This window comes from Lycium barbarum, chromosome 6 (genome assembly GCF_019175385.1).
Source record: "Lycium barbarum isolate Lr01 chromosome 6, ASM1917538v2, whole genome shotgun sequence".
Classification (NCBI taxonomy): Eukaryota; Viridiplantae; Streptophyta; class Magnoliopsida; order Solanales; family Solanaceae; genus Lycium; species Lycium barbarum.
In genome coordinates, this window is record NC_083342.1 from 128,131,183 (window position 1) to 128,275,361 (window position 144,179).

At 36.0% G+C, this 144,179-nt stretch overlaps 12 protein-coding genes, 1 non-coding gene and 1 pseudogene across 20 annotated transcripts; 7 read left to right on the plus strand and 7 right to left on the minus strand.

Annotated features, from left to right (window-relative positions):
• The first annotated feature begins 12,248 nt into the window (after positions 1 to 12,248).
• On the plus strand, positions 12,249 to 16,981 carry LOC132600189 (2-oxoglutarate-dependent dioxygenase 19-like). Of its 2 annotated transcripts, none has more exons than XM_060313281.1 (4): positions 12,249 to 12,538; positions 13,263 to 13,501; positions 15,161 to 15,488; positions 16,489 to 16,981. In XM_060313281.1, the coding sequence occupies exons 1-4, from the start codon at positions 12,302 to 12,304 to the stop codon at positions 16,747 to 16,749; spliced, it is 1,065 nt and encodes a 354-aa protein (XP_060169264.1). In that variant the 5' UTR covers positions 12,249 to 12,301; the 3' UTR covers positions 16,750 to 16,981. The 2 variants fall into 2 exon arrangements, with proteins under 2 accessions (XP_060169264.1, XP_060169265.1); XM_060313282.1 differs by having other exon boundaries at positions 15,161 to 15,290.
• A 1,196-nt stretch (positions 16,982 to 18,177) lies between these two features.
• Positions 18,178 to 22,038, plus strand: LOC132598822 (2-oxoglutarate-dependent dioxygenase 19-like). The gene is given in 5 exon segments (XM_060311924.1): positions 18,178 to 18,558; positions 18,815 to 19,050; positions 20,183 to 20,510; positions 21,627 to 21,787; positions 21,789 to 22,038. Coding segments are annotated over 5 exon segments (1,041 nt in total). The 5' UTR covers positions 18,178 to 18,324; the 3' UTR covers positions 21,871 to 22,038.
• A 634-nt stretch (positions 22,039 to 22,672) lies between these two features.
• Positions 22,673 to 28,808, plus strand: LOC132644640 (2-oxoglutarate-dependent dioxygenase 19-like; annotated as a pseudogene).
• Positions 28,809 to 30,460: 1,652 nt separating this feature from the next.
• On the plus strand, positions 30,461 to 30,544 carry TRNAL-CAA (transfer RNA leucine (anticodon CAA)). Its single transcript has one exon. It is a non-coding gene; the product is annotated as a tRNA-Leu (tRNA).
• A 3,100-nt stretch (positions 30,545 to 33,644) lies between these two features.
• On the plus strand, positions 33,645 to 38,564 carry LOC132598823 (serine/threonine-protein kinase PEPKR2-like). Of its 2 annotated transcripts, XM_060311926.1 has the most exons (5): positions 33,645 to 33,777; positions 34,098 to 34,201; positions 34,294 to 35,245; positions 37,020 to 37,316; positions 37,823 to 38,564. In XM_060311926.1, the coding sequence occupies exons 3-5, from the start codon at positions 34,504 to 34,506 to the stop codon at positions 38,155 to 38,157; spliced, it is 1,374 nt and encodes a 457-aa protein (XP_060167909.1). In that variant the 5' UTR covers positions 33,645 to 33,777; positions 34,098 to 34,201; positions 34,294 to 34,503; the 3' UTR covers positions 38,158 to 38,564. The 2 variants fall into 2 exon arrangements, with proteins under 2 accessions (XP_060167909.1, XP_060167910.1); XM_060311927.1 differs by lacking the exon at positions 33,645 to 33,777 and having other exon boundaries at positions 33,789 to 34,201.
• A 2,665-nt stretch (positions 38,565 to 41,229) lies between these two features.
• LOC132598824 (root phototropism protein 3-like) lies at positions 41,230 to 44,731 on the plus strand. Its single transcript, XM_060311928.1, has 4 exons — positions 41,230 to 41,801; positions 41,949 to 42,018; positions 42,121 to 43,404; positions 43,915 to 44,731. Exons 1-4 carry the CDS (start codon positions 41,689 to 41,691, stop codon positions 44,461 to 44,463), a joined length of 2,016 nt encoding a protein of 671 aa, XP_060167911.1. The 5' UTR covers positions 41,230 to 41,688; the 3' UTR covers positions 44,464 to 44,731.
• A 5,815-nt stretch (positions 44,732 to 50,546) lies between these two features.
• On the minus strand, positions 50,547 to 54,717 carry LOC132598825 (transcription factor bHLH143-like). Its single transcript, XM_060311929.1, has 4 exons — positions 54,562 to 54,717; positions 52,996 to 53,604; positions 52,739 to 52,883; positions 50,547 to 52,644 (listed from the first exon to the last, which is right to left on the minus strand). Exon 4 carries the CDS (start codon positions 52,625 to 52,627, stop codon positions 51,548 to 51,550), a length of 1,080 nt encoding a protein of 359 aa, XP_060167912.1. The 5' UTR covers positions 52,628 to 52,644; positions 52,739 to 52,883; positions 52,996 to 53,604; positions 54,562 to 54,717; the 3' UTR covers positions 50,547 to 51,547.
• Positions 54,718 to 59,031: 4,314 nt separating this feature from the next.
• On the minus strand, positions 59,032 to 61,401 carry LOC132598826 (peptidyl-prolyl cis-trans isomerase FKBP12). The gene is made up of 5 exons (XM_060311930.1): positions 61,246 to 61,401; positions 61,009 to 61,042; positions 60,860 to 60,921; positions 59,866 to 59,918; positions 59,032 to 59,335 (listed from the first exon to the last, which is right to left on the minus strand). The coding sequence occupies exons 1-5, from the start codon at positions 61,331 to 61,333 to the stop codon at positions 59,234 to 59,236; spliced, it is 339 nt and encodes a 112-aa protein (XP_060167913.1). The 5' UTR covers positions 61,334 to 61,401; the 3' UTR covers positions 59,032 to 59,233.
• A 7,230-nt stretch (positions 61,402 to 68,631) lies between these two features.
• Positions 68,632 to 69,846, plus strand: LOC132644641 (uncharacterized). Its single transcript, XM_060361239.1, has one exon. It carries the CDS (start codon positions 68,632 to 68,634, stop codon positions 69,844 to 69,846), a length of 1,215 nt encoding a protein of 404 aa, XP_060217222.1.
• A 9,197-nt stretch (positions 69,847 to 79,043) lies between these two features.
• Positions 79,044 to 79,349, minus strand: LOC132644643 (uncharacterized). The gene has a single exon (XM_060361240.1). The coding sequence runs from the start codon at positions 79,347 to 79,349 to the stop codon at positions 79,044 to 79,046; it is 306 nt and encodes a 101-aa protein (XP_060217223.1).
• A 5,447-nt stretch (positions 79,350 to 84,796) lies between these two features.
• On the minus strand, positions 84,797 to 109,607 carry LOC132598827 (protein NRT1/ PTR FAMILY 5.5). 6 transcript variants are annotated; one of them, XM_060311937.1, is made up of 7 exons: positions 109,080 to 109,607; positions 93,315 to 93,529; positions 92,325 to 92,502; positions 91,924 to 92,233; positions 91,785 to 91,851; positions 87,837 to 87,953; positions 84,797 to 85,998 (listed from the first exon to the last, which is right to left on the minus strand). In XM_060311937.1, exons 3-7 carry the CDS (start codon positions 92,325 to 92,327, stop codon positions 85,518 to 85,520), a joined length of 978 nt encoding a protein of 325 aa, XP_060167920.1. In that variant the 5' UTR covers positions 92,328 to 92,502; positions 93,315 to 93,529; positions 109,080 to 109,607; the 3' UTR covers positions 84,797 to 85,517. The 6 variants fall into 6 exon arrangements, with proteins under 6 accessions (XP_060167920.1, XP_060167918.1, XP_060167914.1 ...); XM_060311931.1 differs by lacking the exons at positions 84,797 to 85,998; positions 87,837 to 87,953 and adding an exon at positions 89,604 to 91,493; XM_060311932.1 differs by lacking the exons at positions 84,797 to 85,998; positions 87,837 to 87,953 and adding an exon at positions 89,604 to 91,493 and having other exon boundaries at positions 92,325 to 92,560.
• Positions 109,608 to 110,905: 1,298 nt separating this feature from the next.
• On the minus strand, positions 110,906 to 111,964 carry LOC132644644 (protein PELPK1-like). The gene has a single exon (XM_060361241.1). The coding sequence runs from the start codon at positions 111,962 to 111,964 to the stop codon at positions 110,906 to 110,908; it is 1,059 nt and encodes a 352-aa protein (XP_060217224.1).
• Positions 111,965 to 114,233: 2,269 nt separating this feature from the next.
• LOC132644645 (protein PELPK1-like) lies at positions 114,234 to 115,241 on the minus strand. The gene has a single exon (XM_060361242.1). The coding sequence runs from the start codon at positions 115,239 to 115,241 to the stop codon at positions 114,234 to 114,236; it is 1,008 nt and encodes a 335-aa protein (XP_060217225.1).
• Positions 115,242 to 122,707: 7,466 nt separating this feature from the next.
• Positions 122,708 to 123,742, minus strand: LOC132644646 (protein PELPK1-like). The gene has a single exon (XM_060361243.1). The coding sequence runs from the start codon at positions 123,740 to 123,742 to the stop codon at positions 122,708 to 122,710; it is 1,035 nt and encodes a 344-aa protein (XP_060217226.1).
• Positions 123,743 to 144,179: the final 20,437 nt, after the last annotated feature.

The following is a 144,179-nucleotide window of genomic DNA, read 5'->3' on the forward strand; positions in this document are numbered from 1 at the left end:
AATACAACATGAAGCTTAACCCGGAGAAGTGTGCATTCGGAGTAAGATCTGCCAGATTCCTGGGTTTCATGGTGTCAAACCGAGGGATCGAAATCAACCCAGACAAGATCAAAGCCATCGAAGATATCGAGGTGGTGAACAGCATAAAGGGGGTTCAGAAACTCACCGGGAGAATCGCAGCGCTAAGTCGCTTCATATCGAGATCCTCGGACAGGAGTCACCGGTTCTTCTCCTTGCTCAGGAAGAAGAACGATTTTATCTGGACACCGGAGTGCCAAGAAGCTCTACAGGATTTGAAGAAGTACTTGTCCAACCCCCCTCTACTGCACACGCCGAAGGCAGGTGAGACACTATTTCTGTACCTGGCTGTCTCCAAAGTAGCGGTGAGCGGCGTTTTGGTCCGAGAAGAATCAGGTACGTAATTCCCTATCTATTACGTGAGTAGAACATTGGGGGACGCGGAGACCCGTTACCCCCATCTGGAAAAGTTGGCGTTGGCACTAGTAAGTGCGTCCAGAAAGCTTAAACCTTACTTTCAAAGCCATCCCATATGTGTAGTAACTACTTATCCTTTGAAAAACATCATGCATAAACCCGAGTTGTCGGGTAGGCTAACGAAGTAGGCTGTAGAGGTCAGCGGCTACGACCTCGAATACATACCCCGAACGGCCATCAAATCCCAAATCTTGGCTGATTTTGTAGCAGACTTCGCCCCAGCCATGGCCCCCGACGTCGAAAAAGAATTCCTGCTGACCTCGGGAAAGGCCACGGGCATTTGGTCTCTCTATACGGACGGGGCCTCGAACCTTAGAGGTTCCGGGCTTGGTATTGTCCTTAGGGCCCCGGCCGGTGATGTCATCCGACAGTCCATCAAAATTACCAAGCTAACTAACAATTAAGCCGAGTATGAGGCTATGATTGCAGGTTTAGAATTGGCCCGGAGTATGGGGGCAGAAACTATCGAGGCAAAGTGCGACTCGCTCTTAGTCGCAAACCAGGTGAATGGCACGTTTGAAGTCAAGGATGAACGGATGCAGAGGTACCTCGAGAAAACCCGAGTGATACTTCACCGATTTAAAAAATGGACCCTGCAGCATATACCGAGAGAACAGAACTGCGAGGCCGATGCATTGGCAAATCTGGGATCTGCGGTCGAAGGGGCCGAAATCAGCCTCGGAGAAACGGTGCTACTGACAAAAACGGCCATAGAAAGCGGACACGCTGAAATATACTCGACAGGTCTGACTTGGGATTGGCGCAACAAATACATTGACTACTTGCGCGATGATAAGCTCCCAAGCGACCCGAAGGAGTCGCGTTCTTTACGAGCAAAGGCAGCCCGCTTTTGCTTAGTGGACGGCCAATTATACCGACGCTCTTTCCACGGACCCTTGGCTAAATGTTTGGGCCCTGGGGAAACGGAGTATGTGATGAGGGAAGTACATGAAGGAACCTGTGGCAATCACTCTGGTGCAGAAGCTCTGGTCCGAAAGCTTGTCAGAGCCGGATATTATTGGAATCAGATGGATGAAGATACGAGAAACTTTGTCTGAAGGTGTGACGGGTGTCAGAGACATGCCCCGATGGTTCACCGGCCCGGGGATTCGCTGCATTCGGTGGTCTCACCATGGCCGTTCATGAAATGGGGAATAGACATCGTGGGTCCGTTACCCCGGGCACTAGGTAAAGCACGCTTTATCTTATTTATGACTGACTATTTTTCTAAATGGGTCGAAGCGCAGGCCTTTGAAAAAATCAGAGAAAAGGAGGTTATCGACTTCATTTGGGATCACATCGTTTGCCGTTTTGGCATTCCAGCCGAAATAACTTGTGATAACGGTCCTCAGTTCGTGGGTAGCAAGGTCAACAGTTTTCTCGAGGGGTTGAAGATCAAGAAGATTGTGTCGACCCCATATCACCCGTGTGCAAACAGACAAGCGGAATCCACTAACAAAACAATAATCCAAAGCCTAAGGAAGTGGCTGGAAGCATCGAAGCACCATTGGAGAGAAGTATTGCCCGAGGTATTATGGGCGTACCGAACCACGGCCAAGTCCAGCACGGGCGAGACCCCTTTCTCATTGGTATACGGGGCCGAAGCCCTTATCCCCGTCGAGGTTGGCGAGCCGACTCTCCGTTTCAGGTATGCAACCGAGGAGTCAAACGGGGAGGCCATGGCCGTAAGACTCGACTTGGCAGATGAGATGCGCGAAAGAAAATTGGTCCGAATTGCGGCCCAAAAGCAGAGAATGGAAAGGTACTACAATCGGAGAGCCAACTTTCGGCATTTCCGAGTTGGGGACTTGGTACTTCGAAAAGTCACTTTGCATACAAAGAACCCAAACAAGGGAAAACTGGGACCAAACTGGGAAGGACCGTACAAGGTGACCGGTGTAACGGGCAAAGGATCATACCAGCTGGAGTCCATGGATGGGGAATGCCTACGCAACAACTGGAACATAGCCCATCTGAAAAGATATTACTGCTAAGGTATGATCCTCTCATATATCTTCTGTTAACCGTATTGTCTTTTTGCAGGAAATCAAGCACGGCACAAAAATAGGATTTTAGGACTGAAATCGCGTGTTGCACTCTTTTCCTTAGTGCGGTTTTTTCCCAAAATGGGTTTTCCGCCGAGGTTTTTAATGAGGCAACAAGTACAACGTGCTACGCAACGAAAATAAAGGGCCAGAACTCGGACACCCGAGGTTGCATCTTCCGAGTGGGGGCTTGGTAACACTCACCCGACCCCGAAGCTCGGACAAGTGTTAGGGGGGCACAGTACCCATATCGAAGCATGTCACGATAAAGAGAAACAAGGAAATAAGCTCATCATTTGCCATGGCAAAAAGAAAGGCCGGCCACTGCCTTCGATGTAAGGACCAAACGATCATAATGAATCGTGTCCCATTCAGCATTTGCCATGGCAAAAACAAAGGCCGGCCACCGGCCACCGCCTTCGATGTAAGGACCAAACGATCATAATGAATCGTGTCCCATTTCTTGTATCTTGCTGCGGCAAAGATACAAGAAACGAAAAATTCTCATATATGTACAAACACTTGCAATACAGAAACCATTACAATGACCAATATTTTGGCAGTGTTCAATTAATACGCCCTACACTGGATATTATGGCCGAAAATTGAGCAAATGAGGTCATCTCAAATCGGCCACAAAAAAGCCGGTCCTAGAGAAGTCCCCATCATGGGCACAGAAAAATCTGAGGTCGCAAAACATTTGGTAAGTCCCACGGGCAGAATTAATCAATGACCACGGATGATCTTGTCCGAAAATCGGACCAATAGTTCAAGGCAAAATAAAAACAAGCACTCAAACGATGACACAAGAGAAGTGCAACTTTCATATACGCAAAGGATACTTTTATAAAGAGTACATTTACATCAAAAATTAAAGGCTGGCAAAGGCAAAAAACAGAAGCCAAGTAAAAATTCTATGCTACTCAGCATGGCTAGAGCCAGAATAATCGGACTCGGTTCGTTCGGAATCGTCCGAGTCGGACCCGAGGGCATGGCTGGCCTCCTCCTCCATCTCTTTGGCCTGGTTTATCAGGGCCGGAAGATTGGAGAAGCCGCGATCGGCCTCTTCGAGGGTGAGCCGCCGAGACTTCCACTTCTCATACTCGGCAACAATGGCAGTATGGGCCTCGGCCGTCTCTACGCCTTGCCAGGCTTCTTCCAAATCGGCCTCAACCTTAGCCAACTTAGTCTCCAGCTCGGCCCGGCCTGCCACAGCAATAGTCCTCATATGGACAGCAGCTTCTAGCTCGGCCTTAAGAACGTCGTTGGCACTCACCGCCTCCTCCAGCTCGGCTTTTAAGCCCTCACTTATCCGAGACCGCTCCTCGGCTTTCTCTTCGAAAACTTTCATGCGTTCTTCGTATAGAGCGGTATCAGATTCCAGTTGCCGGTTCCTCTCGGCTAAGCTAGTCGCATCGGCTTTCACCAAATCAAGTTCCCCCCGGAGTTGAGAGACGGTGGTCTCCAGCTCGTCCAGCCTTGACGAAAACTGAGCTTTGTCTCGGCTGAGGCAAATCTTCTCAGCCTCGAGGCTTCGGTTATAATCAGTCATGGCGGCCAACTCATTTTTCAAATGACGATTTTCGTCCTTGGCCGTATCAAGCTCGGTACGAAGGTGGGCAAGAACGACGGCCCGGCTCAACTCTTCCTCTTTCTCTCGGAGGAGATGCTTGTATTTCTCCATTTCTCGGCCTTGGGCATCTAGTTGGCCTCGGAGATCATCCATCTCGTGTTGGGCACGGATGAAGGCTTCGTTCACCAGTACTACACTCTGCAAGGCAAGCAAACACAAGGAATCAAAACCCAATGAGCATAAAGTCTGTTGATATACAAAGATGGCTGTGAGTCTTACCCGGTTGCCCGCGTGCATGCCTTCGTTCATGAGGCATTGCCAGGTGACCCCGGTCATTTTGCGCTTATCCGAGTCGGAGACAAGAGGACGCAAATAAATTGCCACTCCTACCGGACGTGATAGAAAGCCGCAATCCTCGGGGACGGTGATTACGGCCGATCTGGTCCTTCTCGGCTCTACGCTCGGGGCTGGGAAGACGGTCACCAGGTTATCTCTAGAGCCAGATTCTAACTGTCGGTTGGCCGACCTCGTAAACCGAGGAATTGGAAGATGGCCGAAACCCGCAGCTTCACCGGTAGCCGGAGGAGTGGCTGAAAACATATCTTCGAAGTCTACAACCCTCGGGGCAAGGGTAGACGAACTCGGTGTAGACTCAATGTTCCCGGCAAGGACCGGGGGCTCGGAAGTAGAAACCGGCTCGTGGCCGGGCGATGGACGAGCCTGAGTGGGGGCTTCGGTCTCCAGAGCTGGAACAGTCCCTTGATCGGTTGCAGTGACAGCCGTTTCCCCGGCTCCTTTTTCCCTCTGCAGGGGAGTATCTTCCGAAGAAGTTTCACCTGAAATGTCGACAAAGTCAACCGACCGAAGAGGAGCCGGGGAAAGGATTTCTTCCGCACCTGAAGGGAGAACGGGAATTAAGATACCTTCATTCATAGAAGGCAAGGGCGGTTCGGAGGCAGTCTCCTCGGGTACTGGGGCCGTTAACGGTGCCGGGTCGACCCTCCGAACAATGATGTCGGGCTCCATTCCCTCTCTCGGTGGCCGGGCAACACTTCTTGCTTTCTTTCGTTTGGACGGTTGACCCTTTTCGGAGGGTCGTTTCCTTTTGGCGGCTTCGGCGAGAACACGGGCGGAACCCGCCGTGTCGAACGCGGACGCCGGTGCAGGGGAAGCGACCCCCGACTCCGATCTAGATGCCACCGAGCCCTTCGGCAAGCCTGAACGACAAAAACGTAGGCAGGTTAAGAAAATTGACGGCCTCGAATGGCTAAAGATGCAACGAGACCAAAGGAAAGTCAAATGTTACCATGATTTTAAGCGATCCATCGACCGCGTGATAAGTGGGCCCAAGTCCGGTCCTCATAGGGAAGCTGGTTGAGGAGCGCCGTGACCCACTCACTCAGATCTCGAATAACCGGGGGAACAAACCCATTTGCTGCAAAATAACGAAAGGGCGGTGAGAAAACAATACCGTAAGCGACTGAACATATCGTGACGATTGCTCAAAGGGTCGAACTTACGTTTGTCGTTCCATTTCTCCGGAAAAGATTGATGGGAGGCCGGGATTATATCCTCGGTTTTCACCCGGACGTAGCGTTCTAACCATCCCCTGTCCCGGTCTTCGTCCATCTTCGAGAAGAACGGATTCCGGCTGCGCTTGGCTAGTTTTATGACACCACCCCAGAATATTCTCGGGGAATACAGACGTATTAGGTGGCCCAATGAGAATTCCTTCTCAGCTCTGTTGGCCAGCAACCGGAGGCAGGCAACGACCCTCCAAACAATTGGGCCGATTTGAGCCAAAGTGACGCCATAGGTCCGGCACATATCCAGTATGACCGGATCAACCGGGGGGTCGATCTTAAGGGTGAAGGGGTAAGTGTATACGTACAAAAACCCTTCCCGGTGGTCGGTTATGGATTCATCTGGCCCGGGTGCAAAAACCCTTACCGGGCGTGTGTCCCACCCACAGTCTGCCCGAACTGTGTCGAGCTTGTCCTCGGTTATGGAGGAAGGATATCGTCTCACGTCGTATCCCCGGTCTGAAACGACGGAGGGCTTCTCTGCCTCCAGGTCTTTATTGAAGTTAAACTTGGCCGGTATAATATCCGAGGCCGTAGTTTCGGGGTTACTCTTTTGTTTGGCCGAGGACACGGCCTCGGCCCTCAGGGATGAGATTGAAGGAACTTCGGTAGAAGTGGTTTCAGACATGTTGAAGGAATGGAGGGAAAGAAATTTTTGGGAAATGGCGTAAAGGAAACGAAGGAAATGACGATTTGAAGAAGCAAAGAGCAGTTAACAAGAATGGTGACAAAGTTAATTCCCCTTCCTTTCTTTTTTCGTATTGATAAGAGAAGGTTTGGCAACAAATTTGTGGTGGAAAGGATGGTTTTGACACACAGAGGGAAGAAGAAAAGAGAGAGCATACCAGAAAAGTGAAAAATGAGGGAATGAGGGGCTTTATATAGGCGTAAGGAAGGAACGGTTATCGAGGACGGCCAATCGAGGATCGCCACGTGTCACGTCATTAATGCGAAGCGACGCGAAACGACGTGCAAAAGGCGGTTGACAGGAGTGGACCATCCGGAATTGGACACGTGGCCGGCAAAAGGGAAGACGTGACGCACCCGTTCCCGCCAAAATAAAGAGATAAGAATTGGCCGTCCGGGCGGTCGGATGTATGATTCATTCGCTTCCCATCACTCTGATAGATCGTTGGTCCGGGAAGCGTGGGGCTATCTGTATACGGTAAAAACCGGATACGGGCCAATCCGGGGTAACTATGGCTCGGAGGAAGAAGAGGGGCGAAAGTTCGTGTGAAGGCATCGCCTTTCCAGATAAGCATTCGGATCAAAGCCAAGCGGAAGCGTCATCGGGCCCGGTCTCTAAGCCACCGAAGGTTCGGATCTCTTTCCGGGGCATCATCACCGTTGGTCCGGTATCCGTGAGTCCGTTGGTCCGTTGTGACCGTTACTGGGATGCATCAGTGGTGTCACATCATGGTCGGCTACCAACTACACGTGTGTCAGACGGCGCCGTTAGTCAAATCCCATCAAATCCGTGCAGGGGCTGTCCCTTATATTATTATTTTATTAATTCATATTGGAGCAAGCCCATGGGTTCATTACTATAAATAGGGCATTCCCACCTCCCTTTGGGGGGTTGGGTCATCTTTTATTTCCAAGAACACTTGTAATACAACATATATACAGCTCTTGTAACCTCAATATTGATGCTATCTATTGTAAATTTGGTCATTTATATTGTACTTCTTCAACCAACTCGCCATCCGCGAAGTCGTCTATCACTTACACTCCTTACTCGCTTATCAACGAGCATTATCATCAACTCTTTGTAATAAATATTTGGACCCAAGCACATATCCTATACCCACATACAAATTCAATTGATTACCGAATTCGGGGTAAACAAGTCTTTCAATCATAAATTAAAACAGCTATTATTATATTTTTCAATTGGTGTTGGTTAAGAGATACTTCATAAGGTTTACGTAACATCTGCTCAACAACGTCTATTTGAGGGATAAATATTTTTTAGACAACTTTGGGAAAAACATATGAATTCAGTTTATTAGTGAAATCCATCAAGCCTTGATCTGACAACCTCGGCAATGTCTTCTTTCCGTTGGATTAAAGGTTCTCCAGTGACCCACATATACACAGAAAGATACATCATAAATTGCTCTATGACGTTCTGGGGGAACTAATTTTGCTAATCATCTTTAATACAACATGAAATTTCATCCTAAGAAATTCTAATATAACAGATACAAGTTCATCTACTGCATTTTTTATCATTAATTAGCAGCCACCTGCTATTATGATCAGGTTAAATTGTGTTTGTAAGAAATAGCATATCCGGCGAATGAAAGAATATTCAATTGTTTGAAAGGCTTGTAATTTTCAGTTGTATTCTGCGAAGATAGTTGCCTTTAATATTATGTATTGGCAATAGAAATGAGTTGGAATATTCAGAACTTGGATTGTTACCTTAAGTTTCCTGCAGTTAGATCCATAGTTACTTAGAAAAGCAATTCTGAGTAGTTTTTGTGCTTTCTTACTTCTTAATTTATAACCTAATCATAGTTTTAACTACTTCATATGTCACCGTATTACTTTTAATATAAAAACTGATTTTTTTCTGCTCAAGTCTTTAAACTCTGTTCCAAAAACCCTTCTAAATAACCTAATTAATACCCTACTTAAAACATACTCCTACAAATTCTCTTTTTTGTGGTTTTTTCCTGGACGAAGGTACCAATAGATTAGAAATATCACATAACTGGACAATGGTTCGTAATTGAAGTAAAAGCTTCAAAACACACTTGGGTAAGTGATTGCATCACCGTAGCTATGGTTGGTAGTTGAAGTCAATGCTTCAAAATAATCATGCATTCACTTTAACGTTACATTTTCTTCTTTCATCTAATCATTTTTAGATTGTTGGGTTCTAGGTTTCAGAATACTTTTATATTTAAATATCACATAACTGGACAATGGTTCGTAATTGAAGTAAAAGCTTCAAAACACACTTGGGTAAATGATTGCATCACTGTAGCTATGGTAATATGGTTGGTAGTTGAAGTCAATGCTTCAAAATAATCATGCATTCACTTTAACGTTACATTTTCTTCTTTCATCTAATCATATTTAGATTGTTGGATTCTAGGTTTCAGAATACTTTTATATTTTTTAATCTATGTTTATCTTTGTCTAATTCAATTGATGATTATATTGCTTCTTTGAATTTCTTTTTCCATTTGTCCTTTTTACATGAATTATTCCTCAAAGTCGACTGAGTTCGACTTGGGTTTATGAATGTTTTTTTGAATAAGTTATTTGATGGTAACAAATTAAATAATGGACGATCAATTTATCGAAATAGTCAATTTGCTGGAAAAAAAAAATGGTACATGAATAACTCAAAATATTGAGTAACCTATTAAATAGACAAATGAATTAACTATATGCACAAAATTGTCAAGGAAATACATAATATGTTCCCGTTTGAAATCATTAGTATTCCGAGGGAGTAAAAATTTAAGAACTCATATTCTAAAAGATATTAATATATATAATTGAAATATTCAAGTGATATAGCACTACTGAGAAATGAATCATTTTGTCATGAAATATTTGCAATCGTTTTTAAAAAAAAAAAAAAAAAAAATTGTTTGTTACTAATCAACATTCTTTATATGAACTTAAGTTTCTTTATATTATTTGGCTTAAGTTAATAGTCATTTATAAAGTTTGGTGTTGATTTGAAATGAACTTTCATTTGAAATTTATATATTAATATTACAGCAATAATAAACAAGTTACTTGAATTACTCGATCACATAATTGGGTGATGTTACTGTTTTACACATTAGAACTATTCGACAACTACTTCTTGATATGTATGCAGCGGTAAAAAAGAGGCTAAAGTTAGTTAAAAACAAGACAAAAACTTTAAGACGTGAAACATTTGCAACCATATTGATTTGATTTTATAAAAACATATATTGCATGACTAGGCATGCACGTGTAGCGCACGTGTCTAGAAACTAGCTGCAACTAAAGAGTAGTTGGTTCTTTCCGTAAAGATTTCTTGAAAAGATCGATGCAAGCAACAAGAAAATTAAAATATGTTGTCACATAAGTTTCACTATCCAAAGAGCTTTAAATATATAGCTGCATAAATAAAACGAAAAAGGTCCATATATGCCCACGGACTATGCGAAATTGCACGCATTTACCCGTCGTTTAAAGGTCAGTCCGCCCATGTCCCTAACGTTACGTTTTGCGTCACCCATGCCTTTGAGTTAACGAAACCTGACAAAAATATTGGAGAGCAAATTTGTGCAGTTCCGCATAGTATAGGATCATGTTTGATCCACTAAAATTCCTAAATATTATAGCACAAAAGCAACAATATTGCACAAAATATCACTGCATTCTAAAACATAAAAAACATTTGCAATTACAATCTATGCATCCATCATTACATTACATCTAAATTATGCAACTAAAAGATCAAATGCAATTACAACCATCTTTTAAGGATTGTTTTCACAAACAAGAGCACCATTTTACCTTTTCAAAAGATTTGTTTTACTAATGATAATATCTTCTTCTTTTTCCAATTAGTTGATGACCTGGATAGCTCTTTCTAGATATTTTTCGTCTTTCCAGTCCCAATATCTATACGATAATGCATGCAACAACTGCCGCACAAAACATAAACATAAAAAAAATTCATTACAGATCTGCCACACAAAAAAATCACAAGGAAAAAGAGATAACTTACATTAGACTTATGACACCTGAAAAAACGTCTCCTGCAGTGCTGAAATTTTGATAGCAATAATAGAGAAAATATTACATTTTAGCGATTTATATGGTCTTACATAAAATTTAATGTGGTCTGGCCCTTTCGCGAATTCCACGCATAACATAAATTTGGTAGAATTATTTGGAGTCCATGATGTGAGATGGAGTAACGAACCCTTCTACAACTATTTGAAGAACTCGAAGCTTCCGACATTTCATAAACAAGTGAAAGAATAAGAGAGCAAAGTGTGGGTTGCACGATAAGTGTGGAGTTTCAAAATGCAGTACCAAAAAATCATTAGCAAGCATAAAGTGCACTACAAAAAAAAAATCCAAGAACTATTGGTACAATAAGAAGTTGTTGCATGCATTCTCGTGTAGATATTGGGACTGGGAAGACGAAAAATATCTAGAAAGAATTGTCCAGGTCATCAACAATTCACAAAAAAAAGATATTATCATTAGTAAAACAAATCTTTTGGAAATGTAAAATGGTGCTCTTGTTTGTGAAAATAATCTTTAAAAGATGGCTGTAATTGCATTTGATCTTTTAGTTGTATAATTTAGATGTAATGTAATGGTGGATGCATGAATTGTAATTGCAAATATTTTTTTATGTTTTGGAATGCAGTGATATTTTGTGCCATATTATTGCTTTTGTGCCATAATATTTAGGAATTTCAGTGGATCAAATATGACCCTATACTATGCGGAACTGCACAAATTTACCCTCCAATATTTTTGTCAGGTTTCCGTTAACTCAAAGGCATGGGTGAAGCAAAACGTAACGTTAGGGGCATGGGCGGACTGACCTTTAAACGACGGGCAAATGCGTGGAATTTACTATAGTCTGCGGCATATATGAACCTTTTCCGTAAATAAAATGATAGACTCCTTCTACAATTAAAATATCAGACTCTTCATTTATCTCTATGAAATTAAATATTATATTCATTCTATTAAACAATTAATTATTCTAGAAAAACAACATCCAACAATTTTTCAAAATATATAGGAGTAGATAGCTTTCACCAGTTCATTAATTTAGGAAAGGTTTCTGAGAAACTTTGCTCAAATCTGTGGTTAATTAAGTTTTCGTAAATGTTTTGAGACACAAATTACCGCAGAAAATGATACTCATGTAAATACTCTATTTAATCAAACGCTTTACATGCATGGCAGGAAAATAGCCACGCATGGATGGAGACAATACATAATCATTTTTGTGGTTTAGATTATAGTATAAAAGTTTTTAGGTTAAAATTGGTACGGACTTTGATATTCCCTTGTCAAAATTAGGCGGTGGCCTTGGTTTTCTTTTCATTTTTGATTTCTAGCCTGTTACCAAAACAAAAAAAAAAAAAAAACAGAATTGAAAAGTGTTTTATTTATTTTTTTTGTTAAAAAAAATATTTATTTTAGAAAGGCAAAAGTGTTTTTTCAATTGATATGTCAAACGCATAGTGCTACGCACGCTGCAAAAGCATAAACACTTATTAAAATAAGTGGATTTTGAAAACTTGACTAAAACGTAGCCAATTTAATTAACAACATTTTGCCTAATTTTTTAGTTTCTTACCTGGTGTTCGGTCATATTAGAGCCAAACTAAATATGAATTTGCGCCGGAAGTCCTAGGTTAGGAGTAGAGCGCTCTCTAACAAAGGTGACTCTGTACCCAATAGGGCTCGAACCCAAGACCTTCAATTAAGGATGAAGGAATATTTACCACTCCACGAATTGTGTGATATATAACTAATTGTGTGACCATAAAAGATTGAACACCTATATATAGCTTCCACTTTGCAGCTACTACTCCTAACACATACTACAAGACATCAGAAATATATAATTAATGGCTTGTGAAAACAAAATGAAAAGCGTGAAAGTAGTAGCTGAGTTGCCCAATCTCAAAGCAGTGCCTTCTAATTACTCTGTCGATCACCATCATAACTCATCACCAGCCATAGACAGTATTGATGATTCATTACCCGTCGTTGATTTTTCCCTCCTTTCCTCAGAAGATCCTCATCAACACTCCAAAGCCATTCAGGACCTTGGAAGAGCTTGTGAACAATGGGGATTTTTCATGGTACGTCTATATATATTACTAATACTAACTAGCATATATTATTTAAGTTACTTGGGCTCATAACTTTTTGTTGCTATTGTATTAGTTGCACATGCCTGATGAAAAAATTCAATGGCAAATTTAACCATGAAGTTTTCTTCTTTAGAAGGCTTTTATGGGAGCTTGCCCCCAATTAGTCTCTGCGGCTCCTTGACTTCTCAAGATAAACTAAGGCTGGCCAGCTAGAGTATAGCCGGATGGAGCTCTTTTTGTATTTAAAGTGTTTTCCTAATAGCAACACATCACATCGATAATACAACTTAGAGTAAACAAACAATTCAAGGTCCTAGCCCTAACACGTGCTTGGTTTATAATTTCAACCAGGGGCATACTTGAGTTTTTGAAAATTTTGTTCTTAAGTATGCCATAGTAATTATATGTGCTATAAGAGTTTCAATTAAAGGTAAAATTAAAAGTTTAGATTTATATATATTGTTCCAATAGACCATGACATGGTTTATAAATTCAACTAGGGGCATAACTGAATTTTGAATCTCAAGCATGCCATAGTAATTATGTGTGCTATAAAAGTTTCAATTAAGGGTAAGAATAAAAGTTTAGAGTTGATTGTTCCAACTATCAAATTATGCCATTCTTTTTAGAAGATACTAAAAAGAAAATAGTGTCATGTAAACTAAGACAGTATATAGTACTATAATGTTGTCTGATAATTGTGTGAGTGCAGGTGGTGAACCATGGAATAGCAGAAAGTTTGATGAAGGAGTTGATTGGCGTGGCAAATGAGTTCTTCTTGATGCCAGAGGAGGACAAGTGGCGCTACAAAGGCCAACAAGTGTTTGATCCCATAAAGTATGGCACCAGCTTTAATTATACTTCAAAGGAGACAACATTTTACTGGAGAGACTACCTTAAACTCTCTGTTCATCCTGACTTTCACTCCCCTCACCAACCCAAGAATTTCAGGTATTCTTTTTTATCTGCTTCTCATAAATATCACGTTTGTATCGACAAGATTTTATGAATATCATAAGGGGTCCATCTGATGTATTCCATGCAATCACCGACCGATGGACAGACAGATTACGAGGTTTAAAAAATCAACCTAAAGTTCAATGACAGAGAGCCCGTTTGGATTAGCTGGAAAAAAAAAAAGTGGCTTTTAAGCATAAGTGCTGAAAGTTATTTTATAAATAACCACTTACGTGTTTGGATAAAAGTATTTAAAGGGTTTTTAGAAGTAAGGGTAGTATTGGAATTAACAGAAAATATAAGGGATAAAAGGGTGAAGTTGTTAGTCAAACCAAAATGGCTTTTAAGCCAAAAAAAAAAAAAATTAAGGTTGAGCAACTTCTTGATTTTGGCTTATTTTAAGCACTTTTTAACTTAATTTAAGTTATTTTCTATTTTTGTCAAACACTCAAATAAATTAAAAATGACTTATAAGCTGGTTTGACTAACTTATAAGTCAATCCAAACATGCTCAGAGTGGATATATACACTTGTTTCCTTAAATAGTCCATGCATCTTTATCTATGTAAAGTTGGGATAGACAATACTCCCTATAGCAAGTGAACTCTTTAAGAAAATTATTCACTCTTAAGAAGTAAGAAGTGATTTTATCAATTTATTTTTAATCAAATGTCTTGAAAAAGAAGCAGCTCTTTAATGATTTTTTAATTATGTAAAACTTCGTTTATTCAATAATGGTAAAAATGAAAGATAAAAATCAATGCTTTCTTAATTTTGTGGAATACCAGTTATTTTAAAATAAAATAAAAGGATAAAAACATTGGAGATGAAACATGGACCACAAATCAAATGTAATAGAAATTATTGGTCGAGGTAACGTCTAAGTCTAAGGTGGGCTTAGTGGATTCATCTGTCAATGGGTCACTCATGTCTGGTGTTGGGCCCGTGCGACAGCGACCATTTTGTTCCTTCCCAAATCAAGATGGGAAAGTTACACATTCAGGGGTTGTTGGTTGTTAGTTAGAGTTAGGCAGGATTAGTAATACGAGAATTAACTGTGAGTGAATTTATTTATATTGGAATTAGTTATCTAGGATTTAGTTATTTAAGTATTAGTTATCATGTATCAATCCTTCCATTTTCTATCGTGTATTAATGTACAAAGTAATATATAAATTTTCTCATAACTTATACACTATGCGGATGCAAACTAAATATCATATTAGGTGTGTTGAATTTTATGCATAGTAAAAGAATGCTACCAAACATGGTGCTCCATCCATCCCAACTTATGTGATATAGTTTAACTAGGCACTAAGTTTAGGAAAGAAAGGAATGCTTTTAAAATTTGTGGTCTAAAACAAGTCATAGATACTTGTGTAATTCTAAATCTTTTCATTAACGGTAAAAGAGAAAGTTTCAAGTTAAATTATTTCAAAATATAGAAATGTATCATTCTTTTTTGAATAGATTAAAAAAGAAAGTGTATCACTTAAATTGGGACAGAAGGAGTATTACTTATGCCGAATTTAATACATGAATAACTTAGCTGGCTAGCCAACAACCAAACGACCCCCTAGGTTCGGCAAAAAATATTTTTCCCAATCAAGATCTCATTACATTATATATTCATTTTGTCGTTTAATTTTACAGAGAACTTATATGGGAGTATTGTGAGAAGTGCAGAAAAGTGACAAAAATGTTACTCTCAGGAATATCAGAAAGCTTAGGATTGGAAGAAGAGTTGATGAGAAAATCCCTGGATCTGGACTCGGGTTTCGAGGTATTTGTTGCAAATTACTATCCAGCATGTCCACAGCCCGAACTTGTAATGGGCCTTCCACCCCATTCAGATTTTGGGCTTTTGACTTTACTCATTCAAAACGAAGTTGGAGGATTACAAATACAACAAAATGGAAAATGGATCAACATCAATCCCATTCCCAACTCTATTTTGGTTAACACTGCCGATCACCTCGAGGTATAATAAGAAGGAAAAAAAAAAGAATTATTTCTTTTATACTGCAATAGTACTTAGTATTATATTTTAGTGATTTTTACACTTTTTTTGGCGCGGATTGGCCTTCCTTTGGGGTGGTCTTTAATTTCGGTCCTTCAAATCGGTGGTCATTAAGTTTTGCCCTTCGCTTAATACCTCGAGATTGTGGGTTCGAACTCCAGCTCAGTAAAATAAAAAATAAAAAAAAATCGCAAGTCAGAATTTCGCAAGGCCTTAAGGCAAAATTCTGCCCATGCAAATTCTGTCTGGGCCTTAAGGCAGAATTTACAAATTCTGTCTTGCGATTTTTTTAAAAAATTTTGACTGAGCGGGGGTTCGAACCCGAAACCAAGAAATTTTTAGCGAAGGACAAAAGTTAAAGACCACGAATTTGAAGGACATAAATTAAAGACCACCCCCAGCGAAGGACAATCCTGCAAATTGCCCATTTGTACACTACATAGTTGCCCAACAAAGCCCACATAAGAAAATAATCTGAATCTTTATTTTTAACAATTTTAATCGGTATGCAATGTATAATTAATGATAATCATTGAATTATACACTTGTTGTCCTTGTTATACATTGAATATGCACCGACAATGACTACAAACTATTACAGCTAGGCGGGTTAATTTTTTTAGCTGGCTGTCTAAAAATGAACATCCACTGTACATAATGATTACACATTTGTTATACACTGAGTTTGTACTGGCCACCTTTACAAACTATTACAACTAGGCGGGTGATTTCTTTTTTAGCCAGCTGATTATACACCTTGTTATACACTGAGTATACCGGCTACAACTACAAACTATTACGGCTAGGTGGGTGAAATATTTTTAGCCAGTTGATTATACACTGGCTACAGCTACAAACTATTACGGCTAGGCGGGCAAAACTTTTTTAGCCGCTTATCTAGAAATGTTAAACATGCCCTCATTTACTATGTGCAATGTGATATCTTCTTTTTTCTTGACAGATATTTACCAATGGGAAATACAAGAGCGTTTTGCACAGAGCAGTAGTGAAAAAGGTGCCAAGGATATCAATAGGCATTGCTAATTGCCCAGCTATGAATGCCACAGTGAGACCAGCTGCTTCACCTTTGATCCAAAATGAAAGGTTGCCACCACTCTATCTTCCCATGAAATACAGTGAATATGTGGAGAAGCAACAAACTAAGCCACTAGACGGAAAGTCCAGCTTGGATCAAATCAAGATTAAATTAAAACAAACCTGAAAAATAAGACCTTGTCGACCACACATTAGTTATTTCATTTAGTTTAACACATAAAGTGTTTATAGGGTGGTCGAAATATGAATTTTTTTTTACATTTAGTACGAAAGCTCAATAGGGACCAAGTTCACTAAACTTGTCTCTAGAAATATGTACTCTTTAAATTTAATCGTCATTTAATACCGATGTTGCAATTAAAAAAAAAGTATTGAGGTGTAAGCAATCTCTGAAACCTTCTGTTTTTTTTTTTTTAAATAACTTTGGGTCTTTCAATGAGGTTAGGCTGACTTTCTTATTTAAGTTACTGTAATTGGGAAAAGCCCGTTTCAAGCTTATGATTAAGGGGTCGTCGGGTAGGATGAATTAGAGAAAATAATACATGTATTAGTTTTTGATATTACTAATTCCTTGTTTGGTACACTTTTTTAACCTATGTATAACTATGCAAGTTATACACCCTCTTTTGTACTTCATAAAAATTACAAGAGGATGTGTTTAATGTGTACTTAATAAAAATATCACTCAACACATCTTGAGAAATTCTAAGAAATATCTATAAGGAACTAATAAGATTTCATGAACAAGGAAAGTAGAAAATGTTTTAAGGGCTAGTGACGAAAAATAATAGGGAGGACAAATTCAGACAACCCAAAACGAAAGAAAATGCACAATCCAGCCTTTGAACAATGTCTTGTTAAATCTCAATGAAAATAGCCAACAGTTACATAGGAGAGAAAAAAGTGTAATTAAGAGAATTAAGAGAGTGGATTTTTTATTTTTTTTATATACCACATTATTTTAAAATGAAGAAAAACTTCAAAATAAAAAGATAAATGGGTTGGGTCGGTTAAACGTTTGGTTTCCTAAAGAAATCGAGTATTTAAAATTAAGGTGAGTTATTAATTTGATTCTGAACTTGACAAGTGTCTTTCCGTTAAAATTCAAATCAAATTTGTGTCAAAGTGTAATGAGAGTGGTATATTTGGACCGAAAGTATAATGATAGGGATATATTTGGACCGAAAGTATAACGAGGGATATTTGACCCTTTTTTGATATACAGGGTAATATTTTACCCTTTTCCGTTTTCATATTTTAATTCTAGAAAGAAAAGAAGATCTTTATTCAAAAAAAGAAAACTCTTATCGAAAAGTATTACATAAAGGGGTTATCGTTCTCATTTAATATGTGAAGGAGATATTATTTCTCAACCCTTAAATATTAGGGGAGTAAAGTGGGGTTCACTCCAATTTTTATGTCTCATAATTTTCAGCCTACCTTAATCACTAAACTACATCCTTTTAAGTACACGTGAAAACATTTTATTTGTTTGACATTTGAATTTGTAAATTCAGTTCTATTTATAAAAAAAATATGATAAGACAAGAAGAACTTTTGCATTTCTCTTTCTCTATTTAAATAATGAAATCCACAAATGCACTTGTCATTAAATAAAATATCTGGCATAAGTTTTGTTGCAAGCTGTACTTGAAACATAACAAAGTTTCTCGATAAATGTCAATCAAAGATAAGAACAGCACAAATTATCAAACACCGGCTTCAAGCTTCAGTAACAGAGATGGAGAACATAGTTCAACCAGCCAATATCAAACAACTTTCTGAATTTCCTTTAATTCCTTCTAATTATGTTCACTCTTCTTATAACAACAATTCCTCTGCCACTGACCCTGACGTTGTTTCAAACTCAATCCCCATCGTTGATTTTTCTCTACTCACTTCCCTTGATCCTCATCAACGCTCCACAGCCATCCACCAACTCGGCAAAGCATGCCAAGATTGGGGCTTCTTCATGGTTGTATCAGTTAAGAGATTATAGCCTGTTTGGTCGAGCTTTTAAATTTTTCAAAAATATTTTTGAAAAATACACTTATTTTTTCTACTCGCCGAAAACACTTATTTTCTAAGCTTAGCCAAACACTTCACTTTTTTAAAACAAGCACTTTTCGCCCCCCGAAAGTTTGGTCAAACAGGGTATAACTTGTGTACTTAGTGTTTTTTGATTTGTTTTGTGCAAAGAGAAAGAATTACTAATATTTAATTTAGTGCAGGTAGTGAACCATGGCATACCAGAAAAATTGATGAAGGCAGTGATTGATTGCACTCATGAATTTTTCAACTTGCCTGAGGAAGAAAAACAGGAGTTTGCTGGGAAGCATGTGTTGGATCCAATAAGATATGGGACTAGCTTTAATGCTTCTAAAGAAATTGTCTTCTTCTGGAGAGACTATCTCAAGGTCTTTGTTCATCCTCATTTTCACTCCCCTACCAAACCCCAAGGCTACAGGTAATTCATCTATTGCTAATCATCTGTGTGGAGTTTTCAAAAATCAGAGATTGCTTTTTGAATTGCCCAAAGTTATAATAAAAGAGAATACTCCCTCCGTCCCATATTATTTGTCCACTTTCTCCAACATACCTTTAAGAACTCATAAATAAGTGTATTTTTATTATATTATTATTCTTATCTCTCGCTAGTTAATTACACTCTAAGCAATATTGGTTACTTTAAAAAACAATTAATGTTAAGGGCAGAGTAGAAAAAACTTAATTAATTCTATCTTGATTTTTGTAATTGGATAAGTATTTTGGAACGAATATTTATAATAATGTGGACACCTAATATGGGACGGAGGGAGTATAATGCTAGAGGCTCTTACCTTATCTGGAAGCTAAGGTGTTTGATTAACCTTATGAATCAACACATTTTGGTTTTTCAATATGTTTGGTAAATATTTAAAGTGTTTATAAGTGAAGTATTTATATACCAAAATCAGCCAAAAAATCATAAGTTGGTTTTAAGCACTGATAAAAAAGAAAATTACTATTTTATCATTAAGATTTTTTTCTAATTCCCAAAATATCTTTTATAAAACAAAATCACTAACTTCCTTTCCATTCCATATTTGGTGTTTATTCCTTTTATTACAAAAATACTTTTAAAATTTATAACATTTTATTAAAAAAAAAAACATATTTTACTCATTTTATTAAAAAAACTATTTATCAACATTTTTTTCACCAAACACTTCAACTGTTTATTATCAGTTTTAACACTTCTATTCAAACAGGTTCTTATTTATAAAATCAATTTCAGCACTCATGAGTGCTTATCAACTATTTACAAATAACCCAAACGGGCTCTTGATAGCGTTTGTCAATCAAATTTAAGTTATATAAACAGACAACTAAAAAGTATACACTGTTATTAGTGTAGTGTAGCAAGTAATCTACCTAATTTACCGGTTACTAATTCAACTATTTATGGACTGTTACTTTAGTTATTTGTTAAAAAGAACCGCCCGGTGCACTATGCTCCCGCTATGCGCGGAGTTCGGGAAAGGGCCGGATCACAATGGTTTATTGTAATCTACCTACTTTAGTTATTTGTTAGTGACTCAATAATGTTAACTGAATAGGGATATTACATCGGAGTATACTCAGAAAATCCGGGAAGTGGCAAGAAAGTTACTAGCAGGTATATCTGAAAGTTTATGGCTTGAAGAAAGTTTCCTGGACAGAGCACTAGATTTGGAATCAGGCCTTCAAATATTTGTTGGAAATTACTATCCAGGTTGCCCTCAACCTGAACTTACAATGGGGTTGCCAGCCCATTCAGATCATGGCCTTTTAACCATTCTCATCGATAACCAAGTTGAAGGTCTCCAACTTCAGCATCAAGGCAAATGGCTTCATGTTAAAGCCCTTCCCAACTCTCTCTTGGTTAACACCGGCGACCATCTTGAGGTAAATTCATGACTCCTTCCCTGAGAGATAGTTTGTTGGGTTAAACGGTCCAAAGATACTCTTAACATGATGTGATATTGTCCGCTTTGGGCCAAGCCCGCACGGTTTTCTCAAAAGGCCTCACATCATTAAGAGTATCCAACTCCTTATAAATAACTTTCTTTTCTTTTCAACTATGTGGTACTTTGTTCGCACACCCAACAATCTCCCCCTCGAACTAGTTCCACGTGGCTCATTATCATACCACAGATCAGAGATTCAACATGTCTGTGTGTCACCCACACTGTCAGAGTATTTACGGTCACCGAAGCCCAAAGGCTGTGTATGCGTCTTCAAAGCTACGGGTAAAAGTTGTAAACCGGCCCATAGACAGGCAAAGGCACTAAGCCGGGCCCCACGCCACACTCCGCCATCTTCATACTCGTCTCGCCAAACCATTAGCTCTGATACCAGTTTGTTGGGCTAAAACGGTCCAAAGATACTCTTAACACGATGTGATATTGTCTGCTTTGGGCCAAGCCCGCACGGTTTTCCCCAAAAGGCCTCACATCATTAAGAGTATCTAACTCCTTATAAATAGTTTTCTTTTCTTTTCAACTATCAATGTGGTACTTTGTTCGCACATCCAACAGAATTGATATATTTATTAAATATGTGCAGCTTCCGCATTGTTAAGGCGATGCTTTGATCATTTGAACTACAAGCCTAGAAAATTAAGTGTAACACCACTTAGTTTAAGAATATATTTTACTAATACTACTCCCTCCGTACCATATTACTTGTCCACTTTCCTTTTTTAAAAAGTCAAACTATAAAAACTTTGACCAATATTTTGAGATCTATTTGTTCACTTGCAACTTGTAGTATTTTTCATGTAGTTTTTGAATATCTAAATTATAATTTTAAAATATTGAACTAATCTAATCAAATTTAGTTTAGAAGATTATTCGACTTGACTCTCGAAAAGCGAAACAGAACAAATAATATGAGACGGAGGGAGTACTATTTATGGTTTGTCAATGTCTAGGCTAGTCAAGAGAATTTATAGTGGTATAAAATAACAAGTACCTTACCGTTAATGGTATGGTTTAACATGTTTCTTTCGTCATATGGTAGATATTCAGTAATGGGAAGTACAAGAGCAATGTACATAGAGCAGTGGTGAACAACAAAGAAACAAGGATATCAATAGTTACACCCCATGGTCCATCACTGGAAACAGTTGTGAGCCCAGCTTCCCCACTGGTAGATAAAGAACCAGCAGCTTATATTCCAATGCAGGGATTACTTGGAGCTCCAACAGAGCAACATACTTGAGGGGAAGTCCTCTTTGGAAAGAGTCAAGATTCCAAATAATTGAGTGTTCTTTTTTTACCCTTTCTTTTCCTGGGAACTGACCTCTTCTTTCCACGTTTTTGATGAGATTATTTTCTCATATTGATTATGGAGAACAGAGGTGGTATAATGGAACAATAATGTTATAAATTCAAACTGATGTACTATAGTTTAAATTGTGATCTTTTAATCAGTGAACGTTTTAGCGGGGTGGATACATTAATTTGTTGGCAGTGGACTCAACTGAATATATGGCTTTTGTGGCTTTCAACTCGGACTATATATAAGTACGTAACAAATTAAATATGTACACCCATGTTGACTATAAACTATAAATCAATCAGTGTCTTACCACTTTTGATAAGATTTAATATAAAAATGACGGGGGCTTTGCTACGTGTTTGATAACCAAAATGAATATATGTTCAAAAGTCATTATCGGATAGGACTGATGCTAGTAAAGTGGACCATACCATATCTCCATGTGCTCATATATGTCCATTTTGATGACTCATAATGGTTAGCTATTATCTCAGAAATATTGTAGCCTGTTTAATGTACTACTATATTTTTGTTGTAGTCGAACAAAATGTAATATATAATGCAGATTCTTGTAGCAAGTTGCCTTTGGTTCACTTTAATATTATAGCCCCTAAAAGAATCTTTATTTGACTCGATATGAGTTAGTGGTCTTTTTATATTAATAGATTACAACGAAATGTGAGCATACATTATCCTTCAATTGCAAGGATTTTCAATAAACCGATTGAACAACAATCATCACTACCACAAAGGCCTGTTTTTGTTTTTATTTCTAAAAGATCTCCATGACAAGGCCAATTCAACTAGTCAATGTGAAAAAAGTAGCTGAATCGCCTGATCTTCACTTCATACCTTCTACTTTTGTTCATTCTTCTTATAACAATTCCTCTGCCACAGACCTTGATGACTCAAAGTCAATCCCCATCGTTGATTTTTCTCTACTCATCTCCGATGATCCTCATCAACGTGGCAAAGCCATCCACGACCTCAACAAAGCTTGTCAAGATTGGGGCTTATTCATGGTGCGTAGTATGAGAGTACAATTGTATCGTGTTCAGAGGCAAATTCAAGATTTAATTCTACATGTTCTGAATTATAAGCTAGTGAATGGAATTTAAATTTAATTTTTATACATATTTAATATATTTCTTAATACAAATATAAGATCTAGGTCAAGCTATCAGGTTCTGCCGAATCCAACGTCCACCCCCGATCATGTCGTCCTTATATTATTCTTCGGGGGCGGACCTACATTGTGCTAAGAGGATTCAATTGAACCTGCTTTGTCGGAAAAAATTTCATATATAAATTATTCTAAGAAATTGTTGTATATAATATAGACGAATCCACTTGCCACAAACATGAAACGCAGCTCAATGGTTCAGCGGGTTCATTTTGTTGCAGATAGTTCTGAGATCTAGAATTGCCATAGCAGTGAATTCACATATATTTGCTTTTAGTTTTTTTAAGTCATCAAGGGTCCATTAATTCATTGCTCATTAGTCCTTTTTTTTTTTTTGGTCAAATATTACTCATTACCAATTCTAGTATATCCCCATAATTTTCTGTTTAACTTATTACTAGTTTCTTCCATTTATTGTTTTTCTTTTAAATTTAATATTTGAGAATTAACTTCATGTAAATAATACTACTTCTTATTTCATTTAGTTTAATGCTTCTGTAATATATGAAGTTACATCTTTGTTCTTCTTCTTCGACATACATGAAGGTTAGGTTAGTTTAGCTTATTTTTATATCTTTACTGTTTTAGTTAATTGCGTGTTTATCTTCTTATGGTCTTTTCAACATTTCTATATTGTTTTTGTTATTAACTAATTATAAGAGTAAAACATAAAAATTTAAATTGAAGAGAAAATTTGAAGACTGATATATAGATATTTAAAAAATCTGTATGTGTGTGTATGCGTGTAATGTATATATGGGATTTATATAGTACAAAATATTGTTGTTTAATTGATCTAACTATTTATTTTACTGCTAAAAGAACGCGAATTTTCAACGAATTCTCCCCTCGATATTTGGGATTTTCGATGAAAAGTTTGTTGAAAATGTTTTCGACGAGTAAATTTTGACGGAAATTTGTGGTTTTATACCAGTAGTATTTATTTTTAGAAATAATGACACCTCAATACAACATTTTTCAGGGGTATTACGGAAATATACAAAAACATAGTAATCCCTACTGTCGACTACCGTTGTAATTTCAATATTTATTTGAACCCGCTCGAAGAAAATCCTATATCCGCCATTGTAATATTCTTCCAAGAAAATATTAAATTGGAGTGCCAAATGCAGGTAGTGAACCATGGCATATAGAAAGTTTGATAAAGGCAGTGATTGATGGAACCCATGAATTTTTCAACTTAACAGATGGAAGTAAAAAGGGAGTTTGCTGGGAAGCATGTATTAGATCCTATAAGATGTGGAACAAGCTTCAATGCCTCTAAAGAAAATGTTTACTGCTGGAGGGACTATCTCAAGGTCCTTGTCCATCCTAATTTTCACTTTCCCAACAAACCCCAAGCCTACAGGTAATCCGTCCATATGATATTTAACTTATATACAAGTGCAGTCATATAGAAAACTAATTTACACTCTCATCGTATATAACTTAATCTCATTTTTAATAGTGAAATAGTGTCGAAGTATTGTGAGAGGAGCCGACAAGTGGCAAGAAAGTTACCAGCAGGCATATCACAAAGTCTGGGACTTGAAGAAAGTTTCTTGGACAAAGCCTTGGACTTGAAATTGGGCCTTCAAACTTTTGTTGCAAATTACTATCCACGTTGTCCTCGGGCAATTCGCAGAATTGCTCTTCTTTTGGGGTGGTCTTTAAATTTTGCCCCTTATATTTGAAATCTTTAAATTTTACCCTTCGGCTAAAACCCATGGGTTTCAGGTTCGAACCCCCACTCAGTCAAAATTTTAAAAAAAATTCGTAAGGCAGAGTTTAAATTTCGCTATGCCCCCACCGGCATACACTTGTGAAGGAATTACCAAAGTTATGCCGGACCCAGCATACTTATGCCTTATGGGCAGACTTGGTATAAGTATGCCGAGTCCGACATAACTTTGACAATTCCTTCACAAATTTATACCGGATCCGGCATACTTATGGGCAAACTTTTAATGGGCAAACTTTTAGTTAAGCCTTAACTGTCACGCCCCGAACCATGACCTGGGCGAAACACGGCACTCGGTGCCTTACTGCATGTGACCGAGCGAACCACATGGCTTGCTGAACTATCATGAGGCATACATGAGCGGAAATATAATGTGAATACATGATGAGCCTTTATAAAACGTAGTAAGTCATAATACTTAATAAAATACTTGTTTAAACATGAGTGCGGAAATAACATGAATGAGCCAAAATGGCTATACGACTCCGAATGTCTGACATGACATAACTGACTTGTCTAGTCTATGAAACCTCTATCATGAATTTGACTGGAAACATACTTGCTGGGACAAGGCCCCAGCATACCTTAGATGCATAACTAATCATAAAACAAAAGTTGACTAAACCCCGAATGAGATGGGGCTCACCAATAAGCTGATACGAATGCTGTCTTACTGAGCAGATATGTCGTCCTGTATATCAGTACCTGCATCGTGAAATGCAGGCCCCCGGGCAATAAAAGGGGACGTCAGCACATTGAATGTACTGGTATGTAAAGCAACTGAAAGAAATAACATGGGACAAGCAATAACATGATAAGAACTGAAACTGAAAACCTGGACATGAACATGAGCATGAAACGTGAGTAAAGTCTGAAAACAGTAAATCAATGGAAATACATGTATGTAAAAACTGCTTGTAACGTGGGGAACGCTATAGTATAACCGACAACATGATCTGGTACTTGCGTCCTACCAGAAGAACACTCACACATTGCCAGGGATATGAGATTTAAGTGATAATAAGCATGTAAGGATCCAAACTGCATAATTAAGGTGTTGCCTCCTTGCTGACAACCCTTATCCTACGGTGGCAACGTAGTTTCAGGCTATCTGAGCCTTCTCGGTTAACTAAGCAATTCCCAAAAACATGAACATGATATAGTTGGCTAAGAAGCCCATGATTTTCGTGAAATAACTTGTAAATAACTTGTAATCATGATTTCACGAAATAACTTGTAAACATGATTTCGTGAATTAACTTGTACTTGTCTTGTAATCATGATTTCACGAAATAACTTGTAAACATGGTTTCATGAAATAACTTGTAAAATAGTTTCATAAGATAACTTGTCATAGTCTTGCAAACATGTTCTTGATTCATGAGTAATAAGAATAGTTCGTAATCATATATATATAATTGACTTGAAAACATGCTTGTCACTTGCTAGATAAAATCATAAAGTTTCATATAAACATAATGAGAACACATGAGGAAGAATTCATGATTCATGGATTAAGCTAGGGTTCCTAATAACCGTAATGGAAGATTAGGAATACAACAACGAATATAGATACAAAATTCATGTACATAAATACATAAATACGGGCTACCAATATGTTGGGTTTAATGCCCTCGGATTTGATCTTCATGAATATCAAGAAACAGAGCATGGGGAAGAACGTAAAGAACCCCACATGTGGATGGAAGTTCTACATACCTTAATTACTCCAAAACTTGAATTAAGGACTTGAGCTTTGAAGAAGATTTCAAAATCTTGAATTCTTGAACCTTGAGATGGGTTTTCTTAAAAACCCTAGTTTAGGAATGATAATTTCTTGTTTAGATTACAAGGATAGGTATTAGAATTGATTTGGAATAATTAGAGTAGACTTACCTTGGTGTTCTTGATGATGCAAGAGGGTAGGAAGTCGTTCTAGGGGTTGAAGGAATGAAAAATAATGATTTGAACTGATATGGACGAATATATACTGTTCTGGAAAAATTCATTTTTCGGCCCAGTTAAATACTGGCCGTATTTTGAAATACTGGCCGTATTTTGAAATACGGACAGCACTGTCTCTCTTCAGTAAAATGGCCATAACTCTTTGCACAGATGTCCGTTTGACCCCCATAATATATCGTTGGAAAGGTATTTCAAAGCTCTACAACTTTCATGAAGGAAGTTTTCCCAAATTACAAATAAATTTTGAAATACGGGCCGTATTTTGAAATACGGTCCGTATTTAACCATTTGACATCAAATTGCCAAATTCCAGAATGCTCAGAAATCCTTGGTTTCAGTTTACGATTTGAAATACGGGCCGTATTGTGAAATACGGTCTGTATTTAACCATATGACATTCAACTACCAGTTTACGATTTGATTTACGGCCCGTAAACTGAAATACGGTCACTGTTCATGGGCGTAAACCACCATCTTACAGCTGAAGAGGAAATTTCCAATTCCCACATTCTTTATCTAGTTTTCTAAGTCTAGGATCATGGTCAAAGCTTAGGTTAAAGGTACGGGGTGTTACATTAACTAAAGGTTTTTTCCTAATTATGTCTTATGGGGCAGACTTTTAGTTAAGGCATAACTAAAAGTATGCCCCATAAGGCATAACTAAAAGTATGCCCCATTCCTTAAGACATAGACTTTGTCTTATAAGGCAAATTTTTAATTATGCCATAAGGAAAAGCTCTGTTTTATGGGACATACTTTTAGTCATGCCTTATGCGGCATACTTCTAGTTGTGCCTTAACTAAAAGTGTGCTTCATAAGGCATATCTAGGAAAAGATTTTTAGTTAAGGCTTAACTAAAAGTTTTCCCATAAGTATGCCCCCACCGGCATAAACTTGTTAAGGAATTACCAAAGTTATGTCGGACCCGACATACTTATGCCAAGTCTGCCCATAAGGCATGAGTATGCCGGGTCCGGCATAACTTTGGTAATTCCTTAACAAGTGTATGCCGGGTTCGACATACACGCGACCCAAACCTTGCCTTGCAATTTTTTTTTTAATTTATGCTTGAGCGGGGATTCGAACCCAGAACCTCCTGATTTCTGCGTGAACGCTCAAGGTTGCAATGCGAAGGGCAAAAATTAAAGACCAGCAATATGAGGGGCATAATTTAAAGACCACAAATATGAGGGGCAAAATTTAAAGACCACCCCAAAAGAAGGGCTATCCGCGCAAAAAAATGGTTGTCCTCAGCCTGAACTAGCAATGGGGTTGCCAGCCCATTCAGATCAAGGCCTTTTAACCATTCTCATCAATAACCAAGTTGAAGGTCTCCAACTTCAGCATCAGGGCAAATGGATTCATGTCAATGGCCTTCCCAACTCTCTCTTGGTTAACATCGCCGATCATCTAGAGGTAAATTTTCTGAATAATCGTCCGATTGCTCACCTTATGCTATGTTACACGTACACTGTTTCAACTTTTTACATATGTGTACATAGTTCAAGTGGAAATCAACAGGGTCAGCATAACACATGTAATGTGTGTAGGTCAGTTAGGAGTATACATAGTGATTAACACATTAAATGTATACAATAATAACTTGTATGGTGGAATTGTTTTGCAATAATAACTTGCTAATAATATATTATTGACGTGGTCTATTTTTCTTTTACATAAGATTTTTAGCAATGGAAAGTGCAAGAGCAATGTACATAGAGCAGTGGTGAACAACAAAATAACAAGGATATCAATTGTTACCTTTCATGGGCCATCACTGGAAACAATTGTGAGCCCAGCTTCTCCACTGCTTGATGGTGACAACAGGCCAGCAGCTTATGGTCCAATGAAGTACAGGGATTACTTGGAATTGCACCAGAGTAACCAACTTGATGGAAAATCCTGCCTGGAAAGAATCAAAATTACAAAGAACTGAGTGTTTCTTGTCTCTTTTTTTTTTTTTTCCCTTCAATTTCCGAGTGTTTGTGATATATCACAATTTGGGGTCTTGAAGTCCCTTCGTTCCGTTACAATTTATGTGACATAATTTGAACAACACGTTATTTTAAAAAAAAATGAAAACTTTCGAAATTTGTGACCTTAAACATGTCATGACATTTGTGTGGTTATAAAAAAATTTCATTAATTGTGTAACGGGAAGTGTAAAGTTAATTATTTTCAAATTTAAAAATATGTCATTTTTTTTAAGTGGACTAAAAAAGTATTTCACATCAATTTGAACAAAAGGAGTACTTGTCGTCATTCAATTCAAAGACGCGCTGTTATCTCTATATGCAAATAAATCTTACTTAGATTCTTAACTCGATCAATAGAAGAATTAGTAATTGAAAAACACAAAATCCACTCCATTTAATTTTGATAACTCGGAAACTAGTAGCAATGAGTCGGGAAGTTACTTTAAAAAAAAAAAATCCACTCCATGGTGTAATGTTTTTTCCAACAAACTTAGGTGCCGTTTTGCCATAAATACCAAAAACAAATTCACTTTTTTTTAGAATTTTTGAAGTTGGAGTTGGAGTTGTGTTTGGCTATAGTTTTTGAAATTGTAATTTTTGGTGTAATGTAGTGTAAAAAAGTGAAAAAAGTGATTTTTTTTTTAAAAACAAGTTTTTCTTGTTTTTGGAATTCCGGAATACAACTCTGGAGTTGTATTCCGAATTTTTATGGCCAAACGCTAAAAGTAAAAAAAGTGAAAAAAAATTCCGGAAAAAAGTGAATAATTTTTATGGCCAAACGGGCTCTTAGTTTCTAATATTTTGGGCCATATTTTGTTATAGTTATAGTTTTATAGTATTCATAATATTACTTTGAAAAGTACTCCATCCGTTCCATAATAAGTGGTGTTTTTAGTTTATGCACACCTCTTAAGAAGTTGTGCACTTCTAAAAAATTATAAGTTTTTTTTACTAATATACCCCTAATTAATGCCTAAAAAAAATACTTAATAATTCTTGATTATAAATAAGGGTAAGTTTGAAAGAACAAGATCAATTTTTTCTTGAAATCCTAAAACACCATTATTTTGAAATAAAATAAAAAACCTAAAACACCACTTATTATTAAACGGAGGGAGTATTAAGACTGCAATTTAGTTTGGCATGTAGGAAATCAATAAAAGAAATGATATGCATACTTTGCGTCACAATTTTTCAAAAAAGGTATGATAGTGGTCTTGGTAAATACTTACCTGCTCCTAAACTTAGCAATTAAAAATTAAAATGAGAATGGATGTCATTTAATCATAATTAAGTGATAATAATGTGTATATAAAGGACAGATATCTTGCATTCAATTGCCATTTCTACTTTGCCAATTGCCATCAAACATTGAAGTTTAAGGTGTTGTTTGGCCATAAAAATTATTCACTTTTTTCCGGTTTTTTTTATTTACTTTTTTCACTTTTGGGCGTTTGGCCATAAATATTCCGAATACAACTTGAAGTTGTATTCCGGAATACCAAAAACTCAAAAAACTTGTTTTTCAAAAAAATTTCACTTTTTTACAACTACATTTCACCAAAAACTACAATTTCAAAAATTATGACCAAATAGAACTCCAACTTCAAAAATTTCAAAAAAAGTGAAGTTGTTTTTGATATTTATGACCAAATGGACAGAGTATTCTAGTTATGATTAAGGAGTAATTAGAACATGTGGCATACAAGTCAGGATGGCCGAGTGGTCTAAGGCGCCAGACTCAAGTTCTGGTCCTCGTGAGAGGGCGTGGGTTCAAATCCCACTTCTGACAATTTTTTCGAATAAACACAGCCTGTTTCTTTTCGTTTTTCCCCCCTCTCTCTGCCCATCTGAGTAAAAAGTTAAAAACTTCAAAAGTATTTGTGACGTTAAAGAAGGCAGCAAACATCTAATGATGATTGCTGCAATACCACTTCCTCACGCCACTATATGATGATGAATAGGCCTTTCCTTTTAGAACAACCCTTCCTTTTTTTGCTTCTCATCTAATCTTTCGTGCTTCTACATAGAACCTGTTTGGATGGGCTTATGCCTATAAGCTGCAAACAGCTTATAAGCTAAAAAAAATAAGTTGGGGGTAGTCTAACTTTTTTTTTTTGGCTTATAAGCTGCTTTAGATAAGCTAAGTCAAATGAGCTCAATTTATTTTTTGAGCTTATTTTAAGCACAAAATGACTTTAAGCTGGCCAGCCAAACACTCAAAAAAGCTGAAAACAGCTTATAAGCAACCTATAAGTCAATCCAAACGGGCTCATAGTTAAGTTGTTCATTGCAGTATTTGAAAAGTTTTTTTTAGATTTGCTCGGGTTCGCCTTGGGTGGGACAATTGCAAAACATCCTGAGTCTCACGTGTGAGGCTTACGCTTCAAATGTCCGATTATACGTCCTAAACAGGCTTGCCTAACGCTCAGTACCGCCCAACAATTCTTACGAAAATTAGGTGTTGATTTCTCAATTAGCACTGTTGACCTTCAAAATTCTTCAACAAATGAATGATAAAAGTTCTATTCATCTGTAGAAATATGAAGGTTGAGAGCAACTCAAATAACGAGTCATAACAAATAACAAGAATCTTTTTTATTGTTTATTTAATTTAGGGAGAAAAATATGTAGTTTGATAACATCTTTCAGCACTCTTGTATTGATAAAACATGTTTGATATTTTGTTTCTCTAAATTTCTTTAATTTTCTTAAATTTTTAATGTATTTTCTATATATTTTTGTGTCATTGCGCAATTAATTAATTTATAAATTAAAATTTTAAAGATTCATGTCTCAGAACTTACATTTTATCTCCGCCTTTTAAAACACTAATTGCAAAATTATTAATTCTTATCCCTCCCATTGAAGAGAGAAAAAAAATGGGTAAAAGAAAAAAGAAGGTATATGCGGACTATTGGTTGAAAGATATAGTTAAATCTTACATCTTTTCAATTTAGCCCCAAACTTCTTTTCATAAAGTGGAAAAAAGAAGTGCTGAGAGGAGAATTTGATGAACAAATTATATTAGGTAATGTGCTAAACAAAAACAATAGTGCACTACCAAAGTTCAACAAAATAAGTACTCTATCCATCTAAAAAAAATTATCCTGACTTAGCATAAAATTTAAGAAATAAAGGAAGGCTTTTAAAATGTGTGATCCAAAATAAGCTTTAGATATTTATGTGGCTGTAAATCAATTCATAAAGTTAAAATGTTTCTAAATATAGAAAGGGATAATCTTTTTGAGACGGATTAAAAAGAAAAGGAAGATAATTTTTTTGGGACAGAGGGAGTATCACAGTAGTAGAGTCCGGAACCAAAATGCCCCTAAAAAACCACTTTGAACCAAAATACCCCAACAAAAAAAAAATGCCAAAGTACCTTTAGCACAGTATTTTACTGCGCTATAACACTTCACGGAGACGGAGCCGTTAAGTGCTATAGCGCAGTATTTTACTGCGTTATAATTTTTTTTTTTTTTGGTACTTCTATAACGCAGTAAAATACTGCGTTATAGAAGTACCAAATTTTTTTTTTTCTATAATTGGCCAACTTTATTTATTGCAACACTTAGTGTTATTTTTCATACTTTGACCAATAATTAGTCGTGTGTCAAGACTCCGAAACGTCAATATTTTATATAGAACCTGATATTTCTTTCTGCGTACAATAATGTAGGCCCAATACATCAAGGATACGTAGACGTTCGAATCGTCATTTTAGGGGTTGAAAAGGTACCCGAAGTAAGTTTTGTTTGATAAAACTTAGTGTTTGACTGTAAGATATTTTAGTTAACTTCATATGTCGAGAAAATTAGTCAGCTTTATTTTCAAAAATTGAAACTGTAGAAGTGAAATTGACATTCACAGCTACATTACCCCGGGATTTTTACGTTGAAATTTATTGCGTATCATCATCTTATAAGTAAATAAAACTGAAAATTTCACGTCAATTTGGGGGAAAATCAAAATTGAATGGGATAAAAGGTGTTTTTTTTAAAATCGGCTTGGCCAAACCACCTTGCGGCCGTTTGTCCACATAGATCTCGAAAAAATACGCAAGTTAAAAAAAAAAGCGTAAAACGGACGTCCGAGCGCAAAGTTATGACCATCTAAAGTTTGACGACTTTACAACTAGTTTTTGTCCCTATATTTTTTAGAATTATATTGATATTCAAAATAAAGTTATGTCTTGATTAAAAAATAACACGCTTAAATCAAAATCTTAAAAAATAAAACATCCTAAAGTTTCCAAACAAAACTTACTTCGGGCACCTTTTCATCCCCTAAAATGACGATCCGAACGTCTACGTATGCTTGATGTATTGGGCCTACATTATTGTACGCAAAAAAAAAATCAGGTTCGATATAAAATATTGATGTTTCGTCTTGACACACGACTAATCATTGGTCAAAGTATGGAAAAAACACTAAGTTTTTTCAAACAAAACTTACTTCGGGTACCTTTTCAACCCCTAAAATGACGATCCGATCGTCTACGTATCCTTGATGTATTGGGTCTACATTATTGTACGCAGAAAACAATATCAGGTTCTATATAAAACATTGACGTTTCAGAGTTTTGACACACGACTAATTATTGGTCAAAGTATGGAAAATAACACTAAGTGTTGCAAAAAATAAAGCTGGCCAATTTTTTTTTTTTTTTGTATAACGCAGTAAAATAATACGCTAAAGGTACTTTGATAACTTTTTTTTTGTCGGGGTATTTTGGTTCAAAGTGATTTTTTTGGGACATTTTGTTCCGGACTCCACAGTAGTACAACTTTAGTGGCAACTTTCATGGTGGAACCCACATTGAATTTATCTCCACCGTCAGATCACTGACGTGGCGTTACATGGCACGTCAAAAAAAAAAAAAAAAAGAAGATGGGCGCGAATAGTGAAGTGGCAGTTTCAGAAATCACGTGTGTCTGTACCCGAAAGTGCTCACCTTTTTTCGTCTCACCAAAAACCCTTATTCACTCCTTCCTCAAATCACTACATTTCTTCTGTATGAAGGTAAGATAATCTACTTAGAATATTCTCTCTTTTACGTCTATCATCCCTGTTTCCCTGATTTTTAGGCTATATGCCCTGTTAGTCGAACTATTTTTAGGGATTTAGGGTTTACTGTTGATATGTTTGTTTTTGCTTGTCAATTTAGATGCATGTGCATATATTTAAGACCTCATATTAAACTTTGGCCTTAGACTACTAATTTACTAATTTTATTGAGACGCCCTTGAACTTGTTGATGATAGAGGAGGCATAATAATAATAGCTGTTTGTATTTATGCTTGTTGGATAGCATAACTGGTGTTTAGTTTTTACCCTTTCAGATTGACTAACTACTGTGAAAGGAGGATAACTATGTCTTTTACATTGGAACTGTACGCTCAAATGGGTCGTAGGAAAAGGAGTAAGAGGCATTTCGCGTTAAGAGGTTCTTAGCCCTTTTCGGTTTTTTTTTTTTTTTTTTTTTTTTTGTGATGATTTTTGTGGGTTTTGCTTAATACCCTTTTCCTGAAATTGCAGAATGTAACAAAAAGTTGGAACTTTTTATGCACCGGTTTTACTCATCATATGGACGTTAGATCTTGTATCTGGTTGGGCTGTTAGAACTAAAGTAGTGAATTTATAGTTTTGACAAGCTAGTGAATTTGACAATTTATGTGCCTTTTGGTTAGATATAGTTTGGAGTACCGCTTATGATTTATAGGAAGCTTAGTTACTTTAATCTTTGACATGGAGAACTTGGGTAAGAAGAGAAAAGGGGTAGATATTTCAGTGATTTGTCAAAAGGATGTGAGTCAATTGACAGTAGTCAGGTCACATTTATCGCTGGAGGATTATTCTCAAAGGAAAAAGAAATCTAGGGAAATTGTGGTTAAACATGCAAACTTTTGTAGGAAGAATGTTATCACTGGAGTAGCTACTGCCCCCCCTTGTGGGACTGCACGTTCGCGCTCACCTGGACGAGGTCTTAAAAGGAAAATAGGTTGTCTTGATTCAGCCACTCGATTGGGGCGGAAAAAGAAGATTGAGCAGGACTACGAGATGGGAGAAATTATTGGACGAGGGAAATTTGGGTCTGTATTATTATGTCGGAGAAAGTTGAGTGGCGAAAAACATGCTTGCAAGACTCTGCATAAGGGGGAAGAGATCATTCACCGTGAAGTGGAGATAATGCAGCATCTCTCTGGGCATCCAGGTGTTGTGACACTAAAAGCTGTGTATGAGGATGCTGAATCTTTTTATCTTGTTATGGAACTTTGCTCAGGAGGAAGGCTGCTTGACCAAATGGCTAGGGTCGGGCGATATCCTGAGCAACAAGCTGCTGATGTGATCAAAGATCTCATGCTGGTTATTAGATACTGCCATGAGATGGGTGTTGTGCACAGGGACATAAAGCCCGAAAATGTCCTCCTTACAACCTCCGGACAAGTTAAGGTTTCAGACTTTGGGCTAGCTGTGAGAATTTCAGATGGTAATTCAAGATGCCTCCTTTTTTTGAATTTGATTCACCGGAGTGGTACTGTTAATTTAATTCTGTTTAGTGTGCGTAAACCAGAGAACACGCCCTCCTTTTTATGTGTCTACATATTTACAAGTTGTTGTCTGACATGCTGATTGTAATATAAAGCTGAAATTTTTAAATTTGTCCTTCTCAACTGTGCTGCTTCTTAGTGATCTACATTACTCCTTGCGCCCAACAAAGATGACCCCTATGTGGATTCAGAAACATCTTTGTTTGACCGCCGCTATTTTCAATTATTTGCTTTTATTTTTCAATTCAAGTATGTTCTTATAGAAAATTGAAATCACTTTTTATTTTCCAAGTCGCTGAATCTTATTTGCAGAAATAGATTGAGCACTACCAAGTTGAGAATGAAAACTGATTTTTCTGATCTTTTGACTTTGAATTAGGTTCTTTTTGGGAGGAGGGAGAGTCTCATAGCCCTCAGTCTCTGATAATTCAGTTCAATGATTTCCTTCATATTCCCCTGGTTTACTAATGATCCTGATGTGTAGTTACTTTTGGTGCTATCATATGTAAAGTTGAGCTGACTGCATGTGGTGCAAAGCCAGTTTATAGTAACCACTGACATTAAGGTTGTCTGACAAGTCTGTTTAAAGTATTCTAACAGTAGATACCAAGATATTGTTACGCGACTGGTCAGTGTTGAGGCGCAGATGGGATCCATTTGGATGTCATCTGACTTATTTGTTGTGCAACGGGACGTATTAAACTGAGCTCTAACTTTCTCAAAGACAACCGTGCAAAGTTACTGCTGAAACCCCATAGGTAAGTCGTAAAAGTGCCAAAGTGGTACCCGAGGGCTTTCTCTGTACAGAATAAAGAAAATGGAAAAAAATAACGTAACACATGCGTTATGGTATTAGAGCTCAGACAATGACATATTTCATCCTTTCTATCCTTGCCAATTCATAAATGTATTTTTGCACCTATCATTATGTTATTTATCACTGCTTTGGCACATATTATATTTATGTGTAAGCAGTCAACAGGCAGACAATACCGCATATATCTGTATAAAGATTAATTCTGTTATACAATGACAATTGGTAGAAAATCAAGCACTAGAAAGAGACTGCATAAAAACCTGTGAGAAGTTAAAATTCTTAGTGGAATGATATGAATGTAAGATAGCATTAGTTTACTAATGAGTGGATGAATTTTTGGCTGAATAATATATATGTATGTAGAGCTTTGTCTTTTCCAGTATACTCCTTGTATGCGAGGTTATCCCCTGTTTGCTAGAATTTAAACTTTACCTGTCACAAAAATGTTCTAATCCATGAAAAATTCATGTATATCTTCACGTTTTGCTCCGTGGCCAATCAGGTATATAATCAAACGACTTCTCAACTTCAGAAAAAGGATAGTTTCTTATCTTAAACCCTTGACTTTGACCTAATCCCTACCTTGCTTGGTTAACATATGAGTGTAATTTGGGTGGTTTTTACCCGAGTTTATGCACATGAATGGCTAGAATTGAACATCTTGAAATCTAAAGTCATGTTGAATGATGAGTTTCCATATGGAAGTCTCAACTCACATAGGATGTTAACTTTGTTCATGATGTCTCGTGTGAGCCCATCATTAGATATCTATTTCGAGTCATTTAGTTTTTCTTGGAGAACTCATTGCTCCAAACTGGGTGAAGCTGTTTGTGTGTGTGTTTCTTTTGTACATCAATGATGTATCTGAAATGCTTCATTCTTTATTATGCTCGTAGGTCAGAGCTTGACTGGTGTAGTTGGAAGTCCAGCTTATGTTGCTCCTGAGGTTCTGCTAGGTGATTACACGGAGAAAGTGGACATATGGAGTGTAGGTGTCCTCCTACATGCACTTTTGGTGGGCTTGCTCCCATTTCAAGGTGATTCTTTGGAATCTATATTCAGTTCGATTAAGGAGGAGAACCTTGATTTCAGTGGTGGAGCCTGGGAATCTGTATCACAACCAGCCCGTGATCTGCTTTCTTGTATGATGACAAGGGATGTTTCAGCAAGGTACAGTGCCGATGAAGTACTAAGTGAGTAGCCTTCAGATCTCTTCCCTTTCTCAGCTGTTGCTTTGATGACTGTTGACTTTAAGCTTATAATCTTCTATCGGTTTTTTTTTTTTTTTTTGAATGAAATGTAATCATCAGAGAAAACCAAGATTGAATGAAATAGTTTGGATCTACCTCTGGAGCATTATTTAGGCTATCTGTCTATTGCCTTTCAAGTAGAATATGAAAGATGACTGATTGATCGTCTACTCTGTTAAATGACGAAGCTGAATATTTTCTTTAGCAAGTCTATGCCTATGCCTCACCCCACCTTTGGGAGCGATTTGTGCTTAAGCGCCACAAACACTATAGAATCTATAAATATATGAATCTTCAGCTGAAGACAACTAGCCTCATCTCACGAATTGGAATAGGTCTATTAATTTTATCCCATGTGAACAAGCTATAAGCTATGGTGATGGAATTGCATGTCCAGAATGATTGCATTTCACTAATTACATCTTTGTGATGTCTGGCTTTTCTTACAGGGCATCCATGGATTTTATTTTACACAGAACCCACGTTGAAGAACTATGCAAGGCCAATTAAAAGCCAGCTGACTGCTACTACTAGGATAGAATGGGAGAGAAGAAACTTAACCTTTAGCTCTCTCAGTGATGACTTTGGTTCAACTTTAACATCTGGTAGTTCGTCTAAGATGCCTGAAGGTGATGACTCAGGTTTTATCGATACTCTCACAGTAGCCGTCTCCCACATGAATATATCGGAGCCAAAGAGAAGCAGAATATGCAGCCCAGCCAGAACAATCGACCAAGAATGTTCCTCTAATATACAAGCTAACCACCTCTGTACAGCATTCTGACGTGTATGACCTGCAGCACCATGTACTGTTCCCCTTGTAAAGGTGGTATCACTTTGAAGAAAAGGCGGAGCACAGCATGTTGCATCAACCATTGATTGACTTCTCAACTACATGCATGAAGTGGTAACTGGCAAAACCAATTTCATTTGACCTTTGGCTGTAGAATAAATCATTAATAAACAAGCCTGTCTGACAATACTGGACTAGTTTGGAGTTGCGTCTGTCATGTGAATTTACATATCTAACATGTAAGTTAGAGGGAGTGTGTGTGTGTGTTTTTATTATGTAAATAAGGTGTGTTTTATGACTGATTTCTATTAAGCCCGTTGTAAAAACCATCTTCGATGGTGATAAGAGATACATTTCGAATCAATCTTGTTTAACCTCATCAGAGGTTTAAGCTGTTACCTGAAATATTATTTCAGTATTTGAAATAAAGAACTTTGGTAGTACCAAATAGGCAAATACTGAGGTGATCAATATTCAAATGTGAATGAAACATTTTAAATTCTTTTTAAGTGAAATCTTGGTTGTCACTTAAAAATATTCAATTCTCACAAAGAAATAATTCCAGTTGAAGTTCATTATCAATTCTCTTTTTGTTCTTTTTTAACTGCCGACTCAAATATTGCCTAACGTCTAATTGGTTTAGTTAGAACTTGATAGACCCTGTAATTGAAAAGAAGAAGAGCAAAAAGCGATTTGTGTTAAATTTTACGTTGTCCGACTATGAAAGTTATTCAAGATCCACTACTACGTATATAGGAATATTAAATTTTACCCCGTATATGAATAAAAGTGAAAAATAAGTCAAATAAAATGGAAAATATGTAACGAAGTGGGGTATAGGCAATGAATATGTGTATTATCATGTTGGAAGGACCCATGGCATTCATGGTATTCTTTTGAAAGTTAGGTTTGAAAACTCCAAATATATTATAGTAGTCTTTTTTCCCCTTTTATTAGTAGACCTTTCGCAAGTGAAAAATTAATATTAGAATTCTGTCACTATCATCTTTAATTTATAGAAGAATTATTTGATGGCTGCTCACTTGGCGCAAGATATCTTGTCACACCAGTCTCCAGCAAATTGTTTGTATATTTTGCACACTCAATAAGTTCATATATACTCTAGTTTAGCGTGGCACCACTCTCACCAGTCACCACAATTCATTCCCCCCATATCATTTTCTTTTTTGCCACACAGTACTAGACCAAAACAATGTGATGCAACTGGACATAAGTTTTATTGTTTGCTGATCGATCAATATCTTATAAAAGTTGGCGACTTTGTCATTGTTTGATCTTCTTTTAATTTATTGTTTAGCCATACTCAGAAATTTCATATATACTAAATTATTGTTACTTTGCAGGTAGCTTCGGATGTTTTCTAAGAGAAGAAATCACTGTTTTATAATTCACTTTGTGCGTTTTATTTTGTTCGATCATCTTTTCGATTGCTTTAATTTTGTAAAAGGGGAGTTAATGTTTCCTATCCAATATTCCAAGAGTTGTTCTATAAATCTCATTGAAATGTTAGGTATATACTTTTCCTTATAAATTTTCAAACTATAATTGTATTGAACGCTGAAATTTTGATGATGAGGGATATATTGGTTTTGTCCAGCTATATGATAGTAGTTGTCTGTTTCTGGATACAACCATGATATGATAAATAACATACCACATGCTTGAGAATGGCTAGACTAGTTTATAGAATTTGTACGCATTTGTATGAATGATAATTCATGGGTTACCTATATTATATGAAATATTTGAATTATGAAAAATGTCTTCTTTTTCAGCTCCTTAAACAAATAAAGATAATTTTAGCTACTGGTTTGACCATCTTTCTTATCAATCTGACGATGAGGCTTTTGGCCTACTGTTAGAGGGGAAGACTATTAATTATTGGAGATTTAGTTCTTAATTAATGAACAATCTAATAGTTAAGATGTCATAATTCGAATGACAATGTCATGAGCGAATCTAAGTATCTCTTTAATCATTGTTATTTCAATTTGTATGTTTTGTCACCCTATTAAGGAAATAAGTAATACTGAAAATTCGCCACTTGTTTTTTTGTCCTAACAATTAAAAGAAGGATCTTTTTGAATAGGTATTGAGTTATCATTTATCATCCAAAAATCTTTTGGAATAGGTAATTACATCAAATAATATCTCAAATTACTATGATGAGTATACCTGGGAACAGCAAATATTTCAAAAAGTAAGCTTTAACAGACAATATGTATCATGTATATGTATTAAATTAAAAAGCTGCAGTAAATTAAAGAGACATGGGTGGTCATAAACCTGAGTGGCTGAAAATGGCCCCCTTAGCGAAATCTCACTGTGATATAATTATTCATGATTCCAAAATTCAATTTGGCTACTAGCTTCTACTGTTACAGTCATTACAAGAACAATTTATCAAACATTCAGGACCCATATCATTTGTTCTCACCATTCAATAAAGAGTGTACTACATGCTACATTTAGCACTAAGCTATCTTTTCAGCAAAAAGGCCTTGTCTCTCGGTCAAAATTTCTTAGATTTACTTTTACTAAAAGTATAAAAACATAAAGGAGATACCTTTCATAAATTATCTAATATAAACCTGTAAAAGAGATTAATTACAGGCTCGGGGGGGGGGGGGTGTTTGATATATTAGTGTCGACGTCAAAAAAAAATTTAGAGATGAATCCAAAATTTTAAATTAGTATGCAGAAGTATCACTATATATCTATTATTTTTATGTATAAATTTTAAGTCGGTAATGGCAGGCATGGAGTGTTACTTTCACCACCTCACAGCCCTCACTAGAAGTTTCTATGCCTAGACCTAACTATCTTGATATATAAATGGCCATTCAAAAGAAGAGGACAAGAAATGAAAGGAAGAAATGAGACTTACCAGAAATACATTACCCTATATTATTTACACATGCACTGAAAGGAAAAAAGTGGTCCATATACTCCTTCATTAGAGAACAAATTTGATGTCTACATTTTGTAGAAATGCTACACCTACTCAATATATATTTTTTAAAAGCTTGATTAGTCCTTCTCTCATGAGAAAGAATGTTTCCAACTAGTTAAAACAAACTAGAAAATTTAGAAGTGAGGAAGAGCTTAAAATACTTTTATCAAAAAAGGTTAATGAGAAAATGAAGATTAACCCCTTTTATTCCTCAAGACTCGCGCCTATTGAGAAATTTTAATATTTCAATGATTAGAAAAAAGAATTAGCAGTGAATTGTTTCACAAAACAACACACTAGTACTGTGCCCATTACTGAACAGCCTGTAGGAGGCCTTAAAAATTCTTGAGAAACCGACAAGTATATGATAATTCCATTTCCATGTGGGATATTTCCTCTTTTATTCACCACTCCAGCTTCTCTTCTTGTTCTGCTCTAATCTTGCTCTAGTTCTCTGCTTCCCCCTTCAACTTAGTATAACTTTCTTGAGAAAATTCTCTGCTGCTGAGTTTTTTCCCTTCTCTTTTTCAGACTTCAGGTTTCTGACCATGTGGGAATCAGAAACTGAGTCTTTTAGTGGAAGAGATAATGGCAATGGAGTTCAAAGTACCAGCAAGCATGGAGTCAAGACTGATAGTTTTGAGCAAAAAGGACAGTCTTGGTATGTACTTCCTAATTTTATTTCTTTAAAATGGTTCAATCATATGGTAATTTGTGCTTTTGTCAATACCATGATATTGGAATACCTGATTTTATTTCAAAAGTAAATGACTGAAATAGTCAACGGCTTATATGTTTCTTTGCATAGGTTTGTAGCAACTGATATCCCCAGTGACCTTTTAGTTCAAATTCAAGATGTAACTTTCCATTTACACAAGGTGATTCCTTGAGCTCAAAACAATTTAATTTCTTTCTCATATCTTAGTCTTGTGGAAAATAAGATGACTAACTAGTTCCTCTTTGTTTACATATCAAAAAAGTATCCTTTGCTATCTAGAAGTGGAAAAATGAACAGAATCATATATGAATCAAGAGATGCAGAATTGAGCAGGATATGTTTAGATGAGTTACCAGGTGGACCTGAGGCATTTGAGCTAGCAGCAAAGTTCTGTTATGGTATTGCTATTGATCTGTCTGCAACCAATATTTCTGGCCTAAGATGTGCAGCAGAGTATCTTGAAATGACTGAGGATTTGGAAGAAGGCAACCTTATATTCAAGACTGAAGCTTTTCTCAGCTATGTGGTTTTATCTTCATGGGGAGACTCCATACTGGTGCTAAAGAGCTGTGAGAAGTTATCACCGTGGGCAGAAAACCTACAAATCGTTCGAAGATGTAGCGAGTCCATCGCATGGAAAGCTTGTGCTAATCCAAAAGGAATAAAATGGCAATACACAGGCAAGCCCACAAAGGTTTCCAGCCCCAGTTGTAACCAAACGAAGGATTCCAGCCCCAGTCAAAACCAGCTAGTACCACCTGATTGGTGGTTTGAAGATGTTTCGATTCTCAGGATCGATCACTTTGTGAGAGTGATTACTGCTATCAAGGTAAAAGGCATGAGACATGAACTCATAGGTTCTTCCATTATGCAGTATGCAGCTAAATGGCTGCCAGGTTTAACCAAAGAAGGTTCCGGATTGTCGGATGAGGGAAGCAACAGTAGTAATAGCAATGGCAGCATTAGTTGGAGAGGGGGCCTACATATGATAGTATCAGTATCAGGAGACGAAGTACCGAGTGTCCAGGCCAAAGATCAAAGGATGATTGTTGAAAGCCTAATAAGCATACTCCCACAACAGAAGGACAGTGTCTCATGTAGCTTCCTTCTTCGACTATTGAGGATGGCAAACATGCTGAAAGTCGCTTCAGCTTTAATGACAGAACTGGAGAAACGAGTAGGAATGCAATTTGAGCAGGCTACTTTGGCTGATCTTCTCATACCGTGTTACAAGAAAAGTGAAACCATGTACGACATTGATCTTGTGCAGAGGCTTTTGGAACATTTCATAGTTCAAGAGCAGACAGAAGGTTCAAGTCCTAGTAGATATCCATTCTCCGATAAACATATGCACGATGGAAGTCAACGGGGTACAAATCTAAATGCTAAGATGAGGGTGGCAAGGCTTGTAGACAGTTACCTAACAGAAGTATCCAGAGATAGAAATCTTTCCTTGACAAAATTTCAGGTCTTGGCTGAGGCTTTGCCTGATACGGCAAGAACATGTGATGATGGACTTTATCGGGCAATTGATTCCTATCTTAAGGTATTTTAATCCAATCCTGTCAATTTTATTGTTGGGTGCATCATTTATATCCTTAAAGCCATTGCCGTTGATTATATTGCCTTGAGCTTGTAGTTCTTGATTAATCATGAATATAATTCTCTTTTCTGTTCTTACTTAATGTTTCAAAAATCAACAATATTAGCCTGCTCAAGTAAAACTGACATATGCTTCAGAATTCTTACATGCTATATATGCTAAATATCTAATTGATCATGTAGAAGTAAATCATCTGCAAATACCATGCCTTTGAAATTATATTGTCTGCATTATAGAAATCCTTGCACCCCTACTTCGGAAACTTCGCTTTTTAGTTGAGGGTCTATCGGAAACAGTCTCTCTACCCCACGAAGGTAGGGATAAGGTCTGCGTACATCCTACCCTCTCCAGACCCCACTTGTCGGATTGCACTGGGTATGTTGTTGCATTATAGAATTCCAGCCCAACATGTTTTTCCTTATAACAGAAGCTCATTGATATACAACACGACAGGCCCATCCCACGCTCTCAGAACACGAAAGAAAGAGGCTCTGCAGGGTAATGGATTGCCAGAAACTCTCTGTGGATGCTTGCATGCACGCTGCTCAGAATGAAAGGCTCCCACTACGAGTCGTGGTGCAAGTTCTCTTCTCTGAGCAGGTGAAGATAAGCAATGCAATAGCCAATATCTCTCTCAAAGAAGCAGCGGAATCTCATTATCAGCCTCTTGTATCAAACCGTAAGTCATTGCTTGAAGCAACGCCACAATCATTTCAAGAGGGGTGGACAGGAGCCAAGAAGGACATCAACACTCTTAAGTTTGAACTAGAGACTGTGAAAACTAAGTACCTAGAACTCCAAAATGACATGGATAACTTACAGAGACAGTTCGATAAAATTGCAAAACCAAAACAAGTCTCAGCATGGAGCTCAGGCTGGAAAAAGTTAAGCAAGCTTACCAAGACGACAAACACAGAAACACATGACATCAACAGTCAGGTTCCAAATGCTGAACAGATTTCCACAAAGACATCTAGAAGGTGGAGAAATTCCATTTCTTGAGAAGGAAAAGGCGATGATAGAAGACTACCAGTTATAAGATTACCACAATAACTCATTCTGTGTTTCCTCCTATTCAAAATTATCAAGCGAAGTCCTATCATAAGAGTAGTTAAAATGTTCATTTTTGTTATAGATAGAAATTATGTGAGATAATGGCATAATTTATTATAGATTCTCTCGTTTACTGATGACTAGTTTCTCTGTAATGATATTACCATCTTAAGAATGATATGCATTCGAAGGTCCAGTAAAGCAGGTTTCTCCGACATGTGGTTAGCTTATTATTATTTTCTCTGACTATCAGTAAAGAATTACATGAACATAAAGACTAACTTGAAGTGTGATTCAGAACTAACGATAGTACTCATTGTAAGTCGAAAAAGCCTCATTAAGTGGATAAAACGACAGCTCTGTATCGGGTCATTCAATAGTAGTACTTTCATCAGAGCAAAAAACTTAGTGAGGTTGTTAACTTTCAAGAAATAGACCACTCAAGCAATTGCAGCAATATTTGATTACCACCAAAGGTGATCCTAAATTTAGAAAACAGTGGTAAAATTGAAAATCAGAAGCATAACATAGCTTTTTGCCTCAAGTCATGTCTTAACCAAAACAATAAACAAGGCGACATAACATGTCGATTAGATATTTTAAAACTTCCAAACAAGTGAAACAATTAGATTATGAAACAAAACATAAGAGGTCTAAATTCAACTCATTACATAAAGCATCTTATCACTCTGATTAATACGGTAAACTCTTTGGATAACGATGGTGTTCAAGTCAGCTTGTGCGCGGTTCGACTAACCACTGGGTACCTGCAACCTCTCACCAGCACCGCTGTCAAGTAATGTTTATCAACATTATTGTACCAAATTTCAAAAAACAGTTACTTGATTGACCTTCGCGCTTTCTGGTTGCAATATTAAATCTAATGAATGGTCATGTAAGCAGAAGAAAGGAAGTATCAACCAATGAAAATTGAAATGACTATTGTGGACTAATAAAGAAACAAGCAAACACAAAGTACAAAATATCAATTAGAAGGTTTATGATTGCTGAATGACTTAAGTAACATACAAGTTTATGTCATGTCTCAGAATAATTTGCCAAATCCCTCAAGTTAAACATGACAGCAGGAACGAACTTTTTAGAAGCTCTCTCTCTCTCTCTCTCTCTCTTCTACTTTTTCCTTCTTTCACTTTCCTCTTTAGGGACCAACAGTACAAGATAAGTACATCGTCTTGGTGGACTTGTCTGTCCAATACTTGAAACTTCAGACAGATGTGTGAATAATAGAAGTAGTTAGGAATTGACTCCTTCACCCTTGTATGTACAAAATCCATGTAACATGAAAAGTTAGGGACAACGACTAGGGAACTACTCTCTCCATGACACTCATTAGATAACAAACAAGGCGGTTCATTGACAGGTGATTAATATATATGTTTATTGACAGGTGATTAATATATATGTTTGTACTCCTTAATTTCCAATGATTACTCATTAAATGTACTCCTTACCACTTTTTGAAGGTATGCAAACCTGATTGATCCTTATGAGGTAAATAAAGTTCCCTGTTAATTAAGTATACAAGAGCATATAAAGGGGTTTATAAGATCTTCAATTATCCATCTATTACATTTGGACGTTCAGATTATTTCACAAACATGGCTCCAAAAGACCAACTCATTTCTCACTAACGAACCGCATCCTTGGAGTTTTACTATTCTCATGAGGATACACGAGAGGAAATTTCAAAATGTGCATAAAGAATGAGACACAACGTAGAATATTAAACACAAAGCTAAGCAAAGATGAGTGTCCAGTCCAACACAAGAATTGTTATATTAAAATTCCATTGTGTTATCATAAGACTATTATGTTCTCCGTTTCTTTTTTTTTTTTTCTTCCCTTTTGTTACCTCACAAAAGAGTCACTTTTTTAATTTCTAGCCACTGGAAGACTTTTGTGCCGAGAGTCTACTGAAACAGCCTGTAGACTCTAAATGAAAAATCAAATATGAAAAACTTTTGTCGGTATCGCATTTCTTTTTTCTTGGGGGGGCCACCACCGGAAGACATTTGATATTTTTAGGTACAATACAAGAAAGTATAGATATCAACATACTCAGTATAATCTCATATGGGGAAGGATAGTGTGCAGGCATACATTGAAGGTAGGTGATACGCTCAAATTATACCTATGAGTGGGCAATAAAAATATTTATATTTGGTAACAACTTAATTTTATTGTTGGCAAATGATTTTTTTTTTGCCAAAGTATTGATTATTGTTGCAAAAAGTACTTTTGACAACAAAAAAAAAATGTTGCACGTTGTTGCAATAATAGTCGTTGGGAAAAGTTCATGCAACAATTTTTATTTTTTTTTGCCAAAAGTACTTTCGCAACAATAATCAATCTATAAAAAAAAAAAAAATTGTTGCCACATATATTTTTTGTTGTAGTGGTAGTGCCTGACAACTCGAGAAAAGATTTCCTATTCGGCTTGAAATTACAAATACTGTAAGGGGTCGTTTGGTTTAAGGACTCATTAGTCCCGGGATTATAATCCCGGGACTAATTTATCCCATCTATTGGGATTATTTCAAAATAATCCCAGTATAAGTGAGTTAAGAAGGTATAAGCTGGGTTATCCCACCAATAATTTTTATATTATATTTGGTACAAGGTATAAATTTATCCCAGCACTAATTTATACCTTATACCAAACATGATATAAAAATTAGTGCTGAAATAATCCACCTTATACCTTAAACCAAACGACCCCTAAAGATTTAGGCATATCTTTTTTAAGATAAGTTTCTTTTTACTTTTTTGCAATTATTCTTTGGTTGAATAGTATGTTTGCCCCTGCTGGACGTGCTTGAGTTTAAACCGTCAGCTTCAGTTAAAGTAGGTTGAAAAATGATTAAAGCTGAGAATGCACATGCGAAGGAGATAGTGGTGTCAAGTCCTAAAATAAGTATACCACTCGTATTTCTTTCTAAAGAACTATAATAAAAGGAAAAGGATAAAAAATATCCTTTTATTTTGTTTTAATTGCTAAAAATATCTTCCGTTACAATTTTGGGTCATTTAAAGTTAAATATATTCTTTATTTGACGAAAATTTTCAAATTGATTTTAATTCGATTTCGCAAAAAATAACCCACTCCAACCCCCCAAGTCTTCCTTCTCTCTCATACTTTCTACTCCAACAACTTGGCTCTCAAGCCCACCGCTCCGGCGAACTCCATCTCTGACCAATTACTTTTCTCATTCCCTTTCCCACCACCAATGACTATCGCCACATCTCCACTACCCGTTATCGCTACTACAAAGCAAAATAAAAACACCATTAATTTCAGTTTAGCAAGCTTTTTATAGCTTTGTAGTAGTATGTGACGGCAGTCGTCAATGATGGGAAAGAGAATGGGAGAAGTGGTTGGTCAAAGATATAGTTCGCCGGAGTTGAGAGCCAAGTTGCTGGAGTGCAAAATATGAGAGAGAAGGAACACTTGGGCGGGTCGAAGTAGGTAAAATATAATAGTGGGTTATCTTTTGCGAAATGGGGCTATTTGAATCAATTTGGAAATTTTTGTCGAATGAAAAGTATATTTGTTAATTTTCCTAACAACAGCGGCATAAATGACCCAAAATAGAACGGATGATATTTTTAGCCATTAAAATAAAGTAAAAGGATATTTTTTTACCTTTTCCCTGTAATAAAGGAAAATGATACTTTTTCCGATTGCACCCTTTTCATTGATTTCAAAATCTGAATCATAGCTTGGAATACCTTCAAAGAATATGGCCAGTAGTGCCATGGCAGACTTTTTGAAAAACAAGTCCCGGGCTGTGATTATGCATGTTGACATGGCGCCCCTTCTCATAGTAGTGCTAATACAACAAGGATTTAAATTACATTCACGGATGGTAAACTAAAAATTTTAAGCCATCAATCCAATTTAACTTGCTGTTACACAATTGTCTTAACTTTCACATTACCCACTTATTAGGAATACTTTTCTATTATATATAAGTGTCAAAGGAGGATCAACATAGTATTAACAAATTGTACATAGAGCATTCCATGCTGTACCCATCTATTTCTATTATATTCTATTCTATATTATATATATTTTATATTATATTTTTCTATTATATATAAGTGGCTAATGAGGACTAACACCGCATCAAATGCTTGTACTAAAAGCTTTACAAATTGTACACGCAATGAATGTTTGTACCAAAAGCTATATAACTTGTACACTTTACACAACTATTTTTTTATCTCACGAGGATATATGTCATAGTACTTAATATTTATTCCCTTCTCATGTATAGATGTATACACTTCAATTTTAATTCCCCGACACATTTATTTTTTCCGTGCACTTTTACTTGTTCACTTATGACTTTTCATGTTCTTTCTGAATATTTATTCTCTTCTCATTAATAGACTTATGCAGTTCAATTTTAATTCTCCTACACAAATTTATTTCCTCCGTGCATTTTTACTTGTTCACTTTTGACTTTTCACGTTCTTTAAGAATTAATAAATCTCATGTGGATATATGTCATAGTACTGAATATTTATTACACGTATGCACTTCAATTTTAATTCTCCGACACATATTTATTTCCTCCGTGCACTTTTACTTGTTCACTTTTGACTTTTCACGTTTTTTAAGAATTAATGAATGAAGTACTCCCTCCGTTTCATATTACTTGGCCACATTACTTGACTTTTCATATTCTTTAAGAATTAATAAATGAAGTACTCTTGTTGTCCCATATTACTTAGCCACATTAAACGCCCAAGGTGGATGAACACAAAAACAATAAGTTGTACAAAAAGCAACTGAAATTGTACGCTAAGCAGAGACTAACATTTGTACATTTCAGAAGTTGAACATTAATTCTACCTCTTGTGTGTTTACTTTTTAAGTCCCCATGGATCCCAGTGTCTATTGTCCTTTCATTTCCTTCATTTGGCATATACTCCCTCTGTCTCAATTTAAGCATCTACGTTTGACTAGACATGTAGTTAAGAAATAAAGATAGACTTTCAAATCTTGTAATTTTAAATTAAAAATTTGTATAATATAATAAAAAAAATCCTTTGAATCTTGTGATTATAAACTCGACATGTAAGATATTTGAATTGTCAACTTACTAAATATAAAAAGAAGCGGACATAATCAAAATAAGATAATTTTTTTTTAAAATTTTTAACAACAAACGCCCAAGTGGACGAACACAACAACAACAAGTTGTACGAAAAGCAACTGAAATTATACTCTAAGCCGGGAATAACATTTGTACATTTCAGAAGTTGAACATTAATTCTACCTCGTGTGTGTTTACTTTTTAAGTCCCCACATGTCTGCAGGGTCTCAATTGTCCTTTAATTTCCTTCATTTGGCATATACTCCCTCCGTCTCACGTTTGACCAGGCACGGAAGGATATTTGAATTGTCGACTTACTATATATAAAAAGAGGCGGACATAACCAAAATAAGATAAATTTTAACAACAATTAAAAAATTAAGGAGAAAAATAAGAGGAAAAGAAAAAAATATATGAAGACTCACATTGCAGCATACTTTGCAAAATACACAAACCATAAAGACTAACTAAATTAATCAAATTAATCATGTTAAGTCCCAACTAAATTAATCAAATTAATCATGTTAAGTCCCAACTAAATTAATCAAATTAATCATGTTGAGTCTCATGCATTGCATGGACATAATTTGCTAGTACATACATATAATTAAATCCGATGTTATAAAAACTTTTTATAACTTTCGTGTGTGTGTAGAAGTTAATTTCTTAAAACTTCAAATTTTCTCCTCATGGGAATAACAACCCATTATGATAGTAAACCTTTTTAGTAGGTAGTGATTAACTTCAAATAGATTCCCTCTCATGGTCTCCCATAGGCATCATCGGCCAATTGAGTGAAAACTCTCATTCTACCTCTAAACAACAAATGATCCCAATTTTTTCTCCATTGAGAACTTTTTTTATCAAGTAGTTCTAACGTTTACATAAATAGACAAAAAAGCACAATCATGAACATAGCCCCCGGTATCCATTAGAATTACATAAGCAAGTACTCAACAAAAGGTAAAAACATCACAAGAAAACAGAAAAAGAAATAAAAATATCGCAACACACTATAAATTTTTAGTAGTTTTTAAGTAGAAAAAGCATAAAGACAACACACATAGCAATAATAGCAAGAAACACAAAGGGTCCATCAGCCTCATAAAAAGACACCACGCTGAAAAGACTCACAAGTCTCCAACTACAACTCACCATCCAAAGCTCACAAGTGGAAACAAACCAAACTTTAAGACAAGATTTGATCATGTATCTCTATCAGCCTTTTCATGATTAGCTTTAGAGGGCAGCACCCCCCCCCCCCCCCCCTCTTCCTTTTTCCATGCGCCTTCTTCAACACCAATGCCATCACTATACTTTGTGGGATCAACAAAAAGATAAAACATGATACCAAGTCATGCTGGCCTATTCTGGCGGGAGATAGCAAATCATTCTGATCTATTTTGGTGGGAGATAGCAATTACCAGTAAAATAGTCGCACAAACTGACCCTGACATAACCTATCACAAAAAGAAAACCGTCATACAATAATTCAATTCAAGAAACATAATGGGGTGGATGGTGGGACCCCATATCACCAAATGAGCATGCATCGAATCCATGGTTTTCTCAAGATTTTAAAAGGTCCCTCGTTTACACCACTCATGCCTTTGAACTTTGAAATTCTACTGTCTTAACCACAAAAGCTAAAAATAATCATTCCTCGTCAACGATAAACATGCCCATTTTTTTGTACCCCTTGCAACTAAAAGATCAAAAGACATCCCACTAAATCCTTTCCTTTGGTGGATCATAATACTTGTTGCACTATAGGACTGATGAGGATGGCAAATGCCTCACAACTTAACTATTTCAACCAAATAATGATATATGACTTTTCTATAATATCCAATCAACTATACCCCTAAAATCCATAATTCTACTGTTGTAGGGGTTGGATACTTTGATCTTTAACAAGAGGCTGGGGGGTACTCTTGAGGGGGCTCAACTCCTACGGCTTTAGCTTTACCCCTCAAAGACTTCAAGTAATCGATCGCTTCATCAATAACCAACAATGGGTCCTTACTCTTTATCCCAGGAATCAAGCTCTCAAGAATTCTCAATGTCTCACGAATTTTAACTTTCCTTTCCCTAGTGCTCAAATCGGAATCCTTATCCTTCGCACTAGGAGGCAGAGAGCCACTAACACATCTTTCTTCCACATCATCATTGTCATCATTAGGCCATCTAGATTCTGTGTATGATGATTTCTTGTAACTACCATCTAGCAATCTTTGCCTCTTGCAAGGGCCATCAGAACTGGCAACTTCTTCTGTAAGTTCCGCAGAATGTTGTTCAACCTCACAAGGAGAGCGATCCGTGCTAGTTACTTCATCATCCTCACCATAAACATAGTCATCTTCGCCTTCGTCCCCATCAATGTCATCAGAAGAGTAAAGCAAGGCATTGATTTCATCTGTGTCTTCTTCATACGTATTACTTTCTTCACCATTTACATAACTTTCATCCAATTTCTCTTCAATAACGGGCATCACATGAGATCTTTGCTCTACTACAGCATTCAGGTTCTCATTTTGATACAAACCATAAGCACCAAACAGTTCTTTCTGTGTAATAATTTCATTTTCAGGAGGATGACCTTGACTAAAGAAGAATCTAGTTTGATTCCCAGATTGATCACAAATGAGGAACCTTTTCTGAGAATTTATCGACGGGTCAGTTGATGGGGACTTTAATCCAACCAAGTGCGGAAGAAAAGGTTCAGTATCACTTGGATACTCACTTTTGGTGGGAGCTAAGCTTGGCAGCCAATTGAATCCACTCTGATGGGCTGCCTTAGAATTAGGCAAACAAGGGACAAAACATGAATGCCTAGGAGAAACTGCATTTGCAGCACATATGACAGGGGCATACAGAGATGGAACACCAAGGTGAAGTCCAGGTTGTAAGAGTGTAGTGGCGTAATTCAAATTTGGTGAAGTCCATGCAGGATCCTGCTGGTAATGTTGGAGCTTGCTGGTTGTAACCATCTAGACAGAAAAGAAACCTAGCATGCATAATGTAATGACTTAGATAGAAATCCACAACAAAAATCAAGAGAAGTTTAACAAAGATAGTAGCACAGAGAATAAGACGCATACCAGTGATATGGATTGAACAAATTCCACCTCAAATTATTTTAAGGACGCAAATAACAAGAAAATACTATAAAGCTGGATTTAAAACAAAGGCGTGAACTCAGAGCATCTACGTCACAGGCTTCAACAACTGACGGAAGTATTCAGCCTGGTAAGCAAAAACAGATTGTAAGTTTGGCAGTTTTTCACCCACAACTGAAAAACAAACAGATAAATATTACGATAATTATCCATAAGTGAGGCAAGAATATACAACGAACCTGGCAATTCTGCAATGGTTGAAAGCATGCTATAACCCTAACTATGATGGTTGCTCTCCCCATGACTCCATTCTCATGCTTTAAGGCCCGAAATCTTGTTTGGCTTGCAGCTTGGCACACCATAACTACTTTCAATCTTCCAATGAAATTCAAATCTATGACAAAAGACAATATCTGAAGCAAAAGATAGGATACTAGCTTTCGGAGGAAAATGGAGATTACAAGAAAGGTTGCTTGAGGAAATTGCAGTATGAGAAAAGCAGCCTGAAAGATCTATACTGAGCACAGTGATGAAAAAGTGCAACCGAACCAAAATCAGGACTAAGAGGATTTAATTTGCTTCGCGGTTGTCTATCTTTCAGCTAATCCTTAACAAGCAAAAAGAAAAAATTAACTGGTTCCAGTTGATAGGCAGATGAAGAGAATGGTGAGATTAAAAAAATGGTTTAATTGGAGAAATAACTTAAAGGATCACCCGGCAATATAAGTTTAAGGGGATGACACAACAAAACACATCAATTGACAGGCTCAGCCACCGCATATTGTTACTTCTTTACACCACAGTATTTGCCGCAATTGTGATATGATGTCAATAGGAATTTAGTTTACCTGAAACATTAGACAACAAATGCATCAGAGTCATAACCATAACAACTAAGCAGTTTGCAATGTAATATCACCAAGATATTTTTAAGACTAAAAAAGTGGAATTACCGGACAATGACCATCTCTTAATTTCATACGAATAAAATTCAAAGAAAATGAAAACATGGTTAAAAAAAGTTGAAGGCATGTGTAGTAACATAGTCCCTAGCCACAATCAACCTCAAGAACCTAATCAAGGCGGGCTCCTATATCACGTTACTGTACAGATCCTTTTGAGTTCTTATGATCTTAAACACCAAAATCCAATCTGAAAATTTGAACTAAACCCACATATTTTATGCTATAAAATGTAAATTAAAAAGAAGCACAGCTGGTGTTCTGATCCCTCATGGTGGGGTCTGGGGTGGAGTATACGTAGACCTTACCCCTACCTTGCGGGGGTAGAGAGGCTGTTTCCAGTAGACCACCGGCTCAAAAAAAGTGTTTTCAAATGCAAACAGGTTTGACAAATAAAAAAGTAGAAGCTACGGTGACAATACTGTACAATAGAAAAGTACTGACTACAAAAAGCATAAGGGTAACCCAAGTAAAGAAACAAGAGTAGTAATACAATTTGACGAATAAGATAGCAAACAGAATAATACTAATGATACTGATAAGTGAAAGGCCAAATCTTGCAAGCAAACCCCATCAATCAGATGCTTCTGAAATCTTTTGAAGAGGCAAAACACACACACAGAGAAAAAAAAAAAACAAGAACTCAGAAAAACATCCAGAAAAAATCTAAACATGACAAACTGATTTAAGGGGTTTTCCCAAATTAGATAAAGATACCCCAAAGATCATAACTTTCAGTAAACTAGATAAATCAAAGGAGCTAGAACGCCTTTAAAGTATCAAGATTATCTAAAGAAACATAAAAAGTGAGCAGATTAAGTAAAATGCTAGTGAAAAACTTACAGTGAAAGAGATCCAAGGCAAGTATAATTGATTAGCAAAGCAATATGCAGAAAGCTTTACAAATGATGTCAAGAGAGAGTGTGAGAAAAGAGGCTGAATGTGAACAGATTATTTTTTGATAGTAGAAGAACATGTGATGAAAGGAGTGCTGCTGTTTTGGAGATGATAGTCTTATATATGCATTCCAATGACAATATTGCCCTTCATTGCAATCATAAGTACAATATTATCCTTTTTTTCTCTTTTATATTTTCCTCTTTTCTTACCCTTCATTTTTATGTTGAGAAGATAGTGTTTGTATATATTTACTCCTATAACTTGACTTTCTATTATGTTTGACGTTATTATTATGTCATTTAATAGAACTTTTTTTTTTTTTAGGACAAGGAACTCACAGTTACTACTGTTCGAGTGCGCACAGGATAAATCATGTTGGTGTACAATAGCCCACAAACCACACATAAGAGATAACTCGCACTCGCACTAGGCAAGCTCCGTGCGACAAGCTCGACCTAGAAGACAAATCCTCTCTTGTTGTAGGCGGGAAGTTTCGGACCTGAGACCTCTATTATAGAAACCTCAAATTCAGCCAACTGAGCCAACCTTTCAGGTTAGAACTTACTCAAGTCTCAAGAATTCAAATAATTTAGTTAATTGGAATGAAATTTCGGCATGATATTTTTCTCGTCAAGCTAAATTTTTTAATACTTTCGTCCTATTCATTTTATCTAATACCTATACAAGAAGTAGTAATATTTTAAACTCAAGATCCAAGCCAATTGTCCACATAAAATGAACGAATTGAGTACTAACAAGCAACTGTTATTGAACTCCTCTTAAAAAACGTGCAACAAAATCAACAAAAATGATGATTTGCGATCAAGAATAACCAGTAATAATCATTATACTCAACACAGTGCATAACTTAATTTCTCAAATCACATGAAATAAAATTATTAGGGGAAAAAATACAATCCTTGTGGGAGAATTTAATCACTCGTGCCTTTGATATTTATGAGGAGCATGATAGTACTAATTAACTTTCAGCACTCACGCCGTGCCTTTAGGAGGCAATGGATGTTTAAGGTCCACCAAAACATTATTACAAAGTTGAGCAGAAACCATAATGGTAATTCCAAAAGTTCAATTACTACTCCACATGACTCCAAAATAAAATGATTAACACCATGGTCTGAAATAGAACTTTCAACCAAAGCAGGTTCAACCACTCACCATAAATTATATATTATATGACTCAATATACTCTATAATAATAGGCAACCACTTCATATAAATAACAAATTTTCAAATAGTGAATAATCATAGAGTAAACTCGTGGCACGTTAGCTAAAATAAACCAATATTTAGGGTCTGCACTTTTCAAGACACAAAGCAACCATTAAAATCAATTGGAGGGATTTGTTAGTTTCTTGCTGAGTATATTTAGACTTTTGTATTCCCTTTTGATACCGACCTTTCAAATAAACTTTTTTTCTTCAAAAAAAAAATGATTTAGCATTGCCTGAATTTCTAGTTGAAGACCAGGGAGCTAAATGAATGCCACAGAAAAATTTACAATCTTTTATACATCATGACTTACTGCAAATTCTTCGTATTACTATGTTGAACCCCAAGCCCGCATGTTAGTATCGTTTCTTGCTTTTTTCATCCATCTCAAGCATGAAAACAGTCAGAGGAAGGGAATCTGAAATTTGAACTTTACGCGTTTGAGTTGAAATTTTTCGACAACCAATTTGATTTACCGGATCCGAAATGTACTATTTGTACTTATTTTTATTTTTTTTAGCTAATAAATTCAATTTTATGCTAGGTCCACTCCCTGAAAAGTAGCTTGTTCAGGACATACAAATTGTCCTAAATTGAAATTATGTCGTTGAAAACTCTGTAAAAAGTTGGAATCTATACTAATAGCCTATTTGATCAAGTTTCTAAAATCAGTTTATTTTAAAAGGTATTTTTTTCAAAAATTATTTTTAAAAAAAATACTTTCGACGAAAAGCATTTTGTATTTGGCTAAATACCAAACTTTTAAAAAATGCTTCTAAGTGTATTGTTTTGTCAAAAATACTTATCACAAAAGTATTTTTGGGCAAAAGCTATTCTTTTGAGCTTCTGAAAAACTGTCTCTGCTACTCCCAACGACACTTATTTTCTCCCAAAAACTTGGCCAAACACTTTACTTCTTTAAAAATAAACACTTATTGAAAAAATAAATACTTTTTGGGGAAAAATAAGCTTAGCCAAACAGGCTATAAGTATGGATTGTAACCATTACAATCAAGGAGTAGTGGGTGAAATTGTATTCTACACCTAGTCACATGAAATACATAATCAGGTTCTGGTTATCCAAAATTACTAGCAAGTTCTTGGGGGAAAGAAAAGAAGAGTAAAATGTTTGTCTTGCATTTTTCACTCGACTCCGCCACTTCCGAACTAGGAGACTGGTCGATACCGAAAGCACGCAAACCAAAAAAATCAGAATGATCTCTGCCATGATAACTGAATTGGAGAACGATCATTAGTAGGACTAATTAATTAAGGAGTCAAACCTAGCAAGGTTCTACTCTGTGATGCTTATAACAATGGGGTTGGCAATGGCACAAAGCAGAGATCACTGAACCTGACACTGTCAATAGAGTAGCGGAAAAATACCAACTTAACATGACTAAGGGCTCACCAGACAGACCAATTTGATCACCATCTCTAAATGGTAAGTTCTCAGTATCTAAAAAAGAGGGTATTTGGTTTGACAGCAAAGTATGTCACAACAACAAAGTACCTTTCAAGATGAGTTTCTTACTGTGGTGAGCCTACCTACTGATGAATGATAATAAGGTAGCTATGTTTGGAGCGGTGGGCCCCTCAAGGTGTTCATGCTGTAGAACATGTTCAAATGAGATTGTGGAGCACCTATTTGGCCACAATCACATGGCTCAAAGACGGGGGCTTCTTCCGTGCCCCACTAGAAATCAAAGTTTATGATATACTACCATGGAAACAATTATTAATTAACGGTTGGACTCTTAAAGCAGTTAATCCTGTCACTAGACTTGTCGAAACATTATTCCTCAACCTATTGCCTGAAGATCTGGAAATCTAGGTGTAGCCAAAAGCATGGTAATGACTAATGAGGTCATTCTGGAGAGCCCCTCTGAGAAAATTCCATATTGTTCAAATCATTCAGCAGCAGTTGCCAATAATCAAGTGCAGTTATTACTAGGATGATATTTCTGCGCTTTTGACCAAACCTCGTGATAGGGAAAGAATAGATGCGGTTAAATGGCTCAAACCCTTCTCTCCATATGTGAAACTAAATAGTTATGGAAGTGGTAGAGGAGAGAATAGTTGGGCAGAGGGGATGGTAAAGACACCTGAAGGTCATTCAATTGCAGCTTACAGCCTGAAACTGCATAAAGACGAAAGCAACTAGGCTAAAGCTCAGGCAATGTCATACAGACTAGAATGGTGCATCATCAATGGGCTAACATACATCATAGCTGAAACATATTCATTGATGCTGGTAAATGCAAGTAATGGGAAGGCTGACATTCCTTGGAAGATGACACATTCAGTTAATTGGATTAAGAACCTGGTATTACAGTATGATATTGTCATCAAACACTGCCTGCAAGAAGCCAATCAAGTGGCAGACAAGTTGACAAGCACAAGCTACAAACTGGAAAATTCCCCAATTTATCATAAACATCACTAGTTGCCTCGGATTATTAGAAGTCTTTTGAATCTTTGACAGATGGAACATGCCAACCCTAAGAGTGAAAAATTAAAAAAGAGATTCAAGTTTCTACTTTGAACCTCCTTGAGGCCTGATGCAGGTGGTAGTAAAGGCAGGTATGCTTAGACATAGGCTATTTTCATTCTTTAGTACTTTCAATGTATAAAAAGAGGACTATGTATCTCTAATAAAATGAAAATGAGATAGTACTCTTTCATTAGGAATGCACTTCATGCATCATTATATGCTACATAACACTACTATGTATAGAGAAATGGAGTCCTTTCCTCACATAGTTCACACATCATATAGGTACTTCACAGTTTCGGATGGTGTACTTGTAAATAGTAGACATATTTCAGTCTACTCATGCATAAGAGTTGGGATTGTCTAGCTTACATATTTATTGGGAATAGGGTTTTATCCCCTCCCCAAATGTACTGTTTATTGTTATTTGATAAGATCCCACCCAGCATCTGAGTCTGGAACTGGGTGGTTCCCCTTAAAAAGATAAGAACTCGGCCGAGACAGACCAAAAAGGAAATGGTGCTACATAAATTGGGACAGAGGGAGTATTTACAGAAGGCAACAAGCATGTAAAGTAGGTGAGGAAAACAGTATCCCATATTAGTTGGAGTTGAACATATGAATCCTCTTATATCTATTCCATTCTGTTATATTTTAATGTAAAAATCAGTGGTCTCTAACTATGACTATTATCCAGAGAAAAGCTAGAAAGCATTTATTATTGCCTCAACCTGTTTCAATAAGTTGCATAATGCAAAGAGTACATGGGCAGTAAAGATACCCTCAAGCTCTCATAGCAAGTGCCAAAATATTATTTGTAACAATCACCAAACGGTCTACTGCAAAGAGTACAACAGCTCCCTGAGAATTGCCTAAATGTTGGGAAAATGCTCACTGTGCACCTAGGACTTCAATCTCAAAAACCAGAACTGAGTTGGGCTGAATACCCCATGCTGGAAATCCACCAGCACCATAAGCATAATCAGGGGTGCACTGCAAAATTTAAGACATCAGTTTTACCTCTCCTTATAGAAGATCTTTAATACATAAACCTAGAAACTTTATTTAATATATCTACAATTATAGCAGGATTAATACTCTTAGGAAGAATGCAATTATTGTATCATTACCATTCTATTATACTTTTCACCCAATCCCATCAAAAAGATGATGTGACCATGAAATGGGCAGTAATAACGAGGCCAAAATTGAAAAAAGACAGTTAGGGGGTGTGATCTAAAAACGAGCAATTTGTTTTAGATTGGAAAATTGTAGAAAACTCATAATGCCTTCTTATATACCAGTGAGCCGAAAGGATGGCGATATTGGTAAAGTGAAATTAAATTTTGAAATTCAATCATCTAAAACCACCAAGGAGATATCAAAATGCTTCTTTTTCAATTACCCCTTAGTTTTCTGACTATAAAACCATAACTCAATGGAAGTCTTCATAACATGATAACTAAATCCATAATTCGTTTTACTCAATTGAGAAAAATCAAAAGAAAAGAAAATGTATTTACCGTTAATCGAGCAACTTCTCCCAATTGCATGCCCAGTACTCCTTCATCCCATCCTGTAAATGAGGAGATTTAAGACTAAAAGAACTGCAACCGGAGAGAACTTTGTCATAATGGTCCAGTGTGGTACCAGATTCTCCCTTAAGGACCCAGAAGGAGGAGGGGTTTTGTTAAAAATGTATACACGTCTAACAAAGAAGGATCCAAATATGGAATCCTTCTAGTAGCAAGAGATTCATCGAAAGAGAAGGCGGGGGAGCAATGACCATTATGCTAGTGTAAAAGTTTATTCATGGCAAAATTTCACTTTGTAAATCAGATATGAGCTTTTGAGTTGCTAAAAAGTGTTAGTTTATCCAACATTAAACTGATGAATTAGACACTGAATAATCAGCTGAATTAGGCGTATACTTCTGCCAGAGGGGAAAACTGTCTTTGCTCCTGCCATTGATGTCTTTTTTTAGTACAATAGCAAGACAGCTGTCTTACATTTAGGACCCATACTTGCCAACAGAGTATTGAGCACCAAACTCACGAGATTTTCATATTTGAATCAACAAGTAATTCTTGAAACAAAACCTTTACACCACTTTAATCACAAAAACAATACTCTAAAGTTTCTCATGTCAAACTCAACCCTCACCATATTAGCCAAGAACCTGAAAGAATACTTCATGTTCTGGAATAGTTGATACTTTGTACTTTGCTTTATACAAAATGTAATATTCTGGCACTAAAATCTGTTCTGCTAAGAGTCTGGTCCACTTCCATGCTAAAAAAAGATGATTTAGAGATTAAAATTTGAAATGATGATTGAGATTTTTAAAGAATATGGTATCACTATGATAAGTTCCGTTCATGGTTAGTCAGTAAAAGACTACTAGGTTTTCCAATCGAAGAACATTGTCGGGCATTTATTTATAACAAAGGCAGCATTTTCTAATGTATAAACCAGAAAAAAGCACTATTAATAGAGATACACAGGAAGCAGGACTACCTTTGATAACTTTGCCTTGACCAATCTGGAAAGAGAAAGGCTGCTGGCCTGGATCCTTAGTGCTGTTACACTTACAAATTCAGTAAATATACACCACAAAAAATCCTGCATCAAACTTTAGGTAAAAAAAAAAAAAAAAGTAACCTTACCTCCAGAACTTTTGACTCAGGTCTCTATTTTTCCCTGCAGGCATAAAACAAGAAAAACAATATAAACCAAGACCCTACTAAAAACTGATAGTACTTAATAACGAATCAAACTAAATTAAAGATTTAGCCTTTAAGCTCCAATTCATCTCTTAAGAAAAAAAAAAAGACTAAATTTATTCATCCCTGGAAAACAAAAGAGACTAGATTAGTGAAAAGTGTAGTAGAATAAAGACTAACCGTAACCAGTGCAGTGGACGGTGACAGTTTGACCAGGTTGTGGTTTGGGTCCATTTCCGGCTCTGACCACTTCCTTCTCTACTCCCATTTTTTTACTGTTTTAGGGTTTGATGACTGAAACGCTGCCCCGTGAATTTCAAGGTTCAATGTCACGTGATTCTCGCGTGAAGGGGCATGATGTCATTTTGTTACTATTTCCTTTCTCCCAAATCCCAATTAATTCAAATTTCTTTTAATTCGTATCGTCTTTAAATATTTTAATCTACTTTAGAAGCTAAAAGTATCCTCCGAACTTATTTTGCTCAAAAATACCCCTCTCATCCTTAAAACTTTCAAATATATCCCTGTCTTGACTGAAATTATCCCCAAAATAACCCGAAATTATTTTTTAAACCTGCTCCATCATTTAAACTCGACCCAACTAAATAATAATCCACAAGATCCTGGGAAATAAGGGGATCTTGTGGATTATTATTTAGTTGGGTCGGGTTTAAATGATGGAGCTGGTTTAAAAAATGATTTCGAGTTATTTTGGGGGATAATTTCCGTCAAGACAAGGATATATTTGAAAACTTCAAGGATGGGAGGGGTATTTTTGACCCAAAATAAGTTCGAAGGATATTTTTAAGCCTTTTTCCAAAGTAGGAGTGTATTTTTGACCCTTTTCCCTATTTTAAATTGTTATCTATCATGATATGTAGTACTTTTTATAAGGTTTTTAAATATATAAATTATTTTTTAAAAAACTTAAAGATTATATGACCGAATTCACGATTAAAATAAAAAAAATTCTCAAACTCTGAACTGTATCATATAAATTGGGACAGATGGGGTAGCATCAGTATTCAATCACTTTTTCTTTTTATTTTCTAGTGTTATTGGTCTAATTCGGATTTTGAACCATTAACAAGATTAATTTAGTGAAATAAATATTAAATTAATGTTTTGAGGAAGTGCAAAATAAAATTTAGATAGGTAAAAGGGAACATAGTAGTTCAAAACAAGGAGTATCAAGATTTGTGCGTACCTAAAACAATGACTAATTTTATTTTTGAAAAATAAATATTTTAACTTGCTCACATTGTGGATTCAAAACCGAATAAAGGAGAAGAATTTTGGTAGATTGACAGTAATATAAAACTTATCAATTCATAAGGATCATCGTTAAATCTGTTAAAGACAAAATAAAATAAAGGCATAATACATAAACATGCCCTTAAACTTGATCTCGGTTGGCAAGTATGTCCTCCAACTTTGGGTGTGCACAAATATGTAAACACAAATTCTGACGTGACATTGACTTGGCACTGACGTGGCCCTTCAAAATTTATGTGACACGTCAGCATTTGTGTTTATATAGAGCCCGTTTGGATTGGCTTATAAGTTGCTTATAAGCTGTTTTCAGCTTTTTTGAGTGTTTGGCTGGCCAGCTTATAAGTCATTTTGTGCTAAAATAAGCCAAAAAAATAATTTTGCCCATTTGACGTAACTTATCTAAAGCAGCTTATAAACTGAAAACAGCTTATAAGCCAAAAAAAAAAAAGTTGGGCTGCACCAACTCATTTTTTTTTACTTATAATCTGTTTTCAGCTTATAAGCAACTTTTTTTAAGCCCATCCAAACAGGCTCATATTCAACTTTATACAAGTTGAGGTGTTTACTTGTGCACACCCAAAGTTGGAGGGCGTACTTGCCAATTGAGATCAAGTTTAAGGGCATGTTTATGTATTATGCCTAAAATAAAATAGGGCATTCCATTTTGTTGTTCGATGGAATTGTTGTTATTGTTTAAAACAATTACTTTGACTATCTTTTACCCAAGTGCCCTAAACGAGTAACGCTAAAAATTAATTAAAGTGACCTTTCTCTTTGTCATTGACACAACTCTTAACAATTTCACACTATTTTATTTTCTTCTTATTTTCGTGGTATGTCTAAAATTTATATGTGGCTATATACGGTCTAAAACGATGAAATCGTATTCTCTGAAGTACGCCTTGTCTGATATGAATTTGGACAGCATATGAAACGAAGTCATTTAATTGTGGACATCAAGTATATGTAGGTTGAGATTCAGCGTCTCTATCTTCCAGGTTTGTACACACTCTACTTTCCCCATACTCTACTTGTGATCGAGTGAATATTACCCATAACCAATTTGCCAATATTTACCCAAAATTTTTATCAATAAATTCGTCTTAGGTAGTCTAGTTAGATACTTTAATCAAGTAGGGGTATATCCTTAATTAATTTATTTTCATGAACTGAGTCATGAATCATGATGTGCTTCTTTATACTCCATCAAGTATCTCTTAAGTCTTACTAAAAATCTTGACATATTTTCAATTATTGTCCAAAGACAAACAATGTTGGATTTTCATCATTTTTGTTAGAAATAATAATTCAAAATTGTAGGAAATCAAATTAGTTAGGATTTGATATTTTAATTCATATCTAATTAGAATTTATAGTCAAATTAATATAGGAATAAGTTTTCTTGTTTTGAGTAAAAATAGGTTTTATACTATTATAAATAGGGATGTTGCTGGCTATTTTTATAACAAGAGAAAACAGGAGAGATTGTGGAGATTGTAGAGAATATTTAGATATTCATAAAATTTATCAATAAATTATTTTCCTTCAAATAGATATCAGAGCTTCTACGATCCTTGTAGAGAATCAAAGAGTTTTTGCTGCTGGGGGCGGCTATAACTCATAGATGTTGCCCGTCTGGGCAAGAATTATGTAGGAAAACGTCGGGCCAATATTATAGGCATGAAGAATAATCATGTTGAGAATGATTGAGAAATATATTGCATGTTTCAGTAGGTGCAAACAAATATGCACAACAAGAAGAAATTCTTCTCTATAAGCTGGACAAAAGTGGGCAAAAAATATAAAATAAAAATGGAAGTTGATTACAAGTGCATCAACAAAAATTGAATGTTGATGATAAGTGCATCAACGGGGTTGGAGACAAGTGCTTCAAAAATATTGAGTGTTGGTGACAAAGTGCATCAACAAAATTTGGTGTTGGTGACAAGTGCTTCAATAATTGATGGGCGAGAAACAAGTGCCTCAAACAATTTGAAGATGGTGACAAGTGGATCAAGAATTAGATATAAAATTTTGAATTACGGGAGAATGTTGAAAATAATAATTCAAAATTGTAGGAAATCAAAATTGGTTATGATTTGATATTTTAATCCATGTCTAATTAGGATTTATAGTCAAATTAATATAAGAATAAATTTTCCAGTTTTGAGTTAAAGTAGGTTTTATATTATTATAAATAGGGATGTTGCTTGCTACTTTTATAATAAGAGAAAATAAGAGAGATTGTAGAGAGCGTTTAGAGATTCATAAAATTTATCAATAAAATATTTTCCTTTAATTTTCGTGCATGCAGCCATGCCGATTAAAACTCGTCTAAAACAAATAATTAAACCTGTATTTCTTTGTTCAAATAATTCAAGCATGAATTGAAGCACCCTCCTTCCCCAGTTAGAACCCAAGGTTGAAATAATTGAAGTGTGAGGATTAAGTTGTCATGTTCTAAGTTTCCATTTTCATGCAAAGACAATGCCAAATGGAAATGGGCCTAGTGGGCCTGTGCCAGGTGGAGCATACAAAACGGGCTGAAGCATCTCTATGTCGGGGCCCGGGCCCATTATAGTAGAGTCACGCAAGGAATCTCATCACGCTCCATCTGTTTGTACCTTGCCTCAATCATGTGATACCTACATTTTATCCACCGGCACTGTTAAAGAATGTGCTCATCAAAGAGTCAGTAAGACACCCAGCCTCATTTATTTGCACCTAATCAAGTCTTAATTTTAGTGCCCGTTTGGTCATAATAATTTTCACGTTTTCCCGGATTTTTTTTTCAGAATTATATTTGGACATAGAATTGTTAATTATAATTTTTCAGAATTTAGAAAACTTCAAATATCTGTTTTTACATTTTTAATCTTAATGAAAACAAATGCGCTCTTAAGACCCACTCCCCGTTCACTGCTGATTTGATTTGGATGGCAACAATTATTTTGGTTAATGCAATATATTTCTAAGACCCACTCCCTGTTCACTGCTGATTTGATTTGGATGGCAACAATTATTTTGGTTAATGCAATATATTTCCAACGGAAAATGCAATTTGAATTTAGGAAATTACTTGCTCCCACTCCATTTTTTTCAGTGGAATCCATCACTTTGTTCTAGAAGCTTTTAGACAACGACAAACCTTTAAAATGACAATGGCAATCATGGAGAGGTGTGGAGAGACTGACAGTGAATAAATAGGCATAAAGTTAGTTGAACAATTCATAGCTTCTACTCCCTCGGTCTCATATTACTCGATCACTTTTTTTTTTTTTACGTCTCTTAAGAGATCATAAATAGATGTATTTTACTAGCTTACCCATATCTTTCTCCAATAAACACATTCTAATCAATATTGACTATTTTCAAGAACATTTAATACTAAGAGTAAGATGAAAAGATTTAATTAATGTTATCTTGATTTTGTAAACGAATAAGTAATTTGAGACATATATTTTTAGTAATGTGGCCAATTAAATACGGGACAGAGGGAGTAATAATATAAATATTGTTATATTAATTATTGTTGGATTGAGGGATAGGGAGATTCAATGTTATTAAGCATTCCTCACCTTAATAAAACCATTTTGGATGGAGCGACGTTTGTAATAGGAAACTCAAGTACTGCCAAACGTAAAAGCAAGAGTGGTTCTTGAATGGGTTGATTGATTGGTTAGCATGCATGCCTAATATAATTGACTCCCAAGTTTTATGACTAACCTCTTTGTTCAGTGTGAACAAACATTATGTCCTTTTCCTATCATCATTGTCCAATTCGAGGGTTATATAGTTAAAGGTAGAAAGAAAACAACGGGAGAAATAAGAGAGGAAATAATATGAAGTTTGTATATCTTGTGCTTTTCATTTCTCTATCTTTACGACTACACGAGACGGAAAATGAACAAGCTCGTCATAAATATGTACAATGGAAGAATTTGAAAAAGAAACCTGAGCCAATACTTTCATTAAAAAACCATCAACTACTTCGTTAAAACTGGATCGATGTTTTCTGTTGATCGAATCTCCCACACACTATATGTATTTATTTACCTGCATCGATGTTTACATCAAATCATATTAACTTATCATTGTTAATAATTAAATAAAATAAGAATATACGTTAATTAATCAATATTAATTAATAAAAAAATTAAATGCAAACACATAACATCATAATTAAGTAATAAGAATTTAAATCCAAACACATAACATGCATTTGATTTAATATAAGTGCTGATAGGAGTAAATTTTACCCACATTATAAATTGTCTACTCTATACACACTATAAATTGGTTTCCTTTACACCAATACGACATTCAGAACAACATGGTTATTTCAGAAAGGGAAAAGTGGCAAATATATTCCTTAACTTTGTGATATAGAGCAGATATACCCCTCCTTTAAAAAGTGATGTAAATATATCCTTGTTGTTACACAAAGGGTGCATATATACCCTTTTCATTAACATAGACCTACTTTTCGAATTAAAATTCATTTACTCCTTTTTTAAAATTAAAAACTACTTTTTTTTTCCTTTGAAAAAAGAGAAACTCACAGAAATGACTATATAGTTAGAGTTGTTAACAACCTAGCTATGTTTTGTATATTTACATTTCGTAGCTGGTTTTTAGGGGTATTTGAGTGTATTTGAATACACTTTTCAGTTGTATTTGTAGCTAGGTTTTAACTATCCCCGCGTGTATTTGAGTGTATTTGAATACACTTTTCGGTTGTATTCGTAGCTAGGTTTTAGATATCCCCTTGTGTATTTGAATACACTGCTCCGTCATATACATTTGTATATAAATGAAACAAACAACACATAAAATTAAAAATTCAATTCATTTGGCAAACATACAGTCATAATACAAATCAAAATATATATTCAGCCATATACATATGTATATAAATACACATACTATTGTATTCAGCTTTTGCAGTACGTAAACCAAATACATTCAAATACATATATACAACTGCATAGAACTACGAAATGAAAATTGTAGCTACGAAATGTAATTAACTTAAATAGTAAGTAGTTATTAATCATAAATACCTCTTAGAGTTAGATATAGCATGTACAATTTCCTTTAAAAAAATCACTGACCCATTATCATTAATGGATACCCTTTTCATTATCTTTAATGGATACAAATTAAGACGAAGATATTTACGACATATGATATAGACTAAAAGTATGGAAGCGATCTATGATAAAAACCAATTTGGTTTGCTGACCTTGTGAATAAAATTAGAAGTAAGCTGAGCATCTTTAGCAACCACAGCAAATGCATGTTCCACTGCTACAGCTACTTCATTGAGTAAACTATTTTCCGGCAGCTTCTCGGTCACTCCTGTCATTACATTTTCCGTCTAGGTCGGGTCAAGGTTAAAAGGTTATGGGTTGGGTTAAGGTTAAAAGGTTATGGGTCAGTAATTTTTTAAAGAAAAAAGGTGGTTTTTTTTTTTTTTTTAAAAAGAGTAAATGAATTTTAATTCGAAAAATAGGTCTCTATTAATAAAAATGGTATACCAACGAAGGAATATTTGCACTACTTAAAATTGAGGGGTATATTTGGTGCTTTTACCCTTGACAAGTAATTTATAGTCAATCAAATGGCATTCAATTACAATACGTTAACATGATAAGATCAAATTCATTGAAGTGATAGAGATCATATACAACAGAAATTACAGAATCCGCGTAAAGCTTTTTACACCGTGTTTTACACATAGATGAAAAATTGGAATTAAGGTAAACCGAAAAAGTAGCAGAAATAAAATCCAACGGCCTCAAGGTCCCCACACGCATGCAAAGTACCTATTAAATCCATCCATTTCCAAGATCTCCTCTTCATCATCATCTTCCCCATTTTTCTCTTCAAAAAAAAAAGTTAAAATTTCCCCCCTCATTCGTTGATGTTAGTTGAGTTTCAGATCATCTAATTCCATTTCTTGGTACACCTAGAGAAACTCAATTTTTCCATGGGGTTTTCTTGAAAAAATTAATCTTTCATTGAGTACCTCAAACGTAAAACATCATGGAGGTAGCTAGAATTAAGGAATTATTGCTCCTATGGAGCAGAATTAAATCTACCCGTGTTGCTCTTGTGGGTGGAAACCACACCGCTTCAAGATTTTGTACACGCTAAATTCACTCTTCTTCTGCCGTTGGATTTTCCTCTCTCTTTGTTCTTTTATAGTTGAGTTCTTGAAGTACAACTATAGGAGCACAAGCTACAATCAGTTTTTACAGTTCAAAAGTTGTAGAAGCAATTCAAGTGATGGATTTTGGTGGTGGGTATTGCCCCAAGAGGGGAAAAAACAAGGGGAATCATTTCCCTGGTGTTAAAATTGGGTTGAATCAAGATGCCCTTTTGATTATTAATTTACCTGATTCGAGGGCTTTAAGGATTATGTCTCGGTCGTTGTTCTTGGCAATGGTTCTTCTCATATTGCCTTCAATTGGGTCCATACTAAGAGGCTCAATCGATGATGTAATTGACGTGAATTGTGATGAGACGGACTTTAACATGTTGCATAATCTTTTTCGCGATTTGGCTGATGAAGGCCTTGTTAAAAAGGGCCATAAAGGGCTCTTTTTGAGTTCTGAGAATGATCATTTGGTGAAAGATTTGGATTTGTTGAATGTCAATGTGGTTGATCCGGATATGGATAATGAGAATTCAATTCCAAATGAGACGTTCGACTTTGTAATTGTATCGACTAAATGGAACAGTAAGTTCATTGATCGCGTGCTTAAAATTGGTGGCATTGTTGTAACTCAATTGAGCAATGATCCTTTAGCTGGGCTTAAAGCTCTAGCAAACTATAGAATTGTGTATATTCGACGATTTGACAAGACAATGGTGGGAATAAGGAAGATTGGGATACTAAATGATGAGCTGAATTCGCGAAAAAAGGACATTCTTTGTGGAACCACGCCTGAGGCTAAGAAAGTTGCATTAAAAGGATTAGAGGATGTGTTGTTGGAGCCACCAAAAAGGGCAATGTTGAAATCGTTTTCAAGGAAGATGAAGTTTCTTCCTGAGTTGTTAGGTGATTCGCTTGAGAATTACCCACGGAGAGTTTTCGTTTCTGATGAGAAAAATGGTGTAGCAGAATGGTTTAAGAGGAATTACCCTGCAAATGATCAAGATTTTGAGATTTACAACTTGGATGTCGACATCCATGAGTCAGATGAATCGGAGAAAGGGGTGGCCTTACTTGGGGCGGCAGAATGGTTGAGCAAAAATGTGAAGGAAGAGGACTATGTTGTAATGAAAGCAGAAGCAGAAGTGGTGGAGGAGATGATCAAGAAGAAGACAATATGTTTGGTGGATGAGTTGTTCTTGCACTGCAAAAACCAATTGGAAGTTGATAATGATGATGATGATGAAGAGGAAAATGGAAGCCAGAAGAGGGCTTATTGGCAATGTTTGACATTGTATGGGAAGTTGATAGATGAAGGGGTTGCTGTGCACCAATGGTGGAGTTGAATCTAAGACACTTGGTTTAGCTTTGTATTTTCTCAATCACTTGTTATTGTTATTCATTTCATTTATCATGCGGTCATCAATGGCTTGGCTTTCCTGTTTGACCCATTGTTGCTTGCTTTTAGTATGTCTGTATGTGTATGTTGACAATGTTGGAATAAAGATTGTTGTGTGATTTATTTAATGTTTTCATCTTCTGCCCTTCTTTTGATTCTGTTTAGGGACTTGTTACTATTTGGGATCTTTGGAATATTCATGTTCCTATTGCTACGTGTAATAGAATAAAGGAAGGGAATGATTAACAGGTTAGAGTTATATAATAGGATGATAAGAACTATTGATGTAATTTAACCAATTATAACAATTGTTTTTTAATCTCTTAGTCCTGATAGAATGATGATTCAAATGAAAAGAAAACTCGTGCTTAATTTATGCACGTTTAAAGAATAATCGAGATTAAAGTAGGTCCTGTGGAAAAAGGGGTTAAAGTGGGTTGACCTTTTCACTTGGGTAATGTAAGTGAAGAATAACAATTTTTTAGTGTGAAAATAGAAGTTTTAGACAAAAATATTCCTAGCTAGCGAAAATGCAGCAAAAAATCAATATGGTGAAGTTCCAAACTTTTACAAGTGAAATTCTAGCAGTGTGATCAAGTGAAACAATTACGACTCATTTTCCTCGCCTACTACTTGCTCTTCCATGGTTCCTCTTTCTTTCGACAGCTACTCTGTGCGCAACATTTTTATAGCAGGAGAAAACTGGGATCAAAGTAGTATGTTGCACTTAGAAGCTTCAACCTGGTTTCCTTCTACACATTGTTTCTCGAGGCCTGCTGTATTTAATTGAGAAACACATCAAGAAATGAATAAACAAAATTCGTGGCTTGGATTTCAAAATTCTGTTGTACCAGACTAGATACTTATCACTTGTCATATAAAAAATGAATGCAATAATGCAGTCAGTAATAGCACTCCCAATTGACACTTCATACTGATTGAGAATCAGATCGAATATGTTACTACTTGATTTTGCAACGTTTTTTTAATTACCAAGACAGAGCAGAATAGGACGACCTGAAAATTTTATGACCATAAGATACAGTTATACTCCAATACAATGAATTAGAGCTTCACGTGTAGAAATTTCAAAGTAGTACTTGTCCTTTAGTCTCGACTGTCATAGTCTTAGTAATTTTAGATTATTCGTAAAATGGCAAGAGTTTTAAATCAATCATGAGTCATGAGCATATGGCATTAGATCCCACCAACATTCAGTGCAAACAACCACTGAACATTAGAAAAATTCAGTGGGAAAATAGTAAGCCTGTCAATCGGTTGACCCGGGACCGGTTAGCCAACCGACCGTTACCAGTTTCCAAACCGGTAAAGACTAACGATTACCGGTTAGCCAGTTGGTTTGGCTTTAACTGGCTCGAAACCGTTACCCTTTTACCAAATCGGTAACCGGTTAGCCCAAAAACGTTTTTTTTTTTTGTTTTTTTTGCTAAATTACGTATTTTTACACATAAATTAACACTATAGTTTATTAGTTGTATATATATATATATATATATATATATATATATATATATACTAGTGTCACTTGGCCAGTGCTTAGCTCGGGCCCAAACCGACATTAAGATTTTAATTTGTAGATATTTTTTAAAAAAATTCTGTTTTTGATTCTTTATTCTTGTAACATAAGTTTGACGTTTTCGAAAGACTTATAAAATATTAAAGTATAAAAACGCATGTTAATGAAAAACATTTTTCTTAGTTTATATATTAGATTTTTTTTAGGAAAAAAATCAATAATTGAAAGCTCTTCTAATTTAATATTTTGAGATTAAGTGCCTGATGATCCAAATTGAGCTTTTCATGTGTTAAATTAATTTCATTTTAGTTCTTTGAATTGAACTCATATTGACTAACTTATTTTTTTACCTAAAATATTTTGCAAAATACCGGATAATTAATATGTTATATAATTTAGAATACAATAGTTAATTTTAACATGAAAAAAAATTCTTACTCCTAAATTATACTTCCCCCGTTTCAATTTATATGAACTCATTTGACTAGACACGAAGTTTAAGAAAGAAGAGAAGACTTTTAAACTTATGGTCCTAAATGAGTCACATATATTTTGTGTGGCTGTAAATCATTGCATAAAGGTAAAGTGTTTCCAAATATAGAAAGAGGTCATTCTTTTCGGCACGGACTAATAAGGAAATAGGTTCACATAAATTGAAACAGAGGGAATATTAAATATATTATCCGGTTTTTTACAAAATATTTTAATAGTAAAAAATATACTTTTTGTAATTGTCTAGTATTATTACTGTATCAAAATTATATTTCTTTAAATACAATGTTTTTCAAACATTTTTAAAATATGTATAAAAATAATATAGTTCCTCTTTTAATATAGCAATTTATTAGATAATTTTACGTTAAAAGTGCGCGCACGTAAAATTTTCTAATCAACTACCATACTTCGGATTTCATTTTTCGATTGAAACGGAAAGGCTATTAGTTACATTTTTAATAAATTTTAAAAGTATTTAACAATGATATATTGAAAAAAGTTTAATAATATTTTCATATAAAAAACTCAAATACGTATGAGTATGCTTTGTGGGGCCCACTATAACATTTTCCATGACATCATCTTTTTTAGTGGCATAAAAAAATCCCTAAAAGTTCCTAAAATTTACTAAAATGTATGACAAATTATAAAGTCATAAAAATTTCAAGTAAGGGTAAAAAGAGATAAAAAAAAATCATGTGAGGACTACAAAAAATGGAGATTATCCCTTATATATAGTAGTAATATAAGTTTTATATATATCCAGGTTATAAGTATTAAGAAACTCAAGATTGTATATTTTTAACTTAAGCATATTTATATATGTTATGTTACTATATATATATATATATATAAAACTTAAGTATATTTAAATATGTTATGTTATGTTTGTATATATGTGTGTGCGTGTGTGTGTTTTTTTAAGTTATATGTTTTACTTAAGTTTATATATTTAGTATTTACTAACAAGTAACAACTTATGAGAATTATAAAATTCAGTGTCCAAGACTTTCGTAACCCAAAAATAATTTTTTGGAACCAAAATAACCCATTAAAAAAAAAGAATCAAAATAGGCTTTACGCACATAATCTGTGCGTAAAAGGACCAAAGTGTAGTTTTACACTTAAGTCCTTTTACACACAGATTCTTTGCGTAAAAGCTCTTAAATATACCGGCCCCATCTTCCCCATCACTGGTCCCCCACGATCAAAAGAAAAAAAACAGCCATTAAAGGTGCATTTCTGAGGTCCCACGCGATCAAAAACATCGTTTTCTTGTTGATTTTCAATCCAAAAGTCAATATTTTTGGTATATTGAAGTCTAGGAACAAGTTTCTTCGCAATAAAGCGGCGTATAATTCAATTCAAAAACTCAAAATCAAAGCTTCAATCTAGGTATTTTACTACGATTTTTCTATTACATTATTAACCTAAGCATTACTATTGTGTATTGTTTACGGATATGGACAAAAAAAAACTTTTACTCACTTTTTTTGTGCGCAAAATGGGGCTGTTTCTGCCCGTTTTTTCGTTTTTTTTATTTGTTTATTTGTTGTTAACTTGTTAATTGTTTATTAATTATTTATTTAGTATTTTTTAATTGTTAGATTAGTTATTTCAATTGTTAGACTAGCTAATTATTTATTTAGTTTTTGTTAAGCCAATTGTTTATTTGTTAATAATTTGTTAATTATTTGATTAGTTAGTTAATTATTTATTTATTAATTATATGCTAATAATTTGTTAATTGTTTGATTAGTTAGTTAATTGCTTATTTATTAATTATATGCTAATTGTTTGCTAGCTAATTGTTAATTTTTTGTTTTGTTAATTATTAATCTTTATATCTTTAATTGTTAATTTATTTATTTGCTAATTAGAAATTGGAAAACCTTAGTTTAGGATTCAATCCTTTGTATAATTTCTCGGTAAAAGATTACTTAACTATAATTTATTTATTTGCTAATTAGAAATTGGAAAACCTTAGTTTAGGATTCAATCCTTTGTATAATTTCTCGGTAAAAGATTACATAACTAATACTACGTATTAGAGATTAACTAAAAAAATAATGATTATTTTAAAATGCGTAAAAAATATACCACTTTAATCCATACTTCATGTATTAATGATTAATTTAAAATGCTTAAAATAGATAGGACACCTCCATGAAGCCGGGGCCCTTCGACAACAGAGAGGTACTTTATCTACAACATAAGCATAGGTCTCAGTATGTATGGGATTGTTATATCCCGTAATTTTAAACGTCGGATTATTTGTAAGCTGAGGTGGGGCCCACACGTTAAGATTTTTTTTGGAACATGTGACAAGTCATATGAATCACATATGTGAAGTTAAACACAACTCAAGAAGGACCCTTGGGCCAAATCAAAGTGCAAGTCCTCCAAACGAATATTTTTAAGAAAACGTTTTCGGGTGATCTGACTTCTAGGGGAAAAAACGGTATTATAAGTTTGGAATTTGGAAAAATACCAAGAAATAGAAGTTGTAGATAATTGAATTAGCTTTCCAACCATAGGTCGTGGGTTCCCAGGTGACATCGGTACAAGGAGATATGGACGTTTTAAGGTCGAAAGGTCAGTAGGCTAGGCCCAACTCGGGGCCAACCGAGTTAGGCCCATGACAAAAAAAAAAGAAATTGAGGCCCAAATAAAGGGGGTGTCCGGCCATGGCTTGGCAAGCCCATGATATTTAATTAATTTTTCCATGTGCTAATTAGATAAAAGGGGATCATTATCATGGAACTTTCAAGAAAAAATTAGAAGGTGAAAAACAAAACAAAGAAGAGAGGGAGAAACCTAAGGGCCATTTTCGGCCAAGCTCAAGACCAAAAAAAAAAAAAAAAAAAATTTTTTTTTTTTCAAAAATCATTTTCTACCAATTAAAGGGCCCTTAGCAAGGTGGAGTAGTCATTGGAGCAAGAAACCACATATTTTTGTGAGTTACAAGTCTTAGCCAAGAAGGAAGAAAAGAGAGAAAGGTAAAGAATTAATTCCTTTTTATTATGTTATGAAGGTTGGTTTATGTTGTAGTATGTAGAAATGAGTAGAATTTATGAAAATATGGAAGTTTACAAAGTGGGTGTGCATATATGTAAGTGGACATATATGTATATTGTTGTATAAATAATATGAGTTGAATTTTATGTTGTATTCTAGTTGTGGTTATGGTGAAATTTATATTGGAAATGAAAGTTGAATAAATTTGGTGGAAGTTGGAAATATGGAATGTAGAAGATTATGTCACTTTAGAATGATTTTGTGATATTATGGAAATGGAGTTGTTAAGATGTGAATTATGATTATGGTTGATGAAATTGGAAGGTGGAAATATGTTATGAATATGTATGTTGAAGATTAGAAGTTTTGAATGGATTATGGTTTGGTGGAAAATTTGTATATTTTGTATATTTTGTGAATATTTTGTAAAATGATATGAAATGTTCCGAATTGTATTGGAGTGATCTTGATTAGTAAATGAATATGAGTATGCTGGTATTGAATTGAAAATGTGAAGTTGGAATGAAAACTATTACACTATGTTGGAAAGGAGACTAGTTATGCTATATTGTGTTTTGTGATGATTATTGGTATGGTTGTTGATATTTGAGCCGAGTTAAATCTCGGGGATGTTGTATGTATAGGGGAGATGCTGCCCAAATTTTTGTAGACAAGTATTGGTTAAGATTGAAATCTTAAAGCCTTACAATTAACATTTGGTAATTGTGACCAAATTGTAGATTTTGGCGAACTTGAAACTTGATTTTGGAGACGTGTATGAAGTGGAAAAGGTATGTAAGGCTTCACCCTTCTTTCTATGGCATGTCTTAGACGTAATAAGTTGGGTACGAGCCTCGGGGACAATTCTATTCCCCGGAATCCGCACCTAAAGTTTCCCCTTTTTCATTCAGTAGAATTGAACTAGAAAGTGTGCGAAATGTTGAAAAAACCTCCTAAACCCCTAGAACTTGCGTAAATGGGACCCGACTACCCTAAAACCCTCACAAGTAACGCCATGACATGTAACATATACAAATCGTATACGCTACCTCATTCGGCCCGAGGTGGGCCCCATTGCTCTCGGATTTTCCTTATAGTTCTGTTTGACTTACTTTGAGGATCGAATCCAAAGAAAACCTTTGATCCTAATTTAATTACCAAATGACAAGTACTATAACTACTCTAACGAGAATACTTCTATGACGATAATGATAACGACGATGTTAGAAAAGAGAATATGCCCATGACAAATATGACCAGAATGATTCCATGACTAAGATTTTTAAGCTAACGATTCAATGTGAACTTGAGGGTGATAAACTAGTTCTTGAACCTTATTTCTATTTCCTAGCTGTGACACTATTTCCTAAGGATTCCAAAGCCTATGAGTTGACGTCTACGATGCCCATGATTTCATTCTATGTTTACTTCTAATGCTATTCTCCGTTGGTAGTCTCGCCTTAAAATACTTGTTCCTTCAAGGAGAGACAAAGCGATCACGATTGTTCCATAATGTAATCGGAGTTCACCGACCTTACGTCACTTCGATGGCTACATGATTTTTCTTTGGGCTCTCTTGCATGCCTATATGATATATGTATATAAGTTATGTAAATGTATATAAAATATGTATATTTATATAAGATATGTATATGAACATGGGATGGGGGGAATGGATACATGGGGGAATGGGAAGGGAAACATGTTTCATTGCCACCTGGTCAGCTGGCTTATCATCCTGGACGCGGGATGCCCGGACGCGGGATATATGGGCGAGCCGGTATTTCGGCGCTATGTGGGCGAGCCGACATTGCTCGGTGCTATGCTATGACATGACATGCTATGCTATGACCTGATACGCTATGACATGCTATGCTATGATATGATACGCTATGACACGCTATGCTATGACATGATACGCTATGACACACTATGCTATGACATAATATACTATGATATGATATGCTACGACATGATATGATACGACACGCTATGAGTTGATAGGATATAATATGATAAAACACGACATGATATAAACCTTATTTTCTATGCCTATGAAAAAGGGAACGTTTTAAAAAGGGAAAGACAAGCATGCACGGTATCCGGCCTGAAAGGGGCGTTCCTACATACAGGTCACTTTCTAGCCTCATTATATGTCCTACGACCTCATGATATTGTTAATCGTACTCTATGTTCCTGCTTGTATTATCTTTTATGCCTTACATACTCGGTACACTATTCGTACTGACGTCCCTTCTTGTGGACGCTGCGTTTCATGCCGCGCAGGTCAGCATACAGGCGGATTTGGTTCCTAGGAGCTCTATCAGCAGTATTTGACAGCGCTCCAGTTGTTCCGGAGCCTCAGTCCCTTGGTACTATTTTTGTGTATATACTCGGGCACGACAGTACTCGGCCCTTTCTGTGTATATGTGTACTATGTTTAGAGGCTCGTAGACAGATATGTACAGTTAGATGTGTTGTATTTTGGAATGTTCACATCGTCGTATAACGTGATAGCAAAGTTTACTAGTCTATGTTTACGATGATGCTACTAATGTTAATGTTCAGTAACGAAAAAAAAAATATGGCACAGTTCCTACGGCCCGCTGAGAAGTAAAGGTAAAACGATAGATAAGGGGTGCTCGGTACAAGTATCGGGTACTCGTCACGGCCCCTAGTTGGGTCGTGACAGGGATGCAGTTGTATCCTCTAGTAGAGTGGTCCGTACCCTTTCGGGGGTGTCAGCATGGGATATTCTAGAGGCTATTCCCCTACATCCTTGTGTCATAGATATACTACATCGCGGCGGTATCTACCGGTGCATCGAGGTTGGTCGGCTTATGCACGATAGGGCTCTAGTGACGGTCATGATTGAGCGTTGTTGACCGAAGACCCATACATTTCATCTCCGCACTGGGGAGGCTACCATCACCCTGCAGGATGTCGAGGTGATTTATGGTCTACATATTGATGGACAAGCATTGTATAGAGTACAACCTCTGCAGCTGTCGTATCCCCAGGAGTTGACTAGGCTCACTGGTTTCGTGCCTCATCAGAGGGATATGCGTGGACGGAGTAGGTTGTTGCGGTCCTCCCTCCATGCTCACTTGCGCCTCGTACATTTGCAGCATCCGATTGGGAAACGGCCCAATAATGTCTATATTCGCCTAGATTTTTTTTATTTTTAAATTTTACCGGTTAACCGGTCGGCCAACCAGCCGGTTCCGGTTAACGGTTCAAATTCAAATAAACGTAACCGGCCGGGTATACTACGGTTTTCGCAACTGCTATACCGGGGCGGTTCTGGTGCCGGTTTTACCTGTTTTGGTTTCCGGTTAACCGGCCCGGATAACAGGCTTAAGAAAATAGTAACTTTTTAGTAGTCCATGAGCTAGAGGTTGAGTTTGTTGAAGAATGAAAAAGTCCCACATCGGTAATTAAGGAGATGAGTGATTTCCTTATATGGAGTTAGCCCTCGTGAACTAATTTTTGGGGTTGAGTTAGATTCAAGTTTTTATTTTTTTATTTTACAGAGTTAAGCAGTTCCATTTTTTCTTTAGCAATATCGTAATTGAGTTTCTAAAAATGGCACGGGAAATTGACCCATGTGCTGCTGGCCAGGGGGGTCAAATGAAAGAAGTCGCATTAGATCTTAATATCATCTTTTTTGGTCAAACAAATAAATGCCAGACTGATGTGGACTAAGTGAACATTTTATTGGGAATCCTCTATCTACAAATGTAACACCGAGACTATGGCGTTACTCATAAAGGTAGGTAATAAAAAGAAGATACGGAGTATAAAAAAAACAGGAATAATTAGAAACCGCTAATTATTTTTTCATTTATCATAATCAAGCTAGTATTGAAGGGATTAACGAGTACAAAGCTTAGGCCCAAGATACATAAATCAAAACACATTAACTGACAATTGCTTCACTAAGCAATTTAATTAAATAGTAATAGAAGCACACGTAACGTAATGACGTAAATAGATAATTAGAAGTTAATAACACTGACATGTAACACAACATTGTAACACACTTGCATCGGAAGAGGTAGATTAGGCCAAGTCCTCTATAGCATGCATGCATTTCAAGGAGTAGTGGTCTGTGCAGGGGTAGTGGGGAATGAAGATGGTGGAAATGGAGGAAATATATTAGGCAAGCCACCACCAGCTGATGGAGTACTAGGAAATGGGGTGGTAGGCATAGGGAATGATGGAAAACCACCAGCTGATGGAGTACTAGGAAATGGGGTGGTAGGCATAGGGAATGAAGGAAAACCGCCAGGGAAACCACCAGCCTGTTGAAGACGACGAGCTGCTGTGGCTTGTCCAATTGACACTGTTATAATAATCATGAGAAGAGCCATGATCACAGTCTTGGATGAAGAAGCCATGTTTTTTTGTTAGTTTATAATTTTGCTTGTTGAAGTCAAGTTTTGATGTGAGTATTTGTGCAGGGTGTTTGGGTGGTTATATAGAGTTGGGAGTATGAGGGAATAGAACCATTAATGAGCATTCAATTTGTTCACCCTCCTATTTTGTTGAGAACATGGGAGTCAGGGGACATAATTCTCTCTCTAGTTCTATGGCGCGACTCAATTATTCGTAATTTCTTATTGGCATGTAATTTAGTATTTGTTCTCTTTATCGATTTTGAATCTCAAATTTTTAAGATTTTCACTCACGAAAGTTATAAGGCGGGCAATTCCTTGTCGATCTCTTTTACTTCTATTTCTCTTTCTTTGTTCTTTTCTTTTGATAAAGTCATATATAGTCTACCTTGGTACAGTCTCTATTTAATGGCATTAAAAAAATGTTGTTTAGCTTCCAACTTACCCCCTTTGAAGTAGATCTTCATTTTTAGATTTTCTCCACATAATTAACATTCCTTTTAATTATTTTGTACTTGTTTAATTTAACCTTTTCATGTTATTTCTTTCCAAATACTCGTTTATATGTGACATATACTTAACAGTCAACTCATTTCTGTATTAGTGTTGTTGATAGAAATATTATTCAACTATAAAACGTAAGGATTTATATTTATTTAGGTTCCTTAAAGTCCAGGCCTTATTATTTTTTTCTTAAAGAAGAAAGCCTAGAAATAAAAAAATATTCAAGAAATTCTTTGTCTAAACGAATAATCTAGTATCAACTGTCAAATCAGTTTGCTACGATGGATAAGCAAAAATATTTTTGAGATAAAATTATCTTGGGATAAAATTTAGTACCGCCTTATACCACGTTTGGTTGGGATATAATCACGATATTACTAATCTCAAAATTAGTTATCCCGAGATTGTAATATTATTTTATTTCAGTGAGAGAATGAAATAACTAATTCCAGAATAACTTGTTTCCCAACCAAATGACCCCTAAAACTCTAGGTAACTTTTGAAAAGGAATCATTTTTTTTCCATAATATAATAACTGATTTAAAAAGAAATAGTCACATAAATTAGAGAGAATATATTAAATCCACCGAACCCGAAATCAGAGGCGGATCTAGAATTTGAAGGTGGCGGCTGCCACTATTTTCTTCAATGTACATCTTATTAGAAACGTATATTTGGGTCGAGTCCATCTCTTTTTAATTTATTCGGGTCAAATTAATAGGCTTTTTTTATTTGCAAATATGAAAATTACATTTCAAAAATCAAGAAACGAACATAGTTAGCATCTTAAACAAGGAATCACACTCATTAACACCCATTAACAACAGAATTAAAATCAACATTTTCTCCAGGGACTTGCATCTCTTATGTATATTAAAAAAAATGAATTTGCACAAGTAAAATAACATCTTCAATAAGAGAATTACACTAATCAAAATAAGAAAATAATAGAAAAACTCTTCAATAGGTAAATACACCCCATAAGTAAATGTAGAATTAGATAAACTACAAGTTCTCAAAAATAAATCATCAATTTCATGTTTTTACTAAGCAGTGATTACGGAATTTCCATTACAATTTAAGTAGTAAAAGTGATTTAAATTGAAATTATACATACTCTAATTCATTTCTCATGTTATTTATTGCTTATTAAGAGTGTCCCAAGTCAAATCTAGACAAGTAAACATGGACGGAGGGAGTAATAAACAAAAGAAATTATAAAAAAAAATTGAATTTTGATCTCAATCCAAAATTTCCATTAAGACCCAAGTTTTTCGATTTAAATACTCACATATTTGAGATTAAGAGAAATGCTTAATTTAACGGATTTTGAAGTTTCTATTTGTGTGTTCTCGCTAGAGATCACAGATAAAATAATACTCCCTCCATTTCAATTTATATGAACCCATTTGACTGGGCACGACATTTAAGAAAGAGAGAAGACTTTTGAAACTTGTGGTTCAAAATAAGCCTTGAAAATTTGTGTGGCTGTAAATCATTCATAAAGTGAATTTGTTTCCAAATTAAGAAAGAGGTCATTCATTTTGGCACGAACTAAAAAGGAAATAGATTCAAACAAATTGAAATAGAGGGAGTAGAAAAGAGGAAAGACAATATAAATAATAAGATAAATAGAAAATTGGGAGGGCCGAAAAGGGAATTACTGGTACAAAGGAAGTAAAAAGCGCAAAGAAAAATAAGAGTCGAAAAATGTTCAAGATAGATTCAAACTCGTGTCAGCCAGCCGTAACACCTTTGTCTAATTTACGATTGGGGGTGGCAGGATCAAATATTTAACCTAATTTAAGCAAATTATAACATAAGTATATAAAAAATTTATTAATCGAGAGGGTGCCATGCCACCTCCACCCTAAAGGGTGGATCCGCCTCTGCCCGAAATGCTAAGCTAGACAGGTGTCGCAGGGTAGTTTGGAGTAGGAATTTAAACGATTCTACGTACAGCTTAATTATTGTCACGAATCCTTTGGTATCTTAAATGTCGCTAGCTGTTCTTATTCGTTGAGCGTTGATGACATTAAATTGGCTTTAACAACAACCAAGTACATGAAAACCAAAGGTGTCCAACAAGAACAGAATAGACTAATTAAAGAAAAGATGAAGGAGAAAAGGAAAACCAGTGACACCAGTCACAAGAAATTAACTTTTCACCGCTCCGAATAGTTTGGATTCATGTAAAAAAATTCTCCATTTTTACAGCTCGAAGTTGATGTTGGATCTGGATAAGCGTAAAAAGTTTTCAACCGTCCCACCAACCACATCAAGGGGTAGAAATCAACTTTCATACAACCTTTAAATTAAAGTTGTCTTTCCAGCAGTACATGTACAATACAGCTCATGTTCTAAATCTAAATGCTTCACAGAATGGTTAAATGTAGACCAACCACTACCAGCATCTTCTGAATGAAATTATGTATGTAATTGACTTTTCTGAAAACATAAAATTATGTTATGTTTACAGTACTCATTTTCACTTAGTATCTTAGGTCCTCGTACACTATAGTTGCCTATTTGGTCACTACTCTCAGAATAATTTGATTCTGCTGGAGCCTACATCTTGAGAAGTGCCTATCACCTGGCTTAACGCTGCCGGGCAGCTGGCTCGCTATCATAATCAAAATTGTAAATTGTAATGTAGATTAATGTCAACCGAAAGGTCTACATTTCGTACTTATTGGTACTTATTAGTTGGTCGAAAAAGTGTGTCTTTGTTTGTTGATTCTTGAACAAGAAATTAGTAAAAAAGTTTGCACAATAAAGACATGTCACTAACTCCTTGGACAAGCGAATTAAGAGCAGTAGTACTGTATAGGCACCTATGGGATTAGTTCCTCCTTTTTTAAAATACTTTCCTGTTCCAAAATAATCGTCACCTTAGTGAAAATTCCGCCCATTAAAAAATCAATAAAATATAATGTGGAGTTTAACTAAACTATTCTATTCATTAGATGTTTTTTGAGAATTGAACAATATTAAAGAGGACTACTTCTTTAATGCTATTTTTTTTTTTTTTGTGAAGTGACTTATTTTGGGACAGAGGAAGTACTATTTTCTCTCCTCACTTTTCCATTTCACATTAATTCGTTTTCAAAAGCAGTTCTGCATTTATGCTTTATGGCAACAAAATTTACTACTCTCTCAGGATTATTATGTCTTCAATTATTACCAACCAAAAAAAAAAAAAAAAAAAAAAGGAAGAAGAATAGTGGAGTACTAGCAGTTGTTAGGTGAGGGACAAATGAAAAGGCCGTGCATAGAATTGCTGAAATAGACCATGTATTGGGACAATGAGACTGAAAGTATTTGCTGTAGTAGCCAGTAATTACTCATTGGAATTCTAATGACACTTGGATAATACAGAACCATGGCTTTTCATCAAAGTCAAGTCTTCACAACTCAACTTTGGGACACCAAAATAATTGATAGTAAAACTGAACCCCAAAAATGGAGTACTTCTGCTCCAAATCGTGCTATCTACAGAAATCACAAGTATGGGAAGGATAATATTAGTAATGGCATTGAGATCATTAGTATTTGGGAATGGCAACGTTTTATATCTGCCATAATCAAAGAGAACCAATTCGTTGACATTCTGCCCATTGGCTACTTAAAAGTTAAATGGTGTATTTTCCCCAGTAAACACAAACACATATTTACATGTCATTAAAGTAAAAGGATCTCATAGAAATAATTAAAAATAAACATCAGATAAAGGAATACGTGATCTAAGGTAAATTACGAGGTGCTGATTGTGATAGTTAATAGTGGAGAATTACACCATAGGATAATATAATGAGAAAATGTCATCTCTTCGAAATAGATGATAGTTTTAATAGGAAAAACATAATCCCCCTGGTGATGAACTCAGCAGGTAAATTGCAATAATATTTGATCAAACATTATATGCAATCAACCCCCTTTAAGTACAAACATTTCAAAGTAAAATATTAGACAAAGTTAGTCCTCCACTTTCCCCCCTCTGGAGATCAATAACCCTGATTCTATAGACAGAAATCTAGGCAAATCTTTGGCTCCAAGCGAAACGAAGAGTAATAGCCTATTTGACCAAGCTTAATTAATTTATGTTGAAAAATGTTTTTTTTTCAAAAGTGTTTTTCAAAAAAGTACTCTTGGCGAAAAACAATTTGTGTTTGACTAATTAATTTAAAAAACACTTTTGAGTAGCAATTAGTGTTTGACATAACTTTTAGAAAGTGCTTCTAAGTGTTTTTTCTTTCTCAAAAGTGCTTTTGGGCAAAAATATTTTTTTTAGCTTATGAAAAATAGCTTCTACTACTCCTCAGAAACACTTATTTTCTCCCAAAAGCTTGGCCAAACACCTTACTTTTTTTATTGAGAAAAATAAGCACTTTTGGAGAAAAATAAACTTGGCCAAACAGGCTATAATACATTGCTGTACATGCACTATAGTACATTTGCATTTTCTTCCTCTCAAAATTTTGACAGACATCAAATAAAAAGAAGAGATAAAACAGGCACAAATGTCTTAAAGATGAATGAATGCAGTACCACAACCAAACGAAATGACTGAAAGAATCACTTTCTCTTCTAGAATTATTACACACAATTTCAGAGAAGTGAAGCATAAAAGGTGAATAAAAAGTCAAAACTCCCTGTGGTGCTGGAAGTAACTTAAAATCTAAACCACACAATAAATCAGTTAAAGAAAGACAATCAGATGTTATCCTATGTGATGTCTACTTTTCCTGAGTTTAACTGCAATGAAAGAGCTGGCTACTGAATGAAACAAAACCCCAGAGCAAAAAATAATAGAATGAGGGTCAAGGACATACTATTAATCTGAAGTTCAGGCCCCAATTATACATATACTTGGACAACAAATTCAAACCAATGTGCAGAGTTCCTTAATGACTATCAAGTGTTCCTCGCATCTTTAGTTAGTTTGCGTAAAAGGGAATATCATGATTGATGGGTTGACACAAATCCTTACAGTACTCATTTCCATGGCATTCAAATACTGGATCATTTCAAAATTCAAAATTACATTGCTAGAAGTGTAAATTTACAGAGGGGAACATGCTCACAAAAAAAGTTACAAAATACAGGAAAGTGCAATCAACTCTTTGTTAAAGCTTACGAAGGATGAAGAAGATAACAAAAGGTAGTTCTTTACTACACAAGATATATCAGCAGGTCCTGTAATCACATTCATCCTCGCAGCACAAGAGAAACAACAGCTAGTATTGTGTTACCACTGCCATATCATCAGAGCCCAAAAGGGGGAAGCATGTCAATGATGGTGTTACTGCGCCTGTTTCCCACAGTATATGTCATCTGATAAATTAGTTCACCTCCAATCATGACAACACTTCGTTCCACGTAAACTGCTTGTCCTTCTTCTTTTGATCGCCTGTAAGCATGCCACAGACTGATGACAACAAACAAAACAAATGCAATAGCTAATAGCCAGGACAGAATCGAGTTGTGAGTCGAGTAATACTTATCAACTCGACTCTTAGTCAGGGTATCCTGAAACCAACTTAGTCTATTTCCACTCTGACTAACCTTACTCACTATGTACACTAAACAATGTTGCTTATACATCCTAACCCGTGCATCACATTGCACGTAGTGAGCATGTACGAGGCAGATGTTGGCTCAAAGTAGCTACTGTAGTAATTTCCCAAAGCTCTTATTAAACATCCCGTCTACTGCCCCAAGAAGGAGATACTGTGGAAGCAACCAGAACACAGTCATTGGAATTTTTTCATCGGTCTCGCCTGCTAAACCATAGCTCTTTACCACAATGAGTCTTCTTGACTCCACTTTTGCAGCTGTAATAGTGCATAATATCCCCAAAAGGATGGATACTGCAACCCCAACTCTAGGAGATGATGGTTTTGCTTCTGAACCCCGTAGCAAACTCACAAACTTGTGATAAAGTTTTGGAAATTGTTCTATTGTTTCTAGTTGGAACCATTGGAAGACAACTAGAGGAACTCTTAGGTGTCCAACCTTATTGGTCATAGTATTTGCTTGCTCTAGAAAGTAGGTATATGACAAGGAAGCCATGACACCACCAAGAATGTAGGTCATAGACATTGGGAATGTCCGAATTGCAAATTTAGTAACTTCAATCTCAGCAACGCTGCAAAGCCTCCATCTATTCCTCAGTTGCGGCTCTAGAGCCTGATCAGGCAAAATAATTGCTGCCTTATCGAGACACCTAAATTGAGTTTTGCACAATAATTTGTTAGTACAATTTTCTCATATATATCCATAATAGGCTGAAATTAAGAAAAAAGTCAATGAGGATATATCCTATTGCCTTGTAACAGCTGAGTCTGTTCTAGATCACCAGTTCACAATGGACAAGGGTAGAGATCAGTGGTGGAGCTAGGATTTAAACAAAGGTAGTTCAAAAATATAAAGAAGCTGACAAACAAAGAAGCCAAGGGGGTTCAACGTCTACTATATATACATAAAAAATAATTTTCACCTTGTATATACAGTGTAGTTTTTCAAACCCCCTTGGCTCTTATTAGCTCCGCCATTGGTAGAGATGGATAGCAGAAAAGATCTTTAAAACTAAGATGGCATACAAAATAAAGAAACATGTGAAACTCGATATGCTTCTTAAGATTAAGGTAAATACAAATGCGGCGAAACACAGATGATGAGAGAGCGAGAGAGGACGTCAGGCCATCGGTGTGAGGCAGTATACCAGGTTCAGATAAGTCATATAGCTGCGAGGCATCTGTAGGCAGTCGATAGAATAACTTTGAGATAGATGCTGCAAAGACCCGAAATAGAGTAGTGATTGGACTACCTTCTGGTTTAACATATTTATAGGTACAACATCCGCTCAAGAAAATAAATGCTCCCACTGTGTAACATATTGCTGGGACACCAAAGAAAAGTGACCATGGTGATATGCATGAAAATCCCAAAACAGCAGCAGCTTTGAACAGCATCACCATAAAAGGATGCAGAAACCAGATACAAGGCGTGTTAGCATTTTCTTCAAGTTGCTCAGAGATGAAAGCGCCTAAGCTTACTGCTTGACCAGTTGCCCCAAGAGCAAACAGAGCCAATGCTATGTAGCCTTAGCAAGGACTGGCCTTCACCAATACATTCAGGCTGATAAGCACTGCATGTTCCAGTAGCCTTAGCAAGGACTGGTGGTGTTGACATCGTTAAAAACCCCATGCCCTACATACAAGAAACCTTCAAAACTTAGTAGAAAGTGAATTTCCAATTATATATCAATTTCGTAGAGTTCACACTGGCAGCTTTCTCTGGTATAAAAATAGTTCAAGCATTAAAGTTTTGAGCTAACTGATGAAACAAATCCGAATTTAGCACAAGAAACAATGTCTCATGGAAGACTAAAACTGAATATAGTAGTGGTAGCTCAGTATAGTGTTCCAAGGTAATATCTGGTCTACTTTTACTCAAACTCAACATTTCTCAAACAAAATTGTGGAAAACAGAAGTGCGTTGTACATATAGAGATTCAGGAAAGAGATCATAGTAATTGGAAATATACAAAATGATGATTTGATGCATGGACACAAAAACAAAGAAAAATGTCATGGGAAATTGCTAGATTATGAGGGACATATGCAAAGCATATATTACTATAGTAGTTAAGGGACATCTTTCCCCATTAGCTTGTTGTGAGATCTATGGACGTCAATCACCGCAGACAAGCAGCTTGACCGTGTTTCCTTCAAATGTGCTTCATGCAAATGAATTGTTAGGAAAGACGGCGCAAGCTAACTCAAGCTAACAGGGCGAAAAGCTCGGGACAATTACAAAATGAGTAAACGTTCCAAAGTACAGAAAGAGAATGCAGGAATTAAATAATTTAACTATGATAGTATACCACACAACAGGCGAAAATAGAACCCATTAACACTGGATAGTTGCCGAATAAACCATGAGCTGAAAACAGCATGACTAACTGTAGGATTGTTAGCAAACCAGGGAAGACATTGACAATTGCAGCTGCATCTGTGAGATTGATCTTCCATACATCTGTCAAGTACACCATCAACATCCACAGAGTATATAGTAGGGGTATTGAAGCCCAACCAATGGCTACAACAACAAGGAAATTCAAAAAGCTACATGTTAGCATCTCATGAATAAGAAGGTATGACCAGCATAACATATCTTCATAAGAAACTAAAAAAAACTATAAACAACAGTAGGAATTATCCTAAGCTGTCACTGTTAGTTGCATATCGCCAAGATGTAAAAAGTTCGACAGATAATGGAATCAAAAGCTGCTATATCAACTTTATAATCAAACACAGCTAATAAAAATGTTTGAAGTTGGAAAATTACGTAACATTCTGTAAACCATCATTGTCTTAGAACTTGTACCACCGCCTCAAGTAAAAATTAGTTAAGCAGAATGTAGGTCAAGTGCATAACAAAACCTGCAAAATTCTGGAATTATTGCAGAGGGTATAGGTGTGCATATGTATATAAAGCATGTTGCAGTACTCAAGTAAATGAATGAGTTATATGTCCATATCTGAGGTAAACTTAATTAACAGTTGACATTCTGCCCGCCAACCTACTAAGTCCAAAGGTGGACTTTTCTCTTGTGTAGAACAGACAAAAGACGGATAAAGATGAATCATTAAGAAAGAGAAATAAGATATACTGTTGTCATCATATAAAAAGAGGCCATTGACTTGATTTGTTCAAATCCAAATCAGGAGCTACTCATTCTTATAGTTCATTCCAAGAAATTACATCATAGATCATATTTGTGCATTTTCTTCCCTATTGCAATTATTTGAAATACCATCAACTGTAAAGTGTAAACAAATTCAGCGTCAGCTGTGCTTGATTTCTATAAGAGGAAAGAGTTTTATCAGCAGTTAGTTCCAATCCCATTTTTAGATCTTTTGTAATGTACTTATTAGACTTGCCCCAGGTTAAGCAGAATTTCAATGGAACAAAGTATAAAGCGTCTCAAAGATAGGTACTTTGTTCAAAAGTACATTTGGCAACTCCTAAGAGACACTTTCTTATTCTCTAGATCAAGCTAACAAAATACCAGGTGATGATGAAATACGTACATGCAATTTGAATTAAGAAAATGCATGATTTTCTTTTATATGACAAGTTGCATCATGCAGTATTTATTATAAGTTGCATCATGCAGTATTTTCTTATACAGAGAAACTAAAATATGTTAAATGAGTATACCAAAGATCACACCCGGGATGCTTTGTGCATCATACTGTCCTTTTTTTTTTTTTTGAGTTTACCAAATATAACAAGTACTTCCTCCGTTTCAATTTATTTGTCTTACTTTCCTTTTAGTCCGTTTTAAGACAAATGCCTCTTCCTTTTTTCGCAACTCTTTAATTTCAAAGTTTCATATGACATGTTTAAGACTACAAGATTAAAGGACATTTTGATACATTTTACATATCTTTAGTTTAAAAATACAAGATTCAAAAATCTTTTTTTACTTTATTAAACTAGTGTAAGTCAAAACCAGACAAATAAATTGACGGAGGCAGTAAACAAAACTAGAAAGCCATGAAAAAAGAAACAAAAGAAAAAGCAAGTTTGAGGGCCTGTTTATGTATTATGCCTACCTAATTTGTTTAAACCTGTCACATACATATGCTGCACATCCGTTTTGCTGGCAACCTTTTATAACGATCCTCTGTTAAGCTGTTTTCATTTCTTTATAAAGATAAAAGTCCTGGATTTACATTTTACTGCAAATCTTCATTTTGGTCTCCACCTAATGGCTTTATGACTCGAGAATATTGACTGGAATTACAACTATTAAAAAGAGAGGTGATCATAATAAGCTGACACTTCAGTAAAAACGCTGTCCAGTTGCATCAATTTTCTTGCAGAAAAACAATTGCAACGTCCCATACGAACTCATGATGTGCATCTAACACACACAACGCTGGGCTCTTACCACTATACCAAATCCCTGGCGGCAAAGATGAGTGAATTTATAGGCGAAGTACCACAACCAAATAACAAAAAGAAGCACTTTCTTCTCAATATACCAATTAATGAACACCTAATTTGAGAGAAAGTGAAGTATGAAAGATGAAGAAAAGTCATAATTCCTTGTGGTGCTGGAAAGTTACTTAAATCTAAACCACAAAACAAATCATCGAAAGAAAGACAAGCAGATGTCCTATTTTTCTTCAGTTTAACTGCAATGCAGCTGGCCACTGAGTGAGAAAATCCCAGCGCCAAAAAGAATAGAACGAGAGTCAAGAAGGACATCTTAGTGATTCTGAAGTTCAGTTCCCAATTATACTTATAGTTGAACAACAAATTCGAACCAATGTGTAAAAGAGTATCAAGTTTCTCTTGCATCATTAGTTTGGGTAAAGGGAAATGACATGATTAATGGGTCGATAGAAATCCTTGCAGTACGTGTTTCCATGGCTGTCAAAGACTGGATCACTTCAAAGTTATATTGCTGAAAGTGCAAGTTTACATAAAGGAGCATGATTACAAAAACAGTTATGAAATAAAGGAACGTCAATCAACTCTTTGTTTAAGGATGAAGAAGATTACAAAAGTTAGTTCTTTACTACACAAGATATGGAATGAGCTTCAGCAGGTCCTGTAATCATATTCATCCTCTCAGCACAAGAGAAACAACAGTCAGTACTGTGGTACTGCCACCATCATTCCCTATGAACATATCATCAGAGCCCAAAAGAAGCCCTGTTTCCTATTGTATATGTCATTGTCATCGAATAAATTGCTTCACCCTCAACCACGTCAACACTTCGATCCACGTAAACTGTTCGTTCTTCTTCCATGACTCTCTTGCCACTATACCCCAGACTAATGACAGCAAACGAAACAAATGCAATAGCTAATAGCCAGGACAGAGTCCAGTAATACTTATCAAATCGACTCTCATTCAGAGTATCCTGAAACCAACTTAGTTTATTTCCCCTCTGACTAACCTTACCCACTATGTACACTAACAAAATGTTGCTTATACATCCTAACCCGTGCATTAAATTGACGGCAGTGAGCATGTACGAGGCACATATGGGGTCAAAGTAACTATTGTAGTAATTACTCAAGCTCTTTCCAAACATCCCGCCTACTGCCCCGAGGAGGAGATACTGCAGAAGCAACCAGAATACACTCGTCAGAATTTTATCGTCAGTCTCGCCTGCTAATCTATAGCTCTTTACCATAATGAGTCTTCTTGACTCTACTTTCGCAGCTGTAATAGTGCATAATATCCCCAAAATGAGGGATACTGCAACCCCTACTCTAGGAGATGATGGTCTTGCTCCGGAACCCCATATCCAATTCACTAACATGTAATATAGTTTTGGGAATAGTGCTCTTGCTTCTAGTTGGAACCATAGGAAGACAGCTAGAGGAGCTCTTAGGTGTCCAACCTTATTGTTCATAGTCATCACTTGCTCTAGAAAGTAGGTATTTGACAAAGAAGTCATAATCCCACCAAGAATGAAGGTCATAGACATTGGGAATGTGCAAATTACAAATTTAGTAACTTCAACCTCAGGAATGCTGCAAAGCCTCCATCTATTCCTCAATTGCTGCTCTAAAGTCTGGTCAGGCAAGATAATTGCTGCCCTGTCTAGACACCTGAATTGAGTTTTGAGCAATAATTTGTTAGTACAATTTTCTCATATATATCCATGATCGACTGAAATTAAGAAAACAGTCAGAGGATATATCCTATTGTCTTGTAACTATTGAGTCTGTTCTAGATCACCAGTTCACAAAGGACAAGGGTAGAAATGGGTAGCAGAAAAGATTTTTAAAACTAAGATGGCATACAAAATAAGGAAACATGCTGAAACTTGAGATTCTTCTTAAGACTAAAGCAAAAACAAAACCAAAGGAGCAAACAGAAAACGAGAGAGCGAGGGAGACCTCAGGCCATTGGTGTGAGGCAGGCATTGATTACCAGGATTAGATGAGTTATATAGCTGCGAGCCATCTGTAGGCAGTCAATAGAACAGTTTGGAGATAGACGCTGCAAAGACTCGAAATAAAGTAGTAATAGGGCTACCTGCTGGTTTAACATATTTATAGGTACAACATCCGCTCGAGAAAATAAATGCTGCCACTGTGTAAAATATTGCTGCGATGCCAAACCAAAGTGACCACGGTGATATGTATGAAAACCCCAAAACAGCAGCAACATTGAACGGTTTCACTGCAAAGGAATGCAGATAATTGATGGAAGGCCTGCTAGCATTTTCTCCAAGTTGCTCAACTAGGAAAGAGCCGAAGCTTACTGCTTGACCAGCTTCCCCGAGGGCAGACAGAGCCAATGCTATGTAGAAGAGTATGTGCTGGCCTTCGCCAATGCATTCAGGCTGATCAGTGGCGGAGCCAGGATTTTCAGTAAGGGGGTTCAAAAATATAAAGAGGTAAATATACAAGAAGCTAAGGGGGTTCAACACCTACCATATATACATAAAAATAATAATTTTAACCTTCAATATACACTGTAAATTTCTGCCGAGGGGGTTCGGATAACCCCCTCAACTACACTTGGCTCCGCCCCTGAGGCTGATAAGCACTGCATGTTCCAGTAGCCTTAGCAAGGACTGGTGGTGTTGACATTGTTAAAAAAACCCATACCCTACATACAAGAAACTTTCAAGGACTGGTGGTGTTGACATTGTTAAAAAACCCATACCCTACATACAAGAAACTTTCAAGACTTAGTAGAAAGTGAATTTCCATTTATAGACCAATTTGGCTAAGAGTTTTAAGCATTAAAATTGTGTATAACAGAGGTATGAATTGAGATTCTTTTTTAGCAATTGGAATTCTAGAGCTCGCACAAGAAAGGATGAGATATAAGCATCACAGTTTGTAGATATTTTAACCAGCTTCTTTCAGGTGTCTCGGACAGAATTGCATCATATATATTAGAGGTCCAGGAAAAAGATGGTAACTGGAAATGTAAGATGCAAGATGCATGGACATAAACAGGAAGAAAATTTTCATGGAAATTATTAGATTGTGAACTTGAGAGAGCCACCCTTTTTATATGGTAAAACAGAAGCAACAGATACATAAACTGCAGCAGATTAATATTACACAAAATTTTAAGAGATTTAGTCCATAATAAGATGTAAATAGCAAACGGAGAGTCAGTCTTCAGCTTCAAGTGGACTAGTTTATCTCCAGTTATATTTATCCTAACTGTGTTTATTGGCTTTGAAAATGCATAAGGACTGAGTTATTGAATTCTACTAATTAATACCGATTTGGCAATACAAACAGCTTGACCATAATTCCTTCAATGTTTCATGCAATGCGGTGTGTTAGGAAAGATGGTGCAAACTAACTCAAGCTAACAGGACCAAGAGCTCGGTTGTGAAATAGGTAAAAGTTCCAATAACAGAGAGAATGCAAGAATTAAATAATTTAACAATGATAACGTACCACACAACAGGCGAAAATAGAACCCAAAAGCACTGGATAGTTGCCAAGTAGACCATGAGCGGAAAACATCATGACTGACTGTGGGATACTTTACAAACCAAGGAAGACATTGACAATTGCAGCCGCATCTGTGAGTTTGAGTTTCCATACATCTGTCAAGTACACCATCAACATCCACAGAGCATAGTGCACGGGTACTGTAACCCAACTAATGGCTGCAAAGAAAGTCAAAAACCACATGCTAGCATCTCATGTGAGAAGGTATGACCAGCACAACATTTCTTCGTGAGAAACTAAAACAAGCTTATGAAATAACTATAAGCAACAGTAGGAATTATCCCAGAGCCGTCATTGTTAGGTGCACATTGCCCATATGTAAAGAGTTCAACATGTCTTGGAATCAAAAAAATGTTGGAAGTAGGAACAATTACGTAAGATGGTGTAGACCATCACTGTTTCAGAACTTGTATCACCGCCTCAAACAAAACCAGTTAAGCACACAAAACCTGCACAATTGTTGAAGAAGTGCATGTGTATGTGTATACATAAAGGATGTTGCCAGTATAAAATTTTATAGCTCGATGAGCTGTATTTACATATTCGAAGTAAACTTATTAACAATTGACATTTGGCTCACGAACCTATTAAGTCCAAATGTGGACTTTCCTCTTGTAGAACAGACAAAAGACAGATAAAGATGAATCATTTAAGTAAGAGAAATAAGATATGTTCTTTTCATCACATAAAAAAAGAGGCCAGTGACTTGACTTAACTTGTTCAAACTCAAATAAGTAACTACTCATTCAGCCATTCTTATAATTTCCCAGAAGTTACATCACATGTCATCTTTTGCTTATTATCTTTCTTAACAAGCAAATAACTTCCACAGAAATGACTTCTAATTTACATTCTCTCCGGCCAACTGCAGTTATTTAAAACTAGGGAAAAAGGAAAAAAATGCCCTTCTATTTTGGGAAAAGGGCTAAAAATATCCTCTGAACTAATTTTGGGCTACAAATACCCCTCCCGTCACTAAAGTTTTTAAATATACCCCCGTCTTAACGGAAATCCACAAAATAACCCGATTTCATTTTCAAACCAGCTCCATTTAAAACCGACCCAACTACCTAAAAAAACCCACATGCGACCAACTTATTCCCGAGTCCTACATCTGGAACCACTAGGCACAGAAGTGGGCAACCATATGTGTTTTTTTATTTAGTTGAGTCGATTTTAAAAGGAGCGGGTTTAAAAATAAAATCGGGTTATGTTGTGGATTTTCGTTAAGACAAGGGTATATTTGAAAACTTTAATGACGGGAGGGGTATTTTTGACCCAAAATTAGTTCGGAGGATATTTTTAGCCTTTTTCCCAAAGTAGAGGGGCATTTTTTACCCTTTTTCCCTTAAAAGTATCGTCAAATGTAAAGTGTGTTGTGCCAAACAACCCGAAAATAAGATATTGCCCAATGTAGGCCAAGAACGCACGGTTTCGCCCTAAAGGCCTCACACTACTAACAACATGTGGGATTTTGCTCACACACACCCAACAAAGTGTAAACTAATTCGGCTTGAGTTGTTCTTGATTTCAATAAGGTTGAATTTCAATCCCATCTGTAGATATTTTGTACTGTACTTAGACTTTGTAGGTTGAGTAAGATTCCAATGAAACCAAGTACTATTAAAAATAACAAAGATGCTACCAAAATACCAAGTGATGCCCAAGAAGATGCAATTTGAATTAAGAAAAGATGTGATTTTTCTTTTAACGAAAAATAAATGACAAGTTGCATCATGGAGTCAATGCACAAAAACTAAAAAGCCAAATGAGCTAACCTAATTTTAAAAAAGAAAAAAAAAAAAAAAAACTGAGTTTGACCCAGAACCTAACTTGAATTTTGGGAAATCCCAGTTTAAAGGCATCACTATCAGTAATCATGCATAAAACTTCCACTTTGTACAGTTTACATTTAGGTTAAATCTGCACATTCAACTTCACTGCATTCTTGAATGAGTATTACCCAATTGAGTTTTCAAGAAAGATAAGACTTTGATTGATCATAGCACTTGTCAAGTTTAAGTTCGAAAAATAATAAAAAACACTATTGAAAAATCACGTTAGGAGTAATCCTCATTATCAAAGTTCAGTTATTTATAAAGGTGCTCCTGATTACGAGAGCAACATCTGATTATAAATCAATTTGGTTCCGATTTAATTTTGAGGATTATGATATCATAAAGAAACCGAAGAAAGGCTGTGGCCACAGGGAACGATTCTTTAGTTTTGCGAACGCCCCTATTTTGGGTTGGTATTTAATTTTTGTCCCTCAAATGGATGATCTTTAATTTTTGTCCTTCGACATTTTAAGTAACAAAAACGTGACCGAGAATACCTCTGACATCGAAAAAACAAGTAAAAATCAGTCTACCCTTATCTAATGACCTAATTTCGCAAGGCATAAGTTTATAGAAATTTTTGTCTTATCCAGCATAAGTTCTGTACGAATTAAGTTATCCAGCATAAGTTGTGCAGTGCCTAATTTGACAGGCATAAGTTTATATTTTTGCATCATAATACAACACAAGTTACGCCTTACAAGGCATAACTTAGTTCCTACAGAAAAATTCTCTAAACTTATGCCGAGTGGATTAGTTATTACACAACTTATGACGCATAACTTCATTTCTAAACTCATGCCTTACGAATTTTTTTGGTAAGAAAATAGCGAATTCATCGACTTTATTGGGACTCGAACCCAGAATCTCTTGTTTTGTAGACCAGCCTTATCATAGATTAGGGTACTTTGGCCCAAAAATTTTCATTAAATGAGAAGCAGGGCCAAAACTTAAAGACCAATAATTTGAAGGGAAGGGCGTTTGAAGGGCAATCTGCGCAAAAAATGACCGGGAACTAGTGATTTTTCTAGCTCGATGTTGTCAAGAGAAAATGTGCGGGTTGAACTGGTCAAAATAGGTTAAGCTGAAATTGATTAGCTAAAATAGGTTTAAAGCGGGTCATAAACCCAACACGCTCAATTCTTACATAAGTTTAGTTTCTTTGTTTGTTCTTCTATAATCCTTAAAAGCACCTAATAAAACTATTTTCTCCCTTTATTATGACTATAAAAAAAACTTATTAAATACTTAACAAAAAAATCTTTTGACAAGGTTTTTATAAGTCAATTTGGGCTACATATCAGCTCAATTTTTAGATGGGCTGAGCTAATAAATGAGCGGGTCAATTACCCGCCCAAACTTGAACGAATTGAGCGGGTTATGTTTTCATGGGTTCATTTTGTCACTCCTAAGTACCCCATCATTGTTTGAACAAAATTTTGATTTTAGTTTCGTAATAATATTAAATAAGTAAGAATTTAGTTTTTTTAAAGAAAAATGGAAAGTAAATTATAAAGTGAGAGATGGAACATTCACCAAGCAGGTGAAAATTCGCATAATCAATCAATTGGGCTACTAAAATTCTTTAAAATTTTTAGTTTTATTTAATTTGTTAAGTATAGATTAGATTTTTCTTCAATTGCAAACTACTAATCTTAAGACTTAATGTCACTGGCTAAATTGCATTTGTTAACTTTCTCATAATGTGTGGTGCGAGTAAAGGGAAAAAAAGAAAAAGAACTCCTATTCCTTTATCGAATTCAAATTTTATACATTGGCAAATGAAAGTTTGTTTAGAGTATTAGTTATATAGTTTAACATATTATCTATGAATTGACGTGTGTTGACACTTCAATTCGAGACCAAATTTATCTTAATTAGTTGACAATTGCAGTTAGTGGATCGAGTAATATGCTTACCTCCATGCTTATTTAATCTGTACAACCTTCCCAAGTGGACGATGACTATACATTAGTAATATCATACGTAATATTCTTACAGCTTGTGTCAGCACTGGTGCAACAACAGAGTCCGGAGCTAAAATGACATGTTTTTGGAGCTAATACCCCTAAATAGGATGTTTTTTTTTTATACCAAAATGGGTATTTCGTTGGTTATCCAACGAAATACCTGTTGACACCCAATTTTGTCCCTCCTTTATTTCAATTTATTTCTTTGAGCTTCTAAATTGATTGATAAACTAAATACTTTATTTTCACTATTTTATTTTTATTGCTACTACTATTAATATCGCTACTTTTATTTTCAACATTACTAGCATTACTTTGTCGCAATTCTAAATGATTCGTCATCGTTTCATTTTCGGGTTTGGACTCGTTAAATTAATTACAAGACAACACTTTGTTAAATCCTTATTTTTTCTACATATTAATTATTAATTGTTTTACATAGTATATATTGTAATAGTTATTAAATTAGAAACACAAAAATAATTAAATAAAGGAGGAAGGATCAACAATTTTCAGCCAAATTAATGGCCCAAAACACAAATACAATATTATTCCCCTACCCAAATAAACAACCCACATTTTAATACCCAACCGACATTTTCAGCCCACTATTCGTTCAACATCAGCAGCCCATTACCTATTCCTACCCGGTCCAGCCCAAAATTACTCGACCCGGCCCATTTATTTTCTTGAAAAACCTACCCTAAATCCCTAATCTCTTTCTCTTTCTCTTCTCCACGCCGCCGCTCCCCCTTCCCTTTCCTCTCTCCTACGCTCTCTCCCACTCACCACTGTCCCCCACGCCTCTGTCTCCTCTGTCCCCCGCTTCTCTCTCTCCTCACTCTATAAATGAAGAACAATTATTCAGTTGAAAAAGGGGATTTTTTTCAGTATTTGGAGGGACACAGACCATCTTCCACATTTGTTTTTTCTTTTCCGGTGAACTTTAGCCGCGACCAACGATTACTCTATTTTCATTTTTTTGTTTCGAAACTTTAGTTACTTTAATCGGGTTCGTTCGAGTTCGAGCATAAATTCGAGACCTCGACGCCCCGTTCATTGCACACAAAAAAGGTAAACATTGATACACTTATTGCTTTTAATTTTTAGTTTCTGCTTTAGTTAAAACTTTTAGCTTATTCTGTTTTTTTTTTTAATTATGTAGTTTCTTTGTTGTCATGTTATTTGTTTGATGTTTGGGAACTGTTAGGATAAAATATTAATTGCTAAAATGAATTTGAAAGACGTATACTGTAGTTTGGACGTTTAGACTGAATTTCCAGGATTTAGAACCTATTTAAAGCCAAATATACATAGGATATACAGTGAGTTATCAAGGTAAGAAGAAGGTATACATTCGATATATATCTGATATACACACCGTGGTGTGTATATCTTAGGTATATTGTGTACATGATTAAATCAGTTCGGCACTGAACCATCTCTATAATTGTCTTTCATCCGTAAGTTTAAGTTTTCTGTTTTGGTTAATGCTAATGTTAAATAGTGGCAGTGAGTATTGATTGTGCGTTTTTCTGTGATTTAGAGTTTGCTACTGCATATGTTTGTACCAATCAGGTCCTGAGATTGCATTAAATCACTGAAAGTTTAATTCAGTCCCGTCTGTTATGTTTAAATGCCCATCGAAGCATTAGTTTGACATAGTGACCTGAGCATGAGGTTAAGGCATCAGTTTGCAGTTTGATTCGGTCTGTCCAGTAATGTATTGGATCTGTGTTGGTATGCAGTGTTTGTTTCTTATTCCCCACTGATCGTTTATCTGATTAGTCGTGACTAGTTGCTATGCCAATATAGATTCTTCGTTTAATTGGTTGAAGAGTTGTACTACATTTAGCCTGATCCAGTTTTAATAAAGAAGATACATCACTTGATTTGGTTGTTAAAATTGTGACCATAATCTAAGCTGGAAATGAAATGTCGAAGATCCCTCTTTTTCCAGTCGACTGCTACCCTGTCTGTCTGTGTTATGTCTGTGACTCGTTGTTTTATTTCCTTCTTTATATATTCATGATAAATGAGAAACTGATCGTAAAAAATGTGAATTAAGGGGCGCTTAAGCGTTGAATCTGTTTAACATTCTTCGTGATAATTGAGGTCAAAAGTCAATCACTATTTTATAAGTTTAAATAACATGTATGTGCTTCTATTCCTTTCCTCCATCTTCTGTCTTCTTTTCCTACTTGGGATTTTCATAATACATATGAGGAAGTCTTATAATTGCCTAAAATTGTTCATGGCTGTTGATCCAAAATACTGTCTATTGGTACCTCCCCGTTCTGCCTAATTGCTGAAAAGATCCAATATGTGTATATGGAGAAACACAGGTTATCTAGGTTGCGGGACACTAAAATGTGATACACTGCTTTTGTCTGTTGTGTTATTTGTTCTTCAGTTGCCGCCCTTTAGATATGTCCACTGCTACATCGTATTTTCATGGTGTCCTGGGTGCTGAAATGATTTCTGCTGCACTCGTTGAAGTTCTCCTTATCCTTACTGTTTGTTTGAAAGCTGTTAATATATCAGTTAAAGCAGTTCACTATTAACTAAAATTGTTAAATGGTTAATGGATTGCTTTACTTAGTGAATATGTTATGGAATACTGAATTAATGTCCTCTGCCATATTGAACTGTTGCGTAAAGAATCTGCAAAACATCTCGTGTCTGCTTGCCCATTTTTTACGCTCTTACAACGCAAACATGTTGCTATCCATTATATATGTGCATGTATACACGAGATATACCTAAATATACACAATATATACATAATCTATTAGTTTGTTTCGAACTTACATTATATATGTTTAACCTTATTTATTGACTGTATACTAATCCTTTTCTTTCACTTTTATGCATGACTATCGCATACGAGTCCCTCGGACTCGTCTTCCTGAGCATTTGGCGTTGGGCTAAAAGCCCAACATGACTCCTCTCGTGACCAGCCTCTGTCCGCAGCAATACAAAAAATATGGGCCAAGCCCAATAGGCAATGAACAGTTCACAGCAATATATTAAGGTTGCTGGGCCGAAGCCCAACAACAAACAGATCACAACAGTCTAAAATGGGCTGAGCCCATTTACATTACATCTACTCCTCTATTTTATTTTGTGCGCATTTAATGTGTATTGTATGGCTAACATTTTGTTTGTTAATTTAGATGAACCTTAGTGGCATTAAGGGGTTTAGTACTTTAGTTTAGTAATGGGTAGTTAACTCCACAAATTACATTCTCTTCTATTTATGTTCTAAACTATTTATAATATCTATAACATTTATTTAGAATAATTGACATTCAAAATAGTATGGCTACATATTTTGGCTAAAGGAATCATAATTTATGCTTACTATCTTAGACACTTAAAACGTCACAAATTTTACACTAACGTTAGCTTATTCTAAGAAATAAAAGGCAAACTAGTTTCAACGGATAACTCTTTCACTTTAGTTTCTTTCTAACACTTGAAATATATTTGTTTAAAACAACCTTCGCACAATATACATTAAACTAATAGTCTTTCTGTGAAACCTTTAAAATTTATTTAATATTAATCTTACAATAACTCTTTTTAATTTGTGAGTCGGCATAACTCACTTTTCTCCAAATACATATAAACATTACATGTCCCGCTTCTTTTAGTTTTTTTTTTTTTTTAACTAAACTCTTTTATGCAACTATTATTTTCTACAAGTTTTACTTTAAATAACTTTAGCAATACTTATAAGATATTTTCTTAAATATTTAAATATTACATCTACATATTTAGCCTTAATTAAATAACATAAGTCCGGTCGGTTAACCATTGTTAATGGGTCTTAAAGAATGCCTAATACCTTCCCTTTAAACTAATTGAACCCTTACCTAGAATCATTTGGTTTCGCAGACTTTTAAAACAGAGTTAACTTTAAAATAACTTTAATAAACTTTGGGTGTCCTAATTCACCATAAATAATTAGGTGGCGACTCCTTAAAATAAACAAAAATAGGAATCGTCAATATGTTATACTCTACTTTAACCCGGTTAAAATGGGGTATAACAATACCCACGAGCAACACTGTTCCGGTCCGGATTATTCGTTGCATTTCGCTACAAGTGTAGCGAAATGTAACAAATATTTTTTTTTTTTTTGCATTTCGTTGGTATATGAATGAAATAGGATTTTTTTTTGTATTTCGTTTATTAAAAAACGAAATATGATTTTTTTTTTTGTATTTCGTTTATAAAAAAACGAAATATGATTTTTTTTTAAAATTTCGTTTATATAAAAACGAAATAGGAATATATATATATATATATATATATATATATATATATATATATATATATATATATATATATATATATATATTTTGTATTTCGTTGGTATATGAACGAAATAGGATAATTTTTTTTTTTTTTTGCATTTCATTTATATTCCAACGAAATAGGAAATTATAATTTTTTTTTAATTTCGTTTATATAAAAACGAAATAGGATTTTTTTTTTTTGCATTTCGTTTATATTCCAACGAAATAGGAAATTATAATTTTTTATTTTTTTTGGTGAACCATCGGCTGTAAATGAACTTGGACATCGTCTGGTTATAACCACCGATAGTTCAGGATCATTTACCAACATTTTACTCCTTAAGACGCGTTGCAGACGATCATATTTTAGGGAAATTGGAACCCTTTGCCCTATTTCAGGGCCACGACTGTATCTAACCGAACCTGGTTCATACTCAACTTCACCACCCCAAAATAAATACACTTTAACATGAGTTTCCGTCATCTTTTATGAAATATATGAGAGAAAAAATAAAAGTTGAAGGATATGAAACAGATAAGAGAAAAACAATAGATGAAAGATATGAGATGATAAAAGAAAATTGAAAGACGAAGGATATACCATAGGTAAAGATAGGACAACATTTATAAACGGAGAAAAGTAAAAAATTTCGCAAATTAAGTCACGAAATGTAAAAGATATTATTTTGACAACTATTCAATGCTCGTCTGAAACTGATTGAACCAACAGAAATGAATAAAAAATTAAAATTAAAACCATAGCGATATGGAGAGCAGAAAAACGGTAAAAAAAAAGGAGGGGGGGGGGGGGGGGGTTTCGTTATATACCTGTGAAATGGAACAAATCATTTCGTTGGTATATAAACGAAACAAAAAAATTATTTTCCTATTGCGTTTTTATATAAATGAAATACAAAAAAAAAATATTTATCCTATTTCATTGGTATATATATTTTCCTATTTCGTTTTTATATAAACGAAAAAAAAAATTATTTTCTTATTTCGTTTTTATATAAACGAAATACAATTTTTTTTTATCCTATTTCGTTCATATACCAACGAAATACAAAAAAAAAATTATCCTATTTCGTTCATTAATAAACGAAACACAAAAAAAAAAATATATATTTTCCTATTTCGTTTTTTAATAAACGAAATACAAAAAAACATATATTTTCATATTTCATTTTTTAATAAACTAAATACAAAAAAAAAAAAAATTGTTACATTTCGCTACACTTGTAGCGAATTGCAACAAATAATCCGGATCGGAACAGTGTTGCTCGTGAGTATTTCATTAGATAACCAACGAAATACCCATTTTGGTATAAAAAAAAAGGCATCCTATTTTGGGGTATTAGCTTCAAAAACATGCCATTTTGGCTCCGGACTCTGCAACAACACGTCGTCAAACAAAAATTACGAGTGTCTTTTTTTTTTTTTTTTTTTTTTAGTTTGCTATGAAAGTTTGCTAGATATTACGAGTGTCAAACAGAAAAACTATACATTTAATTTTTCTTATATCTAGCTAGAGAATTTATCTTGGATTACTTGTTAAAATTGGGCAAAAGAGAGTCAACTCACATCTGGTAAAACATGAATTGAACTTTAACAGGATATAATATGATTGTCGGGTTGCTGGTTCTTTCCTACTCTGCATAGAATTATGGATTTTATATGAAATGTACGAAACTTTTTTTCTTTCAAATGAAATGTACTAATCTACTATAGGAATTTTTAGCCATTCATGGCTAGAGTGATCAATTTAAAAAAAAAAAAAAACTGAGGAAAATAAAATTATATTTGTGTATGTCATACTCCATTTTAACCGGGTTAAAGTAGAAGTACGACATATTGGTGATTCCTCTTTTGTTTATGTTAAGGAGTCGTCACCTAATTATTTATGGTGAATTAGGACACCTAAAGTTTATTAAAGTTATTTTAAAGTTAGCTCTGTTTAAGGTCTACGAAACTTGAGATTCTAGGTAAGGGTTCAATTAGTCTAAAGGGAAGGTATTAGGCATCCTTTAAGACCCATTAATAATGGTTAACCGACCGGACTTATATTATTTAATTAAGGCTAGAAATATAGATGTAATATGTAAATATTTAAGAAAATATCTCGTAAATATTGCTAAAGTTATAGATAGTAATAGAATGTTATTTAAAATAAAACTTGTAGAAAAGTAATAGTTGCATAAAAGAGTTTAGTCACAAATGAGCTAAAAGAAACAAGATGTGTAATGTTTATATGTATTTGGAGAAAATGACTAACAAATTTAAAAGAGTTATTTAATAAAGTTTTATAGAAATACTATTAATTCAAATATATATTTCAAGTGTTAGAAAGAAACTAAAGTGAAAGAGTTATCCGTTGAAACTAGTTTGCCTTTTATTTCTTAGAATAAGCTAACGTTAGTGTAAAATTTGTGACGTTTTAAACTTCTAAGATAGTAAGCATAAATTATGATTCCTTTAGCCAAAATATGTGGTCATGCCATTTTGAAAATCGATTATTCTAATATATATATATATATATATATATATTATAGATACTACAAATAATCATAAAAGGGAAATGAAACCCATGGAGCTAACCGTTAGTTTCTCTTTGAATTAACTACCCATTACTAAAACTAACCATGCTAATTCCCTATAATTCATCTAAACCAAGAGACAAAATAAGATAAGGCAAATCACAATACACATCAAATAAAAAAAAATAAGGTAGAGAAGAAAACAAAATCAAATGGATTGGCCCATTTCCAGGGCCACTGTTGCAAATCTGTTGTTACTGTCATGGGCCTCGGCCCAGAATCAGTTTTTGCACAGCTGATGGGGCTGACTCGATAAAAGTGTTTCGTTGGGCCTTAGCCCAACATCGAATGCGGAAGGACGACGAGTCCAACTCGTATGCGAGATGTCATGCACAAAATGAAAAGAAAAGGATTAGTACGCAATCAACGAATGAGGTTAAACATGTAAAAACATTCACGTAGAAATTTAAATAAACACAGAACCACAACATTCACGCAATTTCCCATAATCACATCAATGGAATGAAACAGATTTCAGCTTCAGCCAGATATTGATATGGAGCTTAACACACTCAAATCATGTTACAAAGAAGAAGCCAGCTTTCTTAAAATCAATCAACCCATATCTTTGATAATTTGTTTGAAACAAAGGACTGCTGATGTTTAACGTATTGACAGCTTCCAAACAAAACAGCAAACAAGAAAAATTTAGTGAATACAACGGTCTTTTGATTCATTTTTAAAGTCAAGAACAGTTGTCAAATAATAAACTTCATGCGTGGGACAAGACTAAAAATGAAGAAAAATGATTGTCCCTTCCAATTTCAAGAAAACAGACATTCAGCCCAGTGATACCAATTCTAGTCCCAATTGGCATAATGCATCATTTCGAATACGGTATCTAATATACCATGAGATATTCCGACAGAAGCACAACTTATGCAGCTTTTCAAACTTTGAAACCCAAACAGATGTAAAAAATAAAATAGCATGCTATAATTGATAGGGGAAACATTTTTTTTTTTTTTTTTAAAAAAGCTCAGATCTTAAGTATCAAACGGTGAACACCCCAAAGGCATGCTTTAAAGTGGATTTGCTCCTCAATAGGTAAACAACACTATTAATTCATGTAGCAAACACGTTTTATGAAACAGTGGCTTCTATGTGCGAAAGTTTATTTATCAGATTTGTCAAACTTTGAACTAGTAAGTTATTTTTTGAGATTTCCATAATAAATTATCAAATTTATTCTTAATCTGTCTTATTCTTGTTTCCTTCCTTTTATGGAGGATAACAGAGCTATCAATTCTGATACGTAGATTTCACTTGCAACAAGCAGCCACAACTAATTGATATGGAGGACCGAATAAAATGTAATTTTGGATGTGAAATAGGCCAGCTCAAGAAATGGAAAATCAGCAGATTTAAATAACACGAGGCATGACCTATCTTTCTATTTTATCTTAGTTACTAGACTGAAATCAGTGGCAAAGTATTTAAGCATAATAAATTATGTGAGTCAATGATAGAAGCAGGTATTCGAACACCATATCGACCAAACAGATCCTTAGAGATAAAAAAAAACTAAAGCTATGAAAAAGAGGGTGATTGACTGAAAGCAGAGTAGATAGACTAGAAAAACTAAAAGAAAACAGAAACTTCATCCTCTCTTAATATCTGAGAAAAATTGTGTAAATGAGACAAAGAAAAGCATGTCTTATGTCACACCCCGAACCTGGGCCTGGACGTAACACGGCACCCGGTGCCTGACTGCATGTGACCGAGCGAACCACCTGGCTGGCTGAATCAACATGTGATATCAAAAACATAACTGAATGTGGAAACAACTAAACACATGCTGATATACTAAAGGTCTGACTGAAATCATAATGCGGAAAATACTTAGATAATCTGAAATATCTGAACGTAGCCAACATGGCTTAAACCAAAACAACTGAACAATTGCCAACATGGCAAACATAATAAATATCTGACTGTCTGAACTGTGTCTATGAAGCCTCTAAGAGTACTGAATGATAGAGCTGTCTATAAACTGAAATAACTGGATAGCTGACAATGCCCCGAAGGAATTTGGGGCTCACCAGTAGCTGATACGTGCACTCCTAAATAGCCGAGTCATTAACCTGTATATCGTTGCCTGCATCGCGAGATGCAGGCCCCCAAGCAATAAAAGGGACATCAGCACATTTGAATTGTACTGGTATGTAAAGCAACTGAAGCAATAAAATACTGGAACTGAAACTGAAATTGGAACTGAACTAAACAGGAAAGCAAGAAGCTGAAGTACTCCCTGTTCTGGATGAAGAATCACCTGTAAAACTGTAAATATAACTGTGGCCTAGGGCCCAAATAATGTGCACAAAAACTGTGGCCTCTGGCCCAAGCAATACGTATGCATAAACTGTGGCCTAGGGCCCAAAAGTACAGATACAGGTGTTCAACATTAATAATTTACAAAACTGAGACTGGCTATAGCTGATAGCATGATAACTGTTTCTGATTATGGGACTCTTGCAAATAACTGGTTATACACTGACTGAGACTCATGTGATAATAATGCATAAGTCTATAAAGATTACGTGCTGAGTTCATGATGTGCAAAGTGACAACCATGAACGAATTCTGTAACTGTAACCCTAGAAGATAACAGTTCTATATCATGTCATGAAACTAGGGCTAAACTATGTTCTGAGTCAAATTGCTGACAAGCATGAATAATGAGGCGTAGGGAGAATCATGAATATTCCCTAACGTAGATAGTTTGCCTCACATACCTTGATTCCAGCCTTTGAGCGTAATACAATGTTCGTCACCCCTTTCAACTTTGATCTATATCAATACAAGTCAAAGGGATTCTATATTAGCAATAATATTCATGCTTTGGTCATCTAAGCATTTTATCAAACACTTAGTGGGCATGAAACTCCACAGTCTCCATCAATGGTGATTTCTTCACCCAATTCCCATTCTATTACTTCTAGGTGATTCTACAATCTTAATTAGATGTAATTAACATCATTCTTCATCACCCATATGAATACAACAATCCCAAGTCAAAAATCCAAGAACTCTAGCATAGTTCATATAATTCTCTTTATCAAATCCATTTACTATTCTCCCAAGAACTTATCAACACTTTAATCATCATGAAACACCATAAAACTTACCTTAGTTATTGTAGGAATAAGCCTTGAGTTGAAATGCTTCACTTGAACAAAACCCTAGTTCCACCTTCCATGGAATTGCTTGACTTGAATGGATTTGATGTGTTTCTCACACTTAGTTTTGTGGATTGATGAAGTGGATCTTTAGTTTCACTTGGATTCTTGCATATGAAGTGTTTGGATGGCTCTAGAGAACCCTTGAGTCATGTAGGAGAAATGGGAATGAAAAAAATGAGTTTGGGTCTCTTATTAACATCTTAAAATCTGACTCATCGGGCAATTCTACACCCATTTTTACGGACCGTCAAACTGTTTGACGGACCGTCAAAATGGTCCGTAAAACTACCCAGCAAAAATTGGGTTTCTGTGACCATTTTACGCTGGCCTGAGTCAATTTGACGGACCGTATAATTGTTTTACGGACCGTCAAAATGAACCGTAAAACTGCCCAGCAAAATATGGTTTTCTGTGACCATTTTACGCTGGCCTAAGTCAATTTGACGGACCGTCAAATGGTCCGTCGAAATTTTCTGCTCGGATAGTCTGTCGTATAATGGGCATAACTCTTTGCACAGATGTCCGTTTGAGGCCCATAATATACCGTTGGAAAGATATTTCAAGGGGCTACAACTTTCATCGAGGAAGTTTTCCCAAACTACAAATTAATAGAGGGGTTATGGTCGTTATAAGTAAGACCTTCCATAAACTCACTTGCAAACATGCCCCGTAGAGTGGCTTCCAACTTTTCTTTGCCCAAAGACATTTCTTATGACTTAATTGGTTTTCAAAACACTTCTTATAACACTCATATTGGTTCCATTATATTATCATCTTATGAGTCAAACTTTCGTCCGAAGTTACGAGGTGTTACATCTTACTCACTAGACAACATTGACAGTTTTCAAATGACTACAACCTTCCTAAAACAGGGTATTGTCAATATTCTGGACAAACTAAATACTTAAACCTGAGGGTCTTATAACTCGCTGTAAACAAAAAATAATAATAAATGAGTGTGGACTACTTATTTAATTTCTAACAGGTTTGATCTTCAAAACCATGCCATGTTAATAATCACAGACCCTAACAGATTCGATGTCATTCTAAAACATAACATTATGAAGCATACATCACTAATCACATGAAGGGATAGAAATGAAACTAAACTTCTTATTACCATGACTTAACAAAGCCAATTACTAGAACTTAAACAGATAAGTCATACTACTATACATTGAGAGAGTGTAGGCATAATTGCATGTTTTCTACTAACGAATCCTTAAAGAAATTCTAACCTTAATCACATAGCCAATAAACTTTAGTCATACGAAAAAAACAGAATCTTAAAAATGCATGGACAAGGAACATTATTTGTCTAATTCTAACAACATTCTCTAAGCTAACCAAATCGAAAACACACAGAGGTTAACAAATGAGAATATAACAGAGAGGACAGGCTAGCAGTTTGGACACATGGTGCAGATAGCCATTTCTCATCGACACTTAAACTATATTGACATTTTCAGTACATCAAATTAATGCATAAACAACTTTTTTTTTGATAAGCTATTTCAATACTCTAATCTATCCTAATTCAAATAGCCCAGCAAATAAATATTGAGACTCACTGATCACATGAATTGCATGAATACCAATGTGGAATCCAAACAGAGATGAACTAGTTAAAAACTGTCATAGAACACCAACTAAACCAAATGTAGCCATAGTATCCAGTACTGCCTAAACACAACAACAACTAAACTAATAATCAAACAACAAAACAAGACCAAACGAAGAAAACTAAAAAAACATACATACGGAAAACAACAAGAACCGTAAATGAAAAATAAAAGACAGGAAATAAGTTTACCGACCTTTTGTGGGTACAGTGAACTGGGCGACGAAGTCTCGAATCTATTCTCTCGTATGAGCGACTTCGAAACTAGCGTTGAGTGAGTCGAACCCCTTGGTCGCGGTTAAAGTTTGCCGGAAAAGGGAAGATCGAGTTTTAAGATTGATTGTGTCCCTTAAAACACTGAATCATTCCCTCAAAATACTCAATAAAATCCTCTAAAATACTGAAAAATCCCCCCTTCGGCTGAATTTCAAGAAAAATGTTTTTAAACCCAATTGATGAAAACTGTCCGTTTTCTCGGAAATTTGAGGTGATTAAAACTTATGTTTTGTGGGGAGATTTTTTGTTTCCAGATCTTCCACCTTTATTTCATGTCCTCCCTTTCAAGATTCAATTCCACCAGATTTATAGGGTTTCGTTTGATTTAAGAAAAGAGAGAGAGGAGCGTATGAGAGAGGCATGGGGGACAGGTGAGTGTGGAGGTGGCAGAGAACGTGGGGGACAGGGGAGAGTGGAGACGACAGGGAGGATGGCAGAGGAGAAGTGGGGGGGGGGGGGGAACGTGAGGAGAGAGGAGTTGAGCGAGAGAGAGAAGGAAGAGAAAGAGGGAGAGAGCAGCGGCTGAAGGTTTTTGATGAAGGAATGAAACCCTTCATTTTTGTTGTTGAATGGACCGGGTCGCAGGGGTAGTGGGCCGGTCGGGTCAATTTTGCTTAATGGGTTGGAGGGTTTGGGATTAAAATATGGGTTGATCTGATTTGTTCCTTCAATTTGAAATGGGCTACCCGTTTGGGTTGGATTTATCATGAATTTGTGGTCTGATTTTTGACCACTGTCTTCTTTTAATTAATTCTCTTTGGCTTCTTAGTGATTAGTTTGTACAATGCACTACGTGAAACAATTAGTAATTAATATGTGGAAAGTAAAGGTTTAATAAAGTATAGTTAATTTAACGAGTACAAAATCCGAAAATAAAACGATGACGAATCATTTAAAATTTGTGACAAAGTAATGCCCGTAAATGTTAAAAAAATAAAAGTAGCGATATTAATAGTAGTAGCAATAAATATAAAATAGTGAAAATAAAGTATTTAGCTCGTCAATAAATTTAGAAGCCCGAGTAAAGAAAATTAAAATAAAGGAGGGACAAAATTGGGTGTCAACAGTGTATCTAATTTTTAGCGGTTGTGACCTTTGTTATAAATTAAGATTAAGATTATCGTTGTAAATTCATAACATACATGTCCCTGGTTGCTTATAAATTACATGCCTCAAAATTCTTTTTAAGAAACAATAATAGATTGATAATTTTAGTTTTGATAAAATTAACTGCAATATCTTGATCGGATAAGTGATAACTACCAGACATGCAGTTCCACTAATTCAGAAGTTATGTTCTCTTACATAACTGAAAAATTGGCCGTTAAAAATGAAAGCTTATTCAGAAAAGGTCGATTAATTCTTTAGTTAGCTAGGAGTAATATACACCAAATAAAACGTGTCAAGTGTATTTTCAGAGCAGTCAATGCCACTGGCGCTTAAATTTTCTAGTATGTATATATTTAAGAGACTTAAAAAATGGTAACATTTCGCTGAAACGGAGGTAAAGAATAAACTAATAACATCGACTGAGCAAAATCTGAAACGGCTAATGACAAAACTTATATATATCAAAGTATCTCCCGAATGTCACATTGCTTATAGCTTTAATACACCATATAAGAAATACATAAAAGTAAGACTTAATAACTTGTTAAACAAGGAACATTCGAGACCAAATACTACAAATGAATTATTCTGCCAACAAGTACGTGTGTCAAAGCACACGAAAGACACCGTAGTTACTCAAGGAGTAGCGGGTTTGTGTGGTGGAGAAAGAGTAGGTTTTGGCCAACTTGGAAGCTCGGGCTTTGACGCAGCTGGGACCTCAGGCTTCGGCCAAGATGGAAGCTCGGGCTTTGGCATACTTGGGATTTCAGGCTTTGGCCAACTTGGAAACTCTGGCTTTGGAGCAGCAGGTGTCTTAGGCTTTGGCCAAGATGGAAGCTCAGGCTTTGTAGGCTTCGCCGCAGCTGGTACCTCAGGCTTTGGCCAAGATGGAAGCTCAGGCTTTGGCCAACTTGGAAACTCGGGCTTTGGAGTAGCAGGTTTCTCGGGCTTTGGCCAAGATGGAAGCTCGGGCTTTGGCCAACTTGGAAATTCGGGCTTTGGAGCAGCAGGTTTCTCGGGCTTTGGCCAAGATGGAAGCTCAGGCTTCGGTGCACTTGGGACCTCAGGCTTTGGCCAAGATGGAAGCTCGGGCTTCGGCGTAGCTGGGACTTCAGGCCTTGGCCAAGATGGAAGCTGGGGCTTTGGTGCAGCTGGGACCTCAGGCTTTGGCCAACTTGGGAACTCCGGCTTTGGAGCAGCAGGTTTCTCGGGCTTTGGCACACTTGGAATTTCAGGCTTCGGCGCAGCTGGGTCCTCAGGCTTTGGCCAAGATGGAAGCTCGGGCTTCGGCCAACTTGGAAACTCAGGCTTTAGAGTAGCAGGTTTCTCAGGCTTTGGCCATGATGGAAGCTCTGGCTTTGGCATACTTGGGATTTCAGGCTTCGGCGCAGCTGGGACCTTAGGCTTTGGCCAAGATGGAAGCTTGGGCTTTGGCCAACATGGAAACTCGGGCTTTGAAGCTGTCGGGCCATCAGGCTTTGGGCCAGCGGGGATCTCCGGCTTTGTCCAATTTGGAATTTCGGGCTTTGACACATGCTTTTGCAAGGTTGGAGCTTTCGAGAATTCTGGTTTAGGAATTTCAAGAAGAGGCGTCTCTAGAAGGCGACGTGCAGTTGCAGTAGTTATCATGTGGTATTGCATAAAGTAGATAAATGTGAGCAGGAAGAGAGAGGTTAGGTTGTAATGCTGAGCCATTTTTTCTCAGATCGAAGAAGCTTAGAGAAAAATGTGTTAAAAGCAAATGAAATTTATATTCCATTGGTTTTTCATATGGCTTTATATAAGTTTTACATGCATGCAACAAGGAGGATTTGAAGGGATATGGTTAGTTGAACTTTTCACCTATTTGCCTGCAAATATTTTAGTATCTTGAATTTGTCTTATGGTAGCTATATTGCTCAAATATAGATATTAAAAAAATATATCTGATAAGGTAATAGTCAAAACACGTCTTACTCACATCTATTCAGCTGACACTTGGCAGAAAATGCTTGTGACAGTTATACGAAAATAATGGTGGAATTGCATTTTACTTAAAGCAACTTAATTTTGTTGCGGAGCTTTATTCATAATATGCTAAAAGTAGGAGACGCTGAAGTTGAATTACTACAATATCCATAAAAAATGAACGACTATTTACCCTCTTTTGAATTCAACTTCTGAATTATTTTTATGCCAAAAAGTAAAATTTATCTTCTAATAAATGATAGTAAATTTATAATTGTATACTGCAATTATCCTGGTGAATGGAAAGACAATTACTGAAAGATACTATAACGAACTAAGTAAATGATAAAATTAAATCCAATTACAAAGAGAAAAAAAAAGGGGTCAAATGCTCTCTTTACCGCATTGAATACGACCATTCATTTGGATGATGCTAAAGATACCTATATATAATATAAATTTCATAGATTCTTATTGTAAACCAAATGAAAAATATTGCAGGGCTAAATATTGAATTGATTTGTTTCAATTTTCAAGTTGTTAAAGAACTTAAAATTCGCAGAAAATGCTTATATCAAAAATGGAATCTTATCAACGCATATTCTATCGGCCTTGAAGAATGAAAAGAGCTTGGAAGGCTAATAGTGCTAATTAATTATTACGTGTTGCCAAGAAGTGAGATTCAAATTTGATTCTTGCAAATTCATATGCATTAGCTGGTAGGAACATCTATCGTTGGAACAAATTTTCTTTAGTTGATCTTTAAATGTTTATTTTCTAAAATATTAGAAGATAGGATTCATTTTTTTATTTAAATAAGATCTTAACATTCTAAATTTAATCTTTAGTGCATATATGTGTTATCAACATCATTTAAGAATGTCGTTAATGATTTAAATATATGATGTCAATGTCTTTTTCCACTTTTCTAAAACATAACATCTCTAAGAAATAGTAGATTTTACTTTGATTTTAATAGCAGATTTATACCTTTCAGAAATGGGAAACAGCTTGTGAGGCTTCTTACCAATATGATTATTGCACTATTTGGGATTCTTCCCAACATCAACCTTGTTTTTTGCAAAGAATACTAGAGGTGAATAGTCAACCAAAAAATTGCATGTCTCCTCCTAGAGCTATCAAATCTCCAATTACACAGCTACACCTTACTTTTAGTGGATGCTAAAACTTTTTTTATGCTCTTTTGGCCTTCTCAACATGCACTTGTACTTTTTTTAAAACATGCTAATTCTTATTCAAGGATATTTCCAAGGGAAAAAGATGCAAGTTTGAAGTTCTTAAAAATATAAATGTATGCTCAAAGTCAAAATTATTTGTTGCTTAGGCTACCCATTAACGAATATTATTGTTTGTTCAAAGTTTGTTGACACGAAACAAAAATTGAAAAGATACTTGCTTTCTAGTACTATTAATTGATTTTGCGTTTTTTATCCTCTTATGGGAATTTGTATCCCAAGGGAAAATGTTGCTCTCTTGAGCAGCTCAAATATAAGAACATTCTATGAAAGATTCCGTGCTTCATATAAGTTAAATCATCAGTTTGGTTCTACAATAAAATGTGAGGTCCACTCTATTCTGCGCCACTTAAATATGCTAATTCATCCTTTATTCCATATTCTTGAAATTTGATGGAAGAAATTGGTTATTATAAATTAGGAAAGAAAAGCGGAGAGGGGAAGAGTGGACAAACAACGATTGAGCAAAGACACAGATGGCCAATGATAGGAACTAAACGAAAGTAACACAGATCATAGATGTATAACAGTGTATAGAAAGTACATAAAAACACTTGTATATAAAAAATCAAACATGGTACATCCAATTCAAATACTATAAAAGAATTACAATTTCTACTCCTAGCAGAAAGTAACCAATATGTGTGCCAAACTATCTCCATGTCATGACGGCCCATGCCGGAAACTTCATAGACTTAGATGGTAATCTCAAAGCATCAGTTGGGTACTTTCTAATAGAGTTACAATCGCATATAATTTACTCAAGGAGTAGCAGGTTTGTACGGTGGAGGGAGTGAAGGAAGAGTTGGCTTAGGCAGTTCTGGAATTTCAGGCTTCGGCATAGCTGGGACTTTTATCTTTGGAAGCTCTGGGACTTTTGGCTTTGGTAGTTCCGGGATTTCAGGCTTTGACGTAGTTGGAACTTCTGGCTTTGGAAGCTCTGGCACTTTTGGCTTTGGTAGTTCTGGGATTTCAGGCTTTGGCATAGCTGGTACTTTAGGCTTTGGCATAGCTGGAACTTCAGGCTTTGGCATAGCAGGGATCTCAGGCTTTGGCACACCTGGTAGCTCGGGCTTTTTCATAGCAGGAGGAACCTCTGTCTTTGGCACTGCTGGGATTTCTGGCTTTTTCAAAGGAGGAAACTCGAGTTTTGGCATTGCTGGAATCTCAGGCTTTGGCATAGCAGGAATCTCGGGTTTTGGCATAGCTGGGATCTCAGGCTTTGGCAAAGTTGGTAATTCAGGCTTTGGCATAGTTGAGATGTCAGGCTTTTTCATAGCTGGAGAGACCTCAGTCTTTGACACTGTTGGGACTTCTGGCTTTTTCAAGGAAGGAAGCTCGGGTTTCGGCATAGCAGGAAGCTCGAGTTTTGGCAATGTCGGTAATTCAGGCTTTGGGGCAACTGGTAGCTCAGGCTTTGGCATTGTTGGCATCTTAGGCTTTGGCAAATTTGGTAACTCAGGCTTTGGGACAATTGGTAGCTCGGGCTTTGGCACAAGTGGTACTTCAGGTTTTGGAATAATAGGAATCTCGGGCTTTGGAATGGCAGGGATCTCAGGCTTTGGTATTGTTGGAATCTCAGGCTTCGGCATAGTTGGGATTTCAGGCTTTGGCAAGGCTGGGACTTTCGGGAGTTCTAGTTTAGGTGTCTCAGGGAGGGGTGTCTCTAGAAGGTGGCGTGCGGTTGCGCCAGTTATGTTGCCATTAATGAAGAATAAAATGAGAAATGCAAGTAGTAAGAGGGAGGATAGGTGGTAATTCTTAGCCATTTTTCTGTAGATCGCAGAAGCTTGAAGAAGAATGTGTATAGACTTAATGTGATTTGGATGTGGCATTGGCTTTAATTAAGTCATTTGCTTTATATAGATTTTAAAAAGTACATGCAACAAGGACTTCAGGATTTTGTTTGTTACGGAAGGACCTGTGTAGGTGAACCTCTTATCCACTTAGCTTCTAGTTGGTACCTCAAAAGTCAATCTGGATTACCTAATTTGTTTAAACCTGTCACATACATATGCTACATATCCGTTTTGCTGGCAACCTTTTATAACGATCCTCTGTTAAGCTGTTTTCATTTCTTTATAAAGAGAAAAGTCCTGAATTTACATTTTACTGCAAATCTTCATTTTGGTCTCCACCTAATGGCTTTGTGACTCGAGAATATTGACTGGAATTACAACTATTAAAAAGAGAGGTGATTATAATAAGCTGACACTTAGGGTGTGTTCAGTATGGAGGAAAATGTTTTCCTAGAAAATACGTGAATTTCCACTTATTTTCTCATATTCGTTTGGGTAGTGGAAAATAAGTCAATTTCTTACTTATTTTCTCATGTTCGTTTGGTTGATAGAAAACGTTTTTCAGAAAATACTCATCCAAGCCTCACCAACTCCAACCCAACCCCATACCCCCCACACCCCACTCCCACCCACCCACGTACGCCCTTACCCCCCTCCTCCACCAAAAAAAAATTCTTTTGATTTTTTTTTTTGTTTTTTGCACCCCCACCCCCACGCCTCACCAACTCGAACCCAACCCCATACCCCCACCCACACCTCACTCCCACCCACCCCCCCACCCCCTCTATTTTTTTTTTGCACCCCCAACCCCAACCACTCCCATAACCCATACACCACCCCCTCCCCCACACCTTATCCCCCACTCAGCCCCTACCTCCCCACAACATTTTTTTTGAAGTTTTTAATTTTTTTTTTCTGAATTTTCTACACGACCACATCCCTTATCACCCCCTCCCCCCCCCCCCCCCCCCCCCCCTCTTGCTTGGAACCCATACCACACCAACACCCCCCTTAACACCAATATTTTTTTTTTTGAAGTTTTTTATTATCTTTTGCGAGTTTCTACACCCCCAGACACCCCCTACCCCCCAAAAAAAATCTTTTCACCACCCACCCCCATGCCCCCCCCCCCCACCAATACCTCATCACCCTCTCCAAAAGTTTTAATTTTTAACCACACAAACATTCAATTTTTATAATTGTCAACTTTTGTTTCAATATAAGAGGCCATTGACTTGACTTGACTTGTTCAAACTCAAATAAGTAACTACTCATTCAGTCATTCTTATAATTCATTCCCAGAAGTTACATCATAGGTCATCTTTTGCTTATTATCTTTCTAAACAAGGAAATAACTTCCACAGAAATGACTTCTAATTTACATTCTCTCCGGCCAACTGCAGTTATTTAAAAGTATCGTCAAATGTAAAGTCTGTTGTGGCTGACAACCCAAAAGAAAGATATTGTCCAATGTAGGTCACGAGTGCACAGTTTTACCCAAAAGGCTTCACACTATGAACAACATGTGGGACTTTGTTCAAGCACATCCAAAAAAGTGTAAAATAATTCAGCTTGAGTTGTTCTTGATTTCAATAAGGTTGAATTTCAATCCTATCTGTAGATATTTTGTACTGTACTTAGACTTTGTAGGTTGAGTAAGATTCCAATGAAACCAAGTACCATTAAAAGTAACAAAGATGCTACCAAAATACCAAGTGATGCCCAAGAACATGCTATTTTTTTTAATTAAGAAAAGGCGTGATTTTTCTTTTAACGAAAAATAAATGACAAGTTGCATCATGGAGTCAATGCACAAAAAATAAAAAGCTAAACGAGCTAACCTAAATTTAAAAAAAAAAAAAAAAAAAAAAAAACTGAGTTTGACCCAGAACCTAACTTGAATTTTGGGAAATCCCAGTTTAAAGGCATCACTGTCAGTAATCATGCATAAAACTTCCACTTTGTACAGTTTACATTTAGGTTAAATCTGCACATTCAACTTTATGCATTCTTGAATGAGTATTACCCAATTGAGTTTTCAAGAAAGATGAGACTTTGATTGATCATAGCACTTGTCAAGTTTAAGTTCGAAAAATAATAAAAAACACTATTGAAAAATCACGTTAGGTGTAATCCTCATTATCAAAGTTCATTTAATTATAAAGGTGCTCCTGATTATGAGAGCAACATCTGATTATAAATCAATTTGGTTCCGATTTAATTTTGAGGATTATGATATGATAAAGAAACCGAAGAAAGGCTGTGGCCACAGGGAACGAGTCTTTAATTTTGCGAATGCCCCTATTTTGGGTTGGTATTTAATTTTTGTCCCTCGAATGGATGGTCTTTAATTTTTGTCCTTCGACATTTTAAGTAACAAAAACGTGACCGAGAATACCCTTGACATAAAAAAAAACAAGTAAAAATCGGTCTACCCTTATCTAATGACCTAATTTTGCAAGACATAAGTTTAAAGAAATTTTTGTCTTATCCAGCATAAGTTCTGTAGGAATTAAGGTATCCGGCATAAGTTGTGTAATGTCACGCCCCGAACCTGGGCCTGGACGTAACACGGCACCCGGTGCCTGACTGCATGTGACCGAGCGAACTCACTGGCTGACTGAATCAACATGTGATATCAAAACATAACTGAATGTGGAAACAACTAAACACATGCTGATATACTAAAGGTATGACTGAAATCATAATGCGGAAATACATAGACAATCTGAAATATATCTAAAAGTAGCCAACATGGCTAAACCAAAACGACTGAACAACTGTCATCAAGGCTAACATAATAAATATCTGACTGTCTGAACTGTGTCTATGAAGCCTCTAAGAGCACTGAATAATAAAGCTATCTATAAACTGAAATGACTGGATAGCTGACAACGCCCCGAAGAAAATTGGGGCTCACCAGTAGCTGATACGTGCTCCTAAATAGCTGAGTCGTCAACCTGTGTATCGTTGCCTGCATCGCGAGATGCATGCCCCCAAGCAATAAAAAGGGACATCAGCACATTTGAATTGTACTGGTATGTAAAGCAACTGAAGCAATAAAATATTGGAACTGAAACTGAAACTGAACTAAATAGGAAAGCAAGAAGCTGAAGTACTCCCTGTTTTGGATGAAGAATCACCTGTAAAACTGTAAATATAACTGTGGCCTAGGGCCCAAATAATGTGCACAAAAACTGTGGCCTCAGGCCCAAGCAATACGTATGCATAAACTGTGGCCTAGGGCCCAAAAATACAGATACAGGTGTTCAACATTAACAATTTACAAGACTGAGACTGGCTATAGCTGATAGCATGATAATTGTTTCTGATTATGGGACTCATGCAAATAACGGGTTATACACTGACTGAGACTCATGTGATAACAATGCATAAGTCTATAAAGATTACGTGCTGAGTTCATGATGTTCAAAGTGACAACCATGAACGAATTCTGTAACTGCAACCCTAGAAGATAACAGTTCTATATCATATCATGAAACTAGGGCTAAACTACATTCTGAGTCAAATTGCTGACAAGTATGAAGAATGAGGCGTAGGGAGAATCATGAATATTCCCTAACGTAGATAGTTAGCCTCACATACCTTAATTCCAGCCTTTGAGCGTAATACAATGTTCGTCAGCCCTTTCAACTTTGATCTATATCAATACAAGTCAAAGGGATTCTATATTAGCAATAATATTCATGCTTTGGTCATCTAAGCATTTTATCAAACACTTAGTGGGCATGAAGCTCCACAGTCTCCATTAATGGTGATTTCTTCACCCAATTCCCATTCTATTACTTCTAGGTGATTCTACAATCTTAATTAGGTGTAATTAACATCATTCTCCATCACCCATATCATTATAACAATCTTACGTCAACAATCCAAAACCCTACTATAGTTCGTGTAATTCTCTTTACTAAACACATTTACTATTCTCTCAAGAACTCATCAATTCACTATTATGAATGATTAGAGTGTAGAAGCATTACCTTTTTGACGTCCAATCCTCTTGAATACGAGGTCTAGGGTTTCCACGCCCAACAATAATGTTCCACTCACAACTCTATTGATTAGAAGGGTTTACTCAAGTTAGAAAGAGATTAGGGACTTGAATTCAACCTAGAATCATGATAACACTTACCTTGTATGGTTCTTGAGGATTGGGACTTGTTCTTATTGACTTTAGGGTAATTTTTCGTGAATGGGGTGCTGGGGAAATAAACCCCAAACCTTAGATATAACTAAAAACGCGTAACCCCACTTTTTGACCCGAATCTGACCCGATTCGCGATTGTTCCGCGATGCGGGTGCATCGCGCAACAGTTTGCAGCTAAAAACTCAGAGTTTCGCGATCGTTTCGCGAAGCGGGGTCATTGCGCACTCTCCCACGTGCCTCACGCGCCCCGAGAAGCGACGGGTGTCGGTTCTGCATAGTGTTCGGTAAAATGGACATAACTTCTTGTACAGAGCTCTATTTGGGCTCCACAATATACCGTTGGAAATATATTTCAAAGGGCTACAACTTTCATGTTTTAAGTTTCCTCAAATTTCCAAGGGATTTTCACCAAATTTGACTGGAAGGCAGACATATCGAAAACTTAGCCAATTCTATAGAATTTTAAGTGCCTTACTATTAGCCATATTGTGACGATCATATCTCCTTGCTCCGATCTCTGATTGGCCTGGTCCTTATATAGTTAGAAAGGTATTTCTACATACTACAACTTTACTTAAGGGTACTTTCCCAAATTCCCAACTAATCAAGGAGTTATCGCTGCCCGAAGTAGGCCTATCAACCATTTTCGCAAAACGTTCAAACCTTCAGTTTTTCCACTAAAACTCTAATGATATGAGTCTAAACTTAGTTCCAAGATACGGGGTGTTACATGTAATGACTAATTTGCCGGTATAAGTTTATATTTTGCATCATAATACAACACAGGTTACGCCTTACAAGGCATAATTTAGTTCCTACAGAAAAGTTCTCTAAACTTATGCCGAGCTGATTATTACACAACTTATGCCGCATAACTTCATTTCTAAACTTATGCCTTGCGATTTTTTTGGTAAGAAAACAACGAACTCATCGACTCTACTAGGACTCGAACCCAGAATCTCTTGTTTCATAGACCAGTGCCTTATCATGGATTAGGGTACTTTGTCCACAAGTTTTCATTAAATGAGAAGCAGGGCCAAAAATTAAAGACCAGCAATTTGAAGGGAAGTGCGCTTGAAGGGCAATCCGCACAAAAAATGACAGGAACCAGTGATTTTTCTGGCTCGATGTTGTCAAGAAAAAATGTGCGGGTTGAACTGGTCAAAATAGGTTGGGCTGAAATTGATTAGGCTAAAATAGGTTAAAAGCAGGTCATAAACCCAACACACTCAATTCTTACACAAGTTTAGTTTCTTAGTTTGTTCTTCTATAATCCTTAAAAGTATCTAATAAAACTATTTTTTCCCTTTATTATGACTATTATATGACTTATTAAATACTTAACAATAATGTCTTTTGAAAATCTTTTGACAAGGTTGTTATAAGTTAATTTGGGCTGCATATCAGCTTAATTTTTAGATGGGCTGAAATGGGATGAGCTAATTAATGAGCGGGTCAATTACCCGTCCAAAATTGAACGGATTGAGCGGGTTATGTTTTCATAGGCTAATTTTGTCACTCCTAATTACCCCGATCATTGTTTCAACAAAATTTTGATTTTAGTTTAGTAATAATATCAAATAAGTAAGAATTTAGTTTTTTTAAAGAAAATGGAGAGTAAATTACAAGGTGAGAGATGGAACATTCACCAAGCAGGTGAAAATTCGCATAATCAATCAATTGGACGACTAAATTTCTTTAAATTGTTTAGTTTTATTTAATTTGTTTAGTATAGATTAGATTTTCTTCAATTGCCAACTACTAATCTTAAGACTTAATCTGACTGGCTAAATTGCATTTGTTAACTTTCTCACCATGTGTGGTGCGAGTAAAGGGAAAAAAAGAAAAGAAAAAGAACTCCTGTTCCTTTATCGAATTCAAATTTTATACATTGGCAAATGAAAGTTTGTTTAGAGTATTAGTTGTATAGTTTAACATATTATCTATGAGTTGACGTGTGTTGACACTTCAATACGAGACCAAATTTATCTTAGTTGACAATGACAATTGCAGTTAGTGGATCAAGTAATATGCTTACATCCATTTTTAATCTGTACGACTTTCCCAAGTGGACGATGACTATACATTAGTAATATCATACGTAATATTCTTACAGCTAGTGTCAGCACTGGTGCAATAACACGTCGTCAAACAAAAATTACGAGTGTCTTTTTTTCTTTTTTTTTTTTAGTTTGCTATGAAAGTTTGCTAGATATTACGAGTGTCAAACAAAAAAACCATACGCTTAATTTTCTTATATCTAGCTGGAGAATTTATCTTGGATTACTTGTTAATAAAACTATAAAGAAGCAGAGTGATTTAAAGAAATACCCACCTTATACATCAGATAATTCTCCTACAAGTCTTGTACACCTCTAGTAAAACATGAATTGAACTTTAACAGGATATATATATCACAATATTAATATGATCGTCGGGTTGTTGGTTCTTTCCTACTCTACATAGAATTATGGATTTTATATGAAATGTACAAAACATTTTTTTTTTCAAATGAAATGTACTAATCTACTATGGCAATTTTTAGCCATTCGTGGCTAGAGTGATCAAAAAAAAAAAAAAAACTGAGGTAAATAAAATTATAATTGTGTATCTAATTTTTCACCGTTGTGGCCTTTGTTATAAATTAAGATTATGGTTGTAAATTCATAATAGACATGTCCCTGGTTGCTTATAAATTACATGCCTCAAAATTCTTTTTAAGAAACAATAATAGATTGATAATTTTAATTTTGATAAAATTAACTACAATATCTTGATCTGATAAGTGATAACTACCAGACATGCAGTTCCACTAATTAAGAAGTTATTTTCTATTACATAACTGAAAAATTGGCTGTTGAAATTGAAAGCTTATTCAGAAAAAGTCGACTAATTCTTTAGTTAGCTAGGAGTAATATACACCAAATTAAAACGTGTGAAGTGCATTTTCAGAGCAGTCAATCCCACTGTTGCTTAAATTTTCTAGTATGTCTATATTTATGAGACTTAAAAAATGGTAACATATCGCTGAAAGCAGAGGTAAAGAATCAACAAATAAAATTGACTGAGCAAAATCTGAAACAGCTAACGACAAAACTTATATATATCAAAGTAACTCCCGAATGTCACATTGCTTATAGCTTTAATACACCATATAAGAAATACATACAAGTAAGACTTAATAACTCGTTAACCAAGGTACATTCTTGACCAAATACTACAAATGAATTATTCTGCCAACAAAGCACACGAACGACAACGTAGTTACTCAAGGAGTAGCGGGTTGGTGTGTTGGAGAAAGCGTAGGTTTTGGCCAACTTGGAAGCTTGGGCTTTGACACAGCTGGGACCTCAGGCTTCAGCCAAGATGGAAGCTCGGGCTTTGGCACACTTGGGATTTCAGGCTTTGGCCAACTTGGAAACTCTAGCTTTGGAGCAGCAGGTGTCTCAGGCTTTGGCCAAGATGGAAGCTCAGGCTTTGCAGGCTTCGGCGCAGTTGGTACCTCAGGCTTTGTCCAAGATGGAAGCTCGGGCTTTGGCCAACTTGGAAACTCGGGCTTTGGAGCAGCAGGTTTCTCGGGCTTTGGCCAAGATGGAAGCTCAGGCTTCGGCCAACTTGGAAACTCAGGCTTTGGAGCAGCAGGTTTCTCGGGCTTTGGCCAAGATGGAAGCTCGGGCTTCGGCGCAGCTGGGACCTCAGGCTTTGGCCAAGATGGAAGATGGGGCTTCGGTGCAGTTGGGACCTCAGGCTTTGGCCAACTTGGGAACTCTGGCTTTGGAGCAGCAGGTTTCTCAGGCTTTGGCCAAGATGGAAGATCGGGCTTTGGCAGACATGGAATTTCAGGCTTTGACGCAGCTGGGACCTCAGGCTTTGGCCAAGATGGAAGCTCGGGCTTTGGCCAACTTGGAAATTCGGGCTTTGGAGCAGCAGGTTTCTCGGGCTTTGTCCATAATGGAAGCTCGGGCTTTGACACACTTGGGATTTCAGGCTTCGGCGCAGCTGGAACCTCAGGCTTTGGCCAAGATGGAAGTTTGGACTTTGGCCAACTTGAAAACTCGGGCTTCGAAGCTGATGGGCCCTCAGGCTTTGGACCAGCGGGTATCTCTGGCTTTTTCCAAGTTAGAATTTCGGGCTTTGACACATGTTTTTGCAAGGTTGAAGCTTTCAAAAATTCTAATTTAAGAATTTTAGGGAGAGGCGTCTCTAGAAGGCGGCGTGCAGTTGCAGTAGTTATCATGTGGTCTTGCATAAAATAGATAAATGTGAGCAGGAAGAGGGAGGTTAGGTTGTAATGCTGAACCATTTTTTTTCTCAGATCCAAGAAGCTTAGAGAAAAATGTGTTAAAAGCAAATGAAAATTCGATATTCCGTTGGTTTTCCATATGGCCTTATATAAGTTTTACATGCATGCAACAAGGAGGATTTGAAGGGATATGTTAGTTGAACTTTTCACCTATTTGCCTGCCAATATTATAGTATCTTGAATTTGTCTTATGGTAGCTATATTGCTCAAATATAGTTATTAAAAATATATCTAATAAGGTAATAGTCAAAACTCGTCTTACTGATCACATCTATTCAGTTGGCACTGGGTAAAAAATGCTTGTGACAATTATACGAAAATAATGATGGCATTGCATTTTACTTAAAGCAGCTTAATAAGTCAAAGAAAATAGTTTTTTTTTTATAAAATCCTATACGATTGTAAAATAAACTCCTCTATAATTGTAAAATAAAATATTGTTAATTTAGCCTTCTACTCTATATTCTAGGTTTTCGATGGTAAGGAAATAAAATATAATTATAGAGGACATATACATGGTCTTATGCATTTTTGAGAAGCAATGCCAGCAGCGCTTTATTCATAAGATACTAAAAGTAGGAACTATCTATAGCTAAATTGAATTACAAAATATTCATAAAAAAATGAACGACCATTTACCCTTTTTCTGAATTCTACTTCTGAATTATTGTTATGCCAAAAAGTAAATTCATCTCCTAATAAATGATAGTAAATTTATAATTTCATACTGTAATTATCCTGGTGAATGGAAAGGCCATTACTGAAAGATACTGTAACGAACTAAGTAAATGATAAAATTAAATCCAATTACACAGAAAAAAAAATGGTGTCAAATGCTCTCTTTACCGCATTGAATACGACCATTCATTTGGATGATGCTAAAGATACCTATATATAACATAAATTTCATAGATTGTGATTCTCAACCAAATCTAAAATATTGCAGGGCTTTAATTAAATACGGAAATATTGAATTGATTTGTTTCAATTTTCATGTTGTTAAAGAACTTAAAATTGGCAGAAAATGCTTATATCAAAAATGGAATCTTATCAATGCATATTCTATCGGCCTTGAAGAATGAAAAGAGCTCGGAAGGCTAATGGTGCTAATTATTATTACGTGCTGCCAGGAAGTGAGATTCAAATTTGATTCTTCCAAATTCATATGCATTAGTTGGTACGTATATCTATTGTTGGAAGAAATTTTCTTTAAATGTTCATTTTCTAAAATATTAGAAGATAGGATTCATTTTATTATTTTAAATAAGATCTTAACATTCTAAAGTTTAATCTTTAGTGCATATATGTGTTATCAATATCATTTAAGAATGTCGTAAATGATTTAACTATCTGATGCCAATGTCTTTTTGCATTTATCTAAAACATAACATCTTTAAGAAATAGTAGATTTTACTTTGACTTTAATAGCAGATTTATGCCTTTCAAAAATGGGAAACAGCTTGTGAGGCTTCTTACCAAATATGATTATCGCACTATTTGGGGTTCTTCCAAACATCAAACTTGTTTTTTGCAAAGAATACTAGAGGTGAATAGCCAATCAAAAATGCATGTCAGCTCCTAAAGCTATCAAATCTCCAATTACAGCTACACCTTACTTTTAGTGGATGCTAAAACTTTTTCTTTGCTCTTTTGGCCTTCTCAACATGTACTTGTACTTTTAAAACATGCTAATGCTTATTCAAGGATATTTCTAAGGAAAAAAAAATATGCAAGTTTGAAGTTCTTAAAAATATAAATGTATGCTCAAAGTCAAATTATTTGTTGCTTAGGCTATCCACTAACGAATATTATTGTTTGTTCAAACTTTGTTGACACTAAACAAAAGTTGAATAGATACTTGCTTTCTAGTACTATTTGTTATATCCATTTTAACCGGGTTAAAGCAGAGTACAATATATTGGAGATTCCTAAATTGTTTTATTTTAAGGAGTTGCCACCTAATTGATTTTAAGGTGAATTAGGGCACCTAATTATTAACTAAGGTAAAGCTAACTAAACCTCCGTTAATAGTCTGCTTAATCAGTGTGATTCTAGGTAAGGGTTCTATATTATCCTAAAGGGAAGGGATTAGGCATCCTTTAGAATCCATTAACTACGGTTATCCGGCCAAACTTAGGTTAATTAATTAAGATTAAATATAATGCTTAAATCTTAAGAAAATAGGTTGTAAATGTTATTAAGGTTTTAAATGAAAATATAATGCTATTTAAAATAAGATTTAAAAGTATGCTAAGGCTTTTAAAAAAAATACTATTTTAGAAACAAGACTTGTAGGATAATTTGCACAAAAGAAACTTCAAATGCTATCTAAAATAAGCTATAAATACTAAATGAAACTTGCAAAATATGATGATTTTCACATAATTAGAAGCTTTTAAAAGAGGACTAACCAATTTAAACTTGAAATAAATTATATTATACGAGTATATTGGTGTAGAAAATCTAGACTTATTTTTAAATGAAATGCAAAAGGTAATGAATTTTCTTTCTCTAACTTTATTTAGTTGTATTCGGCTAAAATATGTATAATTTGATAAATCTTGAAGGAATTGTTTATAAAAAGTTCTTGAATTTATATTTGTGTATTAGTAACGTTTTGAAATTTTAAGATAGTAAGAATAAGATATGATTTCGTTAACTCAAAATGTATAGTTACGCTATTTGCAAATTATTCTAATAAAATTAATATTAGATGCTATGAATAGTTTTGACATAAAAAATGAAGCTTATGGAATTAAGCGTTAGTTTCTCTTAAATTAACTACCCATGACTAAAACTAAACCCCACTAAATTCATCTAAGTTAAGAAAACAAAAACAAACAAAGAGTTAGTTGCATAATACGAATTAAATGCAAAAAATAAAAGGGCAAATAATGTCAAATGGGTCCAGCCCGTTTTGGGACTGCTGGAAACTGTTTACTGTTGGGCTTCGGCCCAGCAGATTTCTTTTATATATTGCTGCGGATCCATTGTTGCTGTTGGGCTTCGGCCCAGAGATCTTATTCTTTTTTTTTTCGCTGCGGATTGGGCCGGCTTGAGAATGACTAGATAATATTATGTTGGGCTTTTAGCCCAACAACGAATGCGGAAGACGAGTCCCTCGGACTCGTATGCGAGGTTCATGCAAAAAAAAAAAAGATATGAGAGAAAAAGATTAGTATACGATCAATAAGGCTTAAACATGTAAAAATACAAATTCAAAGCAACAACAACAACAACAACAACCCAATGAAATCCCACATCGTGGGGTCTGGGGAGGGTAGAGTGTACGCAGACCTTACTCCTACCAAGGTAGGACGGCTGTTTCCGAAAGACCCTCGGCTCAATAAAAGCATAAAAAGAAGTCAGATAAGGTTAAGAGAATCAAAGCGATATGAAATGAAATAATGCAAGCGACACAGATAACACAGGATAATCAAAGCACAGGAAATAACAGATAATAACAGAAATCTGAGCAGAAGAAATTATATTGCGATAATGCGACTACTAATAAGAACGGAAAACGAGACTATCTACTAGCATTCTACCCTAATTTGGGTCCTCCAAACCCTTTTATCTAAGGTCATGTCCTCGGTAAGCTGTAGTTGCGCCATGTCGTGTCTAATTACCTCTCCCTAATACTTCTTCGGTCTACCCCTACCTCGTCTGAAACCATCCATGGCCAACCTCTCACACCTCCGCACTGGGGCATCTGTGTCTCTCCTCTTCACATGCCCAAACCATCTCAATCTCGCTTCTCGCATCTTATCTTCCACCGAGGCCACCCCCACCTTATCCCGAATATGCTCATTCCTAATCCTGTCACTCCTGGTGTGGCCACACATCCATCTTAACATTCTCATCTCGGCAACTTTCATCTTTTGAACGTGAGAGATCTTAACCGGCCAATACTCCGCCCCATACAACATAGTCGGTCTAACCACCACTTTGTAGAACTTGCCCTTAAGTTTTGGTGGCACCTTCTTGTCACATAGCACTCCGGAAGCAAGCCTCCATTTCATCCACCCTGCCCCAATACAATGTGTGACATCATCGTCAATCTCCCCGCATCTTTGCAGAATAGACCCAAGGTACTTGCAACTACTTTTCTTCTGGATGGCCTGGGTACCAAGTCTCACTTCCAAGCCAACCTCCTGAGGTGCTTCACTGAACTTACACTTCAAGTACTCTGTCTTGGTCCTACTCAGCTTAAACCCTTTAGACTCCAGAGTATGTCTCCAACTCTCCAGCTTAGCGTTAACTCCGCTACGAGTCTCGTCGATCAGGACTATATCGTCCGCGAACAACATACACCATGACACCTCACCTTGAATTTGCCGTGTCAATTCATCCATCACCAAGGCAAATAAAAACGGACTAAGAGCTGATCCTTGATGCAACCCCATCACAACTGGAAAGTGCTCTGAGTCTCCTCCTACACTCTTGAACCTTCCACGAGACAGTTTGAGGGCAGGAAAACAGCAAACCAATATTCCATAGGATACTTACTAAGTATAGCAGTCCATGAGCAACTTAACGACTTTTAATTAACACAGTGGGCTGCCTCTGGTTAGTATATCAATAGTTTCCAACAAACAAAATAAACTGATATGTGTAACTGGACTAAACTAAAATAACATTCTTGACATGCGACGAATGTTTCAACATCACTCGGTCAATGACACCTTTAAGACACAATTAGAATTCCTCAAGATATGCTTCACTTTAGTAGCACATTATAAACACAACGTTTTAATGGTTTGGTCAGACCAGCCGACTATAGAGAGGAGCAGTTTGATAAACGAGCAACACGGATATAGGAAAATCGACATCAGACAAGGAATTAATCCTTCTAAACATGCAAACCTACATATTTGGCATTTCTTTACCATGGCATGGTCACTAGAGGCTGAGCAGGTATGGTTTTCCCCAGGAACATAAGAATGTCAACAGTTTATCCAGATTTAAACAAGTATTGCATGAAGATGTACACTTAACTGATTCATGTGGTTACTTTCAAGTGACAATAGTGAGTGAAACAAGGTTAAATATAACAGGGAATCAAATTAAGTTCATCCCCTCATTAACCCCATTTGGACTTATCAAGAAACAATTTGAAGATTATTTAACTAAGTGGATCAAAGAAGCTCATGCTAATGCCAAACACTTATCAAAGCTAACTCATAGAACAAACAGGGGCTTCAATCACATCATATTAAGCAAGAAATGGACCAACTTTGTTGTTTTTGAATTAGCGATCCTGCCATTTCCTTCAACTACACCATATTTAGGTATGAACTCATATCCAGGGGATTCAAACAATACAAAAAAAGGGCTGGTATCTCTAGTATAGATAAATGAGATTTAGACTATAGGTTTATGACTTAGTCCAACATGTTAAACTCATTCTTTAATTACCAGCTGACCTTAACGACGTATTCTGGCCAAATAAAGAAAGCAACTTCCATATTCTAAGTTGAGTTACCATGACACAAACGACAAACAGGGCTCCAATCAAACTGAGACCAACAACTAAAGAGGCACAAAAAGGGGCAAATATTGCTTATGCTAAGTTAATGTGAAAAAGACACCAAACCGAAACAACATTTAATTTTATATTAAACTACTAACCCATCTAAATAAGCATCAATAATTGTATCAACGGGATCTTTGCTAAACTAATACGTGGAATAATAATAGACCTAAACTAACATGCGATATCCCATAAAGGCATAGTCAGGAAAAACCATGGGTTAACTGATGCACAACTAGCCAAAGTTGGACATGCATGGCACGACTGAGCAGCTACAGACCTGAACTGATCTGTGACCAATAATTATTGAGCATACAAACTATACTTAAGCTGCTATAATCCAAACACATATGGCTGACCGAAACAAGACATAGAATGAACCACTGCAGTTTTAGAGTCAAATCCCTATATATTTATCTAAACCCCAACTGAACCTGAGTGCATAACCGTACTGGACTGCTGCTAATCACCAAAGAACCATGATAAGCGAGTTAAATAAATATGCAGCCTATGAACCAGTCGAAACCTGTTAATCACTTTAAACATATTACTCTTGCAATGAGAAAATGACATGCTTATATATTAGAGGAACTAGACTAATATTGACTAACATCTCAAACATATTCGACCCACACAGAGACTAGTTAATTAGTACATCCTTAAACTTAACCTTAACGCTAATCAAACTAAATCAAGCTAATCATACAGCACAATCATTAGCTGACACATAAAAAATTGACACTATATTAAACCAAAACAACTAGCTAAAAGTACCATACAAGAAACATGACTTAGCTGTACAAACTGAATCAACTAACACAGAAACGTGCAAACAGACTTGTCTAATTTCCAACTAACATACTTTAATTCAGGATAACACAGAGCCACCAAAAAATATACAAAGACACGAGAATGGGGAATCACCTGTTTCGAGCGCAGTGAAGTGAAGCTTCAAGTCTCCGATGTACCTCGAAACAACACAAACCTCAAATTCTCGGCACTCAGATTCGAACGAATGAGAAAAGAGAAATAGAGCAAGAACTTAATGTCTCAAGGCGATGTAAGGCAGATCCAAACTGATGTTTTTGAAGGGTAATTTAAGCGGCTCAAGATTTGTATCTTTTAAGGTATTCAAGACGGCTGAAAAACTCTTTTTTCTTTGGGGGATTTTTATGACTCCCGAACTGTTTTTTTTAACTCCAGATAAAGGATTATTTATAGGTAAGAATTAGGGTTTTGCTGGGGGTTTTAAAAAAAATGGGCGGGATTTCTAGGTCAACACCCGTTCAAAACCATTCTGTTGTCGATCTGAAACCCAGCAGAAAAAGACAACCACCATTAAAAACTTGTACCCGAAATATGAAAAGGAACTGATAAGACAGAGGTTTCAATTTCACAAATGAACAAAATCAATTAAAACCGTTCCAGATTGTCGACAAACAAACGAAGAAAAAGACGAGAATCGACCTCTTTCAACGGTTGAACACTGACGGGGGTACAAAACATTAACTCCCATTCCCGAATTTGGCGATGCATAGCCTGTGACCATGAAAGGGGACTGTGATTTTGCTGTTTACAGCGTTGAAGAGTGAGAGAAGAGAAAGAGGAGGAGAGAGAGGAGCAGGGTGGGGTGCGGCGGGTCTGAAGAGCAAGAACCCTAGGTGTTTCATTTTTGTTAAAAAGGTGGTTGGGTCGGGTCGGACCGAAGGGTTAATGGACCGGGTTTCTTAAAAGGTAGTGGGCTGGGAGGTTTAAACAAATGGTGGGCTAGCTATTATTTCGGGTAGTAATGGGCTGGTCCGAGAATATTAGCTGATTTGGACTCGGACTTGGAGTTCTTTATTGGGCTGATGTGAGGCCTTTCTGGGGTGAAAAATATTTCTTCTTACACTGCTTTGGGCTTTTAAAATTTGCATAAAAGACCTATTTTAATTAAAAATATTACTTATTATAAAAGTATGTATTTATCAGTGCTCGGATAAAAAATAAAATTATATGGCGTCGTAATAGCCGTGCAATAATATTTTTTAAGGTTCAATAGTAAATAAACTCTATTATTAAATTGCGCAAAATAAATGCGATGTGCGTGCATAAGCTGTTTAAAAAAAAATGTTGGAATGATAAAAATGCGAATTGTAATAATACTGGTAACAAAATAATAATAATGATAATAATAATAATAATAATAATAATAATAATAATAATAATAATAATAATAATAATAATAATAATAATAATGATAATAGTGGTAACAAAAATAATAACAACTAGTGACTGCAATAAAATAATAAAACGCCAGTATTAATAAAAGCTAATAATTATAGTAAAAAATATAAATAATTATTTTTTAATTGCCCAAAAATACTAGAATTGTAAATAAATATTTAGGGAAGGCGGGACAAAATTGAGTGTCAACAACTTTGTCACGCCCCGAACCATGGCCTGGGCGTAACACGGCACTCGGGCCTTGCTTGCATGTGTCCGAGCGAACCTCATGGCTTTCTTGTCAACATGGGCATCAAAACAATATAATCTATATGATGCAATTTAAATGAATCATGAAAATGTAATTTGCGGAATAAAATCTTGAAGTTATCTCATAGCATGAAAAATCATGAAAACATAATAGTCTGCAAACATGAAAGCACAACTGACTCTGTGAACTAACATCTGTCTATGAAACCTCTAAAACATGTCTGAATACTAACTATCAGGACATGGCCCTGGACTACTATAAACCGAATACTAATGCAGACTCTATGTTGAACCCCGAGAGGAGTGGGGCTCACCAATAAGCTGATAACTGAAGTGATCCTACTGTGCAGATGTATGCTCCTGAAAATCAGTATCTGCACCGTGAAGTGCAGGCCCCAGGCAAAAGGGACGTTAGTACATGGTGAATAGTACTAGTATGTAAAACCTGCTGAAATGAAGAACATGGCACAGTATAGGTATAGGACATGAACTGAAACTGAATGTAACTTGGACATGAGCATAAAACCTGAGTAAAGTCTGAAAACAGTAAATCAATGGAAATACATGTATGTAAAACTGCTTGTAACGTGGGGAATGCTATAGTATAACCGACAATATGGTCTGGTACTTGCGTCCTACCAGCAAAACACTCACAACCTTGCCAGGAATATGAGATTTAAGTAATAATAAGCATGTAAGGATCCAAACTGCATAATGTAGGTGTTGCCTCCTTGCTGACAACCCTTATCCTACGGTGGCAACGTAGTTTCAGGCTATCTGAGCCTTCTCGGTTAACTAAGCAATTCCCAAAAACATGAACATGATATAGTTGGCTAAGAAGCCCATGATTTTCGTGAAATAACTTGTAATCATGATTTCATGAAATAACTTGTAAACATGGTTTCATGAAATATCTTGTAATATGGTTTCATGAGATAACTTGTCATAGTCTTGCAAACATGTTCTTGATTCATGAGTAATAACAATAGTTCATAATTATATATATATAATTGACTTGAAAACATGCTTGTAACTTGCTACATAAAATCATAAAGTTTCATATAAACATAATGAGAATACATGAGGAAGAATTCATGATTCATGGATTAATATAGGGTTCCTAATAACCGTAATGGAAGATTAGGAATACAATAACGAATATAGATACAAAATTCATGTACATAAATACGGGCTACCAATATGTTAGGTTTAATGCCCTAGGGTTTGAACTTCATGAATATCAAGAAACGGAGCATGGGGAAGAACGTAGAGATTCCCACATGTGGATGGAAGTTCTACATACCTTAATTGCTCCAAAACTTGAATTAAAGACTTAAGCTTTGAAGAAGATTTCCAAAATCTTGAATTCTTGAACCTTGAGATGGGTTTTCTTGAAAACCCTAGTTTAGGAATGATAATTTCTTGTTTAGATTACAAGGATAGGTATTAGAATTGATTTGGAATAATTAGAGTAGGCTTACCTTGGTGTTCTTGATGATGGAAGAGGGTAGGAGGTCGTTCTAGGGCTTGAAGGAATGAAAAATAATGATTTGAACTGATATGGACGAATATATACTGTTCTGGAAAAATTCGTTTTTCGGCCCAGTTAAATACTGGCCGTATTTCAAAATACGGGCCGTATTTTGAAATATTGGCCGTATTTTGAAATACGGACAGCACTGCCTCTCTTCAGTAAAATGGCCATAACGCTTTGCACAGATGTCCGTTTGACCCCCATAATATACCGTTGGAAAGGTATTTCAAAGATGTACAACTTTCATGAAGGAAGTTTTCCCAAATTCCAAATAAATTTGAAATACGGGCCGTATTTTGAAATATGATCCGTATTTAACCATTTGACATCAAATTGCCAAATTCCAGAATGCTCAGAAATCCTTGGTTTCAGTTTACTATTTGAAATACGGGCTGTATTGTGAAATACGGTCCGTATTTAACCATATGACATTCAACTACCAGTTTACGATTTGATTTACGGCCCGTAAACTGAAATACGGTCACTGTTCATGGGTGTAAACCACCATCTTACAGCTGAAGAGGAAATTTCCAATTCCCACATTCTTTATCTGGTTTTCTAAGTCTAGGATCATGGTCAAAGCTTAGGTTAAAGGTACGGGGTGTTACAATATCTCCCCCTTAGAATCATTCGTCCTCGAATGATGGGTCATGGTTAAGAACATGGCTGGACATGGCTTGAAGTCATGAACATGAAAGAAACATGACGTAAAACATAAGAGCTTGACATGGTTACGTAGGAACATGGTCATGGATCACGAGAACTGAGTACGTGATTACATGGAAACATGTACATGGGGAACATGAAACTGAGTAGCGCCTACATGAATGAGAATCATGAAACATTTGTCCTCGATTTATGGCTAGTGGTTAAGAATCACTACTAACTCTGGAATCTACAAAATTTATGGTAGGACTTCCTTCATAATACGGACCCTCACGACATTTCTCAAACGCCTGCCAACTAACTAAAGTACCAACACACAACTCACACGGTATCTTAATACGCATGATGTGACATAACGTGATTACTGGATCTTGAATGTAGCTAACATATATACTGAGCTGGCTTGAACACACAGATATTGGCTGAATGATTATATGATTACTATGCATGGGGTTTGGAAGAAAATTCGTAGGCATGAATGACAGAAGTACTGGAAATAGGCACGAACATGACATGATTACCTGGGCATGAGACGCATGACGTGGGACATAAATACATGAAACTGGATGACATGAATACATGAGTGCTAAACTGTCATGAGATACGAATACGTGTGAAAATGGATATCGTAACATAGGATCTGAATATCGAAAACACGATTGTTACAACACGTGGGTTGAATACTAAGCGCGTGTAGGATTTGGATACTTAGAGACTTAATCACAGACGTTCGTATGTCACCATGGTAATATGAGATAGGAGTATGACTTAGGCTTTGAATGTAAGCGCAACTCGATGCGAATGCAACAGACTTGAATCGTATAACAAGAATATGATCCTAACATAGGTATTCATAAATCTCTAGCATAGGCATGACATGAATACGTCGAATATGAGTAGCATACTCTTGAGATAAGTACCACAGGTTATATGAAAGGTTATCTATTTGAATATAGGAATGCATCTTACTTCTGCTTATCTTGTTAGCTGTTAATCATGATTATGAATTCCTTAGCTCATCTTGCTCATTCTCATGAGCGAATTATAGAGGACTGAGAGAAAAAGAATTATTGGTACTATTCACATGAGATACTTTGTTCTAGAGAACAGACATGACATGGTGCATTATACATGGAGGACGTAACATGGAACATGCGTACATGAGAACGTGATTCATATGACATGAAACGTGCATACGTGAATGGCATGACATGGACATGGGTACATGAAAAACATGGCGTTCACATAAGTATCTGCATACCATGGTGTATAAACTTGAGCTCGTGAGCATTGAAGTAAGACTAAGGCGTAAGTGTGACTTGCGTCGAGTACAATTGTAGGCTAACTCCTGGGTGGCATGGATAAAACATTACCTTTAGTATTTGGATATACGGAAAGAATAGGACATGGTTCAACATAGCTTACTCTTATCACCGTGAGTAAACGCCCTTGTTATAAATAAGGCTCATGAAAGAATGGATTATAGGCATGAATAGTTCGTTCCTCAATCATCTACGACATGGATAGAAAGTCACCTTGAACATAACGAGGCCTAGATACTTAGCGAAAGGAAAACAAAATCATGTCGTCATGATCGTAAAACATTAGCTAAAGGAACATAAGCACGAATTACATAGAATCATGGGTAGGACATCCATCTTGGTTCACCTTCATTATTATCTCATAAAATCATTGTTACGATACCACTATAAGTCGAATGCATAGCGAAATGAATTGGGACACGAGTATGTGGTAACATGGATAACATATTCATAGGGTTAAAATCATCATCAGATTTGAAAATCACTTAGATGCTAGAACATGGACATGAGTATAAAAGCATGACAGATAGGTGAGACCTGAATGCGGTTTTTTTTTTTTTTTTTTTAACTTTAGACACGAGCACACCTGATGTGCGAAACATGAAAGGACATTCCCTTGCATACCTTACTATCGTATGAAGTCTTAATTCTTGTATCTTAAACGCAGAGTATCAATCTCTAACATGGGCATGATATGGGTACGAAAGGCACGAGTAGAGTACGTCTGGGCATTAGTACCACATGGTACATGAATTACTCTGGAATTGGAACCGTTATACCCTTAAAACCCACTATTCGCTCTAGAACTTTATCTTATAACATAATTACCTAGTACTTGATCTCAACAATATGATAAAAATCACATTTTATGCATCTTATTTTGGGTTCATAAAACTGTGATGCTCTAACATAATCTCCTCAACACCTATCAACTTACGAAACACATAATCTATATCGGTACCTTATCACACAATCTCCCCCTTAGTTCAAAACTTAACATTTAAATCCTGTGGATCTCTCGAGTTAGCGATAAGTGGTCATCTAGTGGCTCTGCTAATCTCCTAAAAAATACTAACGACTCATTTCTTCCCCTTACTTCAAGCAAGTCTTACTTACAGGGAAAACTGGATTACTTAAATGAACGGGTTTCTAATGTACATAACTCGCATGCTAGATTTGTCAGTCTTGGGGAAAACTCTTTTCTGATAACTCTTAAAGACTCTTCTTCTGTAGCTTGCTCTCTTACTGCTTAGATGGTTTTGTTCTTTCACCAATTTCTATACCTCAAATTTATCTTAAACCCTTTGGGTTCTAACACGCCTTCAGTCTATTCAGGCAGTTACCTTAGTAGTGCTAACTTGACTAAGTAACTCAAATCGTACTTCTACTAACTCTGCTGAAATTTTTTAATTCACTGTGTCTATTCAAACTTACTCACTATGCTTCTGTTGACCACTTACTAGCATCATAATCTCTAATTCTTCTCTGAGTACTAAAGTGAAGCATAAGGTTATTTCTAACTTTTCCTCCTTATCTGACTCTATTCTGGAGTTGTATACTATCTTTCTGAACTATAGACATGGATCACACTTAGGGAAATTTCATCTGTCTTAAACAAGGAATTGGATCAACTAACCCCAAACTCTCTATACACTTTCAAAATTTATATCATACTATACACCAGGGATAAATATTTAATCACATAACCTAAGAGAGAATTGTCATATCTTTTATCTCGTAGTAATATCTGTTTCTTTTAGTAGCTTACTAACGTCATACTCTCTAGGTCTGATCTGAATAAGCTGAAATAATTTAAAACTAACCCTACAAAAATTTATATCGTCTGCTCGTGGTTTTCTTATCGCATCAGTGTCACGACCCAACTAGGGGCCGCGACGGGTACCCGGGGCTAACCACCGAGCACCGCTCGTTCTATGACTTATCCTGCTAATTTAATACTCCTTTAATCAATTTATATTCAAATCATAAAGAAATTATATTTTGTTTGAAACATAAATACTTTTGTAAACATAAGCCTTTAGGCTATCAACATAATATGCACAGATATGTATATAAGTTTCTACATAATGGCAACCTTGGGAGACCACACAACCCACACTGCGTATCTACGAGCCTCTACTGGAGTACTAGACATATACATATATACACAAAAGCATAGCTCAACTAGCACCTCCAAAATAGTGGAGTGCTCCTGTAAATCTGCTGATAGCTCCTATAGGTCTGCGCCGTCTCTCTGTCTACCTGTGGGCATGAACACAACGTCCAAAGAAAACGGACGTCAGTACGAAAATTGCACTGAGTATGTAAGGCATAACAATGGAAATATGTCAATGAGATAAAGGAAACATCAATAAGGAGCAACTGTATATGACCGTCACGTATAGAAGAAATAGCACATGCTGACTTACTTCATATCATATATTGCTGCGGAACGTGCAGCCCGATCCATATATCATCATATATAAATATATTGTCGCGGAACGAACGGCCCGATCCATATGTCATCATACATTAATATATTGTCGTGGAACGTACGGGCCGATCCATATATAGTATAGTATGTTAGTGCCGAGGAACGTACGGCCCGATCCATCACCCATATATCCCGCGTCCGGGCACCCCGCGTCCGGGATGAAATCATGATATGCCAGCTGTACAGGTGGCTATGCGTCTATAGCGCCTCACCTTTCCCCACTTCCCCTGAGAACATTTTCATATCATATATATATATATATATATATATACATACATAATATTCATAACATGCAGGAGAACCCAAGGAAAAGCTATAACTCCATCGCAGTGACGTAAGGTCGAACACCTCCGGGTATATTATGGATTAATCATGATCGTCATGTCTCACCTTGAAGGGACAATCATCATAAGGCGAGACTGTCAACGAAGACTAATATAAAAAGGGAACAGAAAATAGGGTCATAATCTTGTAAGAAGTCATTCTTTATACTTTTGGAAATCTTTAAGGAAATGTAGTCGTCATCCATGAATAAAATTGAGAAATCAAGAAATAGCTCAACATTCTTATATCGTCATTGAAATCATAACTTGAAATCTTAAAACATGAAATCGTTCTCATCATAGTCATCATAAGAAAATATTCTCATCTTCAACATCATCGTTGTCTTACAAAATCATAAACCTTTGTTTTGGAAAGATACGGACATTTTGGGACACATTTGCGGATTATCAAGAGAGGAATCATGCCTTGGAATCATAACCGTTTAGCTTTGGAAAATGAGAAAGCTATGGAAGCATTCATGAAGTCGTAACATAGGAATCATGCCTTTGAAGGAAAAGGGACGAGCCTTAACATACCTTTGTCGTTTAACATATATGTCACTCGCTTGTTCTCCTTCGATGCTCACGTTTCTACCTTCACAAGAAGTCGCATGAACGTTAGCTAATCGGTTACTTAAACGTGCCCACTATTTCTAGGAGAATTTGGGCAGCATATCCTTTGTTTCTACTACTTTTCCCATGTCATATTTCAACTCCAAACACTCACAATACTACTCACAATATCACAATCCACAATCGTAATTTATGTACATTTAGCAAAATCCACCATTTTCTTCCAATTAACTCACGTTTATGGGTTTTAGCTCATCATCATATTTTCCCATACATCACACCTATTTCATGGTTTACATGTCATTTATAACGTATTCATACCCGTAACACACTAACATTCATGATTCACTTCAAACCTTCACCCAACAATGTCACTATTCACCTTTCATGACCCATTTCCTACATTCTTCTTCAATCCAAGCATTTTAACTTATCAACACTTTAATCATCATGAGAAAGTTATGAAACTTACCTTAGATAGTGATTGAACAAGTCTTGAGTGGAGTTCCCCTTCTAGCACCAAAACCCTACCTCACCTTCCTTAGGATTTTCTTGAAGAAGATAAATCTTACTTGAGTTTCATACACTTTGATTCCTGAATTTGATGTTGTTAATCTTGGTTTCCTTTGATTTTCTCGTGGATGAGATGTTAGAGAGAGTTCTAGAGGGTTTTAGGACTAAAATGGTGAAAAAAATGAGTTAGAAACGAAATTGGGTCTATATATAATTGTCCAGAAGATTCTGGACTGGCACAACATGCGACACTATGTGCGAGTCGCATGTCGAACATGCGAGTCGCATGTTGTGTCGCAGGTCATGCCAGTTGATCAACTCTCACTGGCACAACATGCGACACTATGTGCGAGTCGCATGTCGAACATGCGAGTCGCATGTTGTGTCGCAGGTCATGCCAGAACGTGATGAACTATCTTCCGTAAAATGGCCATAACTTTTGATCCCGATGTGCTGTAAGGGCCCACCACCTATGGTTGGAAAGATATTTCAATTATATACAACTTTTATACGGTGGTGGTTTTCCCAAATTCCGACTTAAAAATGGATTTTTGGTCCCTACAAACCAGATCCTCCGAAAGTGTTTCCTTAACTCGCCCTTTTTGGATGGCTTGTGCCCATATTTGGCTTGTGGGTACTTCTTGAAACTCACTTAGATCCTAATTACCAACATAAGGGGCATTATAATTCTTCTCCTAAATATCTTTAAGACATCGCTAGTTCGATACTCGAAATTGTCCTTCGCCAGTCGATCCACTATGCGCGAACGAAAATTTTCCGGGGTGTAACATTCTCCCCCCCTTGGGAACATTCGTCCTCGAATGTTAAACGCTCGGGAATTCTACGAAAATTTCGCCAGAGTTTCCCCTGTACTATGGCACTACTATCCTGTCACAACAAACCATAATACTTAATGCCTCACAGGGCCATAACAATGACAACAATAAGGGCCACACACGACCGCAACATCAGAAAGATAAAGCATCACATACCTCAAAATGTTGATATCTCATGTTGAATCTCTCCCGGGGATTAAAATAAAAGCGGGTACATGGATTTCATTTTCTCTTCTTCTTCCCAGTGGTTGTCTCGCCACAAGATCTTGACTGAGGCTGCTTCTTTATGCATTCGTAGGTTGTCACATCCCAGGTCACTGTAATCAGCGTATAACATGCACTTATGTCATATTCGAAGTAATTATCCTATTTATCCCTAACACTAATCCCAACTCCACATTTTAACAAATTTTACCATATATTTCCCCTCAACTGACCCGGGGGTAGCATGACCACACTATTCTTGTTTACCTCTTTCTAAGTAGCCACTTGGTTTCATGGGCGACGTATAATTACTTGCAAGTTACATAATTGTTCTTGTATGATTTGTGTACATACACATCTGTACGTGTACATGTGTCCGTATCTGCATCCGTATTCATAATCGTACTCATTTACATATCGTATCCATGGTCATATTCATATTCACATCTTTTACATAGCATGTCTGACTACGAAGGTTCGGTGTTTCACGTACCCGACTATGACTAGGCTCGGTGATTATTCGAACTGCAAAATCTTTTGTCTATCCGTAGCAACTTACCACGTCGTGCTCTCTTCTTTCCTTTATTCATCTTATTCAATTTGATTTTTATATCTTACATCCTACTATAGAAAACCGTAAGTCTTTTTTATCAATTGTCGCTTATAAGTGACAATATCATTACAACGACTCTATCATTAGTGCATTTGTCTCCATTCTAGTATCACATCGCCATCCTTTACAATGTCCCTTGAGTTGTTTGCTCCCAATGTCACGTGGTTCAAGGTCTTCGCGGATGATTTCCAATGTAGCCTCAGATGCCTGCTCAATCCGTATTCGTTTTTTTTTTTTTTTTTTTTTTACCAGTCGTTAAACTTATTTCCGTACAACTCTCATTCTTAGTTCCAGAGTCTATATCTATCACATCTTAGGGTCCATCATTCCAATTTCTATACTTGTATTCTTTTTACTCGCTTCCCCCCTTTAAGGGTTTTACTTGTACCATTCTTAATTCCGTTACCTCACCTTCAAATCTTTAATTCACATATCCCTTACTATACTATATCTCATTTGTGTTGCTCCCCATAATTTATAACTACGATAATTCGTGTGGGAGGTTTTAACATACTCACTTTGTAACTTTGTAATCGAGTGATACAATTGGCATAGCAGTCCGAACAATAATGTATTTTACTTAGCTCCTTCGGTAGTTATCACTCAATGTCTAAATTCGCTCCAATTACAAATTTCGTCCCATAGGGGTGCTCACAACAATAGTAGGTCTAGTCATCCACACTATCCATATAATATCACTTGCCCTCTTTTTCAGTGGTCAAAGTTCGCTTGTAATGTCATCTTTGTTCTCGAGGGTCTAAGTCTCATGCGTAACTAATACACCTTATGTCTTATGCTCTTTTACTCTTGACTATACCATTCACAAAATACTACGACTTGCCATATCCCCCTTTTTTTGTCAAGTTGACTTCTTTTTTTTTTTCCTTGCTTGATATCATTTCTTGTCATTGAATAACCTCCATGCTAGACTTTCCTTTAACAAGGTTTTATAAGCTTCCTCATCTACTTCCCCATAGTTCGCTTGTTGGCTTCATACTAGCATTCACCCCTTGTTCATATGGAGCATGTCACATCTTTAGTCGTTTCCTTGCTATACCTTACTTACTGTGCATCCCAGTTACCGCTATGTCCTCATTATATCCATCATAATCAACTCTATAGAGTGACACTTCCTGGTATCATTTGCAAATCTTGCTCATAAAATAGATTAAACTTTGCAAAGTGAGCATACTTAAACTGTTACTCTTTCTGATTATCCCTATTTCACTTACCACATAAGTCACTTCACCAATGTATTCACATTCATTATAGCCCTTCATATATGTATCTCTGTCTCCGTGATGCCGTTACTTTATTTTGCTAATAAACTTATCGTATCTTTCTCGTGCTTACCCTTCCAATCAAAACTTCAGTATTACCTTCCATTGGAGTTACCCTTTTTCTCCTATAACATGCTTTAGTACTACCTTATAACTACTGTTACCATCCATCCAATAGTATTTAACTCACCTCGTGTAGATATTAATGATACTCCTAACTTAATCTCGTCCTGCCGTTACCTTGTCGCGCAACATCTCTTCTCGCTGGAACATGTCACCAGCTTATATTTTATCTCCTTTAGATTCTAGGAAAATTTCGGCAGAGTTTCGCTTATAGACACAACAATCTCGAACCTGCACATAGCCCAGAAACACGTCCGATTTCTCAATGGGACATATATCGTAACACCTAATACGTAAGCGAACAACACAAGATCACTTACCATTAAAGGGAATAAATAATAGTGCTTGTGTCACAAGTTGTGCCTGCACCCTCGGTTTATGATTCCAACATCCACATACATACACATATTATTTATATTCACTCGCTGTCAATCAACTTACTCGTAAATCATGATTCTGGAAATCACTGGTTCACTAACAAATATAAACATCTCAATCTGCTTGGTTGGCCCAGTCTTTTACTCTAACACAGTCAATAATATCTGAAGTAATAGATGACGGCATAAGGCCCAAATCAATCGATGCATACATATCATAAAAGGATACTGACAATATACTTGGAACAATATCAGGGAAGGACTCAAGATCTTGTCGCTCAGTTAATGCATGGATATGACGCCGGGATCTACTCGGACTAGGCGTCCCTCTTTGGTCTCTACCAGCACCTACTAACACATGTGGCCCTAGCCTTGGGAGGCGTACCGATGACGAAGAGCCAACTACCACTCTCGTAGTCCGAACCTTATCTTTACCATATAGCGATGGGCAGTCGCGCTTTACGTGGCCTGGACGAGCACAGGCATAACAAACATCCGAGCCAAAACGACAGGGTCCCCTATGTAACCTGCGACACTGAGTACATCGTGGTACTGAGAATCTCGTCTGACTAGAACCACTCCGAATTCTGGAATTAGAAATTCTGAGGCCCTGGGATGACCCAGAATAAATAGATCCATCAAACCTGGGTCTCGAAAACTGCGGAGGAGCACCACTTGTCGAATGAACTGAGTGCCTAGAGAATTGTCGCCTTGAATCACCCCTAAACTCATGATCAAACCCTGAAGAATTACCTTCCTTTCTCCAACCCCTGTTACCGTGGCCCATATCTTGCCACTGGGCTTGAGTGGCAACCAATTGAGTCAGTAAAAGAATAGCCTGTCTCATCTCTTGGCCCGAGGCATCTGGGGGAGGAACAGGGGATGCTGGAGCTAAAGTTGAGGCTCCCCTTTGATCCTCGAAAGTGGGTGAAGTATTGGAAAAATGAGGTGGGGCCTTATTTTGGGGTTCGCCATCCTTCAAATATATAGACGGCTCTCGATCGAGCCCTTCTTCAACCACCATCTTGCCCTTCTGGGCTGCTGTAGCTTTTCCCTTCATCAGCTTCGCTGAAATTATAACGCACCGTTAGGGAGGGGATAATCTTATAATACAGCTCTATCGCACGATTTCTTATGATGAAAGATGGTCATTTTTCCTAAATGCCCTGTAGCCTCCTGTTTAATAATGTGGCGCGCAACACACCATAAACAGGACTCTACCAGACACGGCTCGTAGACACTTCCTAAAACCGAACTGCTCTGATACCACTTTTGTCACGACCCAACTAGGGGCCTCGACGGGTACCCGGGGCTAACCACCGAGCACCGCTCGTTCTATGACTTATCTTGCTAATTTAATACTCCTTTAATCAATTTATATTCAAATCATAAAGAAATCATATTTTGTTTGAAACATAAATACTTTTGTAAACATAAGCCTTTAGGCTATCAACATAATATGCACAGATATGTATATAAGTTTCTACATAATGGCAACCTTGGGAGACCACACAACCCACACTGCGTATCTACGAGCCTCTACTGGAGTACTAGACATATACATATATACA

Bases quoted from the DNA above. Each gene is read 5' to 3' on its own strand.
- LOC132644643 (XM_060361240.1), bottom strand. From the start codon at position 79,349: ATGGCTTCTTCATCCAAGACTGTGATCATGGCTCTTCTCATGATTATT.
- LOC132644644 (XM_060361241.1), bottom strand. From the start codon at position 111,964: ATGGCTCAGCATTACAACCTAACCTCTCTCTTCCTGCTCACATTTATC.
- LOC132644646 (XM_060361243.1), bottom strand. From the start codon at position 123,742: ATGGTTCAGCATTACAACCTAACCTCCCTCTTCCTGCTCACATTTATC.
- LOC132598826 (XM_060311930.1), bottom strand. From the start codon at position 61,333: ATGGGAGTAGAGAAGGAAGTGGTCAGAGCCGGAAATGGACCCAAACCA. The intron at 61,043-61,245 runs GTTAGTCTTTAT...TTATGCCTGCAG, and splicing joins CGTCCACTGCACTGGTTACG to GGAAAAATAGAGACCTGAGT. The intron at 59,919-60,859 runs GTAGTCCTGCTT...CCTCATTTACAG, and splicing joins TCAAGGCAAAGTTATCAAAG to GATGGGATGAAGGAGTACTG.
- LOC132644645 (XM_060361242.1), bottom strand. From the start codon at position 115,241: ATGGCTAAGAATTACCACCTATCCTCCCTCTTACTACTTGCATTTCTC.
- LOC132598824 (XM_060311928.1), top strand. From the start codon at position 41,689: ATGTGGGAATCAGAAACTGAGTCTTTTAGTGGAAGAGATAATGGCAAT. The intron at 42,019-42,120 runs GTGATTCCTTGA...ATATCAAAAAAG, and splicing joins TAACTTTCCATTTACACAAG to TATCCTTTGCTATCTAGAAG. The intron at 43,405-43,914 runs GTATTTTAATCC...ACAACACGACAG, and splicing joins CAATTGATTCCTATCTTAAG to GCCCATCCCACGCTCTCAGA.
- LOC132600189 (XM_060313281.1), top strand. From the start codon at position 12,302: ATGGCTTGTGAAAACAAAATGAAAAGCGTGAAAGTAGTAGCTGAGTTG. The intron at 12,539-13,262 runs GTACGTCTATAT...GTGTGAGTGCAG, and splicing joins AACAATGGGGATTTTTCATG to GTGGTGAACCATGGAATAGC. The intron at 15,489-16,488 runs GTATAATAAGAA...TTTTCTTGACAG, and splicing joins ACACTGCCGATCACCTCGAG to ATATTTACCAATGGGAAATA.
- LOC132644641 (XM_060361239.1), top strand. From the start codon at position 68,632: ATGGATTTTGGTGGTGGGTATTGCCCCAAGAGGGGAAAAAACAAGGGG.
- LOC132598827 (XM_060311931.1), bottom strand. The intron at 91,852-91,923 runs GTAGCCCTATTA...GACTGCCTACAG, and splicing joins TAAATATGTTAAACCAGCAG to ATGGCTCGCAGCTATATAAC. The intron at 91,494-91,784 runs GTCTCCCTCGCT...AACTCAATTCAG, and splicing joins CCTCACACCAATGGCCTGAG to GTGTCTAGACAGGGCAGCAA.
- LOC132598823 (XM_060311926.1), top strand. From the start codon at position 34,504: ATGGAGAACTTGGGTAAGAAGAGAAAAGGGGTAGATATTTCAGTGATT. The intron at 35,246-37,019 runs GTAATTCAAGAT...TTATGCTCGTAG, and splicing joins AGCTGTGAGAATTTCAGATG to GTCAGAGCTTGACTGGTGTA. The intron at 37,317-37,822 runs GTGAGTAGCCTT...CTTTTCTTACAG, and splicing joins CAGTGCCGATGAAGTACTAA to GGCATCCATGGATTTTATTT.
- LOC132598825 (XM_060311929.1), bottom strand. From the start codon at position 52,627: ATGGTTACAACCAGCAAGCTCCAACATTACCAGCAGGATCCTGCATGG.